The sequence below is a fragment of the Misgurnus anguillicaudatus genome, chromosome 5 (genome assembly GCF_027580225.2).
Source record: "Misgurnus anguillicaudatus chromosome 5, ASM2758022v2, whole genome shotgun sequence".
NCBI classification, from domain to species: Eukaryota; Metazoa; Chordata; class Actinopteri; order Cypriniformes; family Cobitidae; genus Misgurnus; species Misgurnus anguillicaudatus.
In genome coordinates, this window is record NC_073341.2 from 6,540,887 (window position 1) to 6,685,065 (window position 144,179).

General features: G+C 38.0%; 3 protein-coding genes, 2 long non-coding RNA genes and 1 pseudogene across 6 annotated transcripts; 3 read left to right on the top strand and 3 right to left on the bottom strand.

The window, feature by feature from the left end:
* Positions 1–18,727: 18,727 nt before the first annotated feature.
* LOC141363821 (uncharacterized) lies at positions 18,728–35,524 on the bottom strand. Of its 2 annotated transcripts, XR_012369397.1 has the most exons (5): positions 34,878–34,914; positions 34,381–34,417; positions 34,251–34,290; positions 30,837–30,888; positions 18,728–19,407 (listed from the first exon to the last, which is right to left on the bottom strand). It is a non-coding gene; the product is annotated as an uncharacterized lncRNA (long non-coding RNA). The 2 variants fall into 2 exon arrangements; XR_012369396.1 differs by having other exon boundaries at positions 34,381–35,524.
* Positions 35,525–39,818: 4,294 nt separating this feature from the next.
* On the top strand, positions 39,819–92,137 carry LOC129413447 (taste receptor type 1 member 1-like; annotated as a pseudogene).
* LOC129421673 (uncharacterized) lies at positions 57,224–62,441 on the top strand. The gene is made up of 4 exons (XM_055177555.2): positions 57,224–58,413; positions 58,547–58,735; positions 58,832–59,280; positions 59,832–62,441. Exons 1-4 carry the CDS (start codon positions 57,915–57,917, stop codon positions 61,017–61,019), a joined length of 2,325 nt encoding a protein of 774 aa, XP_055033530.2. The 5' UTR covers positions 57,224–57,914; the 3' UTR covers positions 61,020–62,441.
* LOC141363893 (uncharacterized) lies at positions 64,658–67,920 on the bottom strand. The gene is made up of 3 exons (XR_012369520.1): positions 66,334–67,920; positions 66,105–66,256; positions 64,658–66,029 (listed from the first exon to the last, which is right to left on the bottom strand). It is a non-coding gene; the product is annotated as an uncharacterized lncRNA (long non-coding RNA).
* A 31,412-nt stretch (positions 92,138–123,549) lies between the features above and the next one.
* Positions 123,550–125,613, bottom strand: LOC129453616 (uncharacterized). The gene is made up of 3 exons (XM_073867462.1): positions 125,173–125,613; positions 124,786–124,841; positions 123,550–124,290 (listed from the first exon to the last, which is right to left on the bottom strand). The coding sequence occupies exons 1-3, from the start codon at positions 125,201–125,203 to the stop codon at positions 123,700–123,702; spliced, it is 678 nt and encodes a 225-aa protein (XP_073723563.1). The 5' UTR covers positions 125,204–125,613; the 3' UTR covers positions 123,550–123,699.
* A 3,693-nt stretch (positions 125,614–129,306) lies between these two features.
* LOC129414815 (taste receptor type 1 member 1-like) lies at positions 129,307–141,178 on the top strand. Its single transcript, XM_055168922.2, has 6 exons — positions 129,307–129,789; positions 129,910–130,207; positions 131,062–131,802; positions 138,771–138,983; positions 139,427–139,547; positions 139,710–141,178. Exons 1-6 carry the CDS (start codon positions 129,614–129,616, stop codon positions 140,639–140,641), a joined length of 2,481 nt encoding a protein of 826 aa, XP_055024897.2. The 5' UTR covers positions 129,307–129,613; the 3' UTR covers positions 140,642–141,178.
* Positions 141,179–144,179: the final 3,001 nt, after the last annotated feature.

Sequence of the window (144,179 nt, forward strand, 5' to 3'; positions counted from 1 at the left end):
GTGGAAAGATGCGTATTGTTTTTACAGTCCTGATACTACAATTTGATGCTTAATCTTTTTGCTGATGTGCCAAAAGATTAAGTATGTCCTTGTTTCTGAAACCATACTGAAGCACAATTCCATGAGATTAAATAGATCCTGGAATTTAGCCTGGTCTGGAGCAGGCTAGCTCCACAGAATAGATCTCCATGGTAATTTATACCATAACATATCCTCCTGCCCCCATCCAGCTTTAGTGCAACCGGATCACGGATCAATTGAGCCAGGATCACCAAGATATCCCGGCTTAATCCCTTATCCTAGTTTTGTGCAATAGGCCCCTGTCCTCGGATGAGATTTGTAACACAATGTGAGTGAATGTCAGCATCATAAACAATAATTTTCTGATGGTTCTGTATAACAATGCACAAGTCTAAAATTGGACTCAGCCCACCGTGTTTCTTGGCACAATAAAGTACCTGCTGTAAAAGCCTGCATCCCTGTGTGCCGGCGTATGGCAATGCCACTCATGGCAAAATCCCATAACATTATCTTAATATAGCCTATTATGTTTAAAAGTTGAATGAAGTGTTTGTGTAAACATGGGCAGAAAATTGTCTTTTCCATGACTTGCATGCTAAGAATGAAGATTAGGAAAGAAAGGTGCCCCTGGTGTTGAGATTGCACTCATTTTGTAAGAAATCACTCATCAATTTACTGGATGATATAGTTTCTTTCTTATTTGCTGGTCAATAAATATTTAGTCTAGCAGTGTCACGAGTACAACCTCCATCAACTCATTCAATATAACGGTTGGGCTCAGACTGCGAGCCACGTGAACATTGTCTGAGTCGTCAAACAATTATGCATGGGCAACTGAACGGGGCAGGAGAAACTGTCATCCAGGCTCCCGAATCCCTCCCAGGAGCGGACGCAGATCTCAAACTAGAGACAAGCAATCATTGTTTGACTCGTCAAACAATGACACGCAACCCAAGAGACTCGAAGCTGCCAGCCCTCCTTGAAGAGCGAGCAGCGGGAGGTTTTACAGTAAACACACGCAAGCCCTCTCAAGAGCCATGAGTTTATGTTCCATTCCCAAACACCTAACCTTCTGGAACTTTTTTGCTTTCATGTTCAAACACTCAGTTAAGCTATTCAGTCACACCAGTTAAGCTATTCAAACACACTGACATACACACACACAGATAGCTGTCTGAGGCAAAAAAGCTAGCGAGGGCGTTTTCTTGTCGCCTTTTATATTTCCTGGCTCCCACGTCCCCTGGCGGGAGGGATTCGGGAGCCCGCATGACATTTTCTCCTGCCCCGTTCAGTTGCCCGTGTTTAGTTGTTTGACGACTGAATTTGATATATGGGTGATTCTCACGAAAACTTGGTTTTAAAAATGTCAAGCATGAAAATGTAAAAATTGCTTAAATTTACTTTTTTACCACCAGACATTGAAAAACAAAGTCTGGAGTAAATGGTAACATTAATTTAAAAACTTTTACTTATCATTTAACACTTTTTGTAACATAATTAAAAAAATTTGTCCTAAAAAATCTCATTACCGCAACAGTCAGAAAACATCAACACTGACATATTTTCAAAATGACATGACAAACTGAAAGAACATAATTTGAAGATTCTGCACATGCTTTAAAATCAAAGTATTATGCTTCTATTAATTAAATTAACATTTAATAAGCATCTGTTGCGGTAATGATAATCAAAATGTCGTGTAAGCATTCTGACAAGACAATATTTCAAATTAACTGTAAAAAAATGATCTTATCTCAAACTTTATTAAAATTCTGTATGTGTGCTTAAACTGTTCTCAAAAAGTGTTGCGGAGGATGAGAACATCAGGCATAGACACATAATTTTCCTAATTTTTCTTCATTATTATTATACATGAATATTCAGTTAATATTTTTTCTGTCATCTAAAGTAGTCTAGCAAAACATCCATTTATTTTTTTTCTTAATTTTTTTGTTAATTTGATTAAATTACAACATAACGCATGTTCAAACACAGCCGGACACATTGCGGTAATGAGAATGTCAGCAGAAAATGAGATAAAATTTACAATTATAAATTCTTATGTTGAAATCACACATTGTGCAAGGTAGAACACAGTATTGTGTTAATTCTGATGCTTTTTAATGTTACTATATTACACATTTTAAAGCTAAAATCATTAGTGCCGTGGTGTTTCAATGGTTTCGTGAGAATCACCCATTTACATTCAAACTCACCGTTTCCCTCATTTCAGGGTTAACATACTCAGAGTTTTCACTAAATCCAGGTCTTTATGCCAGTCGTTGACACGCTACAGCAGGGGTGTCCAAAATGTTGATCACAAAGGCAATGCCGGTAGATCGCACATAAGTTAACTGTGTATCCTCATGCTGCTCCATGCCTTCACAAGCTTCGAAAAACCGAGCACGAAATTGGCGTTATGAGTAATTGTGAAACACTTTAGTCTTTTTGAGTTGCTGTGCCTTTCTTCTCAAATGTGTTTTTATCAATCTTATGCCTGCCCGCTGCAGCTCAGTCATGTAACCTTCCGAAAGCTGCAGGACTGTTTTGACTGTACAGACTGGAGTGTTTTTGAGGAAGCCACAGATGACCTGAACGAACTCACTGACACCGTGACATCCTACATTAGCTTTTGTGAAGGGGTGTGTGTATCAACAAAGACCTTTCGCATTTTCAATAACAATAAACCATGGTTCACTGCAAGATTGAGTCAACTCCGCCATGCCAAGGAGGAGGCCTACAGCAAAGGAGACATGAACCTGTACAAAAAACTCAGAAACTCATTGACCAAAGAAATTAGAGCAGCTAAAAGGAGATACTCAGAAAAGCTGAAAAAACGGTTCTCAGACAAGGACTCTGCAGCATTATGGAGAGGCCTTCAAGACATTACCAGCTATAAAAAAACATCCTCCATTCCTGAGGCTAGCAAACGCCTTGCTGATGACCTGAATAACTTCTACTGCAGGTTTGAGAGGGAAACACTCACCTCACTTAACAACTGCAGACCAACTACAGCCTTCACCATTCATCAGGCTATTTCTCCTCCATCCCCGGCCCCCCAAACCACACTCACCGTATGTGAACAGGATGTCTGTCATCTCTTTCGGGGGCAAAATGTCCGGAAAGCGCCAGGCCCTGATGGTGTGACACCCTCCTGTCTCAGGTCCTGTGCAGTCCAGCTAGCTCCGATCTTCACACAAATATTTTATAGATCGTTGAAGCTATGTGAGGTTCCCTTATGCTTTAAAAGCTCCACCATCATCCCAGTCCCCAAGAAATCCCCCATTACTGGATTGAATGACTATAGATCAGTGGCCTTGACTTCAGTCGTCATGAAGTCCTTTGAACGCCTGGTGCTGACCCACCTCAAGAACATCACAGGTCATCAGCTGGACCCCATGCAGTTTGCTTACAGGGCAAACAGGTCAGTAGAGGATGCAGTGAACATGGGACTTCACTACATCCTGCAACACCTCGACCAGCCAGGGACCTACGTCAGGATCCTGTTTGTGGACTTCAGCTCGGCGTTCAACACCATCATACCTGGAATACTCAATGCAAAACTCTCTCAGCTTACTGTATCTCCTGCAATTTGTCAGTGGATCTCTAGCTTTTTGACCAATCGAAGTCAACATGTGCAGCTGAGAGGCGTCACATCTGGATCACAGACAACCAGCACTGGTGCACCACAGGGGTATGTCCTATCCCCAATGCTCTTCTCACTCTACACAAACAACTGTACCTCTATAGACCCAACTGTCAAACTTATAAAATTTGCAGATGACACCACTATCATTGGGCTCATCCAGGATGGTGATGAAACCGCATATCGTCAAGAGGTTGGTAAGTTGGTGCTCTGGTGCAGTCAACACAACCTAGAGCTAAACACTGTGAAGACTGTGGAGACGGTGGTGGACTTTAGGAGGCACCCCACAGCGCTATCCCCCCTCACAATATCCAACATCCCAGTGACAAATGTGGACTCATTTAAGTTCCTGGGTTCCATCATCTCCCAGGATCTGAAGTGGGAGTCCAACACCAACGCCATCCTTAAAAAGGCTCAGCAAAGGATGTACTTTCTACGACAGTTGCGGAAGTATGGCCTACCGCAAGAACTGCTGGCCATCTTCTACACTGCTGTAGTTGAATCCATCCTCTGCACATCCATCACCGTTTGGTTTGGGGCAGCCACAAAACAGGACAAACACAGATTACAACGCGTTATTAGGACAGCTGAAAAAATCATTGGTGTCTCCCTGCCCTCACTACAGGACTTGTACACTTGTCGGACCAGGAAGCGGGCAGAGAACATCATTAAAGACTGCACACACCCAGCATACACCCTCTTTAACCTTCTCCCTTCTGGCAGGCGCTACAGATCCCTGCACATCAAAACAACCAGACATAAGAACAGCTTCTTTCCCTCTGCCATAACTGTACTAAACTGCAGCTAAGTGGCGTCAGCCGCTCTATGTCCATTCACCACAGTACATACTTATAATCCTATATACATCCTGCACTCATTACATTCATACATACTTACTGTATATTTGCATATCTTATTTGTATATTATGTTAATAGGGTGACATGTGCCTATATGTATGTTGTTGTCTATTTTGTACAGTTTGTGTCTTATCATTATTGTTCTGTATATTAGGTGTTCTACTATTGTATTATACGTTTAAATGTTAAAGTATAGAGAGTGTTTACAATCTACCGGAAACAAATTCCTTGTATATGTAAGTATACTTGGCCAAATAAACTGATTCTGATTCTGAAATCTATCAGGATGCAATCGCATCGCATTCTTGCCTTCATGCACAAGCTGATCCACGCGCCCAGTGTGTGTGTGTGTGTGTGTGTTTGTGTGTGTGTGTGTGTGTGTGTGTGCGCGCGCGAGCGAACGGGGAAAGAGGCAGCATTGTGCTGATTTATATGCTTCTGATACTATTGTAATTTTCTTTCAACTTTGTTTCACTAAACCGTATCTCCGCTATTTTAAACAGTACTCGACATGTACTCCAGGATTTTTTTAAACTCCTCAAGAAAATAGAGTAATGGTGACAGCCCTAAATCCAATGTAGAGATATATGCAGTATAGTCCACGCATTTAAAGTGTTTTTAAGCATGTAGAACTTGTCGGCTTTATCATTTTAAAAGTAGATCACCACACAAAAAAGTCTGGACACCCCTGCACTACAGGGTTGGGGGATAATAATAATAATAATACATTTTATTTAAAGGCGCCTTTCATGGCACTCAAGGACACCTTACAAAATCAATAAAACAGACATTAAACAGTAAAACCAGTACAACAACAAACATTAAATCACCTTAAAATCACATAAAAGCCTACATAAAAGCCTGCCTAAACAGATACGTTTTAAGACGAGATTTAAAAACTGTAAGACTAGAACTGTTACGAACATCTACAGGAAGAGAATTCCATAGATGGGGGGCAGCATAGCTAAAAGCTTGTGATCCCATAGAAGCTGTCCGAATGCGTGGCAGAACAAGTTTAAGTTCAGAAGCAGATCTTAGAGAGCGAGAAGGACTGTATATATGAATAAGATCTTGGAGATATGAAGGAGCCAGATTGTTAAGTGCTTTGTAAGTTAAAAGTAAAATTTTAAAATGTACACGAAATTTAACAGGAAGCCAGTGCAATATCTGTAAAACAGGAGAAATGTGTTAAAAAATGGGAGTCTTAGTAATCACTCGAGCTGCAGCATTTTGTACTAACTGTAATTTATGCATAGATTTAGAGGGGAGCCCATAAAACAAAGCATTATAGTAGTCAATTCGCGATGTTACAAGAGCATGCACTAACATAGCAGTACTCTTGGGAGATAGGACAGGACGTAGACGATTAAAGGGATACTTCACCGATTTAGCATTCAGCTTTGTATCTGTAGAAACCCGGCAGTATTACTGAATGACCATGTTTCCCTCCCTCATTTCCCCCTGAGAGGAGAGATATCTGCATTTTGGTTCTGCAAAAACGATTAATATGACGATTTTTGCATCATCGGAGGACTTTTTTGCAGAACCAAAATGCAGATATCTCTCCTCTCAGGGGGAAATGATGGAGGGAAACATGGTCATTCAGTAATACTGCCGGGTTTCTACAGATACAAAGCTGAATGCTAAATCGGTGAAGTATCCCTTTAATATTACGAATATAAAAGAAAGCAGAACAGGTAACTTTATTTATGTGAGATTCAAACGAGAGCGATGTGTCAAGAATGACACCCAGACTTTTGACCTGATTCGATAGAGCAACAGAGTTGTTATCCACTATGATAGAGGAGATATTTGACTTGGTTGTTGTATTTTTTGAACCGACAAGAAGAATTTCTGTTTTACTGCTGTTCCGTTTTAGGAAATTACTTGTAAACCAATTTTTTTATTCACATAAGCACTCACCAAGAGCAGAAAAAGGAGACTTAGAAGAAGGTTTAGAAGACAAGTAAAGTTGAGTGTCGTCGCCATAGCAGTGAAATTGAATGTCATATTTTCTAAAAATGCTACCAATTGGTTAAGATAAATAATAAACAGAAGGGGTCCTAAAACCGAACCCTGGGGAACACCAGTGCCAACATTAGTAGGCTTTGATTTAAACTGTTTAAGTTGTACAAATTAAATACGATCTGTGAGATAAGAATGAAACCAGTTTAAAGCTGAACCAGTGATTCCAATAGATTCCAGTCTGTGCAAAAGTATTGGATGTGAAATGGTGTCAAATGCTTACAGCTAAGACTTCTCAGTAAGGTCAAATCATTCTTATCCCGAGCTGATCTTGAAAAGGCTATTCATGCCTTCATCAGCTCGAGGATAGACTACTGTAATGCTCTTTACACTGGACTTAATCAATCACTCCTCAATCGGCTTCAAATGGTGCAAAACGCGGCAGCACGTCTTCTCACGGACACTTCCAAACGTTCCCACATCACCCCTGTCCTTCGCTAACTTCACTGGCTTCCAGTGCGGTTTCGGGTGGAGTATAAGGTCTTGTTGTTCGTGTTCAAAGCCATCAATGATCTGGCACCAGCCTACCTTGCTGAATTAATAACAGTCTATCAACCATCCAGAACTCTTCGCTCCTCAGAACATACCTTTCTGGTCATTCCTAAATTTAAATATAAAAAGTTTGGATGCCGGTCATTTGCCGTCCAGGGACCAAAGCTGTGGAACGCACTTCCAGCACACTTACGAAGCATCTCTGTGCTGAGTGTTTTTAAATCGCAGCTGAAAACATATTTATTCTTACAAGCTTTTAACACGTAGCCTTTGTTTCTATTGCTATTTTATGTATAGCATGAGTCTTCAACCGGGGGTCCGCGGCCCCCAGGGGGTCCGCGACGGGACTGCAAGGGGTCCGCCAAATGATGTTTAACCACAAGATATTTTTTGCTTAAAACTTAAATATATGTTAAAAACGTTACATGTCCCCTTTAAGTTGTGCTCGTGCGTGGCCGCATAGGCGCGCGTTCAGTTTAGCCAGCGGAACAAAATAAAATATCGGAATATTTTTAATGTCCACTTAGGAAGCAGCAGTAGGGAGAGGAAAGGCATCATAAAACAGGTAAATCTTATAGGCATGTGTGTCTTTCTTTCAGAATGTTATTTTAGAATCAGCGCGACCTGTTGTCTCATCTATATTTCTGAACTTGGGCGGCTGTTTCGCGCGGTTCAGATTTAAAGCGCTAACTCAACAGTCAAATGACACCACCTCGCGTCTGCATTATAAGCTGTGACAAAACTATCGCTCGCATTTAAAAATGAATGAAACGTGCGCCGTGATGGTGCTTTGTGCAAGATTCAAAGTCAGGTTGAAATCCGCCTCTCAAAAAGTTGCCCCAGAGAGATGCGCGCGGACTCGTTGCATGTTGTTCTCCTGAGTCTGATATGAAGCTATGCAGAAAATAAACCTGCGTTACTCAAACTCATGACAATGATGATACACGAGAAAGGCAACAAACCTCTGAATTATAATGTAGCACAACCTCTATCCCCACCAGAATAGAGAGTCTTTGTGCCATTCACCATGATCAGTCATCTTTATAAACTGAAAGCCCTTGTCTAATTCACAGTAAAATGAAAATTTATTACACTGCAAAAACCTTAAAATAATAATAATAATAATATATTATTATTATTATTATTATATTAATATAAAAACTAAATCTACTTAAAAAAAAATTATGCATTTACAACAACAGCATAATAGTGTAATTGTATTGTCTTAATATAGTATGGCTGTGTGACAATATGGTTTGTTTCTATTTATAAAACAGTTTCAGTCCTTGATTCTGATTGGTCAATAGTTGTACTTTACTCCACTTTGAGTTGTGCCTAATAAGAAAAAGCAGCCTCTCGTACCTCACTGCTAACTTAAATATCTGTTTTACACATTTAGTATCAGGGGGTCCCTGCTCCATGCCTCTCTCATCTAAGGGGTCCCCGACCCAAAAAACGTTGAAGACCCCTGATGTATAGTGTGTTGTTATATTTTATTGTCTATCGTTGTTATATTTTATTGTTCATTGATGCATTTTATTGTCTACTGTTGATGTTTTTTACTGGAAAGCGCCTTGTGCTCCTTTTGATTGTTGTAAGGCGCTCCCTTTCAGTCGGTCACTACGACGTCACGACAAAGGGAGTGGTCGGAACTTTAGGCACATAGCCGGGCCTGGGTCTCAATGTTACACTGGATTCAGCTGGTCCAAACTGTAGGCACAAATTGTTGACCGAAAATGCATGGAGATCCCCTTAACGGAAGCCAATGCGAGGAGTGTTAAAGTTTTCATTGTAAGAAACTTCATACTCACAGTATGCAGAGGCTCAAAGGGAACGTCCTGTAAGGCTTTCAGCACCAAGGACAGATCTCAAGGAGGAATAGAGGGAGGGCACGAGGGATTTAACCTGCGAGCGCCTCTAAGAAATCTAACGACCAGGTCATGCTGACCCACCTTTATGGACTGCATTTATGTATATAATTATTAGCGCTTTTAACAGACCTATGGCCATCCAAAGCACTTTACAATTAGCCTCACATTCACCCATTCACTCACACATTCATACAGCGACGGCGGTGTCAGCCATGCAAGGCCCCAGCCAGCTCGTCGGGAGCAGCTGGGGTTAGGTGTCTTGCTCAAGGACACCTAGACACTTGGTCCGGTGGAGCCGGGGATTGAACCACCAACCTTCCGGTTTGTAGACAACCTACATGAACCACTGGGCCACTGCCACCCCAGTTCTGCCGTTTACGGGCGAGTGGTGTGTGGATATCACAGCGATATCGACTTTAATAGTAGTTTGTGACAGCCTATTCTCCAAACGGTGCTGGAGATAAGCACAACACTGATCAGGCATTCTCAGGGGGTTTTCACGTTGGGAAGAACACCAGACGACAAACCCCATCGTTCTGAGTCTTCTGCCATGTGCTAAGAGACTGAAACAGAGCACCCAAATTTTTGTCTCCCGCTGAGAAAGACAATAACAGATCAGCAAAAAAACAACCAAGTTTCTCAATCTCTCTTTGAGATTTTACAGCTCCTCGTTCTGAGTTCGACAACAGAGATTTAACCAGATCGACCACAAGTTCTGAGTTTCTGGCCTGTGCGGATCACACCACGTTTCGAGCCTCACGTCCAGAGATGCAATCACAGACGCCTGCAACAAGGTGAAAACTTTCACTTCAAGGGACCTTCATCTGCATGTTCCAGATTTGTTAAGGACCTTCTGCGCACGGAGCCACATAAGTGGGTGGCTCAGATATCAGAGAATTAAAATTTATTTGATGTTGTACCCTACATTCTGGTGGTTTGTGGGTAGGCCCAAAGTCATTGATAGGGGTAGCTGGTCAGGCTGGTTTAAGATGGTCAGGCTGGTCTTAGCTGGTCAGGCTGGTTGGTCTTAACTGGTTTAAGATGGTCAGACTGGCTGGTCTTAACTGGATTAAGCTGGTCAGGCTGGTTTTAAGCTGGTCAAGCTGGTTTTAACTGTGTAACTTGTCTGGATGGGAATTAAATGAATACAAACTTGTATATCCTATTATTAAGATATTGTGATCACATGTTAATGCAAAGTTTACAGGCAGCCATAGACTCCTGCCAAATGTATTGAGGTCACGGTTTAAAAAATAATATGCGTGAATAAAAAAATAATAATCGTAAATCAAAACTTTAAAAACGACTAAAATTACTATGCACAAATCTAAAACATAAATGCAAAGTTATCCATTTCACAATAAAAATGATGTTTTCCTTGGTTATTTAACTCGTTTTTTTGTGTCATTTTAGATTTTCTGCTCATATTTTCAGTTTTTTTTTGTGCACGTTCGAAGCAACTCGTGCAGGCTAATGCTCATGTGGTGAACTTTTGTGTATATCACAGGCAGTGCTGAGGCTACTTTAGAGCGGCTGTTGTTGCGATTACAGGAAGCCCTGCGGCGCTTGCCTCTGGACCTTGATTATCTATATTTTGTATGCATAAATGGCATGATAATGATCACCTCACACACAAATCGTGAATACATGCCCCAAGATGTGATGCAATGTTTTTTACATTTGTGTTTTGTTTGATTGACATTGGTCTAAATGTACCCTGCATTTCAAAACTGCTTGGCATTTCGGCATGAACAGTGGAGCGGAGAATGCAAGAATTCAATATTACAGTGAGGGGAACATACAATCATCTGACAGACGAAGAGTTAGACAACCTTGTGTCTACAATCAAGACATCATCGCCACACTCGGGTTACAAAATGATGAGGGGACATGTAAAAGTTATTGGTCATCGAGTCCAGTGGAGTAGAGTCTGGGACGAAAATAACTAGCTTCCGGTAGTGCCGCCATCTTAGGCGCGTCTGCATTCAAGATGAGAGCATATGCACTTTATGGAGGGTTCTCAGTTGCTGCTCTGTGACCCCGCCCTCCGCATTTGTCATACGTCACTTAGACAAGTGTACTCTACGCTGATACTCTCTCCTGAATACAGAGGAGTCCAAGATGGTGGCGCTACCGGAAGCTAGTTATTTTCGTTTATAAAGTTTTAAATATGGATATTTCCACAACAACACCGCGCGGACCACCCTCAGAAGACCTTTGTTTATCAACCTAAAGCCATCTGGATTTCTTTGGGGAAGGATATATGCACATTTTTTTTGGACTTGAAGAAATGTGTTTGACTGAAAAATGATGGACATATGCATCTCGGACGGCTTTTGGGTGAGTAAATCATGGGTTTAATATCATTTTTGGCCGAATTATACCTTTAACCCAACATCACCGTCCAGAGATTTTGGCAAAGACTTATCAGTGTTACATTTTGTGCAGCAGCTTGTTTAATAACATGCTTAAAGGAACAGTATGTAGGATTGTGGCCAAAACTGGTATTGCAATCACAAAACTTGTGGCTAAACCTGGTAGTGCAATCACACAACTGGAGGCCAATACACAAAATGACAACATAAACATCAGTTGAGGGCTGCAACTTCACTTTTTTAATGACAATATCCTGGACAGACCACTGTTGTCAGTGATATAAGTATTTGAAATGAAAATGATTTCTTAAAGTCTAGTGACATATCAGGGCCATTTTATGATTAATTGATATACATTTCTTACATACTGTTCCTTTAATGGCCACAGTTTGCAAACATTAATGGTGTTTTTGTGTGATCTAACTCAATTATTAAGCGTATCTATTCCTTGCAAAGTGAGTAAACAAAGCAATATGCTTTGTTTTAGAATGTGAACGTTTAACTTTTTTTTTAATTAATGAAGTAATGTGCAAAGGAACACTTTTAGAATAAAAAATAAACAATTACTTTTAAAAATATTTTTTATTAACATTACCAACATAAGTACCTTAAAACACATACCAAACTAGATTGCTCAATTAACAAAATAACACTTATTATATAACATTAATTGCAAATTATTATATCTTGGATTTTAACCTCAAGAAGTGCTCCAACAGAGGCTCACTTTTAAAACTCTTCAGAATATAAAATGTAGTAGAAGTACTGCAGACTTTCAAAGCAGATTCGGAAATATGGTAAAACAAAAACGTATCAAAAACTTGTTTTGCTAGATATTTAAACCCTGCTAAATTCTCCCCCTGACACGACAGCTTCTACAGTCACGGATTTGAAGTCCTCATATGTTGCCATGTGTACTGCTGGAAAATTAACTGTATTAGTGCAAGCACTAACAATTGGGTAGCAAATGGTATGCTGTGCCATTCTGACTATACAGTCATGGTCAAATTAAAAGATGATTTGAAAGGCCTTTTCTTCTGAGAGCAGTAGTGGCTTATGCCCCTGGCTGCATGACTTTAGGGACAGTGAGATAGGAAGGCACAGTTTCCAATTGTTCTGGATCTTCAGGACACACTATAGCTTTGTTAAACGGACAGTATTTATTAGAATACTTTGCTACAATGTAGCTACAATATACTGAACAAGCCTCAAAATCTTTATCTTTACATTCAATTTATTGAAGAAAGTCCTGAAAGTAGTTTATAATCTTGCTCTCTATCAATGCCCTTGAAGTTGCTTTTGGACTCATTTCAGGAGCAATGTGGCTGAGAATGTAGTCAGCATCCACCTAAAAGATTACTATGGAAGTGAATGGATGCTCATGATGGGTTTGGTTTCAAATAATCCTCAAAACAACTTAAAAGAAATTAAAACAGGTTTGTAATAAAATGAGGGTGAGAAAAATTCTCTCAACATTTATTTTTTGGGTGAACTATCCCTTTAACTCATTCACTGCCATTGACGAGTTAGTAATTATGAGTTAATATTTAACTAACAAATGTGCCTTTCTGGGCGCCAAACCGCCAATTTATCAAAAACGGAAGTTAAAATGATGTGACGATTTATTTGAACTGCCTTTATGTTTGATAGTTATTCTGAGTCTGATCTCTAACATAAATTCCTTTACAAAGACGCATTTTTTTAAGCTTTTTGCTCAAAATGTTGTATTTTTGAAGAGAAATATCCATATTTCAGTGGTCAAATAAAGTGGAAAAAGTAAATATATAATGAAACGTTTTTTCCCTTATTTTGTTTGTTTGTTGTTTGTTTGAAAGCAGAGGGTGTGTTCTTTAATTTGATATAATTTGTATGTTTATATATTTGTCACAGGTGACGGTTTGTGAGGGCGGAACCAAAAGTGTGGAAGACGGGTTCCGCCCGACGATGGTTCCGCCCGACGATGGTTCCGCCCGGACGATTACTCTGAACACCGGAATTTCCGGGGTTTCCCCGAACACGAAATCAAGCCTGATTTCGCCCAGGTGAGGGTAATTTACGCAGCGGTTGTTGATAGGCCGATGAGGAGAAGAGGCAGAGTATAAAAAGGCCTTTGAAGACATCAAACGGGGTGCTTTTTGTGTGCTTTGTGTGCGCTGCTGTGCAGACGCATTGTGCTGGCCTCGATCGTTCCCTTGGGGAAATAAGAGACGGGAAGGCAGCTGGGCGAAGAATTATTGGGCGATTTCACTCGTGAGTGGGCAGATATAGAGTCATCGAGTCTACAGATGCAGGCAAGTATTGACAACGAAGAGTGAGTAACAGCCGTTGTGTAGTAACCACGTACCTGTGTTCCAGCGAATGCTCTGTTGTGAACGAAGACCCCCCAGTGCTGTGAGTAACTTACCTCTGTGTAGTAATACCGACCTGTGCTTATAGCAACCACTTACCTGTGCCCCAGCGAATGCTCTGTTGTGAACGAAGACCCCCCAGTAGGGATGGGAATTGATAAGAATTTAACGATTCCGATTCTATTATCGATGTTGCTTATCGATCCGATTCCTTATCGATTCTCTTATCGATTCTCATTGGGTGAGGGAATAAGTAAACATTTGTATCTTATTAACTTGCTTTAATATCTGTTCAGAAGACACAGAACAGAGTATACACACATTATGTGAAGCAACCTCAGAACAAACTTATAAGTAGGTGAGCTACTTCTTAAAGTAAAGTCCAGGGACCTATAGCCTAGGGCAGTGTTTCTCAACCGGTAAATATATGATAGGACTAGGAATTAATAAAACAGAACTAGACTGACATAAAACATGCAACTTTTGGTCATGCATGCATTTGTTATTTTCTTTTGAAAAGATATGATGCTGGACAAAATACAGCAAATTAACCTACCGAAATGCAGATGCATCTACTGTGGCAAACGGATGCAAACCCTTTACCAAAAACTTAGTCACTGCTCGGCAGAGGTGGACACTACTTGAGTATTTTAGTTTCATTTTCCAAGCATCTGTGCTTTATCAGAGTGTTGTCTTGGGAAAAAAATTACTTTACTAAAAAATGTTCACTACATTCTAAAGCATAGAATCATACTGTGTATTTATATTGCATATTAAAATTGATTGAATACATAATTACATAAAAATTGTGTACTTTTACTTAAGTAAAAAGTACTTTTACTCAAGAAAAGTAAAAGTAAAAAACATTACTAGATTTTTAATGTACTTAAATATTAAATATAAACCAAAAACTTTAAATTATGAAATGTAGTGGAGTTAAATTATGATAATATGCTTTGGAATGTATGTTTTCAAAAAAATACAAAAACACTGATAAAATACAAATACTTGAAAATGTACTTTTAAGTAGAAATACTTAAGTAGTGTCCGCCTCTTCTGCTCGGTGAAATGTGTTTATCCTCACCTCTGTCATTTTATTCCCCCCTGCCTCTGTAAACAGAGTAGCTAGAGGTTCACGAGAGATACTTTCTGCAGGCTCTGAGCCAGTGTGAGAGCCAGCCAGACTCTGGCCGTCATCAATTTGATGGACAATGACACCGGATATTATCCGTATAGTAAAAGTTTACATAATGAAATGGCGCTCACATTAACATTAACACATTACCTTAATATAAGTTACTGATTCAACTGTTTCAGTGTTTCGCGAAGCCTCGCTCTGCCCACCACAAAATATAACCAAACTTTGGATCATTCTGCCTCGATGCAATGTTTGCTGCGTTCTAAACCAAAACAACACAGCGTGTGTGTGACGTCATGACACATTTGCAACGAGCGGAACCGATAAGCGGCATCGTTAAGCAGGCATGCTTACGGTTCAAAGGAATCGATTCACTGGGAACCGCTTCTTAAGTAGAACCGGTTCTCGATTCCCATCCCTACCCCCCAGTGCTGTGAGTAACTTACCTTTGTGTGGTGACACCTACCTGTGTTTGCAGCAACCACTTACCTGTGTTCCAGCGAATGCTCTGTTGTGAACAAAGACCCCCAGTGCTGTGAGTAACTTACCTCTGTGTAGTAATACCGACCTGTGCTTATAGCAACCACTTACCTGTGCCCCAGCGAATGCTCTGTTGTGAACGAAGACCCCCCAGTGCTGTGAGTAACTTACCTTTGTGTGGTGACACCTACCTGTGTTTGCAGCAACCACTTACCTGTGTTCCAGCGAATGCTCTGTTGTGAACAAAGACCCCCAGTGCTGTGAGTAACTTACCTCTGTGTAGTAATACCGACCTGTACTTATAGCAACCACTTACCTGTGCCCCAGCGAATGCTCTGTTGTGAACGAAGACCCCCCAGTGCTGTGAGTAACTTACCTTTGTGTGGTGACACCTACCTGTGTTTATAGCAACCACTTACCTGTGTTCCAGCGAATGCTCTGTTGTGAACGAAGAGCCCCAGTGCTGTGAGTATATTACCTTACTGTGGAGAAACCTACCTGTGTTAGCAGCACCCACTTAACTGTGTCACAGCGAATGCTCTGATGCGAACGAAGACCCCCAGTGCTGTGAGTAACTTAACTTTGTGTGGTGACACCTACCTGTGTTTGCAGAATCCACTTACCTGTGTCCCAGCGAATGCTCTGTTGTGAACGAAGACCCCCAGTGCTGTGAGTTGTTTACCTGAATGTTACGCTAACGATCTCTGCTCCCAGCAGCATCTGAAGAGAAATGAACCTAAAGGCATAGGAGAGAGAGACGACAGAGAATTAGAGCAGTAGTGACCCGCATTGAAGCACATTGATAACTCTTTTCTGATTCTGCCTCCAGGAAGAAGCGGAGCGCGCCACGGATTCTAGGACCAGAGCCATAAAGGAGCCCCTGTCCCCAGTCCTTGTCCCGAGTGGCCCTGGAGGCGAGAAAAAGCCATATTAGTTTTAAACTGCCTTTCCCCCTTTCCCCCTTTTCCTTTTTAAATATTTAAATAAAGTTGTTTTAAAACGTAGTTTACTCGTCTGTCTGGTCATTGGGGTGGTCTTGGGAACCTCCTCGAGGTGGAAGAGTTGAGAGTGGCGTGACCTTTAGTATATTCGGGTCCGCCCCTAGCCGTGACAGATTTATAGAAGATCATTTTTCCTGCAAGGAATTTTGTGAAACTTTTGTTAAAATCACAAAAATGCAGGTGGGCAACTTTTCTCAAAAAGGCTGGCGGTGAATGAGTTAATTCAAGAATTGATTCAGAAAAGATTGTGTTACTCACATCGAGTTTTTTCTTCACATAGGCTGGCGTGCAATTCAAGAGTGTCTACAGGAAACTTCAGCTGACATATTGGGCATGGTAAAAAAGACTAAAAAACAAAAAAATCCTATAAATAAACCATGGGTTAAAGAAAATATATACTTTAAATAGGGCTAGAGAATTCTAATGTCACATTACCTTAGATGGGAAGCTGTCTTGTTTCGTCTCATCCAGATTGCTTAACTGGTCTTTAACTATGACACCATCAAGTTTGGGCTGTAGTGCTGTCAAATGTTGCATTCATAAAACAAAACCATCATGGAAACATGTATTATAAAAAATGTTTGCATAATACTATAAAGAATAAAAAATTATTAATCCATTACCTCTTCATTTGAAAACAAGTAATCATGTGACTGGCAAACCTGGACATGGAGAGCCAGCACCTGCAAGGGCATGCCTTTGTTGCAAATTTGGCAAGTAGCTTTGGGCATTTTTGATATTCTCTTGCATCAGAACGAAGAGGATTAAGGTCAAGTTCTTCTTAGGGGAACTACATAAAGCATTATCTTTCATATGTTATAAGTATTTTTTAACATAAACATTTTGTGTAAGTGGCATGCAAGGGGGGAGGGGGGCTCGAGCCAATATTCATATATTCAATATTATAATGAATAACAATACACATCTATATACAACTGCCACTAACATTAATAATACAATAAATTATATGAATATGTTTTATCCTTTGGCGGAGGTGGGGCGGTAGGCGGAGTTTCCATTGCAGCACGCACTACGTAGCAGTTAGCCGTCTTCATAAATAGCTACACGAGCGTCACGAACTGCAGGGCAGCAGGTAAGTTAACAGGGAAATTATACATTTATCCTACATGCTGCTACTGTATAGGTTGCGACAGCATGTGAGTTATGCTTAACTAATTAATAAAACTAGATTTCAACTGCTTTCTGAAAATGTTCTCATAATTTCTGTAGTGTTTTCATCGAAGGCCAATGTTACGTTACATCCTCGTGTTATTAGTTTGGAGAAATTCATCTAGTGCAATGAAATCAAAGACCATGTCCATCTCTAAATTGTAAGGAATTTATCTTTGATTTTATGGTAATGCTTACATGAATGCTGTATAAGCGCAGTTCATTATTAAGTTCATGTTAACATGTAGTTAAGAGCTCATACTGATCAAATATAATCGCGAGTGCAGCCTGATTCTTGTTGTTTACTTATTTAATGTAAAAGATTGTACTTAACATAACATAAGGCTCAAGCGTTTGTATTTGACCTTTATTTTATTTTTAAAAATGTATGTCTTAATTTGTGTCACAAGTTATGAAAATGAAAATCAGACTCCATACCTGTAAAATGAAATATGACCCGCAGTCGTCATGAAAGCACTTCACAAAACAACATTCCTTGGGGCTTCTGGTTCAAAGGCATGCATGTTTGGAAACATATTGATTGATTTTATATGTTTACTTCTAATTTCTTAAGGAGTAATAATTATTTCATTTTTATTCCAATCGCAGTGATATGCCATTGGTTCCTAACCTGACCTTTACACGAGTCTGTTCATTCATACGTGAAGCCTGAGGGCGCCCTCGTGCACGATCGCGCAGAGACACTTTAGAATTGACACACGAAGAACGCAAATAAAGATGTTCTGATGGATAAAACAAGAAGACAATAAACCCAATTAGGATTATATATGGTATATCTGTGTTGTTCCGGTCATGTTGGGTATTTTCCAAAAAGAAAGAGAATACCAAAAAGAGTGTATTTTCTGTTTCATTTTGCGATCTGAAGCCACATCAGATCAAAACCCAGATAGCAGACAAACAGTGAATCAACATTGAAATGATGTTAATCCATCAACCAAATTATCATTGAATCAACATTGAAATTTTACATTGATTTTTCATCAGGTTTGCACCCTGGAATAATGTTATTTCAATGATGCAAAAATCAATCTAAATGGTTACAAAACCAATCTTAATTCAACATAAATTCAATCACTTAAGGTAGCAGACCAACAGTGAATCAACATAGAATTGATGTTGATGCCATTAACCAAATTATCATTGAAACAACGTTGACATTTTTCATCAGGTTTGCAGCCTAGAATAATGTTATTTCAATGATGGAAAATCAATCAAGATGGATATAAGATCAATGTTTATTGAACATCATTTCAATAGTGTAATTAACAATATAGCAACATTGAAGCAATATAAAAAAACAAGCTTTATCTACTGCAGGATTCAATGTTACTAAATCAAGTCTGTTTTGACTAGTTTTTAAATCAGAAACCATGTAGGGCTACAATTAACATACTTTAAACCAAAAAGTCACTAACTTGCAATACACCCACACAGTTTACACAGGATACATCACACTTAAGAAATTAAATACCACGAGCAAATAAACGTATAAATATATCGTAAAATACAATTGTATGATTCAAATTTTTTGCCATAAAATACAAAAGTACAAATTAAAATTATAAATATTATTGCCACTAGAGGACTCTGGAAAATTAAGACAACATCATAAACATACATCAGCAAAATGAATTTGGAAAAGCGATTCAATTTCAATTCAATTCAATTTTTAATAACCAGATACAGGTACCATACAAAACTCAAAGACACAACTGTAATTATTGAAACATTTATAAATTGAAACATTACCACAGTTCATTGTTTAGGACTATTCAGTAACTGAAGCTCCTCCTCTGATGCAAATGTGATGGATTTACTTCACATTAAACAGAGACACTGTTGAACACTGCAGGCCCTTTTATACACCAATCCGTTCACGGGCATAACATAGCTGTTTTTGCACAGTCACAGCAAGGACATACTCTGAGGTCTCCCAGATTTCATTGGTTCTTGTGAGACATCTAAAGAATGAAAAACAAGCAGGAAGTTAGAACTGCATACTGTGGCTACATGGGGAAAATATTTCCTAGACAACATAGTATTGTGTATGGAAGAGTGTGGTTCAAAATGAGATATATCACAGTATATGAGTGTTTCAGCTTTATGTTTATATTGTTTTTGGAATATACAAAATTGCCACTTACTAATTAGCTTTTAACTAAATCCTTACCACAGTTTTAAAAATATAAGTTAAAGTTAGTGTTAAAGGGAAAATGCAAAAAATAAATAAAAGATAAGTCTTAATAGACAGAATCTTGTTTTTGAATCAGTTATTTTTTGTAGGCTATTAAAGATATACTAAGCATTGGAGATGCACCAAAAGTAAAATTCTTGTCAAAAGCTGACAATTTAAAAAAACATATTTTTCTAATTATTTTGCCAATTTTCTCAACATGATTGCACAATTAAAATTTTCAAAATGTCCTTTTTACTATATTTAGTTTACATTATTTAAAACATTTTTTTACATTACAGCAGTCATTAAATGTCCTTTTTACACCGGGTCACTTCTCTGATCAGATTCATTTGGTCACATAAATGAGATAATGTTAAAGAGTTAATCCGATCTACTATTCTGCACAAATGGTAAATAACATTTTCACTTAGGAAACATTGTACTGCCTGTTGAGCAGCGAACGCCGCTTGAGCGATGTAGTTTGACGATCCATTTACTAACAGGACAACAACTTTTATCAGAATGACAAAAAAAGAGACTGAACAAAAAGTAAAAAGCGACAAGACCACTTCGAAACAGACTCCATGATCATTACCTCATAGCACCTGTCATATTTATAATCTCCATATTTAAAGATCTCATATAGCCTACATGTATTTTCCTGTCAGGTTTGTGCATATTCATACTTGTTTGTATGCCTATTTCTAATGTTATGTATGCATCAGAGGTGTAAAGAGTAGCTGAAAGCCATACTTGAGTAAAAGTACAAATTCCTTACTGTAAAAATTACTCCACTACAAGTTACAAGTTACCAATTTAAATACGACTTGAGTAAAAGTATTAAAGTAACCCAATTTAAAAGTACTCAAGTATTTTTACTCGTACTGAATGTTGGCTCAAAGATGCACTAGTCATCAACACAAAGAGACATTGTAGGTCAGTGAAAACTAAGAAAGTTTATTTATGAGGTTTTATTTCCTAATATAGAAAAGAAATCAAACTCCTCAAAATTTTGACCTGGCAGAACAAACACAGATTAAACATAGTCATAGTCTTTTGACAAAAATTGAATTAAGTTTTAGTCATATTTTTGTCATCTGAATTGATTTAGTTTTAGTCTAATTTTATTCAACTACCGGTAAATGCCATGAGATTTTAGTCTAGAAATCTACATTTAATTTAATTTAAACCCATTTAATTTTAGTCTAGTGTCATTGTTTACTTGAATGTGCCATGCTGAAAAATATATAGCCTAACTTTGTGATATAAATATATGGTAACACTTTACAATAAGGTTCATTAGTTAACATTAGTTAGCTACATTACTCAACATGAACTAATAATGAACTGCACTTATACAGCATTTATTCATCTTTGTTAATGTTAATTTCAACAATTACTAATACTTTATTAAAATCTTGTTAACATTACCAAATATTCTTATATAGGCCTATCCTAAAAAAGATATAATTTTAATATTTAAAAAATTCCTGTAAACTAAAATTACACTAACAGAAATATGATAATGCATATTAAAAACGTGAAGTTGTTCATTTGAAAGATTAATTGTAAACACATGTATCTCACATTAAGTGCACTATATTTCTTCCGTCATGCATCCCTCTTTACAGTAAATACATTACAGCATACTTGATTAAATGTGAGGACAGTGAAATTGTACACTTATTATCAATATTATAATGTACTTAAGTTACTCGGGCAATCAGTACAGGACCTCGCTGGTTTATTTTGGCTTATATAGTAGCCTAAGTTATATCAAGTTATGTAACCAGCTCAGGTTAGCTGATACAGTAGCGTCAGAGTATATAAACATCTGTGCTTGCCTTTGAGTTGCGGGATGACCCTCCTGCAATCGCGCATCACTTTTGTTTTGATTGTAGCTTCACATGTTTAACAAAGGGTCCCTTGACAGAAGCAAATGTGATATGTATCCATATGTTTGCTCTTTATCTCTTCTCTCAGACCAGACGCGAACTTTTCTCTACAGTTTATGACATACGCAGCACGCAGATGTCCCGCTACGGTGGCTCAACGCAAGCCATTCAGCGTTTGACATCAAAGTACCGCGAGACCAGACTTCTCCATATGCATTTGATTCGCTCTCGCAGTACTTTGATTTCATACGTTTGCTCTGCGCAGCGGCAAATGAAGTCCCTCAGTTGTGTGTGTGCGTCTAACCTCGCGACCACAGACTCTATCCATCATCACCCTCTGACACTTTCGTCTCGTTTTTATTTGACGAATAAACAATGTAGCGAGTAACGTTACGTGTCATTTCAAATGTAGTGGAGTAAAGAGTACAAATACCCAATCAAAAATGTAATTGAGTAGAGAGTAAAAGTTGCCTATATTTTTGATACTCAGTACAAGTACAAAGTAGCCCAAAAAATACTTAAGTACAGTAACGAAGTACATTTACTCGAGTACTTTACACCTCTGGTATGCATAAATATAAAATACAATGCATACTATATCTTCAATAGCCTAGAAAATAAATAGCTGATTTTAAAACAAGATTCTGTCTATCAACCCTTAATTTTTTGTTATCTTTAGTGCATTTTCACGTTGGCACTACCTTGAACTTAATACATTTGGAGAACTGTGATGGGCATTTGATTTAAAGCTAATTAGTTAGGGGCAAATCTGTATATTCCAAAAACAATATAAACATAAATCTTAAACATATATACCGCTACCATGAAATAAAATGACAAATTGTGTGGGATGGATTTTGTCATACCGCCCACATTCACGGCATTTCTGCAACTTAAATCAGGCTCAGCAGAGTGTGTCGACTGCTACGGGTGTTTGTACAAAAACTATTATGCGAGATAGAGGTAGTGATATAGGGCTGGACAATAACGCCCCATTCAGACAGCCAGCAACCAGCAGTAGCAGAGCGACGCGATCTCGTTCATTTCGGTGGAGACCTGGCGACTTCCGGCGGCACGAGCGAAAGCGACCGTTGGCAACCGTATCGGCATGTTCAGCGATGCGAGAAAGTTAATAAAAGTTTAACTTTATGCAAATGTTGAGCAAATTTCGAGAGAGGCTACCAATGAGAACGAAGCAGTGGAGTTCACGTCATCCTTCTCTCGGCAGTTACTGGAGTGAATGGTACTCATTTGTTTATGATAACCAGATTTAAACACGCCTCATTGAAAGAGACGGGCGACACACAGCGATAACGTCGCTGGCTGTCTGAATGAAGGGTAATTAAATATCGATATATGTCGTGGTATAATTTTTTCAATGATATGGCTTCTAAACACATTTCCGATATTTCGATATACATTACTGCATCCCGTTGCCGTTCCCATGTCACTTCCCACGTTCAGACAGCCAGCGACGTTATCGCTGTGTGTCGCTCGTCTCTTTCAATGAGACATGTTTAAATCTGGTAGTCATAAACAAATGAGTACTATCCACTCCAGTAACTGACAAAAGGAGGATGATGTGAACTTCGCTGCTTCATTCTCATTGGTAGTCGCTCCCAAAATTCTCTCAACATTTGCATAAAGTTAAAATTTTCTTAACTTTCTCGCTACGCTGGACACGCCCAAACAGTCGCCAATGGTTACTTTCGCTCGTGTCGGCGGAAGTCGTCAGATTTCCATTGAAATTAATGAGATTTACTGCTGGTCGCTGGCTGTCTGAATGGGGTGTAAAAACACTTATTAAATGCCGGTCAATGCGCTTCTTTTACAGCATGTGGCGTCTTTTGCAGCTAAGCAACCATGAGCCGTGCATTCCGGAAAACAATGCCTGATAGAAGTTAAACTCTCATCTGTGCCTTGCGTCAAATCATATCATTGTTATTATGAGATCAATGAATCTGCTGTTCGCCCAGAGAAGAGCTATCACTCAGAATATGAGAAGGAGGTGCGGCTTTAGTTCGTGTCAAGTCACAGCTTCCAATGGTGACACCAGGGAGAGAGAACCCCTTACGAAAGGAAAATATATTTACCAATATATTACTTGAAATATATTGTAATATATTGGAATATATTATTTTACTTTCCATTTTCCAATATATTATACATTGGCAATACATGGAATAATATATTGATGTACATATATTCTATATATGTGTAATATATTGCAGTATATTGCAAAATATACACATTATTGCCACTTTCAATATATTGTACATTGATATAATATATGTGTTTATATATTTAAAAATATATGCAATATTATATTTATAAATATCTGCAATATTGTATTTTGATTTATATGCGAAAATGTATTAACAATATATGTAGAGATATAGTTTCACATATATGTTTACTATATGGTAGAATATATTTCAAATATATGTAAAATTATATGGAAATATACATGAAATATATGTAGATATGTGTTTGATATATTGTGGAATACATTTTAAATATATGTAAAATAAGATGGGAAATATATGTGCATATATGGGAATATGTATTAAAAATATATGTACAGATATAGTGTCACATGTATGTTTACTATATGGTAGAATATATTTCAAATATATGTACAACTATATGGAAATATACATGAAATATATGTAGATATGTGTTTGATATATTGTGGAATACATTTTAAATATATGTAAAATAAGATGGGAAATATATGTGCATATATGGGAATATGTATTAAAAATATATGTACAGATATAGTGTCACATGTATGTTTACTATATGGTAGAATATATTTCAAATATATGTAAAATTATATGGAAATATACATGAAATATATGTAGATATGTGTTTGATATATTGTGGAATACATTTTAAATATATGTAAAATAAGATGGGAAATATATGTGCATATATGGGAATATGTATTAAAAATATATGTACAGATATAGTGTCACATGTATGTTTACTATATGGTAGAATATATTTCAAATATATGTACAACTATATGGAAATATATATGTAGATATGTGTTCGATTTCTTGTGGAATACATTTTACATATATGTAAAATTAGATGGAAAATATGTGAAATATATGTGCATATATGGGAACATGTATTAACAATATACGTACAGATATAGTGTCACATGTATGTTTACTATATGGTAGAATATATTTCAAATATATGTACAAATATATGGAAATATATATGTAGATATGTGTTTGATATATTGTGGAATACATTTTGCATATATTTAAAATTAGATGGAAATATATGTACATATTTATTGTAAATGTATGCACAATATGTGTACATATATGAGAACATGCACATACAATGTATGAATATATTTGGGATATATACAGTATATGTACATGAAACATCTAAAATATATAAATACTTAAATATGCAACCTGCAATATACAAACATTTACACCACATATTAACACAGACTGATGGGTAATCTATCAAAAGCCACCTTTATTTTCTTTTAATCAGGCACAGATACTAAACCCAATTTGAGGTACAGAGCTCTATAGGCCTATTAAAACCACAAGAGGTTTTGCATATGGTCAGTCAAAGGAAATGTGATTGGCTTTACATTACATTACATAAATGTGTTGCATTGCATTTACATAAATTACATTTTAAAAGAGTGCCATTAAACAAAAAATATACAAAATATAAATTAAAGCAACTTAAATTACCAATGTCCATTTCAAAATTTCAGCAGTGCCATTATACAATATAAAGACAATATCAATAAAGACAATATCAATAAACAAAATGCACAGACAATAATGAACAAATAAATAATAAACAAACTTTCAAGAAGTTTTGGGAACCGTGAAAAAGCAACAACAAAAAAAATTTGCCAAAAGAACAGTCCATTATCCTGGTTAGGAGTCCACCTTGGTTCTTCACTGATGTAAACCACTTACATACCCATGCTTTTGCTCTTCACCTGGTGTCTTAATGTCATTAGCTCGAAGATTCTACTGTTGATAGATTTTCTGACATCAGCTTCCTTGGCTATATAATAATATAGTGCCCTTTTTGTTCATGATTGCAATATATGATTGCAATATATTATCATATGTTTCATGCATATATTGCAATATATCAAAGCATATAAAGACAAACTATTACATGTAAAAAATACAGTGCCCTTTCTGTTCTTGATTGCAATATATTTTGTCTCATATATACATGTATGGTCTATGCATATATAGCAATATATTAAAGCATATAAAGACAAACTATTACATGTAAAAAATATAGTGCCCTTTTTGTTCTTGAATGCAATATATTTTGTCTCATATATACATGTATGGTCTATGCATACGGTATATTTCAATCTATTGGAAAATATAAATATTAAATCCCATATATGGGAATATGTTGCCTAATATATTACATGATATTTTCCAATATACTGCAATATATTTTTGTTTCGTAAGGGACAGGAGATGTAATGCAACAAAAACTGAACTACGAATGAGAAAAATCAGGTTCACGTGTTAAAAAGGGGGAAAGAAACGTGCAATAGATAAAAGTATGTAGGCAGCTATTCTTCTCGTTATGAGTATATGTATAGACCGTTTCATCGGACGCACGTGATACACGTCTGGATCCGAACCTTACTTCCGGTTTCCTTTTTTTGATGGTCTGACTTGTTGCTAAACTGATCTCTTGAACAAATGCCTCGTCGAAAATAACAAATGTTTTTGTTTCCTAGGTAATCTATGTGTTGATTTTTGTGCTTGTTATATAAATAATCTACGTTTAAAGAACTTTGTTGTTATTTATTCTTAGCGGAGTTTACCGGAAGTTATGTGCGGATCGCGACAGCCGCTTGTTTATGTTGTTACTGCTGAAACAGTCTATATGAAGTAGTATGCTAGTGTCCAATATATTATGTAGCTTGCTATGCAATTACAAATAGAGCTTTGATATAAATGTTTCTGTCCAACTATCTTATGTATCATTAGATTAGATTAGATTAGATATTCCTTTATTCGTCCCACAATGGGGAAATTTCAGTGTTACAACAGCATAAGACATAATAATATAATAAACATTATAAGCAAAAGAAGTATATATAGTTTATAGACATATTGCACCCAAAAGATATTGCACTTTTTCAAAATTTCTATTTTTTGCCCATGTCAAAAAATGTCTGTATCAACAAGATGTACTTATAATGATGATGACTGGTTCACTAGGAGCAGCTCAGATTGTAAAGTCTTATAGCAGCAGGGAGAAAAGAACGTCTGTATCGCTCTTTCAGACACTTAGGATGTAACAGTCTGTCACTGAAGGAGCTCCTCAGAGCTGAAACCGTTTCATGCAGTGGGTTAGTGTCGTTCTCCAACAATAATGATAGCTTTGCTACCATCCTCCTTTCTCCCACCTCCTGTACGGTGTCCAGAGGAATCCACAGGACTGAGCTGGCCTTCCTGATCAGCTTGTCCAATCTCTTCATTTCTGCAGTAGAAATGCTACTACACCAGCATACTACACCATAAAATATGGCTGAGGCCACCACAGAGTCATAAAAGGTTTTCAGTAGCTCTCTTTGCACCCCAAAAGACCTTAGTCTCCTCAGCAGAAAGAGTCTGCTCTGCCCTTTCTTGTAGATTGCCTTAGTATTATCTGTCCAGTCCAGTTTATTGTTTAAATACACACCCAGATATTTATAAGAGTCCACTCTCATGATGTCCTTTCCCTGAATATTCACTGATGGTAAGGAAGTCTGTTTACGCCTACGGAAATCCACCACCAGTTCTTTGGTTTTCCCTGCATTTAACTGGAGGCAGCTCCGTTGGCACCAGTCCACAAAGTCCTGGATCAGTACTTTGTACTCCCTATCATCATCATCTGAAATCAAACCGACGATGGCAGAGTCGTCAGAGAATTTCTGTAGGTGACAGGTTGATGAATTAAACTTGAAGTCTGCAGTATAGATGGTAAAAAGAAACGGAGCCAGAACCGTTCCCTGCGGGACGCCAGTGTTGCAAACAACCATGTCAGACTCACAGTCACGGATCCTCACATACTGTAATCGGTCTGTAAGATAGTCCAATATCCAGGAACACAGATTATGGTCCACTCCCATGTACATCATCTTATCCCTCAGAAGCGTAGGTTGGATAGTGTTAAAAGCACTGGAGAAGTCAAAAAACATGACTCTCACAGTGCTCCCAGCCTTTTCTAAGTGTGAAATAGCACGATTCAGGAGGAAGATGACAGCGTCTTCCACTCCAGTGCCGGGTTGGTAAGCAAACTGAAGTGGATCCATTAATGGGCTCACTAGAGGTCGCATATGAGTTAGTACCAGCCTCTCTAATATCTTCATCAGATGCGAGGTCAGCGCTACTGGTCGATAATCTCCCAGGTCTTTTGGGCGCGACGTCTTTGGTACAGGCACCACACAGGATGTTTTCCATAGCTGTGGCACCTTCCCCAGCTTGAGGCTCAGTTCAAAAATGTACAGCAATATGCCGCACAGCTGGTCTGCCCAGGTATTAAGTAGTCTGGAGCTGATGCCATCTGGTCCTGTAGCCTTCTTTACTTTGGTTTTCCTGAGCTCCATTCTCACCTGTGCCTCAGTAAGGAACATTGTGTATTGGTTGGAGTGGGGGCTGGGGGGAATTAGCAGGGAGGGAGAGTTAGGTGTGTTATGTGTAGGCTGTGAGTTAATAGCAGTGCAGAGAATGATGGGGCTGGAGCAATCTGCTATGCAAGCAGAGAGGGGAGGTTTCAGCAGAGGGAACTGGGTGGAGGTAGGTGAGAGTGGCTGGTCAAATCTATTAAAAAATAGATTTAGATCATTCACCCACTTGAGGTCACCCTCAACCTGAGAGTTGGATTCCTTATGACCAGTGATGGTTTTTAGCCCCTTCCATACACCACTGACGTTGTTCTGCTGCAACTGATCCTCCATCTTCCTCCTGTAGCATGCTTTTCCTTCTCTGATCTTCCTTCTCAGCTCTCTCTGGACAGTTATCAGCTCTTCCTTGTTTCCCGATTTAAAGATCCTCTTCTTCTCTATAAGAAGAGTCTTTATATCAGGGTTAATCCATGGTTTGTTGTTGGGAAAACACCTTACAGTCCTGGAGGGTACAGTATTTTCCACACAGAAATTAATATAATCCGTAATACAGACTGTTAAATTGTCAATATTCTCTCCATGATTATTACATAATTCCTCCCACATAGTTGTTTCAAAACAGTCCTTCAGAGCCTCATTGGTCTCATCAGACCATTTCCTCACTGTACGGGAAACAGCTGGTTGCCTGCATACAAGAGGTTTGTACACAGGTTGAAGATAAACTAGGTTGTGATTCAATCTTCCCATGGGGGGGAGGGGTGCTGAAGTGTAAGCCTCCTTTGAGTTTGCATAAAATAAATCCAGTGTTTTATTGTCTCTAGTCTAGCATGAAACATACTGGGTAAATGTGGGCAGAGTAGAGGATGGCGGGGCATGATTGAAATCTCCAGAGATAATGAGGATGACGTTTGGGCTCTGTGTTAACAGTCTGTTGACAACAAAATGCAGGACATCACATGCCGATTCACCGTCAGCAGAAGGGGGAATATACACCACTATCACGATAACGTGCGAAAATTCCCTAGGCAAATAGTACGGCCTCATGCTAACAGCTAGCAGCTCAATGTCCTTACCACAGATCTGTTCTTTAATAGTAATATGACCAGATTTACACCATCTATTATTCACAAAAATTACCAGTCCTCCTCCCTTTCTCTTACCGCTCTCCATCGTTCTGTCCGCGCGCAATAGTTGAAATCCATCCAAAGCCACGGTCATATCCGGTGTTAGCAAAGTTAGCCATGACTCCGTAAACAACATGATGCTACACTCCCGGAATTCCCTCTGATGCCGGGTTAGAGCCGATAGCTCGTCCATCTTGTTGGTTAAAGATCTCACATTCCCCATAACGATGGACGGGAGAGTTGGTCTGTAGCGTCTCCTTTTAATCCGACACAGAGCCCCAGCACGATTTCCCCGTCGTCGCCTTCTTAGCTCCTGGGGAATGTCCGGTTTTTCCTGTAGTGGCATCACCGTGTTACGGAATGCTAACAGCTGATCCCTGGTGTAAACAATATGACCGCTGCTGTGAACAGAGTTTCCAAACGCGACTGTAACCAAAGTCCAAAAAAGTAGGAAAAGTAGAGCAAACTCAGTGCCTTTGTTATTGTCCATCTATGCAGTTTGCGATTTTACACACATACACTAAAAAAGAAAAAACACAAAGTGCTTAAACCCTATAAAATAAGTAAAAAAGTACAAACTTAGTAAGAGCTGCTGTAACAGGCTGCCACTTGGGCGGCGCCATTAAATAGCCTACTACCATTCAAAAGTTTTCGGATCACTTACACTTTTTCACATTTTACTATAATAGTGAATTGATAAAAATTATGGCACTATGAAAGTTAATACTGTGATTGAAGAATTTGTTATTAAAATGATCCATTAGTTTTAGAGCCCTGCATTACAGCATTTATCACTGACTGAACCTTATTAATATTAAAGGTGAGCCCTAAAGTCTGATTATTTGACAGTGAGTTTACATTTAATTTTGTATGAAGGCTAAATACAAATAAAAAATTAAAGCAGTTGAAAATGGACAAAGAGAGACAGATTTAAACACCAAGTGTAAACGTAATGTGTCTCTCTCGTCCACTTGTGATCTGATCGACGAAAACACATCTTAATACCAAGTTTAACAGCCCCTGGGATATTTTTCCTCACGTCGATGAAAAAGGAGTGTCTAAGCTACGTATATGGTTGCTTTTTGTATGTGATTTTAAGCGGAATCAGACTTTTTCCATGTTAAACATAAATCTGTGTGCTTTGATGGATCACAGGCAAAGGACAGTGCAAATTGTTAATTTTGTTTCATTGCTTTTGCTTTGTAGCTACTGGAAGCCATGTTAACCTTGGCATGGCACGGCCGGGCCATCGTACGAGTTAAAACGCGTTCCGAATGGATGGGGGGGGGGCTAGTATATATATATATATAAATATAAATATAAATAAATATATATATATAAATATAAATATAAATATAAATAAATAAAAATATATATATATAAATAAAAATATAAATAAATAAAAATATAAATAAATAAATATAAATAAATATATAAATAAATATATATATATATATATAAATAAATATATAAATATATATAAATAAATATATAAATATATATATATATATATATATATATATATATACACAACATAAAAACTTAAGATTTACATTACCATAACATCTTCTCTCTGAAGATTCACTCAGCTTCTTCTAACTTCGGCAAGTCTTTTAGAAAGAGTGATAGAGGTAATTGTCAGGGTGTGGTGGTGGATAGAACCCAATCGCAGACAGCTCATAACTTAAAGACGTTTAACAAACACAAACACCCTCGAGGGGGCAAACAACGACAAAACCAGAAAACAATCATGACCCGACAGACAAAGCACACACGAGACGGCACCACACGACACACAACGAACCGGCACAAGACAGCAAACACAAGGGCTTTAAATAGGGAAAACTAAACTAGGGAACAATGACAAACAGGTGAAGGGAATTAACTAATCAAGACTTAACAAGGAAACAGGGGCCCGTACCATGAAAATGGTTAAACAAACTCAGGGTTACAGGATTAGTTTCAGGTTGACAAAACCAAGCCAATGTGCAGGCCTTTTTGGTAAAAGCTATTTTTATGGTACCCAAAACCCAGGATTTGCACAAACTAATCCTAAACAAAGCTGGCTAACCACCTAAACCAGCTTCATGGTATAGGCCCCAGGAGGGTAAGGTTAAGACTAAAGACGGAGGGCTATTTCATAAAACTCGCTTGGAAAAGCGAGGATTAAAGTTACAAACTCGACTTGAATTAACCTAACAAATGAGGCGAGGCTAAAGCGGTTTCAAAAAAGGCAAATGAAGCTTACGCAATCCAACTAATGTGATCCAGATTTCCCTAGTCAAGATAATTGCGCGTGCACGCTATTCTTGAGCAGCCCTAGAGGTCGAGCGTGGATCAAATCGATCAAAGTTAAAGAGAAAGCGGTAATTTTTGATAAAAATGTATGAAAATGTACTACTGACTGAAAATTATAACACTCATGCAATAAACAAACCCATAAAATAGTTGGAAAGTCCTTACGGATTAAATCCTTGCATGCAGAAACTAAATTTAAATATATTGTCTTATTTTAAAGTGATCACATGAAAGCAGGAAACACTGTTAGAAATGATGGCCAAGTGGTTAGTGCGCTCAGCGGCGCATGCGGGTACCCGGGTTCGATCCCCGTCAATGCTTATGTGGCTAGACTTTGCTAATTTTTATATACTGTACTTTTTAAAAATATCACAAATCTTACCTTTTAAAAGACAATTTGTAGTTTACTAAGTAACCTATATAATACATATTTAGCAGATGAATGATTTTAATACATTTACAGTAACTTTAAATGTAACTTTTATTTTTATTTGAGGGTACATTTCAAAAGCAGCAACTTGAGTGGACAATAAAGTAACAGGTGAAAATAAAATATAAACATATTGTTCATAAGAAGTGTAGTTGATTTAAGCATTATCATATGCTAGAAGAAGTGTCTAATCTCATAATGTTAGCTGCCAAAGATGTTGACTGGCAATGAGGAGAGCACTGGCATCTATCAGCAGCACAGCTTTACTCCTGCAGATGAACTGTGCTTGAAAGAAAAAAATGGGGTCACTGAGAGAACGGTGGGTGAACAGCATATGCATTTCTGAATTTACAGTAGTACAAGAAATGATTGCGTAAAATCATATATGTTACACATATTCTTGACCAATCATTATTACTTGACATGTTACTCAAAACATTTTTGATGGCAAATTATGTGTGCGTTATAGAGCCACAAGTCATCATGTTAAACTCTGGGAGTATGAGAGATTTTAAACCACTGGTTTATTATCACACTGTTAAAAAAATTAGCTGTAGTTATGCAGCTGTTTGCCAGTAACTTATGTAGATTTAAATGTATGTTATTTACTGGCAACAGTTTGTTCAAAGTTAAATCAACATTAAACATTAACAAGTCTATGATTTTACAACATAAAACTATAAAATAACAGCCTCATGCAAAGCATTTTGTGAACCAGAAATCCTCATCAACCTTTTTTCTGTTGTTTCCTTCATATTTTGGTTCCCAGAATGCTTTGCATGAGGCTGTTATTTGATGGTTTTATTCTGTAAATAAAACGACTTGTTAATGTTTAATGATCATTTAACTTTGAACAAACTGTTGCCAGTAAATAACATACATATAAATCTACAGTAAGTTACTGGCAAACAGCTGACCGTAATACTGTAAGTTCTACATAATTTTTTAACAGTGTAGTGTTAGGTGTTGATAGATAAACAAAGTTTTATGAATGGTTACAGGGTGAGGATCAGTTGAAGAAAAGCCTGAGGTATAAGCACATTATACTGTAAGTCTATACTGTAAGTCAGTACAAGCCTTGTGAGTTGAAAATTTTTGTATGCAGGACACTAACAATCTTCTCTGTGATAAAAAAAGAATTTTAACTCATTACAACAAAATGCCAAGAGCATACCATCACATAATTATATTGTATTCCTTCAGCCATGCAGACACCATCATTTTTTTTTTAATTTCAAGAAAAATTTAACAACTAGAGAAAGATACAAATACTGTAGATCTTTAAAATAATGTGCATTTTTATGCACACCAAGCATAAAAAAATTAAATGACTGTACTTGACTTTTGTGTGTTGTATATTTAAATTAACTTTCCTCTTTGTGTGACAGACAATCTGAATTAAAAAAAAAAAATTATATATATATATATATATATATATATATATATATATATATATATATATATATATATATATATATATATATATATATATATATATATATATATATATATATATATATATATATATATATCATCAATACGTTGCAATTATATGAATTTAGATACATCTTAAATTTGTTAATACACTATTATCCTTATATTGGGGTAGTTAAGATTATCATTTATATTCAACATTTGATAGGCCTATAATATACCATATTATGAAACACATGTCTATATTTTATTAATTATTATTATTACAAAATGTATCAAATTTAATATATAAGTTGATTTTCTTTAATTGTTAGATTAATAGTGGTTAATAAAGTCAAATAAAATGTCAAAGAGTCAGCTGTAATATCATTGCATTTACATTTCAGTGTTAGTGGAAGTCTAGTTAAGCAACAACTGAGGCTTAGCCTGACAGTTAGCCTGCTCCGGACCAGGCTAGTTTCCAAGCATAAGTTTCCATAGTAACCGGGGTTGAACTAGTTCAAGTTTGTTTTATGAAACGAAATCCACCGGCAATAAGCCAGACTTAACAAAATAAGCCTGGCTTATTCTGTAATCTAGTTTTATGAAACAGCCCTCAGGAGAGCATGCGGTACACAAAACATAAACACAGACCACATGACTCTCCACACAAAACAAGACAACAGTGGGCTGCCATGATCCAGTCACATGAAACACATAAAATACATACAGGGTTGACAGGACCATGACAGTAATATGATAGAGATTAGTAGCTAGCGAATACACTTCAGTTTATACATTTTGTACATTACTTAATTAATTGCCATTTACCTTTCATTATGTACTGTGACTGGATAATCCATTCGCTGACCTTTAATAAAAAAAAAATACAAAGATAAACTAAGTAATAATTAACAACACCTGTCACATCATGTATCAACTGGCAGAAAGGCACTCTTACCATGTGGGAGAGAACGCAGGAAATCACTCTAATGGGCCTACAAAAAGAGAAATAATGAAAGGGAAAAACACTCCCATTAGGCAAGTTTTGAGCCAAACATTGGTTGTAATTTTGGTGAAGTATTGACTTCAGCCACGTCAAGCTATAAGGAATGTCAAAATACATTAGAACTTTTAAAATATATACTCTTCAAGTAGGCTAAATAAACAATTCGTATTATTACTGTTCCTAAAACAACAACAGGCTTTATAAGGTTAGCTATAATAATATAAATAAACTGAACAGTTCTGTGCAATTACATTAAATTAAGACATATTTACAAAAACACCCACGAAAAATTAAGCATTAACAAACCATTGTAAACCGCAAGGTCCTGCTACCACACCATTACTACGACATAAACTTGCAAACCTCCCCTAACAGTAATTACTAACTAAGCTGTAACAAACAAGACAGCAAGAAACTTATGCAAAACGTAATAAATATTTTAAACTTACCTCTAAAACCCCGCTGGCACTGTCCTTGTCCTTTCGCGCCCAAACTTAACGTTCTAATCTTCTGCGCTTCTAAACTGAGTGGCGGTTGGCAACTGAAGGGTCATTACTGCCACCTACTGGACTGGGTGTAGCGCATTTAATAGTCAGTGGGGGAATTTTTTATTATATACTGTGTTCTTTGGGCTATTAAAATTGAGCAATAAATGAAAATTAAAGTTAATTTAAATTTCACACGATTTTTTTTCTATAACACTTTACATGATTATATGCAAATTTGCTAGACAAACACTATAAGAGATATAAGAGCAACAAAACTAATGTTAGGTTATTTATTTCATAACTTTACCAATTCCTGCAAAAATAAAATTAAATAATAAAATAAAATAAAAATTATAATGTCATTGATTTGTGATTATTAATAATATGTTTTGACTTATGATTGTTGTTTGTTAATATACACATAGTTGACAGTTTTCTGACGATGGTAAACTAAGGCATTTCTGTCTAAGGCATTTAGGTAATTTTTGTTAAACGTATTTAAAATAGCTGTTGATTCCCCAAAATGATCATACATTTGAAATCTTCTTGAACACTCACATATTTAGAGATGATCTGACCAGATAATTTTTACTTGCTGTATAAAAGCAAAAAACTTGTCTGATGGTGGTCCTGGGGGGGGGTCTTAAGGTCATAAAATGAACAGGACTTTATAGGATCGTAAATATTTTCACTTAATTATACAGAAATTCACCCAATTTGATTTGTGTTAAAGTGTGCAGATGAAGCTGACCAAAAATCAACATTGAGTCTATGTTTGGCTTTTCAACATTGAAAAATAAATTTATTATAAACATTGATTCAATGTTTGGATTTTCAACATTGAGAAAGCAATACATTAGCAACATTGATTCAACATTATTTAACATTGAAATTTCAACCTTGACCATAATGATGATTCTGATGGAATTTCAACATTTAATCAATGTCACCTTGCTATCTGGGAAACACTCGACTTCTGCTATAAAGTTAGTTTGGAGCTAAAAATTATTAATCCCACTATTTGTCGTGTTTTGATGGTGTGCTAAACTAACAAAGCGGTGTGTTTTAGCTATGAAAAATAGGTTTTAGGAATAATTTCAAATGGTTAAGCTTATTGTTAGTTTTTTTTGTGAGACATTTAATCAAAGAAATAAGGAATTAAAACACTGTGAAAGATCAGTTAACTTGCCGATTTAATGATTGCTAACACTTTTATACATATACACATATAAAGTTTACAACATGGACATGAAGTCCTCAAAACTTGATTCTTGTTTGCTAAAGTAAATAATATTTTCCTAACTTCCCTATTTTAGTTTGATGTGTTATTCATTGGTTACAACATTTTTTAAATAATGCCAAGGAAAGAAAGAATAAAAAACACCAAAGTAATAAGTACATTTGATTGTTATTTGACGTAAAAAAATTATGCCCTTTTAAGTCCGTCAGCCCCTGCCCCTGAGGAGGTCTGTGCATGCCACTGTTTTGTGTTATTAGTAAAATCATCATTTAAAATCAAATAGTATAAACCAATACTTAAAGTGACATTGTTTATGGTTTAAATGGTTGTGGATTGAAGTGAAAAAGTGTAATTTTACCATAATATCATGAATGTGATGCCAAGTGTGTTTCAAACAGTCATGACTTTGACCAATTTAAAAGAAACTAATGAAATATTTAAAAACACATTGTAGACTGCATCATTCGTTCTCTGCCCAGCAGCACTAAATGATTCCTCATCTATCTAGAAGTTAATAATCTTCAGAAATAGATACATCTAAATCTTATGCTTAAACTGTTGAAGGGAAACACGATCAACTGGTTCATGCTGTCAATCACTGAGTGATTTTTTATTTTATCGTAAAACTTCAGAAAACCAGCTAATGTGCCATGGGCTTTTTATGTCTATAATTGTCTATTGTGTCTATATCTGTCATTACACTTACCAGAACAGCAAGAAAACAATGTGGATTAAACAAATCACAGTTATATAAATTACACTAACCGTCAAAAAAGCGTCTTTAAGAGGTTTTTCTCATAAATGCATGTTAAATAAAGTAATGTGAACTTGAGATTTTTATACTGTTATTAAACTGCACAGGAGGATGCACTGCAAACGCAGCCGGTGTGAAAGCACAATGGACACGCACGGCAAACACTCTCCTCACGCGATGCTCATGCTATGCATACGTGCAAAGACATAGAGGTAGGCTTAAACTTATAGATTTACTTTGGCTAATCTTTCGTGATTTCCTTCTAGAAAATGTTCTATCATCTTAATCCAGTTAACAAATTTAGATTATATGGCTATTTAAGTGAACTGAGATGTCTAAGTACTCTAGCCTCTTTTACTGCATAACATGTTTTTACTTGTTCTCCACAGTGATGAAATGCATTAGCATTATTTATTTGTTAAAAATATAATTGTTATTTATTTATTTAAAACACTTTATTTCACAGTATTCAGTATTAAATCTTAATTGTATCAAATAAAATACAAATTATATGAAAATGTACACAGTAAATATGCCAGGGCCTAATAATTTACTCACCTCCATATCCTCCAAGATGTTTATGTCTTTCTTTTCTTTGATCTGAGATGAAATTAAGTTTTTGGAAAAATAAAAAATATGTGCTTATATACATTTTTTAATTTGTTTCTTGGCGAAAATAACAATCGTTGTGCTAGGCATAAAATTTTTTTGTTTGGTTCTGGTTTCCGACCGACCCTGCCAATTTATGTGCGACCCAAATTTATTTTATGAGCTTGGGGAAGAAATAATACACATTAAATAAATACACAAATAAAAAAACTTTGAGGCGAACTATAATTTACCTTTTAGTACAGCACCGTTTTTGTAAAGCACGCGTCCTCCAGCAACAAACAAAGCAGCTACACGGTCGTTAACACAATAGTTCACAGATCGTTGTCGCCACCTACAAAGGCACTGGTAAAGTGGTAATTTTTGGTGTGCATTCGAGGAGCTGTTTCGTGCACAGCAACGTGATCTTTTGCCCCGCCGAAAGTTGTAAATTACAGACAAAAAAAGACGAGCTGAACAACGATATGCAAGTGGGCTTTTCTCTTCCAGAGAGCACAAACCAAGGCTCATTTTTGCTGGCAGTAAGTAAATTATAATATTTGAATTTATGGTATTATGACCAGGGCTTGACATTAACACCCGCCAAACGCGGGTAAGATTTCGGCCGTAAGGCGGGTTGTAGTTTTCTTAAAAGTTATGCGAAATGATAAACAATACGCAATGTGACACTGGGAAACTACAACTCCCATGAGCATTCTGCACCCAGAGCAACGCACAGAGATCTGTTGAGAGACGCGCACGCGATCAGCGGGGCGTTGCGGACCAAAGCGTCACCTTCCAGAGAGCGCGCGAGAGCTGATGGATTTGCGAATGCACAAGAGGACGCAGTCTGAGCGCATACACACTTCGGGAAAGATAAAACAATTGCATGGAAGTGATTGAAGAGATATAAAGTGCGTGCAAACTCTCAGTGCAAGAGCGAAGAGAAATTCAGCGCATACCTGAATGCACACGAAATCAAAGAAAACCCGCCAGCTGAGAGGTTTGCGCATCATTTTAATGTAACAATAATGCCCTCCCGACATTTGTCATTAAAAGTCTTAAATCACTTTTATCAGAAACCATTTAGCTTATAAAATACATCTGCATGACAGTAAAATTAATGTACATACCTTGACAGTATTTACTGCTGTTGTTAATAAATATTTAAAGTGGTTATCGATGGGTTTTGTGTTTATCTTTTCAGTTTAGAATTAGTGTTTCTTCTACACCCCTGCTCTACTTTTAATATATTCATTCAAAGTTAATCTATTTATGCCTTACTTACTAGCATGTTTTTCATGCACTTTATATGATCTATACTGATATACCAGCTATATACCAGCTAATAAATGTTGTCTTAATTCGGGTAGTCAGAGTGCATTTGAAATTCAGTCTGCATCTAATTTAGCAAGTAAATTTGCTTGAATTAAAGTCATTTTAGGATGCCAAAGTCAAATTTAATCATATAAAATTTAACTTTGGCTAGTACCTTTGAAAAACAACTAGCCACTTTGGCTGGTGAGCAAAAAACTTAATGTCAAGCCCTGATTATGACATTTGTTAAAGAGTTCCACTTTTATACTTTAGCCACAGGCTCACGTAAGATATTTTTCATATCATACAGTGTTTCCCGCACATAAGTTAGACTAATTCTAGTTAGACAGATTCAACACCGCGGCCTCCACATATTGCGTTTCGTTATTTATTTATTTATTTACTTTAAAACACGCAGCGTATGTTCAGCTGCATTTACTGTTCCTGCTCTCTCTCTCTCTCTCTTTCTCTCTCTCTCTCTCTCACACACACTCACACACACAATTAAAAAGAGATAATCCATGGAGATACGTGGCTCTGCGCTGCGTGAGACAAACACGCAATATGGCCAAAGTCACCTCAAATATATCCGCTATTCAATTTAAATATTTAACAATTTCCTACCTAACCCTTGCTGCCACTGTAAAAAAAATAAAAAATAAAATAAAATAAATTCCCTACCGACCCATGACCTAAACTGACAACCAACCAGAACCAAACTTATTTTTTTATGCCCTATGCCTTTTTACAATTTTAAGATGCATTGAATCTGTTAACTGTTAAGGTCCAATATGGTCCTGAATTGAAGTATTAAATAATAAAAAAAAATTTGTCCTGGGATGTTTTTTTTTTTACTTAATTTCTTCTTGACTGAACAAAGAAAAACATCTTGGATGACATGGGGGTGAGTAAATTATCAGGATTTTTTAATGAAAGTGGAATAATCCCTTAACCTGCAAGCAAAAGTTTTGACTCAAACGCACAAAAGTTTTTGACCCGCAAATGAAAACAGCATAGGATATAGCAAAATGTAGGGACACGCGATGAAACTGCTCAAAGAAAACCTCGTATTGCAAAGAATTTGGTTAACAATTACTGTATTTTGTAATTAAAATAATTTTAAGATTTTAAAACCTGCAATTTTTTATTAATGCAATAAAAAAATAGTAACTCCATATTTTTCTAAGGCATGTTTATAAAAATGCTAATAATTTAACTAAGGCCTAATTTAACTAAGGCCTAGACCTGGCTTTAGCTAAGCCATCTGTCAAACCAGGCCTGAGTGATGCCCAAACATGTGAATAAACAATGTGGTTCAAGCAAATTAAATTTGTTTTAAGCAAATTAAACTGTAGTATAATAACCACCACACATCTCTGTTTCATGAGAAACAATCCATTTTAAATCATGTTTCTTAGTCGCATTTACACTTTCCTTGTGGCCTTTCTTAACTGCATCAAAGTTTCTTGTTCATCATCTGAGTTCAGTTTAGATGGAGATTACTTATTGGGTGGACTTTTTCCCACACTGAAAAAAAATGATCCATTGAATTTAATCAATTTTTTAAGGTAAGTGGTTGCAATCAATTTATTTAAGCTACATTTAAACAAAAAAGATTTGTAATGTAAAATAAAATATAAAACTTTTATTTAAATGTAGCTTAAATAAATTGATTGCAACCACTTACCCTGAAAAAAAATTGATTAAATTCAATGAATCATTTTTTTCAGTGCATACATGAAGCTGAACATGCAGCACCCCTGTTTTCCCCAGAGGCCATTGAATGTTCCAGGTAAGCAAGTATATTTTCTTTATTTATCAGATGAATATTACACATTTACACCTTTCTGAAACAAAATTTAACAGTGATTATCTACCTTACAAATGTTTTCTGCTATAGGCAAACTTTCTCAAACTCTGGCTATCAGATGTTTCAAGTAATGAGGTTTGCTGTTGAGGAGATTAATAACTCAACCACCCTGCTGCCCAATGTCTCTCTGGGTTATGAAGTTTTTGATCATTGTTCAGACACTAGGAATTTCCCTTCAGTCTTCAGTTTTATCTCACAGAGCGGATCAATAAATCCTCAAGAAAAACTCAATAGCCATCAGACTAAAATCATTGCTTTAACAGGACCATATGGAAATACAAAAACTATTACTATTGCACCACTGATCACAATGGACCTTATACCACTGGTAAATTATTCATGTTTAATAACAAACACACATACTTCATAACCTCCATCCAGTGCTGCCAGACTTTATCACTTTAACACAAAGGGCCCTATTTTAACGATCTGAAACGCAAGTCCGAAGCGCAAAGCGCAAGTGACTTTGTGGGCGGATCTTGGGCGCTGTTGCTATTTTCCCGGCGGGAGAAATAAGTCTTGCGCCGGGCGCAAATCAATAAGGGGTTGGTCTGAAGTAGGTTCATTATTCATAGGTGTGGTTTGGGCGTAACGTCAAATAAACCAATCAGAATGCTATCCAACATTCCCTTTAAACGCACGGGCGCAAGTTCCATGGCGGGTTGCTATTATTATGACGGATTTGACAGGCGCACGCCAGGAGCGGTTCACAGCCGAGGAGACCGACGTTCTCTGTAAGAACAGTCAAAGACAGAGAAGTTGTTTTGTATGAGGATGGCAGAAACCCGCCCAAATCAGCGTCGGTTAAACAGGCGTGAGAGGAAATAGCCGCAATTGTCTCATCAGCTGCGCCAAGCACTACAATGATGTCAGGAGACGGGGGATCCCAAGCTTGCCAGCATAAATCGGGCATGCCGGGCACACAGGAGGACATCGCTGCGTCCACCCTCACCGCTGAAAGGGTTTGGGGGCTTTGAAATCAGACACAAGAAACGCAAGCAAGGTCCAACCCCAAAGTACACTTACAAATCAAGTTCACATGAAGGTTTCTTATGAAAACGTTTTAATTATTTTTTAGATCAAATAAACGTAATACAGCCACACAACAAACTTATGAAAATATTTTAATCGTTATTTGCATGATAATTGCTTAACGCTGCCACACAAAAAAAAAAAATCTATCACCACAATGCTCACCACAATGATTTCCCTTATCTCATGTGTTAATATTTTTTATTGTAACAATTTATGATTTGCAAAATTAACTGTTGCATCTGTGTAGATTAGATAAGCAATGCGCGTTGTGCACGCTATACATTATGGTCAAGCATGCGCCTTTAAAATAGCATAATGAACCACGCGCAACGCGCCACTGACTTTAGACTAGTTTTTTTTTGGTTAGTAGCACAATTGTTTTTTGAAACTGCAAAATAGCATAAGAGATGGTTTGTGCCGGAGCACGCCTCCTTTTTTGCGCTGAACCGCCCAGGGAGCGCAAGTTCATTCCCTAGTTTGCCGACGTCCGTCTGTGGAGGGAAAAACCCGCTGTGCGCCGGTGCAAAATACGAAATGATACATGCGTCACTGACAAAGTCAATTGCGCTAGGTGCAAGATAGGGCCCAGAGACACATATACAACAGGTAAAATAAGTATTGAACACATCACCATTTCTTTAGTAAATATATTTCTAAAGGTGTTTTGAAATTTTCAGACATGCAAAGAAATTAAACCATAGATTTCCATAAATGTAATTTAAAATTTATGGAAAAAAACTAAAGATCAGAGTTCATAGAAGATTTGAAGTGGAAGAATAAAAAGGGTCAAAATCACATCTGTGAGATCATGTTGCATAAACTGAAGCAACAAGGGTAAGAAAATAGGACAAAACAGTTGAGTAACCAATCCATGAGAATGCCACAGAAAAAGACAGTCCGTGGCAGGGCCACAGAAAAATTAGCAAAAAATTCTGTGACTATCCCACGGAAATTCGTGAGATCAGGGTTTTATTTTTTTGAATGTGAAGATTGCATGGGTTGTTACCAACATCTGGTGAAAATTTCATTCAAATTGTGTTGTGTTCAATACTTATTTTACCCACTGAAAGTACTTTACTGCATAAAACTAAACATTTAGTGTTATAAATGTATAATAAATGTAAAAAGTTAGAAAAATTGTCAGGCAAATTTAATACAAACGTTCTTCTTTTTTAAAGGTTAATTATGGAGCTACCAGCTATACACTGAGTAATAAACTTCAGTATCCATCTTTTATAAGAACAATCCCTAGCAACAAAGACTTGATACAGATGATTATTCACATCATCCGGTGGTTTAGATGGAACTGGGTTGCTTTTCTTGGAGACCCAGACAGCGAGGATGGCCGACAACTGTTTAACAATTATATCAAAAATACTGGCATTTGTTTGGCTTATCAAGAGATTCTGAGCCAAAGTGCAAACTACAGTCTAACTGTGCATTCAGACCGCCACCGGCGAGAGCGTCAAAGTGGCCGGAAGTCATTCATTTTCAATGAGAGCCGGCGGCGAGCTCCGGCGAGCAGGGGCGCGGCGCGTCATGTACAGCGTGAGCGTCGAGGAGAGTTGAAATTCAACTCAACTTTATGGTAATGAGATATGACGCGGTTCGGCGGCAACCAATCGGAAGGCGGAAATGTTCGGCGGCAACCAATCGGAAGGTGAAAACCTCCGCCTGAGAGGAGTTCAGAGAATGCATTCGAGCGTCAGAGCGTCCATTACGCCTTTTCTTTAGCGTCGTTGGCAGGGCAGCCAGAGCTTTTATTGACGCTCTCGCCGGTGGCGGTCTAAATGCACAGTAACTCTTTAAAAGATTGATAAGCTCAACATCAATGTTATTGTTGTTTTCGCTGCGCGACAATATGCAAAAAATATCATCAAAGCAGCCATAACAAACAACATTCGAGACAAAGTTTGGATTGCAAGTGAAACATGGTCAGCATCAGCAGCTTCTAAAAGAACCAGGAATTGAGAAAATTGGAACAATTATTGGCATTACAGAGAGATTTTTGTCATTGCCAGGATTTAAAGAATTCATTTATAAAACCAAAGAAACAACTGAGGTTTATCCTAATGATAACACTGAGAGTGAAATCCACACAAATACATGTAATCAAGATTGTGACAACTGCTCATTGGTGACCGCAGAGGAAATTATAAATGAAGATCCCACATTCTCTATTTCCATCTACGCTGCCATATACACCATAGCTCATGCATTACATAAAGTTCTGCACTGCAACATGAACCAATGCAACAAAAATACAACAGTTAAGCCATACATGGTGAGTAAATACATTGAAATATGTTTTTAACCCTCAAATGATGTTAATTAGCACTGCTGTTAGTGGACAAATTTGGGCACTCTGTGATTTCACTTAAATTCTGCGTAATGTCAAGAAACATTTTTTTATTATTTTTTATCAATTTAAAAACTTTCATGTATTTATTTTATTATTTTTTCCCCATTAATTACTTAAATTACATAAATTAAAAAAGCTTTTTTATGTTTTTCACACAAAAAGATTTTCATAAAAATTCCATTCCACCACAGTTAAAACCCTCAAAATATTTCCCACTTTTGTTTTTTTGGCGCATTTGATGGAATCAAAATTGCAATTACATGAAATTTCAATGTTTGTTCTACTCACTGATCGCAAATGCTGAAATCTATTAATCAATGTTGTAGCAAACTTAACATTCTAAGTTTGTAGATTTATCACTATTTAAAATTAAAAACTAAGGTATGACTGTGCAAAGATGCCACAATATGCTTACAAACAAATTTGACCTTATTAAATACAATCATTTAAGAAAACAAATTTCAAGAACGAGGACCATGGTCTCTGCCTCTTTGCCATTGTGCTGATACAGAAGGAGTTGAAAACTTAACTTTAGCATTGTTTTATCTGGAAGCATCATCAAACTTAGAAAAAGTAAGCCAATGTTTGTGCTGATCTGTCTCATTTCGCTTACATTAGTCCTCGACAGCACTTGAGGGTTAAATGTGTAACTTTTTATATGTATGTTTGCTTTTAGTTGTGTTGTTGTTGTTGTTATTATTGTTATCTTCATCTGTACCATCCAACTCAGAACTCTGCTCTTAGTAAAGCCTTCCGAGAACTCTGCATTCCCCTCTCAGAAAAGCAATCTCATCAAATTTCATCCCCGCATATTCACACTTATTAATGGCTTATGACAACAGGAACCCTCCCAAACCCCCAAATCCTTAGTAATATCAACAGGCCTGTTTACTCTTGCCCAGCTGGCCCAGTTTGTTGTGATTAGTCTATCCGCAGACAGTGTGTGTCAGACAGGAAACGCCCATTGCCATTATAATGGCACATATGTACAAACAAACGTGTTTGACAAACATTAAAGTTTGTAAACCAACAACCTGCTACATGCTTTATCAATTCTCTGAGTAATAAGAACAATCGCGTTTTATAGATTTAAAATGCGAGTGGTTTGCATCTTTATCTTTTGAAACTTTACAACTTATGCCAAGATGACAGCTTAATGCAATGTTCTAAATTCAAAAGCAGGTAAACAAGTGGAAAAAGAAAGATAGCACTGTACTCACCTGCACATGTTGTTTCTGATGTAAAAAGTGTTCACAAACACTTCTCTTTCTTTACCGATTGTTCCACAGAATCGCGTCTTTGTTAATGTAATGAGTAGTCCACATCATACTAATCATCCTTTGGAAGAGAAAATAACACAGATTTGCTTTCACAGCGCGGAACAAACAACCTCTTCTCAACATGACGTGAACCACACCAACTAGCTGAAGTGTTTAAGCATCGTGGGTCAGTGTAGACATCGTTCGTAGTAAACCAGCCATAGACGGATATCTTGCAAATGTGTTTCTTCGTGACGTAGATACATAACAGAAAAAAAGATGTTTCAGAGTCGACTATGTTGGAAGACAATAACAAAAGTTATGGTTATCTGAGGTCGGCTGATCGCTGTGATTTACAGGAACGGAATTTTGAGAAAACAGGTTTAAAGACAGGCAATCAAAATAAAAGCACAACAGTCAAGCTTTAAAAAATACTTTACTGTGAAAAATACTTATTTTAGTCACTGTACGTGTTGGTAAACATACAAAATGGTTACTTTGACCCCAAAGAACACACAACACTTTTTAAGATTTGAACATTTTTATGTTATTGTATTATATTATCCGAGTAAACAACTTTGTTAAATTTTGTTTTAATTCAGAACTGTTAGAATTAAACAGCAAAGTGTTACCTTTGTGCAAACCGGACAGGTTTCATTTTATTTTAATTATTTTATATTTGTGTATGTATTTGGGTTAATATGGTTTTATTTATTTATTTGTATAATCGAGAATGAAACCAGGAGTAAGAGAAATAGAGTGTAGTAGACGTATTATCAGATTCACCCAATGGAACACAGGGGGTGCTAATGCACCTATAAGCTAGATGCCAACCACTGTTAAAAGAGAGGAAGACAGGCTTTGTTGGTAGTGGAGCCAAACGTTGACAGGATGTCTGATGGAGCAGAAGTCGCGGTGCTTAAAACTGCTGATGCAGATGTTTAAGCATGTCGTGGTGCTCTTTAGGGCTACTCCTGTAGGCACAACAGAACTGAGAGATGCATGTGTTTTCGACAGGTTTCTGCAGCGGCTTTATTTTTCTTACATTACATGTGTGCCACTAAAGCTTTGATGCCCACTGTTCCCAGTTTTAAAACGTTCTTGCAAAATAAACAACGGATCCCGTACACTAACTGGTCTTTATCCAAAGATCTCCTGATATCCTCTGTTGTCACTGTCGATCTGTGCATTTAAGTCGGCCATAACTACAATGATGTTTCTGCTCGGATGGTTCTGGACGATGGGGAGCTACTGTACTGTACTACTGTGTAGCACTGGATAACATCCATATTGATTCTCCTCATCCTGGTTCGGAAGGAAGCTACTAGGATCAGTGGTCCATGTGCCTCCCAGACAGTGGGCATTCTCTGTGCAGTCTTGGAAAGCATCAGGGCTACTCCATGTGTGTGAGGTGCAGCGTCATCTTCATGTCCTGAGAACAGCACTAGCTCTCCGGTGCCGAGTCTCTTTTGGCCTGCACCATTTTATCTGGACTCACTGATTCCCAACATTGTTAGGTTGTAGCTCCTCATCTGCCCGCTTCGAACATGGTGCAGACATTCCATGTTCCGAAGGTAGATGTGGTTCTGGTAGACAAAATGTTTGTCGGCCTGATAGCTTCCAGGAGTCTTTCACTATCAGGCGTCATAGTTTCTCCGGCAGGGGGTCCTTCTTTCCCCAGGGCCTTGGTGTCTTTTGATTGTCTTGTTAACATTTCTGTAGCGGCGGTTGTTTTTTTACGAGGAGGGGTTGCTAGCCCCTGGCCCAACCCTCCTCCTTTCGCACCCGGGCTTGGGACCGGCTATGGCGGAGTACTATATTTTCTCAAATTCTCTGCTGGTATGGGTAACAATAATATAGATCATTTATTTACTAGGCTGTGAAAAACATAAAGGGAGAAGTCAGACTTCTGGTTGTTAGTGATCCTGCTTATCCATTACTTGACTGGTTGATCAAGGGACATTTAATGTGTACCTCAGTTTACTCAGAGTAGATGTAGAGATGGGGTTTGGCAAGCTCAAGTCGAGGTGGCGAGTACTCCTTAAAAGGAGGGACTTTCACTTCTCCTTCGCTCCAACAATGTTAGCAACATTTTGCGCTTTACACAATTATTGTGAGAAGCAGAATGATGGGGGCAGTTTCAACTGGTTGGAAGACATTTCTCAAAGTGATCAGATCTACCAGCAGCCTACCCATCCAGCTCACACTTTTGTTGGCACAAGAAATACAAGAGAAGCACTAACCAAGTACTTGGCCTCTAACTTATCTCTTTGTAAAGGTCACCTACACTAACAATAGACATTTCTAGAGAGAACATCAGCATTCATTTGCGAAGGAAATGAGAAAAAACATGTGAATTTGTGAACAAACCATTTATTGTAAATTTTGATCAGTTTTGCCATGTGTTTTTCTGTAGCACATTTAAATGATCTTTTAGAAAACAACAAATGCCAGTAAAACCAGACTATACCAAAAATATAAACTACTGTGCAAAATTTTGTTACATTTTTTTATCTTGCTTAAGTTAAGCAATCTGCAGAGTTTTAATACAAGCAGCACATTTAACGTGCTTAACAAAAATGTTCAAAGTAAACATGTTTAAACTCACAAGTGCATATCTCAAAAATCTGAAACAAATAAAATTATATGTTTGTCCTCAAACAAACATTTTGCATAGGTACTTTGTTCTCTTGTAACTACATCAACAATATCAAAGATTCATGAACGAGTACATGTTACCGTGGTAAGTGCTAGATGAAGTGCTGTGAGAACTGAGAACATTGCTGTCAGAGTAACTGTGAGTTCACACCAGACGCGCTTGGGGCGGCAAAAACGCGGTATTCGCGCGTAGTTAAACGATTGAACCTTTGCGGAAAAAACAAGCATTTGACGCGCGTCCGAGGCAAAATCCGCTTCTTGTAGGAGGGGCCAGTGCTATGCGGTTGTATGTTTGCAAGATGGCTGATGATGAATGTGCTTTTATCGAGAGAGTTGGCGGTTTGTATTTGCTCTGGAGAGCAGAACAGCGGCGTAGGAGTCAGCGTCGCCGTACTTGGGTCCATCCGACCCTCCGGAGACGTTCGCAGTTTGGCGAGTTCCATCATTTGCTCCAGGAGCTGCGCCTGGATGACGGCTGCTTTCAGCTGTACTTCCGCCTGTCTCGCGCCCAATTTGATGACCTGTTGTCCCGTGTTGGAGCGAGGATCACCCTTCAGGACACCAACTACAGACGCTCTATCCCAGCTGCGGAGCGCCTGTCTATCTGTCTTCGGTTAGTACATTTATATGTAACGTTATTTTAAATACAGTATATTATATCCCTTACGAAAATTAGCCATGGTTTTATTTTGGTAAAAGTGTAGTAACCATGTTTTTTGGTGTATTGATTACTATGAGCAAAATCTACAATAACCATGTTTTACTACAATAACCATGTTTTTTTTACTGTTGTTAAACCATGGTTAATTTCGTAAGGGATGTATTAAATACAATATGCTAATATACGCTATGCTATCAATGTTTTTCCAACTACGGATACCAAATGAACCATGGTTTTACTACAGTTAAAACACAAAAACATGGTAACTGTAGTAAAACCATGGTTACTGTAGTAAAACCATGGTAATCACAAAATAACCATGGTTCTGACAACTATAGTTTTCAAAAATGATAGTTTAATTATGGTTACTGTAGTAAAACCATGGTTTTGCTTATAGTAATAAATACACCAAAAAATGGTTACTACACTTTTACCACAATAAAACCATGGTTAATTTTCGTAAGGGCACTGTTGGTGCTCAGTAGGTCTTTGTATTTTAAGTACTGATTTAGTTTTATGTGGACCTGATTTTTTCTAGTAAAATAGTGGTTTAGACCTGGTTGAGTCCTACTTTTGTCCTGTGTTGTCCTAATTTAGTCCTGGTTTTTCAGTCACAGTTTAATCCTTGTTAAATTTTGATTTAGGCTTCCTTTAAATTCAATAAAGTGGTTGTATTGCAGTTTGCTTATAGTAATATAATAATAATATATTAATAAAATATTATAATAATATTTATAACAATGTTTTCTAGGTTTCTTGCCACTGGAGACTCATTCAGGTCCATAGCGTCCAGCTACAGGGTTGAGTCTCAGTCACAGTGGAGGATGTACCGGCGGGTCATCGAGCTAAAGCCTGAAGTTGTAGAGAAGTGTGTGAAGGCAACATGTGTTCTCCACAACTTCATAAGATGTTCAGAGGGGAGAGAGGCACCTGCTTTGAGGGGCGCAGGAAATGCTGGAGAACAGCCACTGCCAGGTCTGGGTCGGGTTGCGGCAAACAACTCCTGCAGAGAGGCTGTCCGGGTGAGGGATGTATTCATGGCACACTTCTCGGCGGAGGGAGCAGTACCATGGCAGCCGACAGAGTAGTGTTTGAAGTCCTGCTCGTGACTTCCCCACAACGGCTCTTTTAAGAGCCAACCACAATCCTATAAAGAGCATCATAAAAGAGTTTTACCTCCATTACCAATAATCTTACATAGAACATATTGCATTTAATCTTAAAACACACATACATAAATACATACATATCACACACACATATATATGTATATATGTGTGTGTGTGTGTGTGTGTGTGTTTTACGATTAAATGCAATATGTTTTCTATGTAAGATTATTGGTTTGTATGTTGTTTTGTTTTGCCTCCTTTCTTTAGCAGGTCATGCCTGCACTGTGTCTGGTCTATCTGTCTGCTCTACTCCTGCTGGCCCAGTTCCAGGCTGTCAGGTCCACCAAAACATACACATTTAATTTTAGACCCTGAGTCATTAACTTTTTTTAAATGGTAGGTTTTCCACGTTAGTATATAAGGTAAAGTGATAAGGTAACACTTTATAATAATGTTCATAAGTTAACATTAGTTAATGTATTAACTAACATGAACAAACCATGAGCAATACATTTGTTACAGTATTTATTAATCTTTGTTAATGTTAGTTAATAGAAATAAAGCTGTTCATTGTTTGTTCATGCTATTTCACAGTGCATTAACTAACGTTAACCAAATTTTAATAAAGTATTAGTAATTGTTGAAATTAACATTAAAGGCGGAGTCCATAATGTTTGAAAAACGCGTTGGAAAAGGAGATGGGCCGACTACCAAAACACACTTATAGCCAATCAAATCAAATCAAATGCCGGGTTGCGTATGTGTGGGGCGGGTCTATCAACAGAAGGTCCAGATTCTATTGGGGTAGGGGCGTGTTTGTTTAGGTGATTTCAAATATCAACATTGGCTTTCAAACATCATGGACTCCGCCTTTAATAAAGATTAATAAATGCTGTAACAAATGTATTGCTCATGGTTTGTTCATGTTAACTTATGTAGTTAAGTAATGTTAACTAAAGAACATTATTGTAAAGTGTTACCAGTGATAAAGGCATACATTATTAGTAGTTCATGCATGGTAAACAATCCCATATTTGGAGTTGTTCATCTAATTCAGAAATGTATGACTGCAAGTTTGTCACATTCATAAGTAACATAGCTGAACAATGTCATTCCTCTTTTGATGTTTAATAATTCTATAGGTATGTGCAATTTCTTTGTTCAGGTTATTACTGTAAAACAATTTATACTGTCATTTATTTTTGTATTGATAATAAATGGAGCCAGCCTCCAAAAGTAATTAAACTTTACGGTGATTTCTTTGTTTCCCTTCCACAACACTGTCCATAAAGTAATGTTTCAGAAAATCAAGATTTAGATATGGAAAAAATAGCATTCAATACAAAATGAATGTGTGTCATATATTGACATCAAGTTTTTATGTGATAAAACACTTGCTTTGTTGTACATTAGAATCACACCAGGCATTAAGTCATATTTCAAAATAATTTATTCAGACATAAAAAAATAATCACTTTGGTGATTGTATAAAACATTTCATTAAGCAAAATAAATAAAATCACATAAAAATATAAAAACTATATACAAAGAACATTTACAACTATTTTAAATGCAGGAATAAAAAGGATCTTGCTTGGGAAGAACTGAGAGATTAAAGTAAAGGAGAGGAAAAAGGAGAGCTTGGTTCCCTTGGTTCTGGTTCCTATCCTGCAGAAAGTGCTGCCTCAAAATTAATCTGTAGGCTCTAAATTCAGAACTACTGTAATGTTGTCATAAAGTAATTTGTACATCTGAAATTTGACGTATTCTCTTCTGTGAGGCGGCACCATCTGCAGGGTAGGAACCAGACCCATAAGGAAGAGCTCTTCATCCGAGAGTGGTGGCGGACGTTCTCTCTAGCGAAGTGCAAAAGTCTACGTTGAACGTAGACAGTTCGGCTCTCTGATTGGCCAAGAGTCTACGTTCACTGTAGACTCTAGGCCAATCAGAGAGCCGAACTGTCTACGTTCGTTGAACGTAGACAGTTACGGCCCTTCATTGGCCTAGAGTCTACGTTCACCGTAGACTCTAGGCCAATCAGAAAGCCGAACCATATACGTTCACCTGGCTACTAACTGGTTGGAAATACGCGGGTTGATCATTTGAAGGTAAGTAATAAATGATATACTATTATGTAAAAACAGAGAAATACGATGATATTATGTCAAAGTACAAGCTTAACGTTACGTGATTTAATTACTTATTCGATGATGCGTGACAACGAAGCGTCCGGTATCAAGATCGTTACGCTTCGTTGTCACTTGGCGACTAACTGGTTGGAAATAAGCGAATTGATAATTTGAATGCAAGTAAGAAATGACATACTATTATGTAAAAACAGAGAAATACGATGATATTACGTCAAAGTACAAGCTTAACGTTACGTGATTTAACTATTTATTCGATGACGCGTCACAACGAAGCGTCCGGTATCAAGATCGTTTGACTGTCCTTATGAAACTTAACCATGGCTTTACTAAATATATTAAATAAAATAAAACATGGTGGATATAGTTAAACCATGGTAACCGCAAATTAACCATGCTTTCACCCTACGAAAATTATCCATGGTTTAATTGTGGTAAAAAGTGTAGTAACCATGTTATTTTGGTGTATTGATTACTATCAGCAAAACCATGGTTTTACTACAGTAGCAGTGGTGTAACTATTGTTTTTGAAAAACATGGTTGTCAAAACTGGTTATTTTGTGGTAGCCATGATTTTATTGTGGTAAAAGTGTAGTAACCATGTTATTTAGGTGTATTGATTTCTATTAGCAAAACCATGGTTTTACTACAGTAGCAGTGGTGTAACTATTGTTTTTGAAAAACATGGTTGTCAAAACTATGGTTATTTTGTGGTATCCATAGTTTTACTACAGTAACCATGGTTTTTTGGTTTTGACTGTAGTTAATGTGATGACTGGTTTGGAAAATCAGGAAGCAAATGCAAGATAAGTGAAAACAGGTTTATTAAACAGATGACTCAGATGATATGACAGATGACACAGATGGTATGATGTGAGTTGAACAGACAAAGGCTGCGGTGACGGATCCAAGTGTTCGTGAGTGTAGTCAGACTGACGGGTGAAACCGGATACACAGACTGGTAGAACTCCACAGCGAAGACGAGACCACAGGAAACACACGACACGAGAACACGGGTGACAACGTAGTACAATCATCTGGCAGTGAGAGGAGAGAATGAGTGAGTATATATGCCGTGTGGTAACTACCACCAGCTGGAGCAAAGCAATCACGCACACCTGCACTCACTCAGATCATTAGCGATCAGACACTCACACACACACCTCAATCATACAGACAGACACAACACAGAAAGTCACGGTGGACTTATCCTACCGTGACAGTTAAACCATGGTTAATGTTTGTAAGGGTTGCTACCAGTGTTGGGTGTAACTAGTTACTAAGTAATTAGTTACAGTAATTAAATTACTTTTCCTTTGAAAAAGTAAAGTAAGGGATTAGTCTTATTTTTCTTGTAATCTAATTACAGTTACTTCTGATGTAACTAAATACTGTATATGGACTCTAAACAATTATATATACTATAATACAATAGTGTATTTAACATGGTTTAAGTTTACAATTCTCACTATTAACTGGTTGATTATTAGCATTAATATTAATGAGATGCTGGCTGTTTATTAATACTTAATAGCACATATTAATGCTTGATTCTGCAAAACCTTATTCTACATCCTTAACCCCCCCCATTTCTACCAATACCTAAAATTTATAACTTCTTTAGTATTAGTTGTTGGAGTATATATTGAGGCAAAAGTAGTTAATAGTTAGTTAATAGAGAGAATTGGACCCTAAAGTGGGACCAGAATAATTGATGTACATTTATATATTTTTTATTCGAGCCATTTCAAGCCTATCCTTGTATCATGTACTAAATAGGATTTAGAAAGTAATTAGTAATAAGTAATTAAATACTTTTTGTAGAGAGTAATTTCTAAAGTAATCTAATTACATGATTGAAGATGTAATTAGTAACTAGTAATTAATTACTTTTTTTGAGTAACTTACCCAACACTGGTTGCTACACCGACATAGTTTAATCGTGGTATTTGTTGTAACAAATGGCAATAACTTCACCAAAAACATGGTTATTACACTTTTACTAATAATAACATTTGGTTAATTTTCACCTGACTTTGTGCATTTATAATGTGTACACACATATGTACACATATAAAGAAATCAAAACATTAAAGTGCATAAATGAAGTTGTGTGTAATAAAGTAGAAATGAAACAGGAAAAAGTATTTTCCACATTAACTGAAATGTATTTGTGCATCATATAAAAAGTTACTCTGGGGTCCATAGAGGACACAAATGCCTGTCTGTCATTAAAGAAAAAAACAAAACTGTAAAAGACAAAAATAAGCCTTTCTTTGTGGACATGTTCAGATTCCCTCACTATAAAACCCCTAACCTAAATCATGACCTCCTGTATTTGTCATGGTAAGAATAATTTAGCATTATGATGATTACAACAGACTGTTTCCTACAGGAAAAGATGGATTCATTGCTGCCAAAGCTAACCATTTTTGACGCAAGTGTGCCAAAAAACAGACAGCAGTGCCTGCTTAGGGCAACAAAGGAGGCCAGGGCACTGGCACACCGCAACACGTGCTTCCAAAACACAACCGTCGGAAACCAAAAGACGGCTTGTGAGGAAGGTATATCTACATATATCTTGGCACTAGGGCAGTTGATGTGTTTTCACCTTATGTTTACACTGCAGCATATAATGTTTTTGTGCTTGTCATTAAAATGTCTGTGTCTTCAGCTAAAAAGAGATGTCGGCACTTTACCTCGACTCCATCAGAGGAGCAGTATCTCGGCCAGCTGCATTTGACGTTCGGAAAATACAATGGCCAAACGTTTAAATGGCTGGTCGAAAATGATGTTGGCTACATTAAGTAGTGAGTATGTTGCACAAGACAGAATAAAATTTTTCATAATTCCTTTTTTCCATAAATTAATTATATTATGTGACATTTCAGTATCATTGATCTGCATGTTAAAGAGTGCCGGCATCCAGAAAGAAAAAAAATTAATGACCGGTGGGTGAAGGACCTCCTCCTGAGGTATGTGCAGCTGTTTCCTCCAGTCTCCTGCCACCTCGAGGTCAACGTGGACAGGGCCATTTATGGGCAGGGCCGCTTCAGGTCGTTCACGTTCCTCGAGATGTGGCAGTGGTACAGCCTGCACAAGACACTTGAGGCTGACCCGCAAGCTGGAACCAGCCATGAGAGGAAAATGGCTCAGGAGGCGTACACTTCTACGAAGCAGTGGCTGGTGATGAAGGAGGATGATATCACCACAAAGTCCCTGAAGCGCTTCAGGCGCTACATTCTCGATAGAGAGGTAGGTAACTGTGACTTTAAACAGCCGTGATTGTTACTACACACATGCTATGTTCAGACAAACCTCAAAGCTGAAACTTCCCTCTACTTCACAGAAGCCTCCACCGGATGCCACTCCTCCTGCCGCCACTCCTCCTGCCGCCACTCCTCCTGCTGCCACTCCTCCTGCTGCCGCCACTCCTCCTGCCGCCACTCCTCCCGCCGCCACTCCTCCCGCCGCCACTCCTCCCGCCGCCACTCCTCCCGCCGCCACTCCTCCCGCCGCCACTCCTCCTGCAGCCACTGCCAGATCTTTAAGAAGAGAACCAGGATCAGACAGAGCTTTATTGCCAGGTATGTTTGCACACACAAGTAATATGTTTTGGTGAAAGACGCTTCTACAGCACAAAATAAAAGTGACAGGACACAGACAATAAAAATAATAAAATTAGAATTAGTAAAATACACAATATGCAAAAATAGATTAAAAAAAGAAAAAAAATATTTTCAAAAGACAATATACAAGATGTTATGTACAGGTATGTATGTACAAAGGCAATGAAATGTAAATAAAGTAGGTAAGAAGTGTGGTGTTGTTTAATAAATCAAGCTTCCCTGCAGCATGGTCCGATGACGCTCTGGACGACACAGTCTTGGTGGATGCCCTCGTCACTTTTGAAAGCCAGAGAGAGCTCTTGCCCATCTCCACCAGCCAGCCTGTGTCCGCCGGGAGTCGCGAACAGCTGCCGCTCTCCACAAACATGCCAGCAACTGCAAAGCATCCTGAGCAGTCTCCTTTGCGTACCAGCAAGAAGGCAAAGCGCAGCAAGCACAAGAAGGTCCTGCTGTCCTCCACAAGCAAGGCTGCGTCTGATGAGCGTCCAGAGCAGCCAACGTCTAGTGTGCATCCAGAGCAGCCAACGCCCCTGCCGTCCTCAGCCCCTGCTGAGTTTCCGCCTGATGCTCGCCCCGAGGAGCTCCCATCGACCTCCAACAGCCAGACTGCGTCTGCCACCACCTTGCCGCAGAGTGACTCTTCTGTAAGTGTAAAATCACAACATACACAAGCAATGTTAATGCATTTCACAAAATCCCATTGGTTACTAACCCCCACCACATTATAGAAAATAAATAAGTAAATGTGGTGTGTTGCAGGTGGAGCTGGAAGGCTGGGTGCGGCCGTGGGAAGACTCCAATGGCATCCCATCTGCAGACATCCCTTGGCTGAAGGAGGACAGCGAGAGAGGCCTCTTTACGCCCATCCAAATGTACAAGGACATCAAGGGTGTCATTCGAAGGCGCCGCGTCCTAAAGTCAGACCGGATGTGGTTTTACCCCCCCGAGCCACCCGGCTTCGTTAGTGGTGGCATCCCCAATCCAGAGGCCTTTTTCCGCCGCCGTTTTTTCTTCTGGCGCCCCATCGGAGTGTGGCGGTGCTCCCTGAAGTGTCCGCGGGGTGATAAGTGCGCTGGGGCCGGAGGCAACACATACCTCTCCAAGTCAGGTTACCACATCCGTGTAAGGCTTAGTCTCTTCACACCTGTGATTAGTAATACATACATCAGTATTGATTACTTAAAGGTATAGTTCAACCAAAAATGAAAATTGTGTTATCATTCACTTACTCTTTTGTTGTTACAAACCTGTATAAATTTCTTTATTCTGATGAACACAAAGGAAAATATTTTGAGAAATGTTTGTAACCAAACCGTTTGTGCACCCCATTCACTTCCATAATATTCTTTTTTCCTACTATGGAAGTCAGTGGGTTCCAAAAAACGGTTTGGTAACAAACATTCCTCAAAATATCTTCCTTTGTAATTATCAGAACAAAAACATTTATACGGGTTTGTAACAACATGACAGTGAGTAAACAATGACACAATTTTCTTTTTTTAGTGAACTTTCCCTTTAACACACATGAATGCTGATCTGTGATTGATGTTTGATCTCTCTCTTTCTCTCTCTCTCTCTCTCTCTCTCTCACTCCGATATGTGTTTTAGGTACGTCACATCTGCGACGTGTCTGGTTGGTACACCATGGCGACAGAGGTGGTTACCTGTGGACCGTGCCTCAAGGCAGGGGTGGAGCGAGTGGTCACATGGGTCGGTGGCTGGCATGGAACGATGCCATCCTGGAGCAGCTGAGCGAGGCTCATCGGGCCAGGTTTCCGGCTGTGCTGACCGTTAAGCGTGGGGTGGACAAAACTGTGATTCGCCTCCTGCGTGACCGCACAGAGGGGAACACCATGGTTAAGGTGTGGCGGCAGGTGCAGGAGAATCATATGGAGGCTACTATCAAAGAAAGGACCTCTACACCACACTCCTCATGGCCTTGGTGAAACCCGGAGGCATCGTCTCTGCGTTGGGCCACGGGCAGTTCCAGGCGGCACCTCTTCCCAGAGAGCTACCCTGTGCGCGGCTCCTGCGGCACGCCTTTCTCCTGGCTGAGGCGGAAAATGTTCAGGACTACCGGAGCCAGATACTGTCCACGTTCGGCACCGTCCTGAAAATGGACTCAACAAAGAAGGCAAGTGTGTTGACATACAAACATAAGCACCACATTGAACACCACATTGTGCACGAAACACCACATTATGTAAAACTAAACTGTTTTCTATTTGTTTGTTTTGTTGTAGGTGGTAAAGAAATTGTCTGGGGAGGGCAAGGGCTCGGCCGAGTGGTTCACCAGCATCGGGAACGAGTACTCCCAGATCGTGTCCTTTGTTCTCACCTGTGAGGAGTCTGTGGAAAAGCTGGGGCCCATGTGCCGTGGCGTGATGAAGCGGTTTCGGCTCGCCAATCAACCTGTACCCAAGATCCTTTACATCGACCGGGGATGCTGCAAGGCACAGGGTCCGACGGCCATGGAGACGCTCTTCCAGCCTTGGGTGGATGACGGGATGGTGGTGAGGCTGGACATTTTCCACTGGCTCCATCGCTTTGATGCTGCTCTGCGGACCGAAGCCCGCTCGAAGTACGGCGCCTTCAAGTCTGCGTTGGTCGGGGCAGTGCTGGCCTATAACCGCGAGGACCTCCAGCTCCTCATCAAGGCTGTCAGGGCCAGAGACCCTGCCATAATGGAGGTGGTGAGTGACGAGGATGTGGTCCGGCGTTACATCTCCCGAGACCGGCTTAAACATCATGTCCGTCGTGTCACCCTCAGTGCCCAGGAGACATTTCGTCTTGTCCACCTGGTAATCGAAGAGCTCAAGGGTCCAGCAGGGCTCGACGAGAGCGGTGTCAGCCTCTTCAAGTCCCCTGGTGAGAAAAATCACCTCACACACACACACGCACATACATACGCACAGACACACACACACACACACACACAATGTCAATATGTGCAAAATGACAACAGCTCACCATGCATGTTTGTGTGTTTTTGTGTTTACAGCAGCCATAGATGAGATGTGGGCCAGCCAGCAGCGACACCTGGAATGCATCCAGGACCCACCAGGCATGGCCATGTACCGGGTTGCCTGCACAACGACCATCAACGGTGTGGACCTGCCCTATTACAAGTGCCTGCGTGGGAGCAACAGCCTGGAGGGGTTCCACAAGTCGCTGCCCCAAATGATTCCAGGTAAACTAAGGGTGTAAAATATTTGTTTAATTGCAAAAATTACAACACATGTTCCTTTTGTGTCATTCTGATAATACCTGTGGTTGGGATGTTCAGGTCCCCACTGTGCGGCACGGCCTTACCAGGTCTACCTCATCAGTGGTATCGCCAGGTGGAACTCCGACCGCAGCTCGGATGCCGTGTTTGGGGGCGGAGGCCGGCACCACAGAGTCTACTCAGCGCCGCTCATTGATCGCCTCAACTCCCGCTGCCAGCTGCTGTTTGGTGAGACAGTAGAAGAAAACTTCAGGGCCCCGGCCAACATCCAGTCTGACGAGCTGCTTGGGCTCGAGTATCTTTTCAGCCAGAGCACGGGGGAGTCCTTCTCTCTTGAGGGCATCATCAATGACGGTCCTGGGCCGGAGGAGGAGGTCATTCAGCCTGGGCAGGCCGACCCAGACGCCGAAGCAGATGAGGCATACCACAGCGACACGGAACATCCTGCTGCTGAGCCTCGCATTACACTTATCAGCAGTGAGACTGCTACGGTCAACCCTCCTGCCTTTGTGAGTAGAGTACCTATTTGTCTGATAAAAGATAATACAGTGATTAATGTGCAGGTAAAAAAAGTAGAATGCTTTAGTGTATAAGAAATATGATTGAAGTACATGAAGTAAAAAACAAGTATGCTTCTACTTGTTGTGCTTTATTTAAAGAGTATAACTTCCAAAAAGATGTAATTAAGTTCAACTTGAAGTACAAAACGTCCAAAAAATATATTTTTAGGGGTATTTCCATTAGAATGGCGATACAATGCAATTGTACAGTAAGTGTGCTTAATTGCTCATGAATCTTGATTTTCAGTTTTGTAGTTTAGTGCACTTGTTGTTCCATTTTAGTGTACGATTTACGCTTGAAGTTTAGTCAAATAGATGTTAAGTTGAAGTAAATACATAATTGAAAACACTTAACTATACTTGGATTTGATGAAAATAGTACAAAATGTTGAAAATATAAAGTATATTTTTAATAGAATTATTTTTCACCTAGGATGAAAAACAAGACATTGTATACATTGGAACTTACCTACTTTTCTCTCTCTGTGCATGTTTTCCAGGAGGATGTCTGCAGTGAAAATCCTCTGCCGGGGTTTCAGAAGCTGGAGGAATTCTGTACTGTGTTGGTGGAGGTCGGCTTGACAGACCAGAAGCTGCTCCTCAACACTGCACAGAGGAACAGGGTCCTCGATGCCTGGAATGCGGTGGAGGAACATGACAAGCAGCCACAGAAGTACCACCAGCTGTACCGCACACACTGGGGAAACACCCTGTACTGCAGAACCAAAAGGGATGACCTTGCAGATGCCGCCGTGGTACAGAAAGTTAAGATGGCCAAAAGGTACGCACCAGCACAGCAGGACATCAGCCCGCAGCACAACCGGCTAATGTATGTGCTTGTCAAGCTGCTGTGGCTGCACTCCCCTAAGGCCTCTTGTTCCAACCCCGAGAAGGCCAGCATCCTTAAGGCCTATGACAGGATCCAGCACCGGGTCTTGGTGGATGACCCAATCCTGTGCAAGGCAGGCATCCCTCTCCCTAAAATAAACACGAAAACAGTGAGGGACTTCATCCGCCAGCAGGAGAGGCTGGTGAACCTGCACGCCACCAGGCGGCCAGCGGTCATCTCCAAGACCACCTCTGTATCATCTGAAGAGCTGCCTCCTGCACCGTGCCAACCTGCCGTCCTCCCTCCACCTGACTACCCCGTGATGGAGTACATCCCCACGCCCAGCACAGCCGGCACAAAGGTGTTGAAGGGACGGACCAACATGCTGGTGGCGACGCCACAGCCTCCTCCACAGCTTCCTCCTCAGCCACCATTGCCTCTGCCGGTAAGGAGAATCCCCGCCCCCTCCACCATCACCAAGCCTGTTCTGCCCTTTGTCTCCCAGTATGCGGGCCCCTCATCCACGCAGGCGCCAATCCCGGTCGCTTCACCTGTGCCCATCAGACCAGCTGTTCAGCTGACCTCTGGACAGAACACTGTTGTAGGATCATCGTGGTCTCGATCCACACAGTATAAGAGGAAGCTGGCAGACCACCCCACAGAGCTGGGCGTTAAGCTGATGAGGGTGCAGCATCTCCCGACCTGTAAGGCTTGTGGGCATACAATCCAGGGACACAAAAAGTACAAAAAGAAGACATATTGCCCTGCGATTAACCGCTCTGCTTCCAAGGGACTGGAGAACAGAGAATTTAGAAACTATGAACATTTTGTCTCTGTTGTGGACGGACTGGAGGAGTGAACGGCTGGCCCGTTGTAAATAGTGTATATAGTTCTTGTGTTCAAGTTTTACTGTTCTACGTTTTGTGTGTTTTTTACATGGCACTATTGGTTCTCTGCACTGTTGCTCTATTTCATGCACGTTATGAAGAATTGTTCTGTATGTTCTGGTCTTACAATTGCCTTTTAACACGGCACAATTGGTTCTCTGAACTGTTGCCCTATTTCATGCATATTATGAAGAATTGTTCTGTATGTTCTGGTCTTACAATTGCCTTTTAACACGGCACAATTGGTTCTCTGAACTGTTGCCCTATTTCATGCACGTTATGAAGAATTGTTCTGTATGTTCTGGTCTTACAATTGCCTTTCAACACGGCACAATTGGTTCTCTGAACTGTTGCCCTATTTCATGCACGTTATGAAGAATTGTTCTGTATGTTCTGGTCTTACAATTGCCTTTTAACACGGGCACAATTGGTTCTCTGAACTGTTGCCCTATTTCATGCACTTTATGAAGAATTGTTCTATATGTTCTGGTCTTACAATTGCCTTTTAACACGGGCACAATTGGTTCTCTGAACTGTTGCCCTATTTCATGCACTTTATGAAGAATTGTTCTATATGTTCTGGTCTTACAATTGCCTTTTAACACGGCACAATTGGTTCTCTGAACTGTTGCCCTATTTCATGCATGTTATGAAGAATTGTTCTGTATGTTCTGGTCTTACAATTGCCTTTTAAAACAGCACCATTGGTTCTCTGAACTGTTGCTCTACTTCATGCACTTTATGAGGGGTTGTTCTGTATGTTCTGGTCTTACAATTGCCCTTTAACATGGCACCATTGGTTCTCTGCACTGTTGCTCTATTTCATGCATGTTATGAAGATTTGTTCTGTATGTTCTGGTCTTACAATTGCCTTTTAACACGGCACCATTGGTTCTCTGAACTGTTGCCGTATTTCATGCACTTTATGAGGGGTTGTCCTGTGTGTTCTGGTTTTACAATTGCCCTTTAACATGGCACCATTCGTTCTCTGCACTGTTGCTCTATTTCATGCACGTTATGAAGATTTGTTCTGTATGTTCTGGTCTTATAATTGCCCTTTTACACTGCACCATTGGTTCTCTGAACTGTTGCTCTATACATTTAATTAATTATGTAGCAAATGCTCTTATCCAAAGTGACTTACAAATAAATACAATATTTGTACAGATCATGATAGATATAGACTAGGATGTGATTAGTATTAAAGAGTGAAATGTTCAATAAAATATTTTATGCACTATGAGGGCCAATGAACAATAGCCATTGACTTCAATGCTGTCGTTTTTCCATTTGTGGGTGAACAGTTCCTTTAGTATGTTCTATTCTATGGTGAAGATTTGTTTTATCATTAAAATTGTCATGTGTACAAGTTACATGTGTATATCTTCACAATGTGTATTTAAAAGGATTACATTGCTTTTATTAAAAATTGTTTTATTGTTTATTCTAATATATATGTTTATCTAATATGTTTGATTATATGCAACTAAATAAAGTGCTAATTTGTTTTATCATTAAACTGTGTCCTTTTATTTATAAGAATGAGACAACTTTTGAATAATTACATCAAACCAAACTTTCATCATCATTGTAAAGGAATAATAACATTGTTATTATATAAAAAAAATGAACATCCAAAGTCAAATATCCATCTAAACTGATATAGATACTTTATTGCTAGAATACAGGGTATGGATTCTATAGAAAACCATCATAATTCATAATTCTTCTCTAGCCTGTGCACTAATCTCTTTTAACTTCTACTTTGAAATATAAAATTTTTCAATTTTATTTATATAGCGCTTTTCACAATTGGTAATTGTTTCGGAGCAGCTTTACATTAATCGAAGCAGGGGAAAACACAGAAAAATCGACAGACAATATAAGAAGCAAAATACAGCGGCTATGAATAAACTTTACAAGCGAGCGTATTAATAATGTAATAAAAATACTTTATTTTCCGTGACCCTTGGGATGAGGTCTCTTCATGCAAACTTGAAGTGGTTTCTATGGAAGTCGAGAGAGGCAATGCACTATTATTATTTTTGCTTGCTTGTTTTCTCGTGATCACTAGATAACAAAAGTTATTTTCTCGTGATGAAGACTTAATTTCTCGTTATCTCGAGATAATAAAAGTTGTTTTCTCGTGATCTCGACATAACAAAAGTTGTTTTCTCGTGATCATGGCTTAATTTTCTCATGATCTCGAGAAAACAAAAGTTGTTTTCTCGTTATCCTGACATGATAATCCAAATGTCATAATGTAATTTCCTGTCCATAATATTTAGTGTATTTTGAAGTGGACTGCTAATGCATAAGTTGGGGTCTTATTACTACACGTGTAGCTAATGTGTAGCCAATAGACCTAATAAATAAAGTTGGACGGTTCATGTTCGTGAATATAGGGACAATCGCTAAAGTAATACTGTACAGGTTTCTATCTTCAATAGTGTTTAACAGTTCTATTTAAGCTTGAGCAAATCTCTGATCCAAGTAAAATCTCATTTGTTCATCCATGCTAATTTAGCAAAATATGCTTTTTGCTGTTTACAAAACAACACGTTCTGTCGAGTACACGTAAGCTTTAATCACATCTCAAGAATACAACTTTTGTTGTCGAGATCACGAGAAAACAGCTTTTGTTATCTCGAGATAACGAGAAATTAAGTTGTGATCACGAGAAAACAAGCAAGCAAAAATAAAAATAGTGCATGACCTCTCTCGGCTTCCGAATGTGGCATGGCACACAGAGGGCTGATAGAATATATATAGTGACTACGCCACCCTGGCACTTGGCCAGAGATAATAACTTGCACTTAGGCAACACAGGTTCATGTACCAAAGAATTGGCAGAAGACATGGGTAAAATAAGTATGAAGTTGTATTAAATATAAAAAGAGAGTATATGATGCACACAATGAAATCACAAACACAATCAATTCAGTAAGATGTAATGCGGGTGACCTCCATTCTCAGATACCTCTATAGGTGTAAAAGCAGGAGCCGAGGCGTGACAGCAGGGAATAAGGGCACTAATAGGCCTCCACAGCACAGCACAATTTTGGTTACACCTGTGTGGAAACACTCACTCACACACAGCACAGCACTCGTGAAGCAATACCACCACCAAAATCCACCCCGCCTTTGGCACTCAACTCCTGTAACAACAATAAGATGGTGTATTACACTCAGGAATGGTCACAAGGTCACTGGTGGGATCACAACACACTGTATGTGTCAACACAGAGGATGAGGGGGCACCTTTAACTTCTCACTGTGGCTGTGCCCTTCACACATAAGCACATCAATTAATTCAAAACAAACCAAAAACAAAAGAGGGATGTTAATATCCCTCTTCGATAAACAATACATTAGATACATTAGAGTTAAGAAAATACAAAAATAAATCAAAGAACATTGAACAAAAAGAAACAAAGTAAACCTTTAGCACTCGAATATAACAATAAAAGAAAAGGCAACAAAAACAAAAGAAACACAACCACGTTCATTAAGTGTCATGACACGGAGGTGGAGTGAGGACACAAACGCAGATTTCGTAAAAATAAATAACATTTAATAATAAAACTGGAACAAAACACGACAGGTAAGCAAAGACAGGAACATCCAAAATGTGACATGGGGAACAGACAGGGTAGTAATGACAATCATCCGGCGACTCGAGTGACACAGACAGCAGTATACACAACACTTAACAAGGAACAGGTGTGATTAGGAATCAGTCCGTGAATTGTCCAGGTGACGTAATCGGAGACACAAACAAAACATGACACGGACTAGCCGTGACATAACCCCTCCCTCTAGTAGTGGCTACCAGACACTCACATGAACAAAAACAAACAAAGTCTGGTAGGGCGGATCCAGGGGAGGGATGGAGGGCTTGGAGACCCTGACGATACCGGCAGCCGCCGGGACGAAACCAACAATGCGGTGAGCCGGCCGAACCGGAGCGACCCTCATGAGAACCGAGGCAAACGACTTACCCCCAACTGGGAATCGCCGGGGATCCGATGCCCCCGGAAGTTGCGTCCCACCAACGCGGGAAGCGGGCTCCCTCACGGTGATGACCACCCCGGGGAAACGATCGGGCGTGGTCTCCGTTCCGGGCTCCCAAGTCGGGCACGGCGGTGGACCTCCGAGGAACCAGAGACGGCGACTCAACCGAGCGAAGACCGCCTGAGCCGATCCCCCTCCTGCAAGAGCGAGTGATCTCTCCTGGTGAGTCCCAAGAGACATCGGGGCTGGCAGCATGCACGCCCCGATGTCACTACTCCCCCTCAATGAAATATTTGGGGAAGCGGCCCTCCCCGAACTCGCTGCGTCCAATAATGGCCGGATGATTCTGTCATGACACGGAGGTGGAGTGAGGACACAAACGCAGAGTTCGGAAAAATAAATAACATTTAATAATAAAACGCAAGAGTACAGGTAAGCAAACACAGGAACATACAAAATGTGACACGGGGAACAGACAGGGTAGCAATGACAATCATCCGGCGACTCCAGTGACACAGACAGCAGTATAAATACACAGACACTTAACAAGGAACAGGTGTGATCAGTCCGTGAATTGTCCAGGTGATGTAATCGGAGACAAACAAAACATGACACGGACTAGCCATGACAATAAGCTTCAATCAGACACACACACCACACACACACACACATATTAAATTACAGGCAAAGCAACAGCGCCTCTGGATGATACTTCCCACGAAGCCCTGACCATACAAAAGTTAATCGCCCATAGACGCAACAAGTCTGTAATAAAGTTAAAAATAGAACACATTAAACAACAGCATACATGCGAAATGTTTTACACTTTAAAAACACGTACCGGTTGAATGAGCGATCCGGAAACACAGGTAAATACAAGGGTAAGCCAGAAAGCTGCTGGCTCATTCTGTTGTTATGAGATTAATGTGTACAGGGAAACATGAACCGCCAATACGAGACAACACGATCTTTAATAAAGTTAACAATATCATACAACCTACCATTTGAAACTATAACACGGTTAGAACTTTAAAACCACATACCGTATGTGTGCGATCTCCCCACAAATCACGTACACAGCACTCTGTGCACCCTTGGGCTCACTCAAATAGATAGATCTCACAGCACACAACGGCACCGGGTAACATCAGGCAACGGTCGGTACCGTTAAAATCTCCCGCAGACTCACTTCAAACTATACACAAACACAGACGCATCCCAATTACACACGCAGTCTTTACACGAAAAACGCATTATAGCGGTTTCACTTACCTGCCGAGAGGGAACACGTCAACCAAGCACCAGTCGCAAGGTATGTCCAAATAAACAACTCTGACAGGCGACTCGAGATGACACAGAAAGAGGCGTAACCCATCACACCATACTGCTCCGCAGCCAAATTTATACGTCCCCCTGCCCAGTGATAGGACGATCAATGAGCACGACGACCAACAAATCCAAAAGCAGGAAGGGCTTTGCCAATCCTGTCACATGTAGGTTTCTGTTAAAGATGCTGGAAAATCTTGAGTAAAGGTGTTCTCTGCGCTTTCTTCAGAACAAGAATATTTGCAAAGTAAATAAGACAATACATGGTTAAATGCTTTGGTTTTGTTATCCAAAGGTTATGAATGTACTATATACTTTATAAACCCTACATTCTTTGCACCTAAGAATGTAAAAACAGACTTTTAAATAACAGACTAACAAACCAATCTGAATACAAGAACAGCTGTTACTTCTGTCCCAACTTTTACATGAAGACAGACAATATCAATATAATATTGTTTTTGATTTGGTCTTAGTGACTTCGAAGACTTCTCCAGTAACGTACATACGATGTAGGTGCAAGTTGTAGCACTAAAACATTTGTGAAATACTGTTTAAGCAAACATTTATGAGTCATACAGTAAGTGCCAATATTACTTTATTTAGTTTTTAATAAATCAACAAGATAGTACCTTAAAATGTTTTGTGAGTATGCATCATCACACTCGTGAAAATGACCCAACCCTCAAGAATGTCAGATTTATCCCTACATTACAGTTTTGCAGTAATGAGATGAGGCCACAAATAAATAATAACAAGATTCCATTAAGTACTTTGTTTACACAAAGCATGGTATATATATCCATGGCTGCTTAGTTTGTTTTGCCTGCGCTTTCAATTGTACTGTTGGCCGTTTCGTCATCTGTGGGCAAATCTTCAGGAAAGCCAACATTTACGCTGTTGTCATCAAGGTTGGCAATCAACCCATAAATGAGTTTATAATATCATAAAAGGGAAGTTGGATGGGTTGCAGCCAGATGTACTGTTTTGCGCTTTGGCCTTGTGGTAGGCAGTTTTTAAGTAACTTCCACCTGTTTTTAATTTGTTCTACCAAACGACTAAAACCTCCCAACTGCATTTCCTCATAAACCTCTTTAAAGAGTTCGTTATTACAAACTTTCCTTCCATCCAATCTTTCAACAATTTGTTTCTCTTTAAGAATGTTCAATAAATATTCTGTCTCCTCCACCGACCAGTTCTTTCAACTCAACATCATGTTTAGTAAAACGTAAGGATGTAGGCCATCAAACCGCGTCAGTATGCTGCGCATGTGTGCAAGGCATTTTTGAGTCAGATTGAAAAAACAATACAATTCACGCAATTACTGCGAGTCGGATAACAGATTGGAGTACACCACCCCCGATGTTTGAAAAACACCACCCCACGATGTTTGAAAAACGCTTTGGAAAAGAAGATGGGCCGACTACCAAAACACACTTATAGCCAATCAAATCAAATCAAATGCCGGGTTGCGTATGTGTGGGGCGGGTCTATCAACAGAAGGTCCAGATTCTATTGGGGTAGGGGCGTGTTTGTTTATCAACATTGGCTTTCAAACATCATGGACTCCGCCTTTAATACGATCCAAATTTGCATCCGATCGTCCTCAATCGTATTGATTAAGGTGTTTACATGAAGGCTTTTCAATACGATTGAGCCATCAATACGATTACAAACTAATTATTTAGCTGCATGTAAACGTACCTTGTGACAGGGAACTTAATAGACTTTCAGCCAACTGGATCATAACAGGAGGTTCGGGAGACTCAGAATCATCTATTTCGACCATGACTGGAAGATCAGATTCAAGACCTGCAGGAACCATTGAAAAGACTGAGAAACAAAGAGCAGACCACACATACACCACAAGGCCATCGGCATCACAGGAAGCACAACAGACAGGGGACATTCCTTCAACACCTCTTAGACCACCAGACTTGGGGCCTTTGGGACACCAGCCACCTGCACAGACACCAGTGCACTATCAGCCAGGCTTGAAACCAGACTCCAATGCCGCTATCTTGCCTGCTGACCCTGGAGAGGCAGCCATGTTGTCTGCTGACACTGGAGAGACAGCCATGTTGTCTGCTGAAACTGGCGAGGCGGCCATGTTGTTTACTGACACTGAAGAGGCAGCGATGTAGCCTGCTGACACTGGAGAGGCGACCATGCTGTCTCTTGACACTTGAGAGACGACCATGTTTTCTGCTGACACTAGAGAGATGGCCATGTTGTCTGCAGAACAAGATCCAAATAATCTTGTGTGTGGTCCGTAAGGGAGCGGGAGCATAGCGCATGTGTATGCAACCACGATGTTGATGGATCCCTTTTTGGTCTGCTATTCTGTAACAAGGGGGGTCAGACAGAGGAAAGCAGACGATCCAAACTCAGAATATGTTTAATTAAACAGTTAAAAACGGAGACAATCAATAGGGAACCAATGAAACAAAGGAACTAAAAAATTACTACAGAAGACAGGCAACAGGAACTAAGACTCGGGCTCATGCATACAATAATAATCTTGTTGTTACGGTGAGAAACAGACAGAGAGATCCCAGAGCAGATACAGAAATCTTTATTTAAATAATAATATGTATAATGTCAGTAGCACGTCTGGGCGCAAAGGCCACTCCGAGGCAGACGGCAGAACAGAAACGACACACACACTGGGCTTGAGAGGTAGACCACACACGTCCGGGCTACTGCCACACTCAGGCGAACGGTGGGAGAGAGAGAGGAGATCACACGACACAGCAAGAGAGTTCCACAGCTCACTAGGGCACAACGCCAGCTCGACAGGCGAGCGAGATGATCCTGAGGCGGGCAGAGAGAGAGAAAGCGTTAGTGGTGCTGAGAGCTGACAGGGGAAGCTGGACAGCTCCCGAGGCGTGGGACCGCCCAGCTGGACAGCGGCAGAGCCGTGGCGAGAATCCTTAGTTCGCTGGTAGAAAAGGCAGTCTTTAAAGCAGCGGGAGAGCAGCAGTTGAACAAAATAACTGGTATCCAAAATCTACGGGTAGCAGATAGCACAGACAACGGGGAAAAATAAAACTGACAAGAGTGACAAGCAAAACTAGACAGGACAAGACAAGAATCTAGCAGCGCTAGAAACCGGCGAGCACATACTAAGACGGACTTGCAAAGAACACTAAAACACACAGGGATTAAATACTGAACCGAATGGCCATGAAATACACTGCAGGTGAGTGGCGCAGGTGAAACAGATAACACTAATGACACCCGTGACTGAAACGCGCACATGAAACTATAAACACAAAACACCAACACAGAGAAACCAAAATAAAGCAGTCAATGAAACCAAAGTCATAACACTTGTGGGGTAGGTTAATTAACTAATGTAATCATCCATTTCAAAGTACATTTTGGTCTGTAATAATTTCATTAATAACAGATTTTTTATTGGTAAACGATCTGATGTTAAGTAGCCCAAATTTAATGTTTGAATATAATAACATGATATATTGTTGTTTAATTTTATACTGATCAGATTTGGGCATAATGATTTATAGTGTGCTTTATATTTGTTAGTTCTGGAAACAGACAGTTGGTATATGTTGATATCTTGGTAATAAAAACTGTGTGTTGTGGTATATGTGGCCACTGTCTGCTCCCTGACCTGGGCCCCGGATAGTCCACCCCCAAGGGATGGAGACCATCTTTCTTTAGCAGGTCAATTCTTCTCCATAAATGCAATTGTCCATTAAACCTATACTATTGTGTGGGCATTGCTTCGACATCCAGGCATGTAGTCATAATAATCTGCAATAAGGTTGTGTTCATATATGTCATTACATCTACATGCCCTAAATCTTATCAACCTGATAGGCGGGGAGGGGACCAGAGCATTTTACATTTTCTAACAGTGTTTTTGCAGAGTATTTACTTAAGAGTATTTACACTTAGCATAGGAAGCTAAGGTATACATGTGGCATGAAATGCAGGTTATAATAGCCAGTGAAAGAGCCATTGTTTAACCGTTTGCATGCGCGATAGGGTCTCTGTTGTTCACCAGAGCATGATTCGTAAATCTGTTTCATGTAGGGGCAAGTCCTCTGATCCTGGTTAATTTTGTTTGCTTGTAAGGGTTGTGCTGGAGCTAAAATTGAATGTAAAGCAGCACGATTTAATCTCCACCCTACATTATGTAATCAAATCTGGACATATAAATTGAGGAGTTCACATCAATGGCAGCATGTTCGTCTGAATAGTGAGATTAGTGAGATATTAGACATCTGCAGTTTTCTTAAAGCTGACTTTTAATTTACTTACAAGAAATGCATTTAGTAATTATCTAAAATTGCTTGGATTTATACTGACATGTAAGATTAGCTTTGTCACATTATATTAAGCCAAAGTCCATTAGCTACACATGTACAGATGCGGAAATATAGGTTATAATGTATAATTGCATATTTGTATAATTGTAGTTTGTGTTGCTGTCAAAATATAATTATAAATGATAACAATAGTATTTTAAAAAAGTGGTATTCTGACAAATGCTATAATTGTCAGGACGTCTTCACCGTCACCATCATCATTCACTCTTCCCACTCGTTCATGCTCTCCTGAGTATTAATCCTCCTCACCTGTGCCTCATCATCTCACCCCTTTAAAACCCGCACTCTCCTTTTCACTCACTAGGTGTTTCTCAATGTCAAGGAAGGTAAGGTAAACATTATTATCCCACAAGGGGAAATTTGTAGCTGGTTTTAGCTGGTTTAATGTGGCAGTAGCAGGTCTAAGCTGGTCCAATCAGCCTGGCAAAGCTGGTGGGTCAGCTGGTCTTCCAGCATGACCAGATAAGTCCAGCTAGACCATCTTAAAACTGACCAAAACACAGCTAGACCAGCTTATAAAGTGACCAAAACACAGCTAGACCAGCTTGCTATACCAGCAATACCAGCAAAAACCAAGCTGGAAGATCAGCTAAAACCATCTCACCAGCTTAAGGTGGATTTTACAGTAGGGTGAACTTGCCTAAAATTCGAGCTGTCGATCTTAAGGTTTCTTAAAAACTCTGCGTTGCATGTTATAATCCTCACAGATATTGTGTGTCTGTGATTTTTTTCCTGTCGTCAAGGAAAAAGCCGGCAACACAACATATAGGGACAGTTTCATGGACAGGGATTAGACTAGTCCTAGAATAAAATAAATGTAAGAGCTGTCCGAACTGAAAACAACTTGCACTGACATATCTTAAAATACATCAGTGCCCTTTGTTTTGCCTCAGAATGCACACTAGTAATACTTTTAGTAAGGCATGTTTGTTAAATATTTTCTAATGAAACTAAGTTAAGCTAATCCCTGTTTGAGAAACCACCCCATAAAGTTGATCCTGATTGGTCCTCTTCTGTGCATTCAAAGTGCTGATTAGCTCAAGCAATTAGAACCTTATAGAGCCAAGTTAGAGTTCGATTTTGTAGATACAACCTTTTTTTTTAAATAATAAAACGTCCCAAAATGTACAAAACTTAAAAAAACATCATATAATGTAAATAAGTTGTCACAGAGTAAGAATATGTGAATAACTCAATTTTGACAAAAATGTCAGATAGAACCTTATAATTCCAAGGAGACGAAATCTGCCAATACAGAACCATGATCTGGATCTTCATTATTAAGGAGAGAAACAATCACGGAATCATCTGCAAACTTAATGATGCGACGCCTCTCCAGTTGTGTCTGACACTCATTTGTATACAGCACAAATAAAAGAGGCGAGAGAACGCATCCCTGCGGTGACCCAGTGGAAGACAGAAGTGCATCAGATAGAATACCATTTACCTTCACACGTTGAGATCTCTCCATTAAAAAATCCATTAACCAACAATTCAACCCAGGGTCAATATTATGAACACTCTTGAGACTTTCTGCTAAGATATGCGGCTGTATGCAATTAAAAGCTGATGAAAAGTCAATAAAAACTAATCGAACAAAAGTCTTTGTGCCCTCAAGATGTGAAAAGATCATATTTAACAGAGTGCTTATAGCATCATCAACGCCCCTGCCTGGCCTATAGGCAAACTGAAATGGGTCTAAATTTGCCTGTACCATAGTCATTAGTGCATCCTTCACAATTCTCTCGAATGATTTCATAATCAGAGAGGTAAGTGCTATTGGCCTAAACTCATTTAGGGTTTTTGGTACATTATTCTTAGGCACAGGTACAATAATGGATTATTTCCAGAGACGAGGAACTTTATGAAGACACAATGACTTTTTAAAAATAAAACAAAAGATATCGGCCAGTTGTACTGCACAATTTTTGATAATACATTTCATATTACGTGTAAAACAAGTCACACACTAAAAGAAACCACACAGGGACTTAAAATCACCCATTGAAGCTTTTACACAGTTTTTACAATAGTACGGGTGGCCATATCCACATTTGCCTTCGGGTGAATATTTATGAGCGTGACAAAAAGCTGCGGAACTCCCTTGGTAAGTAATGGGGTCGTAGGGACACAGACAGGAGTTCAATATCAGGCGTGCACAATGTTTCCCTAACAACTACTTGGTTACACCAGTTTTTGTTAACATAAAGACATAAGCCTCCACCGAGGGATTTACCCGTCACAGTTGGATCCCTGTCCAAGCGATAAGGTTCCCTGAAACCATCAATTTTCAGATTGGAATACGAGTCTTGACCCTTAAGCCATGTTTCCGTAAGAGGAAGAAGGCATGCACTGTTGTATTCCTTCAGGTACTTACGTTGGCCTGGAGCTCATCCATTTTATTGCGGAGTGACTGCACATTAGCTAACATGACTGTAGGGAGAGGTATACGACGGTGACCTTGTCTCTTTAACCGCTGACGGACGGCACCCCGTCTACCCCTCTTCCTCAGCTTGGATACCCATCCGCGGTTTGGCACTTCTGCTGGAAACGGCGCGAGTGGGTCCACAACTCATTCTCCAGAATTGCGTAATAATAGCAGAAACTCGCGACTATATCGTAACGAGAGAGGTTCATGGAGTTCGCATAAAACACTCCTAAGATGGCAAAAAAACATCAAGAGAAGGAAAAGGCCCGTCATGTTAAAGGAGATCATAATATAAAACTAATAAACAAATAAACACGATAAAACAATTAAGAAAACAACAAGCAACAAACAACTACACGCTACCACACTGCTGCTGCGTGTCGCCATACACAGTGCCACCACATACACAATGCTGGTAAGCAACAACCCAAGGATCCTCGTAAGCCAGAATTTCCAGAATGCTACCTCATCGAACATCCGTCGAAGGACTTTTCCAGTGTCGAGGATCCTCAGAATTTTAACCAAGGACTGAGTCCTTCATTTGAGAAATATCCCATATACAGGAAAGGATGCATATGTGTAGCCTTTGTGCTCTTCGCGCCCTGAAATCATCCACAATCATATGTGCGCAGTGCCAAAATCACACCTTTTCACCGATGCAATGACGTGCACTTGGTAGCCTGTTCCATTTACATGTTCTCCAAATGCTAAAGAGGAGCCTCGCCTAGCCTCTAAAGCAGGGGTCATCAACTATATTTGTCCAAGGGCCAGAATCTTTCTTTGTAGACACTGTAAGGGCCAGATGCTCGTAATATAAAATTAATATTGTATCCTAAGTAATATGTTATTACACTGTAAAAAAAACGATTTTATTTTAACTTGAAAAATCTATGTATTTTTTTACAAAGAATAATTGAGTTGAAGTTAAAACTTAATAATACTAAGTAAAATCTATATCTGTACTTAATTTAAACTAGTAAATATTACACATCCAACAGTCAAGTAAATTTTACTTGTGTGGCACTTAGGAAAAATTAGTTGAAACTATAAATAAGTTATAAATATAACTAACTAGGCAGTGGACTTGTACTTCCCAGCATGCTTTGCATAGGACTGCATTTGGAGAGTAAAATTTTTAATTTAAATGCTATTTTATGTGTTTTTAACAAAAAAGAAAGACTTGTTAGTGTTTAATGTTAAATTATCTTTTAATTATCTTTTTTAATTTATCTTTTAAATCAGGAAGATTCCATTAAAGAAGTAACCTGTTAAAAGTACTTAAAAAAAATTTGGTAACAATATTATACATACAATTTTTAAGTAAACATTACATATTTTTACGTGTAATTTAACTTTACTTAGTAAACGTAAGTAAATTCTACTTATTGTTTTTGCTAATTTTACTCAGCTTTTACTAAATTTTACTTAATTTTGCAAGTGTTAAATTTACATGAAAAACCTGAGTGCAAAAACTTGCAAAAAAAACCCAAGTAAATTTTACTTATTATATTTTTTAGTGTATTTGACTAATTTTCATTCCATTTCTTTGTCATTCATTTGGTTTGTAAGTTTTTAGTTTCGCACATTCGCGTTTTTGACGCCTTTGTCCTTGTTGGCCACCGTACATATTGCCTGTGCTGCAGCAAGCCACTAGGGGGCGATAGCGATATTTTAGGCTTCATTTGTCAAGCTGTCCATCACTGTCAGATGCAGGTCGTAGTTTGTAGAGAACTCTAGAAAATAAAAGAAATTCTGAATATATTTGGAAAAAATGGCATTCTCAAAGAGCCTTAAGCGAAAAGTTGATTCAGAGAACCGTAGTTTTAATGAAGAATGGACTGATAAGTACGTATTCATATTGCCTCCTTTTAGAAATGCTGTACCTGTGTGCCTCATTTGCAACGAAACTGTCGCTGTCGCTAAAGAGTACAATCTGAGGCGTCACCACAGTACAAAGCATGCAAGCTTCAAGGAGTCTTATCCTGAACAGTCAGAGGCCCGTAAGAGAAAAGTTGCTGCTTTGAAATCTCAGTACTCCCATGCCAGCGGAATTATTAACCGAACTTCAACTGAGCAAGAGAGGGCAACAAGTGCGTCTCTGCAGGCTGCCTGGGTACTCTCCAAGCATAACAAGCCATTTACCGATGCTGAGGTTTTTAAGGAGTGCATGGTGGCTGTGCTGGGCTTAATTCCACTGGAGGGCCTGACAACTGGTGCTATTATCTTTGGTAAGCTGGAGGAACTATTTCAAAAGCATGGACTGTCATTTGAAAAAGTCAACCTGGTTGTCACAGATGGTGCTCCTGCCATGATTGGCAGAAACAGGGGACTAGTGAGCAGAATTAAGGCTGTCGCGCCCAGCATTAACGTACTTCACTGTCTCATTCACCAAAGCGTGCTCTGCTCAAAATTAAGTGGCGATCTTAAAGAGGTTATGGACAAAACAATGAAAATAATTAACTTCATCAGGGGGAATTCAAGCACACAGCACCGTTTATTCCGAAAATTTGTGCTGGAATCTGAAGCCTCTCATGATGACCTCTTACTCCACAACGACGTGCGCTGGCTCAGTAAGGGCAAAGCACTCGAGCGTTTCGTTGAACTCAGAGATCAAGTTGTGAATTTTTTAATGCAAAGTCAATCAAAAACAGCAGCTGACCACTTGCGCATCATGCAAGACACAGAATACATGTGCAATGTTGCATTTTTAACGGACATATTTTCCCATTTGAACGCACTAAATCTACAACTACAAGGGAAACAAAATACCGTGGTGAATATGGTGGAAAAACTTGCTGCTTTTGGAACCAAACTTGATATTTTCCATGAAGATTTGTTGTCGGGGAGGCTGCTACACTTTAGCACACTTAAAACAGCAGGGTCACAGAGAACATGAGGACATTTATCACACAGCTGAGGGGAAATTTCTCTGCCAGATTCGATGACTTTTCCATTTCCAGGGATGTCATTGGATTCGTGCGTGACCCGTTCACTATCAGTCCAGTTGGAGAATTCTCCGCTAACGTGAGGAAGATGATGCCGCTGGACGAGGCGGCTATTCAAAGTGAACTGATTGAGATCCAGGCCGCTGGTGACATGAAGGCTGCTCTCCGTGGTTCTGAAAGCTTGAGCGCCTTTTGGGTGGCTTGTCCTCAAGAGTATGGGACACTGAAGTCATTGGCCATGTATGTGCTCACCATGTTCGGATCGACATACACCTGTGAAGCTGCGTTCTCAAAAATGAACTCTATAAAAACCCATGAGAGGAACCGACTATCAAACCAGTCTTTGGAGGACTGCTTGCGCATAAGCCTAACAGCTGTTACACCAGATGTAAAAATGATAGTGTCGATGGGGAAATGTAACTTCTCCCATTAAGCAAACGTGCGTATTTTAGTTTTGCGATTTTCTTTATTTGTGTTTATTTGTTGGATCACAGGCTACTTTAATTTTATGTAAATAGTAGGGGTGTCCTCGACTAAGGATTTACATATTCGAATCAGAATTGTCGAATCTTTCCATAGTCGACCGATAGTCGAATCATATCTATGTTTGTCTGCATGGGTTGGGAGGGGGCCAGACCAGGTACAAATTGGTAACTTTTATTTTCTTTCACAAGCAGCACACATAAACAACTTTCTGTTAAAGTGACCAAAACTGTCTTTCAAGTGATGAACGAAGACAAAACTGACGATGCATTTATATATTTATTTTTTTAAGGTAAAATATATAAGGCAACATTTGTTTATTTATTTCTCATAACATTTTAAAGCCACGATCTACAGAACATCACACAAAAATACATTTTGATAAGTAAACCTAAAAAAAAATAACAAAGGTGATTCTGCCTTGGAAACCCCGGCTACAATTAAGTGTTTTTATTTAATTTGGAGATATAGTGCGTCAAAGCAGTCATGACAAAAAAAACCCGACAAATGAGAAATGACAAATAATTTGTGATTGTGACTGTAAATGATAAAAACGAATCTTTATTTACAATTCATTAAACGTAAATTTATAACAAGAAAAACACTGAAATGAATGATTTTATAGACACTACGCGTTATTATTTACCACAGAAATACCTGCTTGCTTGCTCTGACTTTGATCATCTCTGTATTCACTTTAGATACAGAAAGACCGGATGATATTATTTATTTCAGGAATCTCTTTGCTATCATTTAAAAGTGAACACCAACCATAATATTAAATCACAAGAAAGACATTCGTGTCAGGCAGAAATAGGTTCGGTGCAGATAGTTTCCGTTTCATCACCGAATTTAAAAAAAACGGCTTACCTGTTTTGTAGTGTAACTTTTGACAAGATAACCAAAATGTATGATAAATACATTTTAAAAACGTATACCCGTCGAAAAACATCCGTTTTTTAATGTTTAGTTTGATGAACTCCTAAATATAAGACGCAGATCACCTAGCCCGTTCGGCTAAATTACATGCGCAAGCATGGCCAGCACGCAATAGCGCAACATCGATACAACGAAAAGCTATCCAAAATTTACAGACTTAAATTAGATCAGAATTTACGTTTATAATAGATACATTTTTTAAATAAAATAAGGTCAGAAGTAACAAAGTGCATAATAAATATGCAAAGTGCCTCAAGAGCACAGAAACAAAACACAAGCCAAATAGATAAATCAGATAACCCAGAGTGATTTATAAAGAAAATAAAATAAATTATTAAAAGAATAGAAAAGTATAGCCATAATATAATTGCCAGCTTTGTCTTTTAAATGTAGAAACAAAAAGGCAATGGTTTACTAACGAAGAAACCTCCGTGTAGCCCGGTCACAGGGGATGTTGGATTTATTAAGGCATTTTAAAAATATTTATTGAAAGCTGTTACTGCACATATTATTTGCAGCATTATCATAATATGCTGTATATTAATATATTGGGAGAAAGCTGTTATATGTGAAATCAGATAATGTGTGCATCCATATACGGCCAAAATTAAATGATCCTCATTTCATAACACATCTGCGACGATTCGACTGTGAGATTGGTAGTCGAATCAGGCTTCTCCTATCGATGCATCGAATCTTCGACTATTTGGGGTCACCCCTAGTAAATAGTAACATTTCTAATAACTGAGGCCTGTCGCTTTTATTTGTCATTAGCTATTTGCTGATGGTTGTTATTGAGACACCGCAATTGTGCGCAAATCCCAGGCGAGTAAATTTTTTTATATTTGTGAAAAAATGAGCACGTGAAACAATATAAAATATGTTTAATGAGAGCAACGCGTTTATCATCATTTTTGGTTAAAACATGCTATGGCACAAGCTACTTTTCAGTAGGCATTTTTTATTTGATTTAAAAATAAATAAATTTAGAAACATATTTTTTCCTCTTACTAGGCTATTCCTGAATTCAGTATTATTCTGGGGACCGGACGGAAATGTCTGCTTGCGCATAAGCCTAACAGCTGTTAGATGTCAAAATGATAGTGTTAATGGGGAAATGTAACCTCTCCCATTAAGCAAACGTGCGTATTTTAGTTTTGGGATTTTCTTTATTTGTGTTTATTTGTTGGATCACAGGCTACTTTAATTTTATGTAAATAGTAAAATTTCTAATAACTGAGGCCTGTCGCTTTTATTTGTCATTAGCTATTTGTTGATGTGCAAGGCTTGCACTTTTTATGTTCTTCTCTGTTATGTTGATGGTTGTTATTGAGACACCGCAATTGTGCGCAAATCCCGGGCGAGGAAATTTTTGATATTTGTGAAAAAATGAGCACGTGAAACAATAAAAGATGTTCAATGAGAGCAACGCGTTTATCGTCATTTTTCATTGAAAGCAGGCTATGGCACAAGCTACTTTTCAGTAGGCATTTTTTATTTAATTTAAAAATAAATAAATATAGAAACATATTTTTCCTCTTATTAGATTTTTCCTGAATTCAGTATTATTCTGGGGGCCGGACGGAAATGTCTGGCGGGCCGGATTTGGCACCCGGGCCGCCAGTTGACGTTCCATGCTCTAAAGGAAGTGACTTGTAAGGACCAGTCCTGCCAAGGAAGTATCCTTGACATTGAGAAACACCTACTGTCCTGGTCTCTTCAGTATAGACACTTAAACTCACCCAAGCTACTTACATCTAAACTTACCTGTGTTCATCCTCCTATTATCTCCTTTATCCAGTTATTCCAGTCCTATGATCTTCATCCACCATCTGCAAAGAGAGACTGTTATTATAAAGTTAAGTGCCTGCCTGAAGAACTACTTGCATATTACTCACCATTGCTCACTCACCGTGTGTCATTTAATAAAGCTTCATTTAACTTACACCTGTCTGCCTTCCGTTCCCTGTGTGACAAAAGACCAGAACAATAATGCAGGATCCCACAGAGTCTGTGGACAACCCGGCTTGTGATCCATTTGCGGAATTGGTGCAGCCAGTTCGCCAATCTCTGCTTCCCTCACCACCGATAAATCCACCTGTGATACCTGAGGAAATCTTTCACGCCGCACCCCAGCGCTTCCTCAAAACCCTGCTGCATTCGTCAGCTGCCTCTGCCAGTCCCATGGCCCAACCAGCGACATTCACCGGTGAGGCGGAGGATTGCAGCGTTTTTTTTGTCTCCAAATGCAAGCACAGTTTTCTAATGATTCTTCATGAGTGTCTTCTGTGATTTCTCTGCTATCTGGACGAGCTCTCCAGTGGGCACAATCCCTTTGGAACTCCCTTTGGACTGTTTTCGGGACTGTTTCATTCAACACTTTAAAGAAGTTTTCGGTCAGATGGTAGCTGATCTCTCCATCCATGATAAACTCTTTAACCTACATCATGCACTTCACTTTCGCACATTGGCAGCATCTAGTGGATGGAATGAAATGGCTCTGATAACTGCCTTTTGTCATGGTCTCAGTCCTTAACACTCTGGGGTCGACTGCGGCGCCGCAAACTCTTTATTTTTCAATCATTCCGCAAAGAGACTTAAATTACTCTGCTGATTTTGGACATACAGATATGATTTATATATCATTTAAAACGTTAAAGTGTCTAGTTTTTTTCTGTCCACTCCCAATAAAAACAGAACGTTGTGCTTTTCGCAAAATTAAGAAAATAAACATGATGTGCGTTTTGTTCTCTCTCCCTTAGTGAAGTCCTTTTCAGAAAAATTACCTGTAACTTAACGAATTCTTCTCATAGAAACAAAAGATAAAGGTCAACATAATGGTTGGAATGTCTGCTTTTAAATTATGTAAGTGAGATCGAAAACAGATATTGTCATTCAGTGTAAACTGTATGAGAAGGAGGAGAGGTACCGTCTTTCTCCTGTTACCTGTTTATCTGTAATGAGATGAGATTGCCACACCCCCGCAAAGAACGTGCAAAGACATCCATGTGCATAACTCGCCTCCTGCAATCAATGGATACGCAATCCCACAATCCAGTCTCTCCATTTCTTGTTGTTTCATCTGAGTCCAAACATGACATCTAAATCCTTATTTACTTGCGTATGTGTGTCAGTATCTCCAGAAGCGAGTGTTTTCTTTGTTCTTTCGTCAAACAGTTCACGCGACGGGAACGTACATACACAAACACACGAGTCAGGAAATTTGACGCTCTTTTTGTTATTCTTATAAAATACGCGATTGCAAAAAGTACAATCCTTAATTACTTTTAAGCGTCTAAGCTTATATCTCCGCACAGCAAGTTTATTAAACACAGGATCACTCGCATGTGCACACATTCCTTTGAACTGCTTTCTTGATCAACACATGAGGGAGTAATGGCGGTGGGGGCTGTAAACAAACATTAATAAGTTTATCACGCTTGTCCCTTGTTGTGTTTCTCCTATAATGATTACAAAAACACAAATAAGATTCCAGACAACGATAGGCAGTTCTTCTTTTGAGCTTTTTACTGCACAAAAGTAAACCTCTCGCTGCAAAACCAAACGCTAACCCTGTGTTCATTTTTACGATGGCCAAACAATAACTTTACCATTAGGCTACTATGGTTTTTAAAACGTAACTTATACTTGTGAAATTAATAGATTTTTTTCAATAGAACTAATATATATAATGTGTGTGTGTGTGTGTGTTTACAATATATTGAAAATGTTTGTTATAACTTCCCAAGTAAACCTTATCATGGTTTTACTACAGAGAAAGTTACATTCCTGTTGAACATTCCTATAAGGCTCATTACGTGGCTTTTGTTTACTGAGCTGTCAATCACTGACTATTCAGGAGCTTTCCCGCCTCCACGCATACGGCCTTTCCCAAGCAAAAGTGTCTTAGAAATTGTAAACCAATACATTGTTTTATGTGAATGAGTAGGCCGAATGATTTTCACATAATTTTGAAAAAAAACTCTAGACTACTAGATCCTGTATTGAAAAGTCTGGGGAAAACATGTTTAGAATGGGTTTTGGGGACTTATATCAGTGACTTTAAAATTTTGCTTTTTCAAAAAACATGCATAAACATTTTTCTCTCAAAAATACATGTTCACTATATAATATTGTATAATATTGTAGTCCAGTTTGTGCTGAACAAAGTGTTATGAGACTTTTGCCATTGATATGTTTTTAAGCAACTGAAAAAAGCACAAATGTCAGTGCATGTCAAAACTTCCGCAGGGCCCTAAAAAACCCTTAGACCCCAGAGGGTTAAACGGCCACTAGTGGTTTGTCGTTCATGAACGATTTGTTCATTTTGAACGAATCTTTAATATGACTCGGGACTACCGAGTTGTCTCAGAGAGTGATTAGTTCATTTTGTGTTGACCGCGCATGCGCATTGCGCAACATATGGGTTCTGAATCTGAAACAGAAATGATTAGTTCATCATTCTCTTGAGTCTCGAGTTTGGGACAGGTTCGAGTCTTTTGTTCTTCCTGTCAGTCCCATAGAGGCTATGCTACCAGTACCGGAAAGATAAATGATTAGTTCACCTTTCGAGTTCGGGTTCGGTCGGGTCCGAGTCTTTCGTTCTTCAATAAGATGGAACTTTTATTTTTCAAATAATGTTTTTGCACATATTTTGTATTTTAATTACTAAATATAAAACAATATAGGATACATTCAGACGCAATCAATAATACGAATCTAATGTTGTATTTAATGTGATATACCAGCGATCACGTGACATAAGGACTCGGACCCGGCCGAACCCGAACTCAAGACTTGAATGAACTTATCATTACTTTTTCTGGTACTGACAGCATAGCCTCTATGGGACTGACAGGAAGAACAAAAGACTCGGAACCGGCTGAACTCGAGACTCGAAAGATGAACTAATCATTTATCTTTCCGGTACTGACAGCATAGCCTCTATGAGGCTGACAGGAAGAACGAAAGACTCGAACCCGTCCTGAACTCGAGAGAATGATGAACTAATCATTTCTCTTTCCGGTCCTGTGCTGTATATCACACGGCAGTATATCACACGGCACAGCCTGGCCGAACACAGAGAGTCAGTAAGACAGAGTTGACAACTAACATCTGTAGACACAAGAGGAGGCGTACAAATGAATGTGATAAATATGAAGTTCAGTTTCTTATAATTTGGCTTTGGCTGCATTACCCTGACTTGTACACGAGGACTGACTTTGGAGGTAAGCTAATAATTTCTATCTCTTTTGCAGCTTTCAGAGCTTGTATCGAGAAATAATGAAAAAAGGATTTTTATTTCTCATAACTTGTTAGAAATGTCATAATTGTTTGCATGAGTGGTTATTTTGGGGTAATTTATGAAATTATAGGTAATCATATTTTAAATGAACGAGAAGAACAAAATGACTCAAAAAAAAATTTGTTCATTTTGATGAACGAGATTCAAAGATCCGAATCAGAAAAATGATCCGAACTTCCCATTACTAACGGCCACAAGGGAGCACAAAAAAAGCTAAAATGATAACGCAGATAAAAATGCTATACATTAAATTATATATTACCTCAGTTATATTGCAGCAATTATTAACCAAATAAGCACCGTTTCAAAAGTATGAGTTTTATGAATTAAAGGAACGCACCTTCATAAATTGATTATTGACCTTCAATTGATTTTGTCAGTAATAATATGGCAGAATGTTTTGATATGATCTTTCTCATGAAATGCAAAGATAAAGACATATGGCGCTTTTCCATTGCATAGTACCCCACGGTTTGGTTTAGTTTGGGTCGGGTCAGCTTACTTTTGAGAGATTTTCCATTGGGATCACTTCGTAGTACCCGATACTTTTTTCGTACCACCTCGGTTGGGGTTCCAAGCGACCCGAGCTGATACCAAACGTGACGCGTAAACACTGTAGTTCACTGATTGGTCTGAGAGAATCGTCATCGGCGCCGTCATCCTATTATGTAAAATATTAGCTTTAGCTTGCTGCTAGCTTGCGCTGTCTCAAGCAAGCATGTTGTCATCTGTGCTCTGTTTTAAGTTTCCAAACACCCTTTTAGCGATTAAAAACATCCACAGGTTGTGAATCAGGAACACATAAAAGTTTTTTCCAGACTTGCAGTTTGTGGCGGCACATTCGCGACGTGCACGTCAGTATTATTTATGCTTTAATGCAACTTCATTGAGGCTCAGCGGAGCGCCGTCGACAGACGCCACGGGTGTTTGAACAGAAACTGTTATGTGAGACAGAGGTAGTTATAAACGCGATGTGCAAAGTAAACTTCTATTTGTGGTGGCCAATTTTAATTTTGTGGCGGCACATTCGCGACGTGCACGTCAGTATTATTTATGCTTTAATGCAACTTCATTGAGGCTCAGCGGAGCCGTCGACTGACGCCACGGGTGTTTGAACAGAAACTGTCATGTGAGACATAGGTAATTATAAACGCGATGTGCAAAGTAAACATCTATTTGTGGTGGCCAATTTTAATTTTGTGGCAGACTGATAAATAAATGAATGTATGGGAATGTACAAGGACGCTCTCTCTTGTATGATGTCACAGCCGTATGCAGCGCAAATATAACGACACGCCTATAATTCCTCCCACTGCGAAGTGATACTAAACTCAATGGAAAAGCTAACCACGCCAAAGTGAGGTGAGCTGACCCGACCCAAACCAAACCAAACCGCGGGGCACCACGCAACGGAAAAGCGCCAATAGTAATACCAATAACTAAAATGCCATGATGGTGCCCTTGCCCGGTGTAGTTGCTGGTCTTCTGGATGGCTGCACACGAGGGCTGATGGTACACTCTGTCTCGGGGGCACTGTTTTAGTATGTGTGTTAACAGCGACTGACAGAATACAGCTGGACACGGCTCAAAACTGCGATCTAGTCAATTCACACTTAAAGGAAGATGACAGCTCAGAGGAGCCTGTGGAGGGACAATGTAATGACACCCTCTGTTCATTATGGATAAGAACCAATGTGTAATCAAGTGTAATCTATTTCCCTATATCCATAAAATACTTGTTTCCAAGCCTGTGATAAATGTTTTTATCATATTACTTAACACTGGAGAAAATGTAAAACAAATCTTTAGAGATGAAATGTAAGTATAGAAAACAATGTTTGCACAATGTGTGTTTTTTGCATCAAAACAATATGGACATGTCCAACATTTAGCATTAATAAGGATATATATATATATATATATATATATATATATATATATATATATATATATATATATATATATATATATATATATATATTATATATATATATATATATATATATATATATATATATATATATAAATAAATCTGTAATTTATATACACTCACCGGCCACTTTAGTAGGTACACCATTCCAACTGCTTGTTAACGCAAATTTCTACTCAGCCAATCACATGCCAGCAACTCAACGCATTTAGACATGTAGACATGGTCAAGACAATCTGCTGCAGTTCAAACCGAGCGTCAGAATGGGGAAGAAAGGTGATTTAAGTGACTTTGAGCGTGGCATGGTTGTTGGTGCCAGATGGGCTGGTCTGAGTATTTCAGAACCTGCTGATGAAGTGGGATTTTCATGCACAGAGAATGGTCCGAAAAAAAGGAAATATCCAGTGAGCAGCAGTTCTGTGGGCGCAAATGCCTTGTTGATGCCAGAGGTGAGAGGAGAATGGGCTGACTGATTCAAGCTGATAGAAAGGCAACAGTAACTTAAATAACCACTTGTTACAACCGAGGTATACAGAAGAACATCTCTGAACGGACAACACGTCGAACCTTGAGGCGGATGGGTTACAGCAGCAGAAGACCACACTGGGTGTCACTCCTGACAGCAAGGAATAGGAAAATGAGGCTACAATTCGCACAAGCTCACCAAAATTGGACAATAGAAGATTGGAAAAACGTTGTCTGTCTGATGAGTCTTGATTTCTGCTGCGATATTCGATGGCAGAGTCAGAATTTGGCGTCAACAACATGAAAGCATGGATCCATCCTGCCTTGTATCAATGGTCCAAGCTGTTGGTGGTAGTGTAATGGTGCGGGGGATATTTTCTTGGCAAACTTTGGGCCCATTAGAACCAACTGAGCATCGTGTCAACGCCACAGCCTACCTGAGCATTGTTTCTGACCATGTCCATCCCTTTATGACCACAGTTTACCAATCTTCTGATGGCAACTTCCAGCAGGATAAATCATCTAATCATCTCAGACTGGTTTCCTGAACATGACAATGAGTTCACACCAATGCCTCCACAGTCACCAGATCTCAATCCAATAGAGCAGCTTTGGGATGTGGCTGAAGGGTAGAATCGCATTATGGATGTGCAGCCAACAAATCTGCAGCAACAGCATGATGCTGTCATGTCAATATAGACCCAAAACTCTGAGGAATGTTTCCAGTACCTTGTTGAATCTATGTCATGAAGGATTAAGGCAGTTCTGAAGGCAAAATGGGGTCCAACCCGGTACTAGTAAGGTACCTAATAAAGTGGCCGGTGAGTGATATATATATATATATATATATATATATATATATATATATATATATATATACACACATATATTAAAATATATTTTTAAATTCAAAATATACAAAAATGCCCCATTATTTTTCACAAGTAAATACATTTTAAAGCATTAAAAAATATATTTAGCCCTTCATATATTTGAATTCAAGGAAATATATTCACGTTGCATTGGAAGAAGGTTAAAATTAAATAGTTTTAAATGAAAAAATATACTTTATAAAATGTACTTATTTAGCATATATTTAAAATATTCTTTTGGCCAGAGAAATTTATATTTTTGCCTGATGGGTTTTTATGAAATTATAAAAACACCGTTTAAACACTGGCATTGTCAAAGTTGATACTGGTTTCACGTATGGCCAGCCATGTGTCATTTTATTCATAACATTTTTAATGAAAAACAAACTCAGAGGGAGATTAAATGTTTTTGACCAGCAGATGGTGGATATCATGTTCGTCTTTATCTCAGGTGGCAAGTGCATCAATAATATCATTGAACGCGACTTAATGCATTAAGACTGCAATATTACATACCTTAGAGAATAGGCTGCTATGTAAGTAGACGAGCCCAGCATATAAAAGTTTTGCGTTAAAGATACAATTTGTAAAATGCGCCGAAAGATGGCGCCAGATCAAACAAAAACAATGATGTTGTTTACTGACGCTCTGGAGCAGCGTGGAATTATGGGATTTGTAGTCTTTAACTTTAGCCATATCAGACGAGAACGAGAAATCACGTTGATGGATAAGGTAATCAAGTCTTATAAATGTTGCGTTTGATGACATCGTTTATTTCATTATGTAAGTTTATATGTGATGTTCAAAACGAAACTGTTAGTCATATTGATATTACAGTATTAGTCCAAATTCGATGGTAAACACAGCTCAGAATTAAGTTTTCAACTTACAATCTACAATGATTTTTCACATAATGTATTGACAGTACAAATCTTATTGTGAAGTGTCTTAAAATGACCATTTATATTGCTGCACAATACCTTTTGATGTGCATATCCTCCGCGGGAAGACGCGCTGATTACAATCTACACACTAATGTTGTGATTAATATAATAGCATACGTTTTTTGAAGGGTTACGAATCAAAACAACTCACCCATCGCGTAAAACACAAGCAGGATCAGAATCTCGGTCTAGTTAAATGTTGTCGTGAAGCTCTCTCTATCCAGATAATGCAACACCAAACTGATCCTCTCTCGTTTTGTTCCAAACTCTTCTTGGGTCGTTTGGTTGGCCCGTACGCTTACAGGAGCTGACACAACCAGCGGCAGACGGTCCAGAGATATCCATAAGTCCATAAGCAAGCGCATAGTTCCGCATTTGTCCAGGACACTGGCTGCGTCCGAAACCTCAAGACTGTGAGGACTGTGAGGACTTGTGGCCTCGCTGCCTCATGAGGACATGACTTCGGACTCAGAGAACGGCTTTCCGACGCACTTCAAAGGCAGCGTGTTTGAAATATAAACAGAGAGCGCCTTTGTGATAACTAATCACATATTTGAAAACTACAATACTAATTTCTCGCTAGAAATGAAATTAAAATGCTTAAAAAGTGAAAATATACGTTTATTTTCACTAAATTTGTGCTCCAGCCGCTTCCTTGGCCGCCATTTTATTTTTTCGAGCTCGACCAGTGTTCTCATGTGGGTTACGTCAGTAAAGGCGGTGACAAAGGGTCACATGGATATTAACGTCATTGACAGGAGACTGCACTGCCCCGTGTCAATGTTTTTAATGGAAATTTTCTCACGATTTACAAGTAGTTGAAAACATTACAGATATTGATAGTAATCAGCTGGACAAAATATATAACACTGGCCTAGTGGTTTTTGGAGATTTTACTGCAAATATCTTACAAATTGCACCTTTAAGTGTTTCCCATAATAAAACATAAAGACAATGATGTATTACGTGGCACAGCCATAAGGCATTTAGATATAAAAAAAAGTTTAGTTCAAAGAAAAGATCATTCCAAACCTTAAAAAAGTATATTTACAGGTAAGCAGTTGAGACCAGAATCTAAAAACCAATGAGTTTAAATACTTGTTAGTGTTTTTCTTATATAAACCTACATTGTAAGAACGTCTCTGTATATTAGGCTAAACTTTAAATGGGCTACATTATTAAATTTCATCATCTTACAGGTTATAAAGTCTATTGTATCTAGGCATTCGGGTTTGTTTCTGTCATTTGGCCTAACTAAATTAAAGGGGACATATTATGAAAATCTGACTTTTTCCATGTTTAAGTGCTATAATTGAGTCCCCAGTGCTTCTATCAACCTAGAAAATGTGAAAAAAGATCAACCCAGTAACTTAGCTTTGGTAAACCATTCTCTGCAAGCATGTGAAAAAATAGGTCATTGTAATTTGGCTCCTATTGTGATGTCAGAATAGGATAATACCGCCCCATTTATCTGCACTATCCAACCACAGCACAGCCATTTGGTGCAGAGAGAAAGAGAGCGAGAGAGAGAGAGAGAGAGAGAGAAATAATTCACAGCACAATTGAGTTTCAATTGCAACAAACCACCATCATTGTGATCAGTGTTTGCACTTCATCCGCTCATTTGCATTTTAAATTTTTTTTACAGTTTTGTTTATGATTAGATGATAAAGACTAATAAACTTCTCATCATTCCTCAAATACATAAAACATTAGCCTTTAGTGTTTGTTGAGTAAAGAAAAGACTTTACATATTCATAGAATAGTTCTTTATAGCCTTGCATTTCAAACACGTAGACGCGCTCATGACAGATGTGTGTAGCACTACTCACCGTAGAGGATTCGTCTTTTCAATAATTTTCATCTGTTAAATATTTGCTACTCATAGGCAGGTGTAACTCCTAGATGCAATTTGAGTGCTGATCTTCATGAATGAAACGGGTATATTAAAACTAAATGTGTATAAAAAACAAGAACAGAGTTTGTGTTCTTTCACTCCGCTCAAAAAGAGTGCGTACGCACGGTCGAGAGCATCCGTACGGTGCGCACTTATTTACGCCAAGTTTATTTTTTTAAAAATCCCAATATGTGCATGGAAAATTGCGTACGCATATTTCTATGCCCATTTTGTGCGTATGCAATGTTTATACATCAGGCACCAGGTCCCTGAAAGACCAGAAGGAGAGAATGCATTATTTTGACTTAAAGCTTCTGCTGGCTGAAGAAATGATTGCTCAGACATAGGGTGCTCAGGGTGATGATGAAATGAGCACTGGACATGAAGTTAGCATTCCAACAAAGAAAAGGAGACCTGTTAATCCACATTCCAATGACAATTAAAAAAAATACAGGGTGCTTCATTTGCCAAAGATGGTGGAGGCAGCACATGCAGTACAATGCAAGAGAGATGTAGCTTCTTGTCCCAGCAAAGTTAACTGAGCCTGTGTTGTTATCTAAGTCTGTGTTCCCTCTGCTGGCACCAGCTTGGTCTTCCTCCCAGCCTGGGTTCCTGTCTGCTTTGGCACCTCTCTGTTATTTGTTTGTACCCAGGCCCCTATTGCCATCGATGCCGCCCTCACTTCCTGTTCTGCCGGCGCCTCCCTGACTTCCTGTTCTGCCGACATCTCCCTTGATTTTTGTTCTGCTGGCGCCTCCCCTGATTTCTTTTCTGCCTGTGCTGCCCTGACCTCCTGATCTGCTGGGGCTGACCTGGCCTCCTGTTCTGCCCGCTCTGCCCTGGCTGTGAATGGATCCGTTACCTCTGTCTGCCCCTATTCTCACACGTTACAAGAGACAGATGATAAAAATCAAATTAATAAAAATGGTACTTTTTGCTGTGATATGTGTGTGATGTGAAATCCATATGTATATAATGGATAATAGGTCACTTATACAACTGACTACTAATAAAGTACTACTTGTAATTTGTTATTTTTTATTGTTGTTACCATTTTGCAAACATTTCTTTTTCCCTTCAAAACAGCTTCTGGAAGAAATTAAGAATTTGGATTTCACACTCAATAACCATCAGGTGAAATATGATGTTAACGGCGATCGAATTATCAGTTATGCAGTCGTGGTCTGGCACACTGTAACAATTTCTCCATGGATTGAGATGGTGGGCACTTATGACACATATCCAGAAATTAATTTTACCATCAACAACTCACTCATGCCCTGGCGTAACAATACTTCTGTAAGTTACCCTTAAGTCTTGGTCTACTTCAGTAAATGTTTTTTTTGCTCATGACACTCATGGTATTTGTAGGCTTCATTTATACATTTAGCAGCCTAGATGAACTTTATTACACTCTTTAATAACACTCTTTATTATTCTATAAAGGTTCCTTTCTCAAACTGCTCTGTTGAGTGTAAGGAGGGATTTTCAAGAGAACATGTGGGATATCATGATTGCTGCTTTCTGTGTAATAAATGTCCACAAAACACCTATGTGAATTATTCTCGTAAGTATCTTAGTGAGTCCTTGACATTTAGGCTTCATGAATCCATGACACCACTTTTAATACTATATTTTTGTATTATATAGATTTACTTCAGTCATTATGTTAAGATTCAGATCTTTCCTGTATTACCAAACATTCATATCTTTGTTTTTATTCCAGTGGACCCCTACACCTGTTTTCCATGTGCAGCGAATGAATGGTCTGATGGGGGCAGTGCGACATGTCAGACACGTTCTGTTATCTATCTACAGTTCACAGATATCCCTTCCATTGCACTTATATTTTCTAATGTATGCTTGATTACTCTTCTCATTATCACGGTATTCATTTTCGCTTACAATTACAACACACCAGTGGTGAGGTCTGCTGGTGGCAACATGTCTTTCCTAATGTTAGTGTGTCTGATTATGTCTTGCCTAGGTGCGTTTTTTTTCTTTGGAGAACCCACATCTGTAAAATGTATGTTGAGAAATGTCCTTTTTACGTTTTTCTTTACCATCTGTCTCTCCTGTTTGTTTGTCCATGCCTTTCAAATAGTTTGTGTCTTCAAAATGAATGAGTTCCCTAATATGCACAGGTTGTGGGTAAAGTACAATGGCCAGTGGATCTTTGTCGCCTCTTTTTGTGTCTTTTATTTTATTGTTTGTGTAATGTGGATGATCTTTACACCTCCGAAACCCTTCAGTGACGTACTGTCTTTTAAACAACAGATATTTCTCACCTGTAAAATGGGGTATGCTATAACCACTAGCACAGTTGCGTTCATAAATATTGTTCTTGGTGCCTTGTGTATCTTGTTTTCTTACATGGCACGAGATCTTCCCAAAAGTTACAATGAGGCCAAATCAATAACCTTTAGTATAATTTTTTATATTGTGATCTGGATTGCATACTTTACAGCTATTTTTCTCGTAAATAGCAAAGAAAACTTTCTTATGAATGCATTTGTTCAGATATCCAGTACATATGGCATTCTCTTTTGCTATTTTATACCAAAATCTTACATCATGTTATTTCAACCAAAGGAAAACACTGCTGCATACTTTCAAACATCTATTCAAAATTACACACAAACTATTTGTAAAAAATAATCCACAGCAATGATGTTGCACAGATTCAGATCAAATGCTTCACGTAGATATTTTGCTTGCTTTCTGTTTAAGATAGTTGTACAAATACTGTAGATATATTACAGATACATTACAGATATATTAGAAAGCACTTTTTTTCTCACCTGGTTAGGTAAACTTAGGGTGTTTTCACATATACACTGTTTAGGTCGGCCCAAATGACGTGTCTCTCCGAGTACGGTTCGTTTGGGTCAGTGTGAACACAACAGCCGCACTCGGGTGCGCACTAAACGGCCGAACTCTGGGGCGACCCACCTGTGGTTTGAACACTGCTGGACCTCGGGCCGAACCAAATACAGGAAGTTCTCCACATGTTTAAGCCACTGGGCTTCCGTTGTGTCGTGAGTCGGGTGTTATATTGTGGGTTAACAACAAACAAGCCAAACCTGGTCCGTTGCAGAGATTCGCTGTCTCCTTTATGTTTGAGCTGATGATTTTATAAATGCATAGATGTCCTCCACACACAAACAGTGACATTACGGGCTTTTAGCAAACGGCTCCGTGAGAAAGGCTTTAATAGAACAGCTACGCAATTTCGCGTTAAAGCAAAGAAACTTCGCCAAGACGTGCATCGTTTATCTCCACATCTTGATGTCAGGCTGGTTGTCGTGGAAACGTGGGGATGGTCATGAGACGGTAAGAGCTGTCAGAGACCAATGACAGCGGTGACCGTTGTCACGTGGTGTACGGTGCGGCATTTCGAGTACAGTAAAAATAATAATATGTGAACACGGACCGCACTAACTGAAAAATGATACAATGTATTTTGGTGAGCTCCGAGGCCGCACCACGGTGTGCACCAACATATGTGAAAACACCCTTAAGCAATGTAAAATGAAAGATTCTCTGACAATCTCTGAAGCAGCAGGTGGTTAAAGTCATTGATTAAGGTCTTGATGTATCTCTTAAACTGTATGTTAAATGCTTTCATCCTTGACTGTTATTTACATTATTTACATGTAATTTTTAAAATAAAAAAGCATTGATCCAATAAGATGTTATATAATGAAAATAATCTATGTAATTTAATTGTAATTTATGAAAAGACTGAAATAAAGATGACACAGAAAAGTTGCTCATAAAATGTCCATAAATGTCTGTAACTTAGTGAAAAATTAAAAAAAGTGGATTGTCCACACTGACACAGTTGATAACGGTTAGCTTAAGAAATATGTAGAGCTTTCTGGGTGGAGTGCACTATTACGGTGCATCTATGTACATGGAAGTTTACCTTGTCATTAGTGACAAAGTCTAACTTGGCCAGTTAGTCCTCTTTGCATGTCCAGCATGAGACTTGTACCACTTTGCACTTGGCCTCTGAAGACACTATGCGCAGATTTGATGAATTAGTCCGCTTTAACCATAGTAAGACTTTTTTAAGGGCCCCCTTGCTCTTAATGTCGTGCTTTCATACCTTCAACACCGGTTGCATGGTAGGCTGTCACCAGGGTTCTAAATTAACTTTTTTGACCACCAGCCAATGTGGCTGGTAACTTTCTAAAGTTACCAGCCAATCAGCATTTCCACTAGCCAAATTTTTCCGGTGAGATTAAGAGAAATTATGAGTGCCACTGAATGCAACAATGATTCGTTTTTTCTTTCGGGTACATGCAACAATCCTAACAAAAAATGACAACTTTTTTGTGATCAAACATAAGCTTCCTTCATTTCTCTGTCGATATAGCTTTACTGGGGCACAGGCCACTGATTTTTTGCTGACTTTTTTTGAAAGCCTGCTGTGTGCAAGAAGTGTGCAACACTTCTATACAATGTCCTTTGCTTAACCCACTATTCTACCGTGCAACAGGTGCTGCGAAAGATAAATATGTATTTAAAAATATTTAAGTATAATCTTCATCATACCTAACATTATTAACATGTTTGGAGGCATAAATGTTTGGAAATATTTTCTACATTAAACAGTGATAGCAATGATGAATAACTTATTTTAAAATTTCATTTTATTGCTGCTATACTATAAAATCTCAGTCACAGTTACTGCAAACTGTTTATGTAGTGTCCTAGAGTTAAATATTAGTAAACTAAATATTAATTTTGTATCTGAAAACACAGAACAGTATAACACACACATCTGTTGATTTTCTCAGCAATAATGCAATTCTATAGACTTGACAAAAGGTTTTCCTGAGATTTTTCCTTTAATGTTTGAGACCTGACAGGGTGAGGATGTAGTTTGTCTTACATCATCTCTCCTTTCTGCTTTGCACAAAACATTTCTGATGTCAATCTACAGAAGCCAATAATGATCGAGTCAAAATAAGATCAATATTATTTAGAAACGTACTTCTCGTCATGTTTTCATAATTACTCACTCACGTGGCGTCACCTTTTGAATGCAGTTGAGCGCTCGGGTGAACGCAAAGACGTGCATGGACATGGATACATGCGTGCACGTGTCAGTGCGACTGCTTCGTCGCTTTTACAAGCGTAAAATGGGTAACTACATTGCATATAGATCTGTTTTTGCCGCTATTATCTTTGTAAAGGAATACACTAGTTAACTGCTAAAATTTAAACTTGAGATTTACACCTGGGCACAAAAGATTTACACTGGGGCACCTTATATTGAATTCGGACATGCCTTGATGCCTTCCTGCCTTGGAAAGCTGCCTCAGAAGGCAGCAATTTAGAGTTTTTGGATGCAGCCATAGTCTATCCTCCCTGCTCTGCCCGTTCGTTCTCCTTCTTCTTTTGTGGACGCGCTAAGTTCGTTTCCATGGTTTCTCGCGCTGGTTTGGCTGCAAACTGCGCGCAGCCAATTGCCGTATGAAACATCATCATGTAGCATTATGGCACAGTGTTCATGGGAAATGTAGGAAGTACTGCCAGAGGGATAAATGACCGAGAACAGAGCTTTATGTATCATGCACGCAATGCATCGTGCATCACCAGCCAAACTGGCGAGAACAGAGCTTTATGTATCATGCACGCAATGCATCGTGCATCACCAGCCAAACTGGCTAGTAAGTTTTTATTAACACCCCCCAAAATGAAATTTAACCCACATTTGTTAATTTAGAACCCTGGCTGTCACACTCCACCATTTAAGTTGACGTTGCCGCGATATCTGCTCATCACTCTTTAATAAACTACAAATCGGTCGGCCAGCAGGACCTAGTTGTAGCATCTGGCTGGATTGCCAGAACCGGATCATAGCTGACACTTGGATTGCAGAAAAGCTGGTAAATATGATATTATGTGCTATCCCCTATAGCCTATTTAGTTTCCCTTCATTTCTACACCAAAGAGGCTCCATCCGTCTCAGTGGGACATTTTACGGCACCTTTCGAAGGTCAACAGAGAGCTGACAAGGAGGTGTGAATTGCCCTAAAGGATAGCCCTGCAGAGACCTCCTGCAAAGAATGTCTTTGAGACCATATGACAAACTCTTTTTAGATATTGTCTGTAAATACATTTATGCATGTTTGATGTTTGCTGGTTCTCTCTTTTATAAACTGCTTTTTAAATAACTTGTATTCTCATGTACAATTGTGTGTCTATAACTAAGACTAGATTATCTCTGACAAATAAAGATGTTTAATTAGTTTGTTATTCATACATTGGAATTAATCACAACTTAATGCTTGCTTAAAACCATTCATGCTGGGTATCAAACTGATCACCTTTCAGTTTCCTCTTCATTGATAAATATTGTATGATAGTAGAACAATTTATTCTATTTATTTAATGATCTGGACTGATATTTTGCAAAGGGAACCTAGAGGAATAAAAGATGCTAAATTAACAGTTAAGGGGACAAAGAGAGTAACCCTGCTCAGCTCTGATTGGTCGATTCAAACTTGGATGGGCATGTCCTCCTTGTCAGGAACAGCAAAGAGAACCCAAGTGCAGAAGGATGTCGGGGTTTAACAGAGAACACTTTATTATTTGACACAAAAACAAAAGCCCACGAGGGGGTAAACACATATAACATGAGCTTGACAAAGACTAAACACTAAACTAGACTCACAACTAGACAGAATAACTAGACTAGACTTCTTTACTGGAATAGACACGACTGGATCACACGGACAATACAAAATGAACCTGCACAGAACCAAGGACACAATCACATTACATAAGGAATCCAAACAAGATAACGAGGAGGGAACAGGTGATGGGAATAAGTAATGATTAACAATAAGCAGGAGAATGAGGGGGCGGGGACAAGAAACAAGACACTGGAGGCACATGCCACAATAAACAAGGCATGAGCCTCCACATAAAGCCTGGGACTGCCAGTACCCTGCCACCATTACAAAATACTCCCCCTTTGGGGGAGGAGGACAATGGGGCCAAGAAGCCTCTTCTTTGTTCTGTGAGTTTTAGGCCAAACTCACCTGAGTTTTTGACCAAGAATGGATTTTCAACAATCAGAAAACCACCAACTCACATCTAAACCTTTCGGAACAACTCTTGAAATGGACTAGACGCTCGGTTCTCACACCGACAACCTAGTCTGTTCTTCCAACATGAAAATGCTGCAACTAGACCTGCAAGCCATCTTCTTCCACCTGAACCTAAGACTTTCAAATGCCTTCAACTGCACAGACATGCAAGTATCCTATATCTTAGAATATGTGACCAGTCACGGAAAGTAGTGACACAAGTCGGATCTGGGTCATTTTGAGTTATTCACAGATTCTGAAAGTGCAGTTTCTAAGCTTTCCAACGATGTGTAACACATGGAAATTTGATAAGATTTGGGGAAGTTGTGGCCATTTGAATATAGGAACTCAGAAATACTCAAACTGAGAAAATCGAGACGAAAGGGACTCTTCTTTCCAACTGGGGGAGACAATAGGGCTCATTTACATCTCATTTAGCTAAGCCATACCCCCTGTAAAGCCATTTTGAGATGTTCTAGCATGATATGTAGTATTTTATGACCAAATAACAACATGCAAAAATAAACATGACTCTTTTTACCTTTGTGGGGATCACAAGTCGAATCCAGTCTGTTTCAGATTATCCAATGACCATTTTGTCCACAAATGCGTATAATCCGTGAAATATAGATTTTTTACATCAGATTTCGCATGAATGTCTGGTAATACAATATAATATACAATCTGAAGACTATTTACAACGTAACATGTAAGGGTATATCAGATTACACTTCGTTAAACACATGAACCCGCCTTCAAAGTTTGTATTTACAATGGGAGGTAGTATCATAGATCAGTGGTTCTCAAACTTTTTCCGCGTGCGGCCCCTCTTGTGTACGGTGCATTCCTTCGCGGGCCCCCCAAAGAAAATTTATGACAAAAACTGTTCTAAAATTTTACATTTTAATTTAACAAAACATATAAAGTTATACAAAGTAGTGCTGTTGGTTAGTAGCATTATTTTCTTAGGTTTAATTACACAGAATTCATGATGAATGAATGTATTTTATAAAATTTCATAAAACTGGGGCCCCCTGGCACCATCTCGCAGCCCCCCTGGTGGCCCTGGACCCCAGTTTGAGAACCACTGTCATAGATCATCCAAACAGCGCCGTCGAAAACGTGACGTCCTTTAGAGATGTTACCAATCGCTCGCTCGTTCCTCCATTAGCCAATAACTTCATGGAAAATATTTATAGACAAAGCATGTAGCCAATTATATATAGAATACAACGATCTCTGTGTAACTTCTGTGTGTTTGGACTCATGCTGCGCTGCAAGAACTGACATAGAAATGACGTCAAAGTACCGCGAGAGCGAGTCGAAAATAAACTACTCCGTAAGATTTCTTGAAGAACTCTCGCGGTACTCTGACGTCATCCGACTGCGGCGCCGCATAAAGTCAGTGACGCGGCTGACGTACGATGCGACTGACTGATTTGTTCCGCCCCAGCTTCTTTTATTTTTCTTTTGTTTTGTGCGCCCAAGCTTTACAGTCTGGGGAGATGCACGATATAAGTTTGAAAAAAAAAACTTAGCAAACATGTCTGAGGAATAGGGCAGCCGTGTCACTACAGTCACGTGACTTCACGCTCGAGCCGGAAGAGAAGACAATGCTGAATAAAGTCGTAATTCTGCTATTTTTGGACCAAACTGTATTTCCGATGCTTCAACACAATCTTACTGACCCACTGATGTCACTTGGACTACTTTGATGATGTTTTATTACCTTTCTGGACATGGAAACCATACATAGATTTTCAATGAAGGAGACAGAAAGCTCTCGGACTAAATCTAACGATAAAACATCTTAAACTGTGTTCCGAAGATGAATGGAGGTCTTCCGAGTTTAGAACGACATAAGGGTAAGTCATTAGGTGTGTTCGACTTCATGCGGCGCTGCGCAGACCGATTGGCGGCTGACTTGAAGCAGTGCATTCCGGTTAGTAATTTTGTCCGACTTAAGCTGGCGCTGCAGGCACGTGACTGTGTCATATGGTTTTTAAGTACCGCGAGAGCGGTTTGAGATCAGCCGCCTGAGTTAGCCAGCACAGTTCGCGAAGAGGAGCTGCACGGGCTGTAATGACGACACAGCTGTTTCATGATTGGTCGGATTCACCACATGACAACAATCACGTGTATTTTGTGTTTATTTTCACGCCCTCAGTTCCACAAATGCTCACAAATCTGTATTTCTATAACAGTTAAAGCTATTTTCATGTAGTCACGATGTTATATTGTGTCATCTTCATCAAAATAAAATAGATAAAAAACGTAGACCCAACTACATTGGTATTTAAATAATATATGCTTATGTTGAACTTTATTCTTGTAAAAACAGATGCGGTAGCCTCTTCAGTTCCACTCATGCTCATACACGGACATTCAAAACAGTATAATTCACTTTTTATGTAGTTTACAAATCATGTTTAATGCGATTAAGCAAGCAAACGGCACGTGATCAGCCATGCCTGACGTAAATGCAGCAAACTACGGGAACCACAGCGCGTCCGACTTCACGTCTCCGTTTTCAGCTCCTCCCCGCCGGCTAATCTCGCCGATCGGTTACATCCAGCCACAGCCGATGTCGAACACACCTATAAATTACATTATTTTCATTTTTGGGCGAACTATCCTTATTAAGTAGTCACGCTGTTCCCTTTGGGGGCAGAGGCGAAAACACAAGCTTATACAGTATGTAAATATACACAGACAATGACGCCCCCCGCTGCACGCTAGAATCTCCGGAAAAACAAGCCTATTTTAACCGCAAAATTTACGCTTTTAAATATACAAAAACTGCTATCTCAAACATGGAGAGGCTTCTTCGTGATCTCAACTAACAGATTCTGCAATAAAACGAAAATCACAAATTTTGAAAAAAAAACTTTGTTTCTCATTTTCTCGAAACTTGTGCTGCCGACTTGTGTCCCTGGTTTCCGTGACGGGTCACATATAGCTGCGTTTAAGTCGGTTAAGTAAGATGAATGTGGTTTATGCAACTCTCTCCCTCTCTCTCTCTATTTCATGTTAAATGTTCCTGTTTTGTCCATTGTCTATGTCTCAGATAATCCCAGTAGAGTAGTTGAATAAATATGATTGTTTATCCATGGATGCCTTCTGAGTTCTGATTAAATTCAAAGTCACTTAAACTTTCGATCAATGCTACCTCACGCTCCAGGTTTCAGCAGAATTGATGTACAATTTAAGATATATATTCGCTGGCGAATTAATCAATTAATTGTTACGATTCATTCTGCTAAAACCTACAAAATATATATAGTTAATGACGATTAATTGTACGTATTTGCATTTGAGCTAAATCAACAATTCCCCAAATTGGAATAGTGATAAACAATAGTTTCCCTTAACAGGGTGGTGGAGAAAATATCAACATTAATAATTGTAATTATTAATGAATAAGTTATCATTATCGTTATGCATTATCATGCACGCGGCTAATCTCGCAGATCGGTTACATTTAGCCGCAGCCGATGTCGAACACACCTTATGATACACTTCGCCACTGCTGCGTCACTGCCATTCAATGACTTAAAGGCAGGGTAGGCAGGAATTATCTAAAAAACTTTTTTACAGATTTGTTTAAACTGTCTTTATATACAAATGCATAATTAAAGTGTGGGTACTCTAAAGGGGAGAGTGTGGAACTCGAGTGTCTGTAGACCTCTCACGACTGTGTTAAACACAGTTAATTATTTCCATCCGGGACGAAACATATGATTAGCTTGCTCAAATATCACTCTCTCTCGCGACCATGGCTCCACCCGTTGCTATGGGATCTGCCCAGACATGCGCACACCCGATTGATTTGAACGTGCACGAGGCAATACGAAGAGCAATACTACAGCAGAGAAACAGCACTAACAACTCACAGAAACTGCATTCACATCTTACAGTACCTGCATATCCAGTCAGCAAAGGCAAAAAAGGAATAAATGAAGCAATCAAACGAGAGGAAATATCGCGTGGCTTTTCCTCGAGTCGATGATGCAGTAGCAGTATTGTCTGCGGAGTGTAGTCCTCGTCAGAGTCAACAATGCTTCCATCACAGAAACTCTTCCATGCAAAACACTGGCTGAGTGAGTACTAAAAGCCATCCGTTTATAAAAGCAATCTGTTTATATTCCTAGTGATAAAGTTAGGTGTATTATTACATGTGATTGTGACTTGATGTTATTACATGCACCGCGCTCCTTCCTCTCCGCTTGTCTGAGGTAATTCGCGCGTTCATGTGTTTTGGGGGCGTGGCTTAAGAAGAAACCCAGAAGGGAGGGGGTGGAGTGAATGGAAAAGTTAGCTGTGTTTAAAACAGTGCAGAGAGGCATACAGACACTCGATTCCCACACTCTCTCTTTCAGAGTACTTACATTTTACTTATGTATTGATATATAAAGTCAGTTTAAACAAATTTGTAAAAAAGTTTTTTTAGATAATTCCTGCCTATTCTGCCTTTAAGAAGAGAAAAAAGATAAGAATTAGTGGTAGAGAATCTTTTGTTGTCATTGATGAAAGTAAATTCTGCCACAAAAGAAAGATACAACACTGAATGCCAGATAATGCTGACAAGTGGGATAAAAATATTGAAAAAAACAATTTTCTTCCATTAATGAACAATAACATAGCTGTTTCATTTTTATTTGACTATTTGTAGTACAACCGTGAACGATTTGGGAAAGCCTGGAGACGAAAACTTACATGGGTCTTTGGATTGCTGGAGGTGAGGGCCGCACATCAAAGACCAGTTTTGAAGTTGGTCAAAAGTCGTTCCAGAAGGCATCTGCTACCCATCATACAAAAGTATGTAAGAACTGGGAGTCAAATTCTCAGTGATAGCTGGAGAGCATACAATACCTCGCAACAGCAGGGTTATATTTACTATCAGGTGAACCACAGACACTTCTTCGTCCATCCACAATCGGGCGCACACACACAACACATGGAGTGTGCATGCCGCTCATATAAAGAAAATATATATCGCTACAGGGGAAACCTCACTGAACATTCATTACAACGAAATCTTTGTCTCATTGAGTGGAACTATTGGCTTGGGAAGAATCACAGACAAGGACCCATTGGCCGCTTACTTCATGACATTAAAAGGGTATATACATTAAAATGAGACAAAACAAGACTGGTCATAACCAGAAGACAGTTCTTCGTCCTTGTGTGATGTTTTCGTAGGGTGGCCATTCGTTCGGATTTTAATCCCCTTCATTTAATCTGGAATCATTTAATTCTGCATGGACCAAAAGAGCAGCAATTTAACTTCTTGGTTAAGGATTAAAATTTTTATTTTATTTACTTCTCACATTCATTATTTGTTTATTTATGTATTTCTTTTATTTCTAGAAGTCCAGAATGTTATGTTTTAAGGCACTGTGCACTTTGCAAGGTTCATCTCAGTTGTCAGTTTTTTAAACAGACATCACAATGTCTTGAATAAATACAAATATTGTGAGCAAACACTTTTTTGCACATAGGTCTATAGGTGAAACTCAATAAAATTTGAATATTGTGCAAAAGTTCATTTATTTCAGTAATTCAACTTAAAAGGTTAAACTAATATATTATATAGACCCATTACCTGCAAAGTGAGATATTTCTAGGAATAGAAAAAAATGTATTGTAGTTGCGAGTGCACCAGAGTATTATGCAATTATTCTTGCCTCAGTAAATGCCACAAAGTGTCCTCCTTTTTGGTGTTATGGTAATGGCCACCCTATGTTCTCGGTTGTAATCATTATACATGTACTGTACAAAACTCTACTCACCCCAGTTAAAATGTTTGGTTACTTCTTTTACTGTTATTTTAATTTTTTATAACATTGTCTTTTACCTAAAATGCCAAATTACAGTAAAGGTGTGTAAAAAACAGAAATTATGAGTGTAATTTCATACAAACCTTTACATGAAATTTGAATCCTGGCATTTGAAATGTGATGTCTACACTTGTTTATAAGTATGTGAATATTCCATTCATATACAAAATGAGTAAAGTACCGTGTCTTACACTAGTACATTTATAGAAATAATTAGGCACGAGGTATGTTAATAGAAGTTGCTTTGGTCTTTTTTATAGCTTTTAGTCAAAGTGCAGTTACTTTTGAATACTTAAGGTCAAATATTAAACTCAGATTTAACTGAATGTTAACACTTTCTGCTTTAACTTAGAGACAGTTTCTTCAATTGAAACTTTATTATTCCAATACATTACAATTATTTATTTTTTGGTTTAAACTATTTTGAAACTTTTTCAACCTAGTTTAAAACTTTTTCAACCTAGGTTAAAGGTATTTAATCATTTAGGTAAAATTGTTGACCCCTGCTGGACATTATTTTTGATTAAATGATTAGTAGTTCTGAACCAGATTATGGAAACACCAAAAAGCGTAATTGCGTTGCTGCGTGAGTCACAGATTCGTGGGGTAGGTCTACATATTTTGCGCGAAATAGTCTGGGAAAACAACGATGAGGGAAGCGATCTAACTCATTTTCTCAAAGTGAGTATTCCAGGAGACCGTGGGGAGGCCGTGATCCCCGTACTCCAGCCCACAGACATCGAAGCTTTGAAAGGAGGTAAGACGCTTTTAAACAGAGTAACACTTGCATTGTTTGCGCTTTTCGTTTTTTTTTTTTGTGTGTGCTCTAATTTAACTGGATGAAAAAAATATGTAATAAAAGGTACTTTGAAATAATATATTTTTAAAAGTAAGATAGACAAGTTGTGCCATGTCATTGCAGCAGAAGCCTTAGCATTTCTTTATAAAGTAGTTACTATATTGGATGTTGTTAAGAGGTTACATTAGCAACAGCAGATAATACAGTAGTGTTTATGATATTATATTTTTTTGTTGTACCACATTATTTTAATTACTAATTAGCCGTTGTATGTTGTCTATGTTGCATGCAATTAGCGTTACCTAAATTAGGTTGAGTTATCATGACACCAACTGTAAAGTTGCTTACTCCAGTAAGATATGGCCAACTGGTTAGTGATTATTATTATAGTAGTTATTGGGTCCCACCTAAGGACCCTAGTAGTATGCCAGTAGTAGGCTATGTCTGATCTAAATCTGTTATCATGATAACTTGTAGCTAACGTGAGCTGTTTTAGTGTTACGAGGTAGCTTCATGTATATTATAATGCTAAGTCCCGCTGCTATGAAGGCCTACAGTTAAATCCCGCTGCTATGTGCAAGATAAGGTAAAACAAAAAAAACCCAGTTTGTATCAAGTAATACATTTATTTTTATAGCGCTTTTCATAGTAGGTTTGTCTTGATCAATAGCAGAGTAGAAAGTCCGTAAAATTTAAAAATACTATTGATATTGTGTCACAAAATGTAGTTTAAGGAGTTTTTCAGTCGAGAATGTAGGCAAGGCGAGGCAAGTTTATTTGTATAACACATTTCATACACAGAGGTCATTCAAAGTGTTTTACATAGAAATGAGAAAACAATATATAAAAGAGAAAAAAGAAAATGTAAAAATAATAGATACACAATAAAATCACAATAAAAACAAAGATACATGAGAATTTAAAATAACAAAGAAAATAAATGTGATTTTAATAAAAACAGTTTAAAATGTTAAAAATAATATAACAGGAGTAAAAGTGACTTGAGTTAAAAGTGCAGTCAGTGTGAAGCAGCACAGTGCTCATTCAGTAAATGCAGAGTTAAACAGATGTGTTTTTAATCTAGATTTAAAAGTGTTTACTGTTGAAGCACATCTGATCTCTTCTGGAAGCTGATTCCAGCTAGAGGTGGCATAATAACTAAATGCTGACGCACCTTGTTTTGAGCAAACCTGATCCTAATGATCTGAGTAATCTTTTAGGTTTATATTCAATTAGCATATCTATCATGTATTTGGGTCCTAAGCCATGAAGTGATTTATAAATGAGTAACAATACTTTAAAATCTATTCTAAATGTAACAGGAAGCCAGTGTAAGGACCTGGGGCCTCATTTATAAAACTTTGCGTAGGATTTGCGTTAGAAGTGGCGTACGGATGAAACATAGGACGTGCGTACGCACAGAAATATTCGGATTTATAAAACCGTGCGCACGCACATCCTACGCATTTTTCCCTTAATAAATCACAATCAATTCTAAATGTAGCGCAGCTTTTGCGGCTTCATGACAGGCCCATAGTTGCCCATAAATAGTCCGTGAAATGCCCACAAGTTAATATGCATTGATTGCAAAATCATGTCAAACACAGAGAGGAAATCAAAAAAACTTAACTTCACTCAATGTGAAGTAGAAGTTATCATTGGGGAGGTGGAAAAGAGGAGAAAAATGTTGTTTGGAGGGCACAGTGTGGGCATTACGAATTGTGATGGGGCATTTTATTTCCATCCATTTAATTGCATCTGACAAGCTACAGATGGCGGTAATAATCGACGTGGAAATAGGACATTGTTCAGCGCAAATGTAATCTCTTGTTGCTTTCTGAATGGTTGAGACATATGCCATACATTGTTTTATCAAAAATAAAACACACTAAAGGCATATGCATGAATACCATAATTCCGTAGATTAAGATATGGTTTACTATGAAAACAACTTTCCCCAGTGGACAATTAATCTATCTATCTATCTATCTATCTATCTATCTATCTATCTATCTATCTACCTGTCTCCTTAATTATCTATCTATCTGTCTATGTAATTGCATCTATATCTGCTCCGCCAGACGGACACATTGACGAGAATATCAGTTTTGTACGTTATTTCGTTCTGTTAACGATATTCTTTGAGGATGAATTGCACATCATGCCAATATTATTGCAGAACATATTTCACTTTTCTTTTAGCAAATATGTGTTCATTTGAATTTCTGTTGTAATTTTCGTTTTTTTTTTTTGTTTGTTTCACTGCTGATCGATCAAACGGATGTTCGTGTAGGATGTTAATTGTAAAACTTGCTTTATGAAGTCTTCATGTTATTTATGAGAGGCAGTGTTGCCATTTTCACTTTCACGTGTTTCTTCCATCTACCGACGGTGTCGCCATTTCTCATTTCACCCGTTTTGGTGCGTACGCCTGGGTCAGAGCTTGCGTGACGGACAGCACATTTTCCCGTCAAGTTTGCTTTTTATAAATGACAAATATTAGAGAGTGGCGTACGCCGCCTTTTGTGCGTACGCAACGTTTATAAATGAGGCCCCTGAGGATTGGAGTAATGTGCTCAGATTTTTTGGTTCTTGTCAGAATTCTGGCAGGAGTGTTTTGTATTAGCTGGAGCTGTCTAATGGTCTTTTTGGGGATCCCAGTAAGAAGTCCATTGCAGTAATCCACCCTGCTGGTGATGAAAGCATGAACAAGTTTATCTAAGTCCTGTCTTAAGACAAAACAGCTAATTCTGGCAATATTTCTGAGATGATAGTAAGCTGATTTGCTTATTGCTTTCACGTGACTACTGAAATTAAGGTCAGACTCTAAAATTACACCAAGATTTCTGACTTTTGTGTCTTTAGACCCCTAGAGTTAAGGTAAGTATTAACCTTGAGAGTTTCATCTTTATTTCCAAATACAATGACTTCTGTTTTGTCTTTGTTAAACTGGAGGAAGTTTTGACGCATCCAACAGTTAATTTCATCAATGCATTTACATAAAGAGTCAATGGGGCTGTAGTCATTGGGTGACGGGCTAAGTATATCTGGGTGTCATCTGCATAGCTGTGGTAAGCAATTTGGTTCTTTTTCATTATTTGACCAAGTGGGAGCATATACAAATTAAACAGAAGCCGTGCAAGAATTGAACCCTGCGGGACTCCACATGTCATGGGTGTCCACTCAGATTTATGGTTACCTATGTTCACATAGTAACCTCTTCCTTGTAGGTATGATTTAAACCATTTGAGGACCATCCCAGACAGCCCTACCCAGTTCTCCAGTCTATGTAAGAGTATGGTGTGATCCACTGTGTCAAAGGCAGCACTAAGATCTAGTAGCACGAGCACTGATATTTTACCTGAATCAGAGTTTAAGCGAATATCATTTATTATCTTTATGAGCACTGTCTCTGTGCTGTGATGCTGACGTAACCAGATTGAAAATTGTCCAGATAGCCATTTGAGTTTAAGAACTTGTTCAGCTGATTGAAAACAACCTTTTCAATGATCTTGCCTATAAACGGAAGATTTGAGATTGGTCTGTAGTTGCCAAGTATGGTTTTGTCTAGGTTACTCTTTTATGTTGTCTGAAGGTCAAATCTGTGGTTATTTATAAAGATAGCACCTTACTTCGGCTAGTCCTCCTGATGTTTGCCACTGGTACTGATTCGTATACCTTTTAGGCTACTTATACTTTTATACTTGTGCTTTTATCAAATAAAGAAAATAACAGGGTGCGCATTCAGACATTTCTGTCTCCGCCAGCTGTCTCTCAAAACACGTTGCAAAAATCAATTGAAACTCTGCGAATACTCGTCACACAAACATGATACACATATCCAAAGAAAGCCTGAAATGTCTACTTTTAAAGCTAATTATAATCAAAAACAAATATTGGCTGTTTATATAATCTGCATTGAAGTAAATAAAGTACTTTTTTCTTGGCTGACTTCATTATCTTTAATGCAGTTTTTGCCCAGAGGCAGTACCCACTGTTCACATGTTAATGAACAGACAGACATGTTCAAACCATAACAAACAAAGCGTAACGTTTTATCAGATTTAAAGACTTACCGCATGTTCGGATGATAAACTTTATACACACACGTGTATAAAGAAGAACAATGGAAGACGCAATGGAGGAGGATATATTTCTGAAGTAAGTAACTTATTTATCCTCATTTATATTTGCTATCATGTAATATGCTTATGGCTTGTGCAGTTCAGCCTACATAAGCGACCTCAGCGGACTGCACGCTTCGGATGGAAAAACGTCCGCATTGTTTACAAACGAGGACGTGTGATCTCACATAATGGCGGATGACTGTTACATGTCGTACAGTGTTAGACACAGTAATTCACTTTCATATCCTTCATGGAAACTTTGAGTAAGGCTGCACTGCAGGATATTTTAGGTGTGGGCTGTAATATGATTCCATATATTGTTTACATGCAACGCAATTCCATACAATGCGCTTTACACCTGACACCGTTTTTTTATGAGCGCCACGTTTTTTACGCGGACGCGAGCTCGCGCACATGGTCGCCATATGCAATGTGTTTTTAAAGTTCATACGCGCTTACAGAAACGCATTAAAACAACAGAAGCTAGACTATCAGTCAATGGGCATCTGAAAACAGTCATCTGAAAACAGCTTTTTATATATCTAATAACCGCAGATGTTTTTCTGAGATGTTCTGAATTTAGTTTATGTACATGATAGTTTATCTGGATGTAGTGCTATCTGTGATATTTACCCATCAGTTATGTATGCAAGCTTATGTGGTATTTTTATGGAAAATTTATGCTAACAGCTGTTTATAACTCTCTTACAGGTCTGCATCCCTCTCATCAGTACAAAACTATGAAGTGGAAAAACACATTCACACTTTTTGGACATAAAGTTATATGGTAACATGAGCCACATGAGCAGCTCTGTTGTGTATCAGTTTCTTAGTTTATACAAGTTAAGTTTTTGAATAGGGTTTGTTTCCAAATAAACTGAAAATGTCCCACTTTGACCTTCATTTCTATTTTGATTATATTGTTAACTTCTTAACTCATTTATCAAAAACGGAAGTTAAAAAAATATAACGTTTTATTTTAACTCTCTTTATGTTTGATAGTCATTCTGAGTCTGATCTCTAACATAAATTTCTTTACAAAAACGCCATTTTTTAAGCTTTTTGCTCAAAATGTTGTATTTTTGAAGAGAAATATCCATATTTCAGTGGTTAAATTAAGTAGAAAAAGTAAATATATAATGAAACGTTTTTTCCCCATTTTGTTTGTTTGTTTGTTTGTTTATTGCTTGTTTGAAAGCAGAGGGTGTGTTCTTTAATTTGATATAATTTGTATGTTTATATATTTATAGAAAATAATTTTTCCTGCAAGGAATTTTGTGAAAATTTTGTTAAAATCACAAAAATGCAGGTGGGCAACTTTTCTCAAAAAGGCTGGCGGTGAATGAGTTAATAAACCTTAAACAAGCATGTATACATTAATTTTGTCCTCTACATTCTTTACTGTAGTTCCCAACATTCCTGCCTCATTATGCAGCTCATTATGCGAGTCTTTTGTTTCTCAGCTGTCAATCAATCCTTCTCGCATATGGGCCCCTAAACAAAAAGTGTCTTACAATTTCTAAATCAATATATTGTTTTATGTGAATAAGTAGGCAGAATGATTTTCACATCGTTTTAAAGAAAAAACTCTAGACTACTAGATCCTGTTTAGAAAAGTCTTGTTGAAACATGTTTAGTATGGGTTTTGTGGATTTCAGTGACTTAAAATGTTTGCTTTTTTTTAAAAACCACGCATAAACATTTTTCTCTCAAAAATACAAACATGTACATACATGTAGCTCATATAATATTGTAGCCCAGTTTGTGGGTGCAGTGTTATGAGACACTTGCCATTAATATGTTTAAAGCAACTAAAAAAAGACCAAATGTAAGAGCATGTCAGAACTTCTGCCAGTGTCCCAAAATGGTCGGACCCCAGAGGGTTAGGAAAGAAAGACATGGATGTCTTGGATGACATCAGGATGAGTAAATAATTAGCAATAAAAAAAATTTAAGTGATTACAGCCAAACAGTGTTGAGATTTCAGATTGTGTAGGACAACTCATACACTTATAATTTCTACATATGCACAATTTTTTTATTAATCTTGCCTTGATTTATAAATATTAGTTAATGGAGAATGTTTTCATTACAATTGATGATTTAAAAAATACTGTTTATATTAACGCTACATAAAGTAATCAGATTGATGTGCGTGTTTTGTTGCAAGCATCAAATCTGTATATATATTTGCACTTGCATACACCACACAAACATCATCTTACCTTTACTACTTTTTCTCAATTTGAAATATCAACATCAAATTAATATAACTTCAGGCTCTTAATAAGTGAAAGTGAAAACAAATTCTTTGTGCCATACTGCTTACATTTATCCAGCAGTAGGTCTCTGAATTAGAGTGTGAAGCTCGTCATTAATGAACATGCACAGAACATCCCCGTTTTAGGAAGCAAGTGTATACATGGCTAATGTTTTCTTAACAATTGGATAACAAAAGGTGGTCCCACTTTATATTAAAAGTGGCTTTAAGTACTATGTACTTACATCAAAAAATAAGTACAATGTACTTATTGTGTTGATGTTGTATTGTGAAACACTTTTACTGCTATTGAGATGCGAAACGGGTAAAGTTTGAGACAGGTGTGGTGGGATGAAAAGTTATAAGGTTGTTAGATCAGGTCTCCAAACCAGATAAAATAAAAGACAATTCAGCCCCGGACGCCAGATCACATCAGAAAATATAAGTTTACTTGTTTAACAGGCTTCTGTCAGTTAAGAGGTTGATCGATCGTTGCTAGAGGAGAGTACAAACAGGACATGAGACGAAAGTTTTGATGATAAAATAGAACAGAGTTTTATTGATGGACAGCTGCAGTTGCATATGTCTCAATGTTCAAGTGATTTTACAGAAAAGGTGGAATTCGGGTGATGGAAATCTGCTTAAATGAAATTCTTTCAACATACCCAAAACTTCTTTAATAGCATTAATTAACTTGTCAAATCTCTGAATCTGCAAAACCGGGAGCTTAATCTATTTTTAACTTTTTAATAGATTTTAATAAAGAATACATTTATTTGTCATTGGTGTAACCTGTGATTTAAACAACATTAATGTTGATAATAAATATTTTTCTCATTACAGCTTGTGTATTTAGTTAAAGGTTGAGTAGAGGAATGATAACAGCAAGAAAAATAATTGATTATTAATATTTGTTTAATTAAATTCTTCATCTTTACCCAGCATTGTATGAAATTATTTGATCAACAACAAAATATTACTAGAAAGTACAAGAAAATACATTCATAACACCAAAACTTGGTTTAACACCAATGACACAATGTAACACCAATGACAAAATTAGAATATAATAATAGATAATGAATATGATAAAACTTAAAAAATGTTCCATCTTGTTTTGTGTTTATGCTTTTATGTTGGTCAGTTAAAGGTGCTTAGGAAGTACTCATTAGAGAAGTAACACCAATGACGGGTAACACCAATGACAATTTACAGAAAAAACTAATATTTTAACAAAATGGCTGCCATTAGCCATGTGCTATTTCATGTAACAATCACATACTTATTCAGAATAATGTATTTTTATGTAAAGATCTTAACATTCTGTTAACAGAGTAGACGCAACGATGTGACTGACTTCAAACGCACAGCAGCAGCTGCGCTCACTCAAGGTGATTTTATTAACACTCCAATCACATTAGGTACACACCCACATTAACACTCACAGGTGTCTGTGTAGAATCATTCAATTAAATAAGCAAAACAAAACAAAAACATAATACAAGTTGAGAGCACACAGTTAACACCCCCACTTGCTCTCACATGACAATGAAAATAGTGCATTTAAAGCAGGGCTTGTTTGGTGTCACACAGTACATGATGGTAAATATATGCAACATCATTTCCCGAAAATAAATGCAGCAAACTTCATCAGCTTACACTTGGTTGCAGGCTTTGTCAATACATCTGCTACCATTTCATTAGATGGACAATACTCTAACAAGATTACACCATTATTTACAGTAGACCTAATAAAATGATACTTGATGTCTACATGTTTGCATCTTTGTCTGCTTACGGGATTTTTTGCTAAAGCTATTGTACCTTGGTTATCTTCATATACTTTAGGTGGTAAGTACTGACATTGATCAAGATTTTCTAACAGATGTTTAAGATAGAGACATTCTTGGATGGTTGTGGCTAGTGCTATATATTCTGCCTCACAAGTGGACAATGCGACAGTGGGCTGTTTCTTGGTCTTCCATGAAATCAAAGCACCACATTTGGTTAGACTCACACAATAGCCTGTTGTACTACGTCTGTCATTACTAGCTGCCCAATCTGCATCACAGTATGCTTTTATTCCCAGTGTCTCATTACATTTTGTATAACACAGCTCTTTGTCAATTGTACCTTTAAGATACCTCAGTACATGTTTAACTGTGGCCCATTGCTCAACAGTTGGCTCTGTGAAATACTGTGCCAGTTTGCTTACCACAAAGCTTATATCAGGTCTAGTACAGATGGTCAGATAGATAAGGCTTCCCACTGCCTCTCTATATTTTTTCACATCAGTCATCTTTTCGGCATACTCAGTATAGTCTAATTTTTGTTCACAGGGTGTCGATCTAGGTTTGCAATCCTGCATGTTAAACCTTTCCAATATTTTTCCCACATATTTTGTTTGTGACATTTTCACACAGTTTTCACTCTGGTTAAAATCAATTCCCAAAAAATGCCTGAGTTTGCCCAAGTCCTTCATTTTGAATTTTTCTGTAATCATGTCCTTCACATTTTTGAGTACATTTTCATTACTTGCAGCAATCAACAAATCATCAACCCATATAACAATTATCACTTTTTCATTTTCTGTTTCCCATGTGTAAACACAGTGGTCAGCTTGATTCTGCTCAAAATGGTTTTTGGTTAGGTACTCATGTAGTACTTTATTCCAATTTCTGCCAGATTGTTTTAGCCCGTACAAAGATCTTTCCAATTTACAAACCAATTTTTCATTTGTGTCTGATTTCACCTCATAGCCTTCTGGCTGTTCCATGTAAATTTCATGGTCTATTGGTGCGTTCAGGTAGGCAGTTTTTACATCCATTTGGTGCAGAATCAGGTTTCTTGCGCTGCTTTTTGCATTATCACTCGGATACTTGTTAAATTAGCTGTAGGAGAAAATGTCTCCTCATAGTCTACACCTTTCTTTTGACTGTATCCTTTTGCTACATAACGTGCTTTGCACTTTTCAGAACCATCTATGTTGTTTTTGATTGCATAAACCCATCTACCCCCCACTACTTTCTTACACTCAGGCAATCTACTTAGGGTAAATGTGTTATTTTCTCTAAGTGACTGCATCTCCTCATCCATCGCAGCAACCCACTCTTTTGATCTGTCTGAGGTTACAGCTTCTGTGAAAGTTACAGGTATGTTAAATGTCACTCTATAACAGTAATCTATGTTAATCTGTACCTGATCAGTTTCCTCATCAGATGCCTGTTGAGAAACATAGTCATGGAGATAGGCTGGCCTCCTCCTCTCTCTAGAAGGGTACCTTGAAGGCTCAGGCATAGCTTCAACTGTCTGGGTCTGAGGACTGCTACTCACTTCTTCCTGTTTGACTGGAACCTGGTCTTTTACTGTATTTGCATTCAAATTCTGCCTAGTCCTATTGGCCCTCTGCTCCAGATCATCATCATCTACAATGGTGGTCTGAGTATATTGCTCAACACAGGTCTTAGAAATAAACCTGACTAACCTGTGCTTTTGCACTTTCCTGCTGTCAGGGAAATAGATAATGTATGCTGGACTGCTTTTGTCATAACCAATAAAAACACCTTTTTCACATCTTGGATCCAGTTTTCTTTTATCTTGTTTATAAGTAAAACACTCTGAACCAAACTTTTGCATCTTGGAAAGATTGGGCCTTCTCCCTGTTAACATCTGTACTGGTGTCTGTTTGGTGCGTTTGTTAAAACACCTGTTCCTGATTATGGCTGCTGTCTGCACTGCGTAAGGCCACAAACCTTTAGGTAAACCACTCTCTATCAACATGCACCGTGCCATGTCAAACAGTGTGCGCCAATTATGCTCCGCTGTACCATTTTGATGGGGAGAATAAGGTGCGGAGGTTTCATGTTTAATACCATTCTTAACCAAAAGTGTTTTGTAATGTTTTCCAGTAAACTCAGTACCATTATCAGATCTAAGGCGTTGAATTTTACCATATGGGGCCATATCTGCAAGAAACCTCTCTGTTGCTTGCAGTGTGTCACTTTTATTCTTAAGGGCATATATAAACACTGCACTGGAAAAATCATCAGTGAATGATAAGACATATTTGTACCCCTCTCTTGAATCTGGGTGAATTGGACCTGCTAAATCTGTGTGCACTAACTCTAAAGGTCTTTTAGCCCTCACATCAGGTTTTCTGTTTCTAGTTTGTGTAAACTTGCCTTGGGTGCACACTTCACAAGATGGAGGTTTGTTCATTGGACCCTTAATTTTCATACCATCAACAATACCCTCTAAACTTTTAACATCATCAAAATTACAGTGTCCCAATATCTCATGCCATGTTTTAAAATCATAGCATCCCTTAACTCGGTCATCACATTCAACAGGTACTGTATGCAAGTAATATAGTCTATCATGTACATGTATTGGAAATTTTGTACCGTCTTTGTGCATCAGAATGTCCTCGCCTTTCTTGAAAGTCACCGTTGCTCCGCTGTCAGCCGCTGCTTGCACCGAGAATATATCTTGCGGGTAAGAGGGAATGTACAGCGCCCGTCTCAGCATAGTTTTGAGGTGGCGTCCTTTGCTGTCCATCAAGAAGACCTCTGCATCACCTCGGCGCTCTGCCACTCCTTTGCACTTTGTGCCGTCAGCCAACTCCATGCAATGTGTCCCGGCTTGGAAGTCATCATCAAACCTCTTGAATTTGGCGATATCTGTGACAATATGCGAGGTTGCACCGCAATCGACCATCAGGCCTCTCGTGTAGATACCCTGGCTTCGTGGCTGGGATCCTGCCGCCCCATCGGTCACCAGGAATACATACTCGTCTGTCCCTTCCTCTGCGGCCCTCCACGTTGCGTCCTGACGCCGTCTCCTTCTGCAGGTTGAGTCACGGTGAGTGTTGTTTTTGCAGTGACTGCACCACAGATTGCACTGGCAAGCGCGAGATATGTGTCCTTTCAGACCACACCTGTAGCACACCACATCCGCTGCAGCCTGCTCAGCTCCACGTTCAGTTGAACTTGCGCTGGCAGGTCTCGCCGTCCTTTGTCGCGCCCGCACTGACATTACGTTGTCCTCGGCGGCTGGGGCACGCATCTTATCAATGTCCTCGTAGCTTCGAAGCTTAGTTTTGAATTCGGCAAATGTTATCGTCTCATCTGATTGCGTTACATGGATGGCAAATGGTTTAAAAGTCTCAGGAAGCCCCTTCAGAACCATAGCTATCAGCAGTCCGTCACTCAAAGTCTCTCCAGCATTTCGTAATGCCGTGATAGCGGTTTCCGCACGAATAACATATTCAGTCACACTCTCGCTGCTTGGTTTTTGAAGCGAGGTCAGTTCAGTATACAGGCTTATTACTCGTGGCTTTCCTTTACCTGCATAATAGTCTCTCAAAATCTTTAGCGCTGCACGCCCATCATCGGCTGCCTCCCGCATCACTAGCGATAAACTTTTATCGTCCAAGAATTGTATCAATTCTGCATATGCCTCAGCATTTGACGCCGCTTCCTCCGGTGTCTCAACACCTTCGGGCTCCGAAGTGATAATCCTTTTCAGTCCTTGCAGCCGGAGGTGACCCAAAAACTTTGTCTCCCAGAGTTCATAATTTTTCTCGTCCCCATCAAACAAAAGCCGCGACCAGCGACCGCTATGTTCTGACGATCTTCTCGCGTTACTCATGGTGCTACTTCAGCACACTATAAAACAAAAAACGCGGTGTATCTTGACTAACTCTGGGCCCATAACCTGTTAACAGAGTAGACGCAACGATGTGACTGACTTCAAACGCACAGCAGCAGTTGCGCTCACTCAAGGTGATTTTATTAACACTCCAATCACATTAGGTACACACCCACATTAACACTCACAGGTGTCTGTGTAGAATCATTCAATTAAATAAGCAAAACAAAACAAAAACATAATACAAGTTGAGAGCACACAGTTAACACATTCCCAGCTATAAAAAAGAGTAACACTAATGACATCCAAAAAATCTTATCTCAAAATTCGTAGATATATCATGATATTTTAGACAAATAAGGTAAGACATCTCACAAACATTTTGCCTTCCTCCACTGCACTTCTTCCACTGACCTCTTGACCCATGAAAAACTTCAAAAAACTGATGCATTGTTTCAAAATAAAAGTGCTTTGGGTAGGGTAACACCAATGACATAAATTTGGAGAACAAATATTTATTTAATATTATTCATATTAATAGTGTATTTAATAGATTTGTTTTATAAAAAACATGGTTTTAAATTATAAGTACACAGTTCAACTTCCATGTATGATCAAAGGGACAGGGCAATTTTCAGGACCAGACATTTAAAAAAAAGTTTAAAAAAGGGAAAAAAAGAAATTTAAATAAATAAACTCTCTCATCATTTTAAGGACAGTCTATATCAGTGGTTCTCAACTCCAGTCCTCGGGACCCACTGCTCTGCACATTTTGGATGTCTCTCATATCTGACACACTCAGTTCAGTTCATGGAATCTAGGCTGTTTCTCAATTCCAAGAACGCAAAGAACGGACTTGCGTCCTCGTGGAGATCGGTCTTGCCAGGCGACCTTGGAAGAACGAACTCGGAAGTTTTGCCGCAATGACTTCTGGGGCGTTAAGCGATTTCAGCAAGTCTGCACTCGATGCATCCTCGATATCAAGAACACATCCGGGTATTTTCATGCGTCCTCTGTCCTTGCGTTCTTGAGAATTGGAATGAACTTCGACCGTTAATGATGACGTAGAGTGAGGACACGAGGACGCAAGATCGCTGAAGAACGCATATTGAGAAACAGCCCTATCCTCACGAGCCGATGATCTGAATCAGGTGTGTTAAATAAGGGAGACATCCAAAATGTGCAGAGCAGTGGGTCCGAGGACTGGAGTTGAGAACCACTGGTCTATATTTATTAAATATATATTATTATGGGATTATTGGGTCAAATTAAATGATTAATGGGTCTGCAAAAGCAAGGGACAAGCATTTCCACCTTTTTTGTAGAATGACCCTTATACTGGATAATGGCCTTGATAGGCCTGTGACAGTCAAGTGTCTAATAAGACAAATCAACACCCTTATGGCAATTTACAAGTGCAAGATGAAGATTACAAACACTTCTGAAACTGCGACTACCAAAGGTATTTTCAAATGATTCCAAAGTGGTCCTAATATTGATGTAAACCACATGTCGCAATCAGATGAGAAAGACCATGGTCTTCATTTAGTTTAGCTATTCGTTCATGCAAAACTTTAGCCAGATTATGAACCACTCTCCCAGAATAGTCTGGAATGTATAGGCAACATCCGGCCGCAATTACCTTACATGTGCCCCCCCTGAGAAGCCAACAGCATGTCAAGCGCCATTCGATTCTGCAAAACATCCTTTGTAATTGCAAATCTGAATTTAAATGAATCAACACATTCAAACCCAGTAACGGCTGAATAATGCCACCTACTACAATGCAACAGTGACTACATGTGGGACAAACTGAAAAATGAGAGGGAGATCTAAACATCATGGATGAGTCCCCATTTTTGTTACGAACCCCTGTTTAAAATATGCTTGTTGGAAAAGGGTTAAGCAACATAAAAGAACACGTGACACTCACTCACACATCTCATTTCCCCTATTCTTGACAGTGATTAAACACTTAAATTATACTTAAACCAAAAAAACACTTAACAAAGAGAAACATCAAAATAGAACACAAGTTCGAGTTGTCTTGACAGGCCTGCGAACATTATGACACACGAACTCACAGCTGCCGTAACACTGTGTTTCTCTTAGAAATGTCAAACTTTCCCCTATCGCTCCTGTAACATGAATAGTTTCGTTTCTGATGTTAAAGAAACTTCTGTAAGAAAATCAGATAGAAAGATTGTTATCTCTGCTTCTTATAGAAAGATTGTTATCTCTGCTTCTTATCAATGAGAAGATAAATATTTAATAATCTATTTAAAATATGGATCCTAACATATAGATCGTCTGGCACATAAGCATATAAGTGCATAAGCTCTCTCAGGGCACTGAGAGAGAAGAGAAAAGCTTATCATTGTTTTTTTCCTGCTTTAGAAGCTGCTTATCCTTCATTTAAAACTTGGAATTTCATTCCAAACTACTTACTGTTGTACCTTCATACATAAAAAAAAAACTTAAGGTTTATCCATACATCTCTTTCAGCTCTAATGTCAGTTAGACGTTCACTACTCAAAGTTTCACCAAGAACTTCTTTCAAACTTTTTTTGTCTGCTGATGACAGATTGACTGAAACTATGCTGAACCCATCTCTGACAAATAAGGAAAAATCTCTTTTAGAGCTTCCAAACAGTTAAAACTGATCTCAGATCTTTTTTAACATTTCCTAATTCCAATCATACACTTACTTTACCCAATCAGTTATGAGAAAAACAAAACAAGAAAGCGCCCTGTCTTTCACCCACACCATTCGTATCTGAACATAAATGTACTGGGCATGAGAATGAGAGTTGAAACACTTTACCCTTTATTTTACCCATCAATGTTTTAGAAAAATATTCAGACGGTTGTATGCTCCTGTGGAGCTTAATGAAATAGTCTTTTATCAGACAGTTGTAGTTGCTGTAATTTTAACACTAATTTGGAAACAACTACAACCTTATAATCCTGTTCCTTAACTGTTATGTTTATATATGGCAAATTTCAAAAAGCAACTTCCTTAAACATTGTACAATTTAATGGCACATATCATGTTATACTAACTGCCATTTGAAAAAGGAGATCTTCATTGCCAAGCACAGCATAGAAGTAGCAAAACCAAAATACTCATCTGAACTCACAAAGGACATGATTTACCCTTTTACAAACATCATTGTCTGTGTCAAAATCTGAATCTGTGGTTGTATCAATGTCACTACCAGTGTCACGTCCATCTAAAATCTGGTAAAACCGGGGTAATTTGCTTTTGATAAACAAACATTAGCTGTTTTAGATTCTTGTCCATTTTTAAACTGAGCTTTTAACTTTTGACCATCTATCTTTTAACCCCTTCAGCATTCCCTCCATAACTTCTTTATCTGTTATGTTTGTCTTGATTTTACATTTTCACTTTTCAATTTCTACATTTAGACAAAGTGACAAAAATCCAAGGGCTACGCTTCGATTCTTTTGTTTTCATTCTTTTAATTTTACACTTCTTGAATTTTTTTACTGTCTTGGGAACGTAAAGACCGCCCAATGTACTTTGATGTTATATTTAGCAACTATCTCTTGTTCTGCATGTTTGACCTTGAAGTGCTCTTTCAGCTGTTCTGTTAGTATTTCAATCACATCATCTAGCTTGATTTCTGACTGCTCCATTATCAAAGTAATATAATCTGACCAGTAGACAACTACTACCACAGTACGTACTGAAACTTTCCAAACTGTCAGAACAGAACACACTCACTTTGATAAAGTGGATGAGTCAGGAGAGAACACCGGACCAGCCAGAGTTACCCCCGTCTTCACTCGCGGCTTGGACTCAGAAGCCAGTGGTCTGAAACATTTCCATCTGGATATGCGAGAGAAAATCCCGACTCCCCGTTCGGATAGAGATAACAAAAAATGTATTCTATCCTGCCGATTACGCCAAAACTGTTAGATCAGGTCTCCACACCAGACAAAATAAAAACAATCCTGCCCCGGATGCCTGATCACGTCAGAAAATATAAGTTTACTTGTTTAACAGGTTTCTGTCAGTTAAGAGATTGATCGATCGTTGCTAGAAGAGAGAACAAACAGGACATGAGTTGAAGGTTTTGGTGATAAAATAGAACAAGAGTTTTATTGATGGACAGCTTCAAGGGATAGTTCACTTTAAAATGAAAATACTGTCATCATTTACTCGTCCTCATGTTGTTCTAAACCTGTATGAATTTCTTTTTTCTGATGAACACAAAATAAGATATTTTAAGAAATGATGTTAAACACACAGCAGTAAGTGACCATAGACTTCTATAGTAGGAATAAAAAATATTATGGAATTTAATGGGTACCGTCAACTGTGTGCTTACCATCATTTATCAAAATATTTTCTTAGTCATTTATCACAATACTTCCAAAATATATTTTTATTACTATGGAAATCAATGGTCACTTACTGCTGTGTGTTTACCATAATTTCTCAAAATATCTTCTTTTGTGTTCATCAGAAAAAAGAAATTCAAACAGGTTTAGAACAACATGAGGATGAGTAAATGATGACAGAATTTTCATTTTAAAGTGAACTTGTATCATAAATCAGATTAAATGATTGCTTAGTAATGGAGCTAAACCCTGCAGGACAGTGGACCTCAAGGTCTAGAGTTGCTCACCCCTGAGGTTGAAGATGTGAAAAACTGTTCAACTGTGAAAAATTATAAGAAATATATATGTGCCTCAATTTTAGGACACCTAGACCTTTCATACATGCAATATATATATTATATATAACTTAGCATCCTCTTCTTTATGTTACATTAGTAATACGCACGCTTATAATGTTGATTCATAGTCGCAGCAAAATTTAGCTGCTTGTGCTATTGTGTATTATGTTGTGTTATCTGTCGATTTTCTGTGCTTTCCACTGCAGGGAGCTACACTGCGACCAAAATGGTCGCATATGCGACCTTTTGAACTGCCGTTGCGACCCTAATTTTTAATGGGTCGCAAATGTGCTACATAATGTTTTAGACAATATGATATGATTTACTATGAGCATTTATTAAAACAGAAATGTGGATTTTAAGAATACGTTTTATAACGTGCTCTGAGCCATCAACACGTTGGCTTCATTTTGCGTGAAAGCACGTCGTGTCTCTCCCTATCAGTGTGCGTTTGCGTGCTCAGCTGTTTCTCAATGAATTAGGTGCGACGCGACGCAAGCGCAGTGTCTTCCATGTTTCTGAACTTGAGCAGAGGTCTTTCTTCACTGAGGACGCGGGACCCGTATGGTTCCGGGTTTATATTTTAAATGGTCTGTCGGGTCAGGTTAGGTCCTAGTTTAATTACTTTGGGTCCCAAGTCTGATTAATGTTGTGTTTATAACCCGAGTCGATCGGAAAACGGCCATGATCGCTACCGCGCTAAAGCTCGAGTGCAGTTTTAGCGTGCCTCCGGTTTCTATGGCGATGGTTCTTGTTACGACCACGCGCAGCATTTTTCTTTCTCACATTTTTTTAATAATCTTATTATTAATAAACCATATCTTTTCTAAAACCATATCCATATTAAGTTTGGACAGAGATTGTAGCAAAAAGCAATGCTAATGTCAAGCCAATTGCACTGAACGAGCAAAGCAATGTAAAGTCTGTCATCGGGACAGCAAGTAGACTTTTACATTTGAAATAATGAGTGGATTAAGCTTTTTAAATCGCAAGAGAGAAATAGAAAGATAGAGCAGAAGCAGTAAAAGTGCCTATTAAATAGAAATTATTACCATTATAACATCAGTCATAACATCAGTCACATTTATAATCTATAGACCTGCACTGTCTATGAATATACTATACATAGTATTGTATTATATTGAGTTTGATAAAAGGGGTCTAATTGCTTCATATATCAGTGCAAAAACAGTAAGTGTTTTCGTGGTGCTTTGACAAACAGTGTCAGCTTTGTTAATGGCAAAGAAAGTTTGGGGTGGTTAGATTGATGAAATATAATGTGAAATTAATATTAATTTTCAATGAATCAAAGTATTGTGTTGTGTCACACATTATTAGTTCTTCGTCACATGTATAGTAGACCATTATTTGTCAGTGGGTAATAATTGCCCTTTTCACCGGCTACCACCACCAAGTAAATTTCAGATCTGTGGGAAACACTGCAACGTTTAAGAAAACAAGAAGGCATGTGCAAAAGATGGCAAGTAAAATAAAAAGCATATCTGTATGCAATACAGTTTCATTATTGTTCATTATTATCCAGAGCGCCTTAATATAACTTGAAAAAAATATGTGCGACCAAATCATATTTTGCGCCAGTAACTGAAAAAGTTGGTAGCGCAAGTGCCACCAGTGGATAATGTTAGTGTAGTTCCCTGCACTGCTTCTATTAATGTAAAGCTGCTTTGAAACAATCACCAATTGTGAAAAGCGCTATATAAATAAATTGAATTGAATTGAATATACACACACATATATATGCATAAAATAAATCATAGGGATATTGATGACTTTATAGACCTTAAATGGGCAACAAATCCTAAGGGGAACGACTCATTAAATCCAAACTACATCAAATACTTAAAATATTCCTTTGAATATGTTTTACTTAAGTCCAGATGATATAATAATGTACATTAATAAATTTTTTGTTGATCATTTTCTAATCTTGCCTGTTCTTCATTTGGGAATCAAACTTGTGTTCTTTGCGGTCAAAAGTGACTGGTCACCTGAAAATGAAACTCCCCCAATTAAAAAAAAAAAAAAAACATTTTTCAATTAATGCAGTATTTCAAATTAATATAGAGAGTAGGCTTTTTAAATCAAATTTTTGAAGGCTGATTAGTGCTATCCGGGTGAGGGAAAATAAAATAAAACCATCTCTATAAAGAGATTTTTTTTTAAAGGTAGGGTAACACATTTTGAAAAATGCTAACGGTAGCCGCCTAGCAATGAAATCCCGATCCCACCCTCAAGTCAAATCGCCATCCAAAGTCACGCCTCTTTCAAAACACATGAACACGCACAGATCAGACGGTCTCATGTCTCATTCAGCAGTGAGAAAACTTTGCAGTACAAAGACGAATAACACTTCCAAAATAACCAAACAACTGGTTTACATCAGAATTAGTTTAAGCACACGTTCGGTTGTGTAGACGTAGTAACTATATCGTTAAGCTAATCCGTAAACGAACACAAATTTCATAAGCAACACAATGTTTCATCAAAGTAGAATATCTGAATCCATCTCAATACAAACATATCGCGTACCTACCTTACCAAAATAAACAGTGCAACGACTCTTTCAGACCCTTTGCAGCTCCTGCAGCTGTTTCATCTCGTGGTAAAGCAGTAAAGTTATCGATGTTAATTTCGGTTTTTGCTCTTGCTGATCCAGGCAGTTTTTGCTGTTGTTGTTATAAAAGATGCCTTTAGTTTTGTGCCTCCTGTGTAGGTTGTCAATTTAGCAGAAAAGTTTGCTGTTCTCACTGTTTACAGGCAGGAGGTGAGCGCACGTGAAAGCGCCGATGACGTCTGGTGTCTGCGTGGACTCGCTGCGCGGTTGGCATTCAAATTATGCTTACGTATGAGGGACAAAAATGGAAACGTCCGTTCGGACCGAAATCTATGATTTGTTGAAAATTTTTTGGTCCTACGCCTTTCACAGATAACATAAATTTCTACAAATACATTTAAACAACTTAACACAGTGATTGCTATCAGGACACTGCATGAAAAGTGGAATTTTCGTCAGAATGTGGCACTGTAGATTGCTGTGAAACTCCAAGTTTACGACTGCGCACGACAATTTGCAGCCAACACCGAAAACTGCCGTAAGTTGTCAGAAGTTGACGTGGGTCTTGCTTGGAAGTTGTCCCCCCTTCCCCTAATTCTAGGGGAGGCTTTAACATGTAAATGAACATGCTGTGAGCTATACAAATGCAAATCAGGGTAGCAGCTGGGGGAGTTTTACTCAGGTGACATTCTGAGAGGTTTTAAACCTTGATTTTAAGAAAATCTTTGGTATCAGTAAAGCCAAATTACAGACTCTTAAATTTTAGTTTGAATTTATTTATTTTTAAAGTATGCTAGACTGTTAACACATTGTCTTCATGATGTAAACATCACTTAATATTTTGAGTTATGGACATTTACTTAAAAAATCTTAGTTCATTTAACTTTTAAGTGTATAAAATTTATTAAACTAAAACATTCAAGTGAATGTTGTACGGAACACCCATAATCCTTTGTCTCAGAATATAATGATTATTTAAGCTTTTTTACAGAATTAAGAACTAATAAGAACTTTAACTACTTAAATATTTGTTAAAATGTCATAGAGGTTTATGCTCTAATATTATTCATGTTGTTTAGTTTAAAATGATAAATTACCATTTTTGTAAATGAAAGTCCCCGTTCAGGTGATCAGTGTTAATTGACATAAACAACACATTGTATTGTATTGTGTTTCAGTGGAGAATCAAGTTTATTTAATGACTGACTAAGTCATGAGTTTTGTGTTATAATACCATTTATAACACTAAGAGAATTATAATTATACATTAATTAAAAATATATTTTTTTTCAACTCAGTTAACTAAGTGGAGATGTTGGACAGAGTAATTCAAAATCAACTTTAAGTTTAATGACAATCATTTATCAAACTTTTCTTCACCATTTATCACAATACTTTCAAAATATTTTTTCCTAATAATTTTTAAACTATCCCTTTAAGTAGATTCAGTTTCTCCAGGCTAACAGTGTATATTAATTACTCTGTATGTAATTAGCAATAACCAATGTTAGGTAAAAAAAGATACACCAAACTATTTATTTCAACAATTTTAATTGTTTTAACAGAGTTTTAATCAGGCTCAATTTGTCCATTCTATGCAAACACCATCAAACAACATGTCAAACAACAAAATGTCTGTCCGGATGGGAATGAAGCAAGGTAACTTGTGCAATTACATCACAGCTCAAATACTGTGCATAGTGGCATGACTACAGTTTATTGAATTCACATACTGGTAATCCTGACATACTTGTCCATCATTTACATCTCCTAACACACCCTTTGGCAGTTCCCGCTTTCGCCTTTCATCTAATTTCTCTTCAAATCCAAGTCTTTTAACAAGTCCTCCCAGAGACTGCACAACACTCTTGTAACAGTAAGAACGTATTGGATGGACATACTCTTCACCGCTCGAATATGTAGCCTTTCTTAGCAAGGCAGAGCCATATTTCTTCCTTAATGCAGACCTCTGCTGTGGGTGATTGTAGAACGGGATGTGACCACAAGTCCTGCAAACCTTTGTACCATCCCGTCTGCGCTCATAGGTTTCAGTAAGCATGTACACTGTCATACATTTTGGACAAACCACATACTGTAAGAAGTCGTCACGGAGGATACCAGTCAATTTTATCATGGCCAAAAGTTTCATCAACAAGTGTTCTGTTTTTTCACTTCTGGACTGATCACTTCCATGCTCCTCCCCATCTTGCATGTGAGGATAGGCTTCACTCTGCTCCTCAGCAAGGATTTCCCCCTCTTCATCCACATAGTCATCCTATAGAAATTTAAAGGACATATTTAAAACACATGCAATGCACATACTCAGCACCACCATTAGACCATTAGAGATTGAAAAGTCCATCATGAATATGGCCATTTGAGATTGAAAACCCCATCGTTAATATGGTCATTTGAGATTTAAAAAGAACATAATGAATCATTTCTCATCAATATGGCCATTTGAGTGTGAAAAGATTTGAAAACTGTAGTTGGAAAAGATCATGTGCATCTCAAACAGCTAGCTTTATCTTAGTGCAATGAACCAGTTAAGTACTTTGTGGGAACTTCATCCACTTCAACTTCATTTTAGTTTTTTTTTATACTTTATAAAGTGTGTTTATACTTTAGTTGCTTTCATTAGTTAACTAACAGAAATTTGAGAGTGGAAAACAATAATGTGGGTGAAACATGTTAGGTTTTCCCATTTTAGCTCTGGATTAGCATGTACTGAACTTTATACTGGTATATCCAAATGTAATTTCATGCTTACCACACAACAGGAGATGTCCAGGAAAAGATGAATGCTTTGGTCATCTGCTGTTTCGTCTGAAAAACAACAAACAGAAGATACCGTTATGCATTATAACGCGATATTCCTATTTAATTATAAATTAATTTATACTATTAAAATAACAACAACAGTGATAATCAACCACATTTAACTAAACCAGGGGTCTCCAACCTTTTTGTGAGCAAGGGCTGCCACAATAGATAAAACATGCTGGATGGCTACTTTTTGATATAGCATACTCAAAACGTTTTTGTTTAACTTGTTGATTTTATTTTATTTTACTTGTTGATATGTTTTAGTATTGTTTAAAATGCTAACATATGTAAAGCAAGCCAAGCTTATATAAAAATATGTAATTATGCTCACCGTTGTCTGAACTGCAATTCGCTGGGTGCATTTCTTCAAATTCTTCAATCACTTTTTTTCTGGGTCCTCGGATTTCATTTCACTTTCACCAATCTCTCTAACTCCAGTAAAGTTATCCTCCGGGTCTTTACACATGACAGGACATCACTCACAGCGGGTTCATGACTGGATAGCAGCAGGCTCTGTACGTTATCTGACCTGACGTAGTCCTTTTGGATTTTTTCTCCCAAACTCCATTTTTGAAATAGCGCTTTCTGTGGTCAAAATACTGTGTATGACACAGTTCAGTGTTGCAATGTTCACAGAAGCGCCAAGGTCGTTTCTTCAGTCTTGGGACTTCCATCTTTCAACTGATAGCACACTGTGTTGATATCACACAGAGCACATCGCGTTTGTTGTTTATATCATAGATATGTATAAAGGCTAGATGGCTCGTCCGCGCTGCTGGCCAATTGAGGGCAACGTCCGCATTTTGGCGGCCATCTTACGACAGGGCGCTCGCTCACTCGTAGCATTGAGTTTTAATGATGCAGTTACTTTTGGATGACCATGGCTTGCTTAATTTTTTACCGATTTTCAAACAGTTTGGTTTGTTATAAACGTCAAAGATGTACCTATGACACTGCATACCTATACTAAAAATAAAAAATAAATTCATGAAACATGTTAAAGCATCCAGAATTATAGCCACGTTAATAACGTGTGTAAAAACCCAAACCGTTTGAAAATCGGTGGAAAATTGAGCAGGTTGTGGTCATTTGGAAGTACCTGCACCATTAAACTCAATGCTACGAGTGAGCGAGCGCCCTGTCGTGGGATGGCCGCCAGGTGATGCCGTTAGGGACTCCGCCTTGAGCCATCTAGCCTTTATACATATCTATGGAGCTCCCGGCACATCGCGTTTGTTGTTTATATCATACGCATGCGCGCACGTCTCACAAGATTTTCCTTATATCAATAACCTCGCGTGGGATTGGAGGAGCCCGACAGGCTTCTCGCCTTCGTCCAATCGCGTGCGAGGTCATGGCCACGGCTCACACAGCAGTACAAGAGGACCATTAAGCGATGTTTGGTTTGGTGTTTGTAACTCTCCAAGAAGAGAAGACGGGTGCACAATCCCAAGATTGCGGTAAGAATAATTTTATGTAAAAGCATATTTTTAAGTAGCCCAAGCTAAAAGCCCAAGCTGTGTGTTTTATTGCTTAGAGGTGTTTTTGTCTTGTAATTTTTAGGAGGCTGTACGGCGTCTCTGAGGTACACTGCAGGCGCTTTGAACCAGAGCAAAGATAACGTTACGATTTAAAGAATATGATTTTATTCTTGTATAAGGAAATAGGTACGTTAATAGATCCGATCTTAAACCCGCACATCTTGTTTTCACAGACTAACGTCGCCTCATAACGAAGCCGTGACCTCCTATTTGGTTGGGGCTATTTTAGCAAGTCCACATTTAACTGCTGAGAATGACGACATTGTTTGTAAGTATAACTTCTAATGTTTTTCCTCATTTCTTGTTTAATTGTACCGTGACTCTGTTTATTAATACCAGTCTCATTTAATTGTTTTCCAGCTGCCTGTAAGACGTATTATGAGTCGGTTCGCCGGAGCTTCAGATACAAACAACCTGAACTCGCATCGCGGGCGGAAAATGCGAAAAGTTTAGCTCGGAGTCGATCCAGAAGAAAAAGGGTAAGATTTATTATTTAATCAGTTTTTTTGTCAATGTGAGTATTTTTCGGGTTACTTATTGTCTTTATTGATTATATTACAGTTGCTGGAAGCGAGACGAAGTTGTGCTGGCTGAGGGTGAGATGGACATTTGAAAGTGTGCCACCATAGATCTCATGTCTGATGAAGACGGCATTGTTGACGGGTTGTCTGGATTGATTGTACGGCCACCGCCCTCTCGCAGCCTGGAACTCTCCGAGCTCTGTGCCACGCTGCAATTCAGATTAGAGGCGATACCAAAGTACAGGGGAACTCACCATATATGCCTGCAAAAGCGACTTTTTACAACGTTTTTGAGTTTTCTTTTTTCAACACTTGAGAACTTTGAAAAAGATTTTTAGGGATCTTTCCCGAATGTCTTGGGCACTTTTTGACGTGTTTGGAGGACAACATAAGAGACATTATGCTGCTTTGTACATAGTTGTGTGTTTCTAATTAAAGCTCTTTCTTTGAATAAACAGCTGTGTGTTTATAAATAAACCTCTTTGTTTTCTCTTATATTTCTTGATGGTGTGAATAATGAAGTACATAGCACAATAACATTATTATATAAAAAATTAATATCACATAAATTATATATTTATTATTATTATTATTGGGGTTTACATTTATAATGAGCCAGGGTGCCCAATAACCCCCCTCTTTAGAGTAACGGCCCGACTTGAATTTACTCACTCGGTATTGGCTGAAGCCACTTCTTTTAAACAAGAAAAATCCCTTGTGATTGGTTTGAAGTAATCTGCCAACCATTCACGGGAGATTTTACTTGTTTAAAAGTAGTGGCTTCAGCCAATACTGAGTGAGTACATTCAAGTGGGCAGTTACTCTAGTTTCGCTGCTATTCACATGCTAATTAGACTAGAGACGCTCTACCTGGCCGGCAGAGGTTTCGCTGCTATTCATATGCTAATTAGAGGCATCGTACCCCCGCGGGGCTCTCCATCTGCGTCATGGTTCGTTTACGACAATTTGTGACACAGACGAACGCGACGCTCGCTGCCTGTAAATTGAGGAAAGCTGCCGAAAATTAGGGAGATTTTCGGGAGCCTACAGGCGCTTACGGGGACGAAAATCCCACTTTTCATGCAGTGGGATGTAAGGAGACTTTTAACCAGCATAACAAAAAATGTTTCAGGATCAAATCTGTTACCCTACCTTTAATTCTCAAATACTATTTTTGTCAAGGTTTATAATTATTTATTTTATTTGAAGTTTACGTGTCAAACCTGAATACAGAGAAAGCATTTTGTAACACTTAACATTAAAATTCAATAAAAATGTAACAAAAATAAACAGGAATGCTTTATCACAGCTTAATCCATCTGGATTAAACCTTTTATTTCAGTCTTCTGACTCATTTCAGTGGTATGGTAATATCCATACCTGTGTGTGTCTCTGTCTGTCTGTTTTGCACTCTTGATGTTTTAGAGATTCACCCGTTCATTGCTGTGGACTTTTTTCTGTATCGTGGCTGATTTGTAAATTGTACACACGCCAAAAAAATTCTGTTTCCATATTTTTCCCATTCATTTCCTATTATTGTACTAGTGTAACACATTTTTTAGACATTCTGCTAAATAAATATATATATATTTCTCTACTTGTGTGATTACAGGTGGCAATTGCATCAGAGGGAGAAGACTTAACAGTGCCTCCCTATACTGTAGGGACAACCTTGCAGTCATATGCGAAGGATTTGCTGCAATTTCTTTCATCCTGTCCAGCTGATATTGAAAATCGAAAAACTGAAGGCAGCAAACAAGCTCTTGCCTATAAAAAAACAAATTTAGGCGTTCATTTTTTTTTCAAATAATTAAATTGATGTTCTTTTGTTGAATTGTTCATTCATCATTAGATGTTTTAACAGTTTCTTGTTATTCTTTTAAAATTGTTAGTATTTAATGTGTTATAGTTTGGATAAATATTTTTTGTTTTAAATAAACTTGTTTTGGGCTAAATTAAGGTCTTTCTACTATGCTTTTAAATATGTAATTTAGTTCTTTGTTGATAACTTTGGCTGAAATTAGGTTTATCTGCACCAGTAAGAAGTTCCTAAATTGAAGTATTACATTGAAAAATCCTGGAATGTTTTTCTCAATAAACGTAATTTCTACAAAACTGAACAAAGAAAAAAATAAACATCTTGGATAACATGGCGGTGAGTAAATTATCAGTATTTGTTTATGAAAGTGAAATAATCCTTTAACCTGCAAGCAAATGTTTTGACTCAAAAGCAAAAGTTTTTGACCTGCAAACGAAAACAGCATAGCAGAGAGCAAAATGTTGGGAAAACGCGATGAAACTGCTCAACGAAAACTCGTATTGCACAGAATTTGGTTAACAATCACTTTATTTTGTATTTGAAATAATTTTACAATTTTTAAAACTTTTAGATGCACTTTTCTATATTTAAATACATTATAATTGTTTTGCTCTCAAACACTGTATGTTTTGATGAAATTCAATAAAAAAGAAAAAAAGTAGCGCCATATTCTTGTAAAGCATGTTTATAAAGATGCTTAAATATACTAATTTAACTGAGACCTAGACCTGGCTTTAGTTAAGCCGTCTGTCAAACCAGGCCTGAGTGATGCCCAGACATGTGAATAAACAATGTGGTTCAAGCAAATTAAATTTGGTTTTAAGCAAATTAAACTGTAGTATAATAACCACCACACATCTCTGTTTCATGAGAAACAATCCATTTTAAAACATGTTTCTGAGTCGCATTTACACTTTCCTTGTGGCCCTTATTAACTGCATCAACATTTCTTGTTCATCATCTGAGTTCAGTTTAGATGGAGATTACTTATTGGGTGGACTTTTTCCAATACATGAAGCTGAACATGCAGCACCCCTGTTCTCCCCAGAAGCCATTGAATGTTCCAGGTAAGCAATAATATTTCTTACATTTTTCAGGTTTATTTATTATTATCTGGATGATTATTACACTTTTCTGAGACAATACTTAACAGTGATTATCTACCTTACAAATGTTTTCTGCTATAGGCAAACTTTCTCAAACTCAGGCTATAAGATGTTTCAAGTAATGAGGTTTGCTGTTGAGGAGATTAATAACTCAAGCACCCTGCTGCCCAATGTCTCTCTGGGTTATGAAGTTTTTGATCATTGTTCAGACACTAAGAATTTTCCTTCAGTCTTCAGTTTTATCTCACAGAACGGATCAATAAAACCTAAAGAAAAACTCAACAGCCATCAGACTAAAGTCATTGCTTTAACAGGACCTTATGGAAACACAAGAACAATTAATATTGCACCACTGATCACAATGGACCTTATACCAATGGTAAATTATTCATGTTTAATAATGTTTTACTGGTAAATTATTAATGTTTTAAACACACACATACTTCATCCAGTGCTGACAGACTTTAACACAAAGACACATATACAACAGGTAAAATAAGTATTGAAAATGTCACCATTTTTTTTTTGTAAATATATTTCTAAAGGTGCTTTTGACATGACATTTTCAGAAATGCAAAGAAATTAAACCATAGATTTCCATAAATGCAATTGAAATGTATGGAAAAAAAACCTAAAGATCAGAGTTCAAAGAAAAGAAGAATTGAAGTGGAAGAATAAAAAGGGTCAAAATCACACCTGAGCAATGCATGCAACTATACTAGACAACATTTGAAGTGGATCAAAAAGGTTCATCAAAGTTGTCCTAAGAATACAACAGGTTTTTGTGAATTGGTTTTAAAACACCTTTTAGGAAAGGTTTTGATCCACTTCAAATGTTGACTAGTAGTTTCTCCATACATTATGCATCTTGAAGCTTTCATTACCAACAAAGGCTTTTGTAAAAGTATTAAATACATTTTGGTAAGTGTGTTCAATACTTTTCCCTGTGTCATTTTACATTATTACAAATAACTTATTTATGGACATATACAGCATGGTTTGAATGTGTAGATTGCATGGGTTGTTAGCAACATCTGGTGAAAATTTCATATCAATAGCACCTTTAGAAATATGTTAACTGAGAAAAATTGTGTTGTGTTCAATACTTATTTTACCCACTGTAAGTACTTTTGTGCATAAAACTAAACATTGAGTGTTATAAATGTATAATAAATGTAAAGTTAGAGGCAAATTGTCATGTAAATTTAATAAAAACTTTATTCTTTCTTAAAGGTTAATTATGGAGCTACCAGCTATACATTGAGTAATAAACTTCAGTATCCATCTTTTATAAGAACAATCCCTAGTAACAAAGACTTGATACAGATGATTAGTTACATCATCCGGTGGTTTAGATGGAACTGGGTTGCTTTTCTTGGAGACCCAGACAGTGAAGAAGGCCTTCAACTGTTTAACAATTATATCAAAAATACTGGCATTTGTTTGGCTTATCAAGAGATTCTGAGACAAAGTGCAAACTACAGTCTAACTCTTCAAAAGATTGATAAGCTCAACATCAATGTTATTGTTGTTTTCGCTGCGCGACAATATGCAAAAAATATCATCAAAGCAGCCATTACAAACAACATCCGAGACAAAGTTTGGATTGCAAGTGAAACATGGTCCATGAATCAGCAGCTTCTAAAAGAGCCAGGAATTGAGAAAATTGGAACAATTATTGGCATTACAGAGAGATTTTTGTCATTGCCAGGATTTAATGAATTTATTTATAAAACCAAAGAAACAACTGAGGTTTATCCTAATGATAACACTGAGAGTGAAATCCACACAAATACATGTAATCAAGATTGTGACAACTGCTCATTGGTGACCGCAGAGGAAATTATAAATGAAGATCCCACATTCTCTATTTCCATCTACGCTGCCATATACACCATAGCTCATGCATTACATAAAGTTCTGCACTGCAATATGAACCAATGCAACAAAAATACAACAGTTAAGCCATACATGGTGAGTAAATACATTGAAATATGTTTTTAACCCTAAACTGATGTTACTTATCACTGCTGTTAGTGGACAAATTTGGGCACTCTGTGATTCCACTTAAATTCTGCATAAATGTCAAAAAACTTTTCTTTTAAAAAAAATGTAAAAACATTTATTTTATGATTTTTTTCCCCATAAGCTTTTTTATGTTTTTTACACAAAATTCCCTTTAAATTTCCACCACAGTGAAAACCCTCAAAATATGTCCCACTTTTTTTGTGCATTTGATGAAATCAAAATTTGCGATTACATGAAATTTCAATGTCTGTTCTACTCACTGGTTGCAAAGGCTGAAATCTTTTAACCAATGTTGTAACAAACTTAACATCTTAACTTGTAAATTTGATCACAATTTAAAATAATAAAAATAAAATGTAAGGTATGACTATGCAAAGATGCCCCAATATGCTTACAAACAAATCTGACCATATTATAAGGAAAATACAATCATTTAAAAAATCGAATTTCAAGAAAGAGGAACACTCTACAGTAAACCTCTTTGCCTTTGTGCAGAAGGAGTTGAAAACTTAACTTTAGCATTCTTTTATCTGGAAGCATCATCAAACTTAGAAAAAATAAGCCAATGTTTGTGCTGACTTCCCAGAACTCTGCATTCCCCTCTCAGAAAAGCCATCTCATCAAATATCATCCCTGCATATTCACACTTATTAACGGCTTATGAAAACAGAAACCTTCCCTAACCCCTAAATCCTTACTAATATCAACAGACCTGTTTGCTCTTGCCCAGCTGGCCCAGTTTGCTGTAATAAGTCTATCCGCAGACAGTGGATGTCAGACATGAAACGCCCATTGCCATTATAATGGCACATATGTACAAACAAATGTGTCTGACAAAACATTACAGTTTGTAAACAAACATCTTGCTTCATGTTTTATCAATTCTCTGAGTAATAAGATAGATTTAAAATGTGAGTGGTTTACATCTTTATCTTTTGAAACTTTAAAATTTATGCCGAGATGACAGCATAATGCAGTGTTCTAAATTCAAAAACAGGTAAACAAGTGGAAAAAGAGAGATACTGTAGCACTGACTCACTTGCACATCTTGTTTCTGATGTAAAAAGTGTTCACAAACACTTCTCTTTCTTTGTCGATTGTTTCACCGAACCGCGTCTTTGTCGATTTAATGAGTAGTCCACATCATACAAATCATCCTTTGGAAGTGAAAATAAAACGGCTTTGCTTTCACGACGCGGAACAAACAACCTCTTCTCAACATGACGTGAACCAAACTAACTAGCTGAAGTGTCTGAGCGTGGGTCAGTCAGTGTAGACATCGTTCATAGTGCCATAGACGGATATCTTGCAAATGTGTTACTCCGTAACGTAGATACATATCAGAAAAAGATGTCTCAGAGTCTACTTATGTTGGAAGAAAATAAAAGTTATGGTTATCTGAGGTCGGCTGATCGCTGTGATTTACAGGAATGGAATTTTGAGAAAACAGGTTTAAAGAAAGGCAATCAAAATATAAGCACAACAGTCAAGTATTACAAATAAAAGTCACTTTACTGTGGTAAAAGACTTATTTTAGTCACTAATAGTGTTGGTAAAGATACAAAATGGTCACTTTGACCCCAAAGAACACACAACACTTTGTTAAGATTTGAACATTATTATGTTATTATATTATCTGAACCACATCTGTTCACTGTTATTGTTTTACTTTTAGTAAAGTTTTACATTGTTTATCATGTGCAGAGTCTTGTATGTTTAGATGGCACAACTATTTTAATTTGTAGCTTACATTTAAAATAGCAAGCACAGCGCAGGTGGCCCTGTGACAATAGCATGACTATCATCGGGACTCCTCCTCTTCAGTAACGTCTCTATTATCTGATCCTTCATTTCTGGATGTTAAACAGTCCATTATAACATTGTTTAGGACACTGACATGTAACGTCTGGCTGGAGTCATGACTGTTAGGTCAGATGTAATGTTGCATTATAATATAATGAATGAGACAACCCCCATGTCTCCTGAGAAATTACAGGCTCACAGGCAAATGCCCCAACCCAAGAACACATTCCAACACACCTCAGAAGCAATCAAGCTTTTTAATGTGATCAGAGAATTTTTATTTTTTTTATTTCTCACGTATTTATCGTGCACCCCTACTTCTTTTGGTTGTAGATATACCTTATGCATCTTTATTCTGTACGATTTGTTTTCCAAAACTATTCTAAATCACCTGTGGCAAGTAGAGATGTTTAATTTGATTTAGGATTTGCTGCTACTCATACATTGAGTTTAATCATAGCCTAATTTACCTAAAACCTTACCCATGTTTAGTATGTATGTGATCAGGGGTGATTCTAGAATTTTCATTTTAAGAGTATAATAGAAAAAATAAATAATATATTTATATATTTTAATTAGTGCTGGGCAATGATTAGTTTTTAATCGCATGGGTTTACTGTGATTAATCGCAATTAATCACATTGTTATCCGCTAAATAAAAAAATAATTCAAAAGTGGCATATTGCCCACATTTATTTTAAAAGTACTGCTATATGAACAATATAGTGCAATAATATTTGGTTTGCAAACACTTTGATCAAATAAGGTGCTTTTTTTCACCAGTATTAGATTGTTGTAGTTAAAATATTTCATGGAAATCTCAACTTAAACATTAGTGTAGTCAAATATAAAACCAAAGGGATTTGCCACTGTCAGGGCAAAAACAACTTATCGTCGCTGTCCGATGAAAATCACGTATGTTCATTTTGACGATTTTGAGATTTTTCGACAGATTGAATGTCCAGGTTCATTTCCATATACAGTATGCGTCACATACCTAAATAGCCAATGAAAACTTGTGAAATCATGTCATCTGATTTTCACGTACCCGTTTGGTGTCAAAGCTGTCAATCACGCCGCATATCTTCCGCCTGTGAAGCATCTCGCCGGTCTCGTAAAGTTTCATCGAACCTCAGCACTGGATATAGCCGAATAAACATGACAATGACTTTCCTTCGAGGTAAACGTTTCCCCCGGACACCAGACTAAGATCTAGGAGTTACTTAATTACGGTAGGACTGTGCAAACAAAGTATCTGTCTAGCATTGGTGATATTTACGCTGGGGATTTCCCCACCACTTTTTGAAAGCATTTGGTTAAAATGTTCTGAAAAATCAAGCGATGCTTAAAGGGGCATTTCACCCGTAGAAACCTTAATCTTTATTGAAAGAGCATCATATTTGTAGTCGAAATGTAACATACATTTAGAATTTGGTGCCTATTTGACAAAGAAAAGGGATGTTTGTAGTCTCACTCCCTCAACAAAGATATTGCACTTCCTTCTTTCAATGATGCAATATGATGATTTTTACATCATTGAAAGAAGGAAGTGCAACACTCCCAATCTGTATTTCTCCTGTCTCAGCGGTAACTGAGGAAATGATGCATGACCATTCAAAAACATGACTGGGGTTCTAACTATACAAAGCTTAATGCAAATGGGTGAAGTGTCCCTTTAAGACTGGTTTTGTGGTCTAGTGTCACATATGTTGTGTTGTATGCTTATGGTGTGTTTTCATGTACATGTGTAATGAAATTCATTGTAATCATTTATTAAACGCGCTGCTGTTTTCTACGGTATGGTGCTTTGGCATTGTTCGGTTGAGCTGGCGTTGCAGGGACTGTTACATGTGTGCAGTCGACATTGTTGAGGGTTTATACATTTATGCTGAGTATTTTCTTGTTGTTGACTGGCCTACGCTATGCCCATTTTTGATGCGCGTTATTCAATATTTTTCCCGTCCTGCAGTAATGTTTTTATAAGATCTTTTGTCCCCACCACTTTTCAACACAAACTGACGCCCCTGTTGTGTAGCATTACCATGTCAGTGTATTGATTCATTGTCCCTTAATGGTTTGCAAGAGACATTTAATACACTTATAATTAATATTAAATAAAGTAAGCGTATTTAACCAAGACGTAGGCTATTTAATAAACTGAGCGTATTCATCTGTCAATACGAAACACGACTTTGGCCATTCTAATTAATGATCGGAAGAACGCGTATCGATCAAAGTTACTGTAAAATATGCACGCATGTCCATTTAAACTCAATTTTGGTCAAATGTGGATTATATCATGACACTGGCAAGAATATGGTTACATGCAAATATGCCGTACCAAGTATGACAACGCTACATTCAACTGCTTTTGATATACGGTGTTTTTTTCACTTTCTGAAAAGTTACCGTTTTGGACATACGTGAGTTTCATCAGGCAGCGACGTTATGCTCATAGCCTCGGTTATAAAATTAAAACAGGTAGTTAACATTTATATATGTTTTTTTTCTGAACAGGTACCAGCAGAAACATTTTTCGGTAACACTTTACAATAAGGTTCATTAGTTAACATTAGTTAACTACATTAGTTAACATGAACTGATAATGAACTGCACTTATACAGCATTTATTAATGTTAATTTCAACAATTACTAATACTTTATTAAAATCTTGTTAACGTTAGTTAATGCACCGTGAACTAACATGAATAAACAATTAAAAGCTTTATTTCTATTAACTAACATGAACAAAGATTAATAAGTACTGTAACAAACGTATTGCTTATTGTTTGTTTATGTTAGTTGATACATTAAAGGCGGAGTCCACGATGTTTGAAAAACGCTTTGGAAAGAAGACGGGCCGACTACCAAAACACACTTATAGCCAATCAAATCAAATCAAATGCCGGGTTGCGTATGTGTGGGGCGGGTCTATCAACAGAAGGTCCAGAATCTATTGGGGTTGGGGCGTGTTTGTTTAGGTGATTTCAAATATCAACATTGGCTTTCAAACATCATGGACTCCGCCTTTAACTAATGAACCTTATTGTAAAGTGTTACCCATTTTTCTTGATTAGCGAGCAACATATTTAGTGACAAGTGTCCCTGTTAGAGTGAGTTAGTGTTTGAACAAAAAAAGTTTTACTGTGTATGGGACATTTTAGTCTGTAAAGTCCATGTTTGTAAAAAAAAAAAAAACTTTCAGTGATAAAGGTTCAGTTGACATTGATAAATTAATTGCATTTATCCATTTTTCTAACTTTACTTTGTTTTTACTCCTCTGCAGCAAGCGAGTTGCTAAGACATACAAGGTCATTTACATTTTCAGATGACAAAGAAACTCTCTTTTTGTGTACAATTTGACCAGCAAGAGAAAACAACCTTTCACATGGTACAGATGTTGCGGGTGTGGCCAAGTACTTCTGTGCAATAGCGGCCAGCCTGCTGTGAAAACCTGCACGTTTGGACCACCACTCTAACGGACAGTCCTTTGTACTGATAATGGGCTCTGCTCTGTATCGACAAACATGCTGAGTCCCAATTCGCATACTACCCGTCCTAAATAGTATTCGAAACTAGAATTAGTACGTCCCAAATCGTAGTATGTTGAAATGAGTATCCCAAAGATACCCGTATGGTCTACTATTTCCGGTTAGAATTCGAAGTGCAGATCAATGCACACTCTAACGGCTAATATTGTCCACAACCCTTTGCGTGCAGGAGGGAGGAGCTTAACCACACTGACCCTCTTGCTTATTTTAAGTAATACTGTGGCTATACAAATGTTAACTTTATTAGTCCAATGAAAGAAACATGGTTACTACACTTTTACTATAGTAAAAGCATGGTTCATTTTCATTTGGGTATTTTTGAGTTATATATAAGTATAAGATTAAGTATAAAATATGTTAAACGGAACGTTTTGCACGGTGAAAGCCAAGTTGAGAAGATAGATGTTTGCTCCATCCGCGGTGTTACTCTTGAAGTTTATGTTGGCTGCACACGAGCGATCTCAGGACGAGACAATATCAGATCAATAAGCTTTATGAAGTAGGATAATTACAAATAAAGCGTTCATCTACCTAATGTGCTATTATACTATATACACAATATTTTAAAGAATATAACGAGTCCTAGTTTTACATTTATGTAAAATAATCTTATTTTAAAATATGCACGTGTGTCTAAATATGTAACGTTAAGTTTGTAATTATCGTTCTATGGCGATGTAAACATACTTACACATTATAAGATATCTTTGATATCTTTAATCATGAAAACGTTAGTTGAGCATCACATGAAACACAAGGTAACTGTCTAATAGCTATTTCAATAATGTGTCAATCAATAAATACTTTTGTCTACAAAGAACTGCCTCGAATAGCTGAATAGGACTGAAAATCACTTTACTTGCATCTCAAAAATCAAAACGTTTGAGAAATCATTAGAAAATGTACTCGTTAAGAATCAACTCTGAATATACACAAGTATTTAAAAAGCTATGTTACAGTGGTTAAGTTAAAGGAATAGTCTACTCATTTTTAATATTAAAAGATGTTATTACCTTAACTAAGAACTGTTGAATCATCCCTCTATCATCTGTGTGTGTGCACGTAAGCGCTGGAGCGCGCTGCGACGCTACGATAGCATTTAGCTTAGCCCAATTCATTCAATGCTGCCATTTAGAGATAAAGTTAGAAATGACCAAACACATCAACGTTTTTCCTATTTAAGACGAGTAGTTATACGAGCAAGTTAGGTGGAACAAAATAAAACATAGCGCTTTTCTAAGCGGATTTAAAAGAGTAACTATATTTTATGGCGTAATAGCACTTTTGGGAGTACTTCTGACTCGGCGCTGTAACACCCTGCCTCTCCCTTTATGTGAGTGAGAAGATGAGAGGACTTTTCAGGCGTGTGGAAGTACTCCCAAAAGTGCTATTACGCCATAAAATATAGTTATATGTATATAATGGAAAATGTATAACTACTGCAACACACTTCTAATAAAGTACTTATTGTAATTTGTTATAATTTTTTTAACATTTTATGAACATTTATTTATAATTTTTTTAACATTTTATGAACATTTATTTTTCACTTCACAACAGCTTCTGGAAGAAATCAAGAATTTGGATTTCACACTCAATAACCATCAGGTGAAATATGATGTTAATGGCGATCGAATTGTCAGTTATGCAGTCGTGGTCTGGCACACTGAAATAAATTCTCCATGGATTGAGATGGTGGGCACTTATGACACATATCCAGAAATTAATTTTACCATCAACAACTCACTCATGCCCTGGCATAACAATACTTCTGTAAGTTACCCTTTATTACTCTTGGTCATGGCCTTCATATATTTAAGACCAATAATACTGGACCCACACACTTTTTCTCTAACTTAGCACATCTGTTCACTAAGAGTGCCTTTAGTCATATACATTCCACTAGAGGAATTCCCAAATTAATTAAACTACATTTTAGCGTCAGCCTTTACTTCCCCACTGCTGCTTCCTAAAATCAGTTACACTTGGCTTGTATAAAATCCATATAAATAATCATCCATTTCGTGTTTTCACTACTCACGCCTGCACTCCCATAACACATCAAGGAAAACAAAGCTTTTAATACAAGAAAATGGCATCTACTCCAGTAAATGTTTTTTTTTTTTTTTGCTTATGACACCCATGGTCTTTGTAGGCTTCATTTATACATTTAGCAGCCTAGATGAACTTGTTACACTCTTTATTATTCTATAAAGGTTCCTTTCTCAAACTGCTCTGTTGAGTGTGAGGAGGGATTTTCAAGAGAACATGTGGGATATCATGATTGCTGCTTTCTCTGTAATAAATGTCCACAAAACAGCTATGTGAATTATTCTCGTAAGTACCTTAAGTAGTGAGTCATAGGCTTCATAAATCCAGGACAATACTGTACTATCATATTATATAGAATTTTTAACTTTATGAACTGTTTTACATTAGTCATTACAAGATTCATATTTGGCATGTATTAAAACATTCATATCTTTGTTTTTATTCCAGGGGACCCCTACATCTGTTTTCCATGTGCAGAGAATGAATGGTCTTATGGGGGCAGTGCGACATGTCAGACACGCTCTGTTATCTATCTACAGTTCACAGATATCCCCTCCATTGCACTTATATTTTCTAATGTATGCTTGATTACTCTTCTCATTATCATGGTATTCATTTTCGCTTACAATTACAACACACCAGTAGTGAGATCTTCTGGTGGCAACATGTCTTTCCTAATGTTAGTGTGTCTGATTATGTCTTGCCTAAGTGCATTCTTTTTCTTTGGAGAACCCACGTCTATAAAATGTATATTAAGAAATGTCCTATTCATGTTTTTCTATACTATCTGTCTCTCTTGTTTAACCGTTCGTGCCTTTCAAATAGTTTGTGTCTTCAAAATGAATGAGTTCCCTAATATGCACAGGTTGTGGGTAAAGTACAATGGCCAGTGGATGTTTGTCATCTCTTTCTCTGTCTTTTATTTTATTGTTTGTGTTATGTGGATGACTTTCGGACCTCCTAAAACCTTCAGTGACGTACTGTCTTTTAAACAACAGATATTTCTCACCTGTAAATTAGGGCATGTTATACCCATTAGCACAGTTGCATTCATAAATGTTGTTCTTGGTGCCTTGTGTATCTTGTTTTCTTACATGGCACGAGATCTTCCTAAAAATTACAATGAGGCCAAATCAATAACCTTTAGTATAATTTTTTATATTGTGATCTGGATCGCATTCTTGACAGCTGCGTTTCTCCTAAATAGCAGAGACAACTTTCTTATGAATGCATTTGTTCAGATATCCAGTACATATGGAATTCTCTTTTGCTATTTCATACCAAAATCTTACATCATGTTATTTCAACCGAAGAAGAACACTGCTGCATACTTTCAAACATCTATTCAAAATTACACACAAACTATTAGTAAAAATTAAACCACAGCAATGATGTTGCACATTAAATCCTTCACATGCACTGTAAAAAATTGCTGTAATTATGCAGCTGGTTGCCAGTAACTTACTGTAGAAGATAAGGACTGAAAGAATGTTTTATATTCATTTAACTTATAACATATAACATAAATGTAAAATCAGCAAGTTACTGGTAGCTAGTTGCCAGTAATACCCAGTAATACTGTAATTTCTACAGAAATGTTTACAGTGTGGATGTTTTGATTGCTTTTAGTTTTAGATAGTTGTACAAATACTGTAGATACATTAAAGATACATTAGAAAGCACTTTTTCTTTTCTCACCTGGTTAGGTAAACTCACGCAAAGTAAAATACCAAAGATTCTCTGACAATCTCTGAAGCAGCAGGTGATCAAGGTCTCAGTGCTAACAAAAACACTTTACCTAGTGATGCATCTCTTAAACTGTATGTTAAAATCTTTCATTCTTGACTATTTTAATTATTTACATGTGGTTTTTAAAATTAAAAAGCATTTATCCAATAATATGTTATTTAATGAAATTTTTTTTATTTTTTAATGTAATTTTATTGTAATTCATGAAAAGACTGAAATAAAGATAACATAAGAAAGTTGCTCATAAAATGTCCATACATGTGCTTGTCCTTTGTCCACTTTTCTCATTGTGAATGACTTGATCCGTGTCGGATCTCTAGCCGGGTTTGGCCAGTTAGTCCACTTTCCAGCATGAGACTTGTACCACTTTGCACTTGGCTTCTGAAGACACTATACACAGATTTGATTAATTAGCCCGCTTTAACCAGAGTAAGACTTTTAGGCCCCCCTTGCTCTTAAATTCATGCATCGCTGCACAAACATATTGGTGTGACATCACATTGCCGCGAGAGCCATTCAAAAGCATAACACTTCAGTCATTAATTCCTGTACTCTGGGGTGAATAGGGGGAGGTATAGGGTTGGGACCTCTTGATCCAGTTGTTGGTGGTGTGGAGGAGCCAGACTGTTGTGTGGGGTCTTCTGAGCTCTGACAGGGTGTTACTGGCCTCTGTATGGGAGTAAGGGGGCTGTAAGGTCTACTCAGGTCTGGATCAACGTCCACTTCGGCCACAGACATCTCCACAGGTTCATTCTCCTCAATCTACAGAGTGTTTCTGGAACTATAATTGAATTAATTTATGTTAATAACATATTCACACAAACACACAAGTCTACTTGTACATTCAGGACAAGAAATGTTTTTATGTTAATATGTATTTTGTAAAGCTAAATCAATTTTTCAAGGATAATAAGAGTAAGTAAAAATATAAGTAAAAAAATTAACATACTAACCTTCTAGGCTGCATATACGGCAACAGAAAAGACTTAACTCTTTCATATTTCCATTCTTTGATGGTGCCTCCAGCAGAACCACTGGGCATTTTTTTTCCCTTTTCTGTGTCTACCAAAACCATCCCTCAGCACCTTCCATCTTCGCTTGCATTCATTTACTGTAAAAAAAGAAATATGTACAGTGGATATAAAAAGTCTACACACCCCTGTTTAAATAGCATGTTTTTGTGATTTATAAAATGAAACCAAGACGAATCATTTTGAAACCTGTTCCAACTTAATTCCCTACTTCAAACCTATATATTAAAGTAAAAAACATTAAAAATAATTTTGTGGTGAAAAAATGGCAAGTAAAGTTGTACAATAACCAGGTTGCATGGGTGTGCACACCCTTTTACAATAGTGATTGTGGCAGTGTTCAGAAGCAACCAGTCACATTTAGACTTAAGTTAAATATGAAGTAGTACATACCTGTCATCAATTAAAATAACTTTTTAACTATTAATGAAGTGTGCCTGGTCCTAAAGGATGTTTTCTAAGTATCATCCCACTGAAAAAGCCATTGTCTGTGTAGAGCTTACTCAGCAGGTACATGACCCCATTGTTGAAAAATCTTAATCAACAGAGGATTAAAAACATTTCCAAGACCCTGAATATACCATGGAGTGCTGTAAAAACAATAATCAACAAGTGGAGAAAATATGGCACAACATTGACATTACTAAGACCAGGGCATACACCTAAAATTTATGAGAAAACCAGGGAAAAAATGGTAAGGAAGGCTGCCAAGAGTCCTACAGCAACCTGAAAAGAATTGTAACAATATCTGGCAAGTACTTTTTGCTCCCTACATGTGACAAAAATCTCCTGAATTCTTCATGTTTGGGCTATAAGCATTTTTTAACCAAAAATATTATCAAGTCCATCTAAAGTTTGTAAAAACAAATATTTCTATATCCCAATCCATGTGGAATAATGTATTATAGTCCATTGAGACCAAAGTTGAACTTGAGCCGTTATACCAAAATATATATTTGGTGCAATAAAACCCACATCACATCACCAAATGAACACCATGCCCACAGTAAAGCATGAAGGTGACAGCATCATACTTTGTGGCTGCTTTTCTTCGACTGGAACTGGGGTTTTAATCAGGGTGTATGGAAAAATGAATAGCTCCAAATACCCGTCAATTTTGGCCCAAAACCTTAAAGCTTCTGCCAAAACACTTAAGATGAAGAGAAATTTCACCTTACAGCATGACAATGACACAAAGCACACCACTAAACATCAAAGTAATTACTTCACCAAAACAAGATCAAGGTTTTGGAATGGCCCAGCCAGAGTCCGGATCTAAATCCCATCCAAAATCTATGGGGTGATCTGAAGAGGGCTGTGCACAGGAGAAACCCAACCAATTTGACAGATTTAAAATGCTTTTGCAAGGAGAAATGGCAAAATATTGCAAATTCAAAAAGTGTTAAATTGATTGACACATACCCATTAAGATTCAATGCTGTGATAAAATCTAAAGGTGCTTAAACTAAGTTTTAGTTTAAGGGTGTGCACACTTATGCAACCTGGTTATTGTACAACTTTACTTGCCATTTTTCCACCACAAAAGTTTTCTTATTGTTATTAACTTTAATATATAGGTTGGAAGTACGGAATCAAGTTGGAACAGGTTCCAAAATTGTTTGATTCATCTTGTTTTCATTTTTTAAATCACAAAAACCTGCAATTTTAACAGGGGTGTGTAGACTTTTTATATCCACTGTATATATAAATATTTATTTATGTTTATATAATACAATATTACAACTAACACTTCTGAATTTCTTTTACAGATATCTTGCAACTTGGGAGAGTTTTACCAGCCTGGCATTCCAGTATCGATTAGGGATAAGCACCGACCTGCATAGCCATTAAGAGTGAAATGATGGCCCGTGTACACGGACAATAAAGTGCTATCTATCTATCTATCTATCTATCACCCCTCTTGGATGTCTGTGAACGTGCCAAAAAGGTTCAATGTATGAACGTCTGTTTGGTTCACCCTATGGGCGTCTGTGGACGTGCAGTACACAGCAGTGAAGAACACAGAGACACTGTGACATGTTTGACGCTGTGAGTATGAAAGGAACATGTTTTATATTGACCAAATTTAATGTGTTAATGTATCTTTCGTGCTCTATGGCAGGCAGGGTGGACAGAT

Bases quoted from the DNA above. Each gene is read 5' to 3' on its own strand.
- LOC129421673 (XM_055177555.2), top strand. From the start codon at position 57,915: ATGTGCCGTGGCGTGATGAAGCGGTTTCGGCTCGCCAATCAACCTGTA. The intron at 58,736-58,831 runs GTAAACTAAGGG...TGGGATGTTCAG, and splicing joins GCTGCCCCAAATGATTCCAG to GTCCCCACTGTGCGGCACGG. The intron at 59,281-59,831 runs GTGAGTAGAGTA...CATGTTTTCCAG, and splicing joins CGGTCAACCCTCCTGCCTTT to GAGGATGTCTGCAGTGAAAA.
- LOC129453616 (XM_073867462.1), bottom strand. From the start codon at position 125,203: ATGCACCCAGCGAATTGCAGTTCAGACAACG. The intron at 124,842-125,172 runs GTGAGCATAATT...GTTGTTTTTCAG, and splicing joins GAATTGCAGTTCAGACAACG to ACGAAACAGCAGATGACCAA. The intron at 124,291-124,785 runs GTAAGCATGAAA...AAATTTCTATAG, and splicing joins TGGACATCTCCTGTTGTGTG to GATGACTATGTGGATGAAGA.
- LOC129414815 (XM_055168922.2), top strand. From the start codon at position 129,614: ATGTTTCTGAGTCGCATTTACACTTTCCTTGTGGCCCTTATTAACTGC. The intron at 129,790-129,909 runs GTAAGCAATAAT...TTTCTGCTATAG, and splicing joins GAAGCCATTGAATGTTCCAG to GCAAACTTTCTCAAACTCAG. The intron at 138,984-139,426 runs GTAAGTTACCCT...TATTCTATAAAG, and splicing joins CCTGGCATAACAATACTTCT to GTTCCTTTCTCAAACTGCTC.